This window comes from Eubalaena glacialis, chromosome 6 (assembly GCF_028564815.1).
Source record: "Eubalaena glacialis isolate mEubGla1 chromosome 6, mEubGla1.1.hap2.+ XY, whole genome shotgun sequence".
Classification (NCBI taxonomy): Eukaryota; Metazoa; Chordata; class Mammalia; order Artiodactyla; family Balaenidae; genus Eubalaena; species Eubalaena glacialis.
The window spans coordinates 11,852,170-11,996,348 of record NC_083721.1 but is presented as its reverse complement, the minus strand read 5'-3'; the positions used below and the strand labels follow the sequence as shown (position 1 = coordinate 11,996,348).

The following is a 144,179-nucleotide window of genomic DNA, read 5'->3' as shown; positions in this document are numbered from 1 at the left end:
AATGGGGCAAGCATGTCCCAAGTAGCAAATCAATGGTGACAAAATTATGCCGGAATTAGCACCAATCCATGAGCCAGGATCCAAAATAAACCACCTTTGTTCTATAGTGTTATGTTTTTTTTAAGTCCTTCACTTTTCTATGCGAATGTACTTATAGATAAAATAACCTAATGTCTGGATTTGCTTCAAAACCCCTCAGCAGATCGGGAATACAGATGAAACACGACTGGCCAAGCGTGGGTCATTGCTGAAGCTGGCTGATGGATACATGAGAATCGATAAAACCATTCTCTCTACTTTGGACACTAAATTTCACAAATAAGTTTGAATTTTTCCACTCTAAAATTTTTTTTTCATCCTTGTCCTAGGAAAAATTTAAGTGAAACAGAGTAGAAATTTTAGGAAAAATTAAGCTTATGGCTCACAAGGTCGGTATCACACCCTTTTACAGCAGGAATGCTCGCCCACATCTACCCTCCGTCCAGCTGAAGAAGCATAAAGCTCACAGCACGTGTGTTCCAGGATGCTCTTTGCTGCTAACTTGATGCTCTACAAACACAAATCCTAAGACACCAAAAATGGGTAATGATACATTCCATTACTACTTTGTGACTTCTTCAACGGCAACTGATTAAAAAGAAAAAAAAACTAGTAAACAATCCTAAAGACAATGTTTCGGTTTGTGGCTCCACACTGTGGGAAATCATTAAACCCTCCTGGAAAACCGTTTTCGGAAACAAGTCTAACAGGAGACATGAACCATCAATATCTAGCAAAGTTCCATTGCTTCCAGAAGTCTTGTCCATTTAGGTCACCACAGAGCATTGAGTAGAGTTCCCTGTGACCTAAATGGGAAGGAAATCCAAAAAAGAGGAGATATATGTGTACGTATAGCTAATTCACTTTGCTGTACAGTAGAAACTAACGCAACATTGTAAAGCAACTCTACTCCAATAAAAATTAAAAAATAAAAAAAGAAGTGTTGCACAAAATGTGAAGCAAGGACAGGGAACATGAATGCTCTTTCTTTTGATGGTGCTGTTTCAGTGTCAAGGAGCGTCCTCCACATCTGTGTTTATAGGATGCTTTCGGTTTTGACCATTTGGGAAGGTTTTTATTCTGTATCTTTTTTGCGCAATTTGGACATTCAGTTTTTGAAAACAATTTTAAAGTACCTGGAAGTTTAAACCTTGATCGTAATTTCAAAAGACAATTAAGTGTCTAAATATTGACTATCTAAATAATATTCAAATAAGTGCCATTCATCTGAACAGTAAAATAAGTCAGCGTGCCTGGACATTTTAATGGGCTCCCAAATGCTCTCTGAAAGATTCAAGCTGTCCTGTTGAAGAGATTACCATTAGATTTCCAAAAGGGAGCACACTGCAATGTCACAAAACCCTTGTTTAGCCTGGGATTTGAACAAGCAAAATCATTCCACAAATGCTGAGGCTGTATTTCCGAATGCATTCCAGAATGACCTTGGAAATTCAGTGCAATGAATATACTGTTTTTGGAGCTTGTGGGGTGGAATTAAGAGAAACACAGTTACCAGGGCCTGGAGGCAGAGGGGTGGGGGGAGACAGGAGAGATGTTTTTTAGGAATACAAACGGGCAACTAGTAGATAAATAAGTCCTGGAGATCTAATGCACAGTATAACAATTATAGACAACTATATTGCATTAGAAACATCAAACTTGCTCAGAGACTAGCTCTTGATTATTCCCACCACAAAAAAGAAATGATAATTATGTGATGCCATAGAAGTGTCAGCTAACACTACAGTGGCAATCATATTGCAATATATAAATGTATCAAATCAACATGTTGCACACCTGAAACTTACACAATGTTACCTGTCAAATATATTTCAATTAAAAAAAAGAAAAAAACGCACATTAATTTTTTTTATCACTGAGACAGAAGCAATGTGAAAAAGAGAGCTCAACTCCAAAGGATGGACCTAAAATTAAAAGTAATGGGTTGGCCAAAAAGTTCGTTTGGGTTTTTCCATAATATCTTATGATGAGGACCTACTGTATAGCACAGCGAACTCTGCTCAATGCTCTATAATGGCCTATATGTGAAGAGAATCTAAAAAAGAGTGGATATGGGGATATGTATAACCGATTCACTTTGCTGTACACCTGAAACTAACATAACATTGTAAATCAACTATACTCCAATAAAAAAAAATTTTTTTGACTAGTTTTCAGTTACCACCACATTAAATATATGCGTATATACACTTCCTAAACAAGCACTCAAAATGAATGACTCTGAAGGAGCTCTCTGTGGACAAACCATACACCAGTCTTATCAAAAGCAGCTGATTTGTCTGTAGGGTTAAAGCCAGAGCTCTCTGTGGAAAGTTGCACCAAAGTCTGGAACAAACCAGGCCATTTTGGTAGAAATAAAAAGTGATAAAGCCACCCGGGGACGACCAAGCAGGCCGTGACTTTGCAGGACTAGCAGATGGTCCCCAAAAGGTCACTACAACCTTTCCCATCTCAGTGAGTGGCAGCTGTGACTTAGACCAAAACCTGGGAGGCATCTTCCCCTCTCTCTCTAACCCCACATCCAATCTGTCGGCAAATCCTAAGCTTGAAAGTATATCCAGAATATGACCACTTCTCACACCTCCATCCAGGCCACCATCATACAGTGTCTGGATTCTTCCCGTAGCCTCACCTGGTCTCCCTGCTCCACACGGTCTGTTCTTAACACAGTAGCCAGAATGGTCCCTTAAAAACCTAAGGCAGAACAAGTCAGCATGCTTGACTTCAATCCCTCCAGGGACTCCTCTATTGCATTCAGAGTCAAAGCCAAGGTTTTTACAATGCCCTGATGCCCTCCAAGATCCGCCCCCGTCCTACCCCAGCCCCAGTTCCTCTTGAACCTCATCTGGGTTCTATGACTCCCCCTGGCTGACTCTGCTCCCTGACCACCAGCCCCCCATGTTCCTCAAACACGCCAAGCCTGTTTCTCTGCCTGGAACACGCATCCTGGGATATCCTCATGACTCCCACCCTCACCTCCCTCAAGTCTTTGCCCAGATATCACCTCCTCAATGAACCTATGTTAACCTCCCTATTTAAAATTATATGCAGCCACTGTGGAAAACAGTATGGAGGGTCCTCAGAAAACTAAAAATAGAATTACCTTATGATCCAGCAATCCCACTCCTGGGCATATATCTAGACAAAACTGTAATTAAAAAAGATACATGCACCTCTATGTTCATTGCAGCACTATTCACAATAGCCAAGACATGGAAGCAACCTAAATGTCCATCGACAGATGAATAAATAAAGATGTGGTACATATATACAATGGAATCGTACCCAGCCATAAAAAAGAATGAAATAATGCCATCTGCAGCAACATGGATGCAACTAGAGACTATCATACTAAGTTAAGTAAGTCAGAAAGAGAAAGACAGATACCATATGATATCACTTACATGTGGAATCTAAAATATGGCACAAATGAACCTATCTGCAAAACAGAAACAGACTCACAGACATAGAGATCATACTTGTGGTTGCCAAGGGGGCGGGGGGAAGGGAGAGTGATGGACTGGGAATTTGGGGTTGGTAGACCCAAACTATTACAGTTAGAATGGATAAACAACAATGTCCTACTGTATAGTACAGGGAACTATATCCAATCTCCTGGGATAAACCATAATGGCAAAGAATATTAAAAAAAGAATGTATATATGTGTAAAGCTGAGTCACTTTGCTGTACAGCAGAGACTGGCACAACATTGTAAATCAACTCTACTTCAATAACAAAATCTTTTTAATAAAATATGACACAAATGAACCTATCTATGAAACAGAAACAGAATTATGGACATAAAGAACAGACTGGTGGTTGCCAAGGGGGAGGGGTTTGGGGGAGGAATGGAGTGAGAGGTTGGGATTAGCAGATGCGAACTATTATATATAGAATGGATAAACAACAAGGTCTTACTGTATAACACAGAGAACTATATTCAGTATCCTATGCTAGGACTTCCCTGGTGGTGCAGTGGTTAAGAATCCTCCTGCCAATACAGGGAACATGGGTTCGAGCCCTGGTCCAGGAAGATCCCACATGCCACAGAGCAACTAAGCCCGTGCGCCACAACTACTGAGCCTGCGCTCTAGAGCCCGTGAGCCACAACTACTGAACCGACATGCCACAACTACTGAAGCCCACGTGCCTAGAGCCCATGCTCCACAACAAGAGAAGCCACCGCAATGAGAAGCCCGCACAGCGCAACAAAGAGTAGCCCCCGCTCGCCACAACTGGAGAAAGCCTGCGCGCAGCAACGAAGACCCAACACAGACCAAAATAAATAAATAAATAAATAAATAAATATTTTAAAAAATATATCCTATGCTAAACCATAACGAAAAAGAATATTTTAAAAAAGAATGTATATATATAACATCCATACGATGTTATGGAAAAACCGGAACAAACTTTTTGGCCAACCCAATGTATATTATATATTTTATACATATTATATATATTGTGTGTGTGTGTGTGTGTGTGTATATATATATATAGTATATAGTATATAGTCGGGGTCCCCACCCCACCCCTGACACACACACACAGCAACCAGGTAAGTGCCAGGACAGTAGCTTTGACATCCTGGGAGCTTAGGACAGTACCAGGCTCACAGCAGGGATAATTTGTGAAAAAATTAATAAGTGAATGAATGAATGATCGTGAAAGAAAAACAAGAGCTGAAGAGGAATCTTTCAAGAATCTTTCCTGTCTCCCTTCCCACCTCCTCCTCTCACTGTGACACAGAAGTTGATATGGAGAATGAAGGAAGCCTAATTTACCTGAGGAAAGAGTCATAGATCAGGACTTTTCCCCAAAACTAGCTTAATAGTAAAACAATAACAGTAGACATTGACCAACGATCTTCTCTGTCCCAAGCCGTGAGAACCGCTTTACCTGCCTCTGCTTCTTGAAACCCAACCCTATGAGGGATTTGTGTCCCCTTTGTGAGTGTGCGACTTTATTTTTTTGGTGACTCTTCTGACACCAGCTGCAATACCATTCCGGCACAACCACCCACAGTTACCTCGGGGCCCCCAAGTTAAAGGCCAGGTCCTCTACAGGATGGCCCTTACCTCAGACACCAGCCACACTTCAGGGGTTCCCAGGCAACCTGCACTTCTGACTGCCTGGCTACAAATTCAGAGCTTCCCATGACCCCTCGGGTTTGACAATTCCCTAGAATGACTCACAGAACCCAGGAAGGTGTTATACTTACAATCGTAGTTTTACTATAAAAGATCCAACCCAGGACCATCCAAATGAATGCTCACATAGGCTAAGGTCTGAGAGATCCCAAATGCAGAGCTTCTGTGCCCCTTCCCCACGGAATCAGGTATGTCACCCTCCTGGCACATTGACGAGTTCGCCAGCCAGCAAGTTCCATCCAACCTCAACGTCCAGAGTGTTTCATTGGAGTTTCATTATGTCAGCACAATTGATTGACTCATTGGCCATGTAGTTGAAATCAATCTCCCGCCTCCCTCCCTCCCCCCAGAGGTCAGGCTGGCCCAAACCCCAACCGTCTAATCACATGCTTGGTCTTTCTGGTGACCAGCCCCGATCCTGAGTCATCACAGCTCTCTGTATAAACTCAGGTGTGATCCAAGAGGCTCATGAGTAACAAAGACACTCCTGTTACTTGGAAAATTCCAGGGATTTAGAGGCTCCCTTTCATGAACCAGAAACAAAAGCCAGTCAAATGCTTTATTATACGACAGTGAGGTTACCTGAATTCTCTTTCAAGGTCCATTCATGTGGCAGACAGGCACCTCAGTCCATTTCTTGGATAACTTTTCTCCAGGAGTGATTCCTATTTGGGGGGTGGGGGCAGGGAGGGGGGTTCACAGGGCTCCAAGGTGACAGGGAAGGAGAGAGCTTGCATCTGGGCTTTTGTCACCTCTCCTCCAGCCACCACACCTGTAGCACTTGGCCTTCCAGGGGACTCTGCGAGGCTTCGAAGGCAGAGCCCACCTAGACCCCCGCTGACACCCACAGTCTCATTTCTCTCCCAAACCCCCTGTACTTGTCCATCCCACAGACCTTCTTCTTTACCCACATCTGGATTCAGCCAGTGGGGAAGAGGGGTGCAAAACTCTTTTTTCTCAGGGACCACAAATATTCATGCTCCTACTTCTGCCCCAATTATCCTCTCCCCGCAGCCTGGAGCATCCTTTTCTAATTCAGAAGCAAAGAGCCTTGTTCTTACATCATTATGCCTCTCCTATATCTGAGAACTATGGCTGCATCAGTTCCAGTCCTCGCCAAGGATTGGCTTTTGAAATCCAAAGGCCCGTTCTCAACCAGACATCACAATAGGAAGTTCCTGAAAGACTATTTGTACCATGAAATCTCCCCAGGAGGAGCAGAGCCTGCTTCCCATGTGGAGGGAGACCCAGAAGCCATTTTGGACTGTTCCACACTCTCTCCAGGTAAGTGTGATTCACCCCAGTTTCTCTGTGAACTTATCTTTACACCAACTGCTGCTAAAATGCACTTACTCCTCTGTAAAGACTAATATTTTTATATACTTTACATTTTCCAAAGTACTTTCTCACACATTATCTTACCTTATGGAGTAGCAACTACCAGGTCATCTCCACTTTATCAGTGAGACGATGTGCCCAAGGTCTTAAGCAGTACGTGGAAACCAGCTGAGGCACAAAAAGCAACCAGCCACATCATGCACTGGCTGAGTGATCAACTCACTCAAGTAATTTGCTGAATTTACAGATGATTTATGGAAGTCCTCATCTCCCTGTAGATTTACTACAGTTTCACTCCAGTCTTTTTACTGCAGTTAATTTGCTCTAAATTTGTTGGCCCAGCACAGCTGAATGCTGGCACTTCTGGTGCTTCACATTTCTAGGGTCAAGCACTTGCCCATCACGTTTTTATACATGAACGCATGAGCTGTGCCTTGTGTGAATTTCACTGTCCTCTCCTTGTGTGAATTTCACTGTCCTCTCTTTCTGCAGACATATGTCCTGCCTCTACTCTGTCTCTGCCTTTGATGGAGAAACCAAAATCTGCTCAGACCCAGACTGAAGAATCTCTCTCACAGTTTCAGCAAAGGGTCATTCTGTGAATTAATTTTCTGCAAACTGAACTTGAGCCTCAGTAACCGGCAGAACCAGGAGAACGTGAATGCAAAATGCCGTGCTCTGGTTCTCCAACACTGTCACCTCCGTTGAGCTTACGTGATGTGAGCCCTTTGCTCTGAGTCTGGGCACTCACTCATCCTTCCTGATCTGGGCCTGCACAGCTTCCGTGTGCGTTCAGGCACCTCCGATTGAGCCTCGGGCATCCACCCAGGCAGGCCTGCACTGAGCCTTCCTGTACTTGCTCTCCATCTCCCAGGATCATTCCACATGCAATTAGGTGCCTAATAAAGGCTCTGCCCTGCTGATGACAGTAATGCTGATTCGATGGCTATGATGATCACAACTGGGAGCGATTGAATGGAATCGTGCAGGCAGATGTTAAGCTAAACAGCAAAACCTCCTGATGCTGAAATTTACAGAACCGTTAACTCCTCCCAAGGGTGGGTTGGGAAAATCTCCTCTCTGGAGACAACCCATCTCTCCACGCCTGTATCAAGCCATTTTGGAAAGGGTTTCTAAAGATTGTGCTTCCAGTTGCAGGGCACATGAAAGGGATGGCTATGTGCCTTTTTTTTTTAATCTGCTTCTAATAGTGATTCATCAGAAATCTGTAGGAATGAGAGGGCTGTGTCTGCGGTGCATTTAAGATGGCCATCCATTCTTCTTGCTCCTCCATTGAGGGGTGGAGTCTATTTCAGCCCCTCCCCTAGACTCTGAGTTGGTCTTATGAGCTGCATTGACCAGTAACACAGGGCAGGAGTTACCTTGTGCCACTTCCTGGTCTGGACTGTAAAAGGTCTCGCACTTTCCACCTTTGTTCTCGTTGCTCAGCTGCCGTGCCATAATCCAGAGTCCTGGATGATGAGGCCGTGTAGAGAGAGGACCTGGGGGACGGGTGCCCATTTGGACATTTCAGCCCCAACTGTGCTCCCAACTGAATGTAGTCACATATATGATCCCAGCTGACATCGCTTGGAGCAAAACAGCCTGCTAAACCCTGTCTGACCACTTAATCCACAGAATCCTAAGAACTAATACATTATTATCATTTTAAGCCACTAAATTTTGGAGTGATATGTCACACAGAAATACATCACATGTTTTTGCTCTATCGGAGACAACAGGAAACTAAAAGAAACCATTGCAAACTCTGTGGAATCAATGCCTCTAGAGGAAGTCCATTAAAAAGCCCTTCCAGTCAGACCTGGTCCATCTTGGGGACAGATGTGGAGACGAGCAGTGTAGTCAAAGGAACCTTGATTCCAGTTGAACTAAATGGCCCCTGTAACTCCTACCCGGGCCCTCGCCTTCCCCAGGGGCATGCGCACAAATACTCACAGTGGCTCGCAAGTGATATGAATGAGTGGAGTGGTGGAGCGTTTGCAAATCAATCACACAGAAAGGAATGTTCTTCACTTCCAAAAGTATCAATGCTTTCTTCCACTTTTCTTGAAACAGACAGACTTCCCTGGTGTTCCCTTGTCACTTCTGCTAGAGACATAAGAAAAAGAGGAACGATCTCTACCATCAGACAAACAGCAGTGCAAGGGCAACTACAAATGACAAGTGACACTGGCTTCAGGCTCAGGGAGGTAGAGGGGGTCGTGGTGTAGTGGATGTTGTGGTGTGCTGCCCAGACCCCCGCAGGACGGACACACTGCTGGGAGTGTGGATGCTGGTGGCTCTTAGCAGGGTCACTCTTTGGGAATTGCCCTCAGCTGAAAACAGCCATCTTGCCCAAGGTCACGCCCCTTCCTGGGGACAGCCCACATCCAGGAATGGTCAAAGTGGGATATAAAGGTCTGGCTCCCTTCCCTTGAGATAGGACAACCCTGAAAGCCCATTCTACCTCCTCTGGGATGGGCTGAGCCCTTGGTTGTGACTGAGTCACCTCATTGTGATTCAGCTTTTCCATCCAATCCTTCCTCCTTCATCCCACTACCAGTAATGATCCTGAGACCACTCCCCAAAACACCTCTAACTATAAATCCCCATCTGAGTTGGCTTCCCAGGGAATCCCACTGAAGACAGCTGGGGACTAGGATGACCAGAGGTGGGCAACTGCTGCTCCAGCCATTGTTACATGTCATCACTGAGGCAGATCTTGCAATGTTTCAAGAGAAGTAATAAAAATCTAGGAGTTTATGTGAAATCTTGTGATTTTTAAATGTCAGCTTGCTTTTTCACTGTCCCATTTACAACCTCTGAATTCAACCCTCTACAACAAAGGATCATGAGACTTAATTATGAAATATATCCAGTCTCTTGAACTCAGTAAGAAAATCTACATACTCCTACATCTCACATTATCCCCTCAAATTCTCAGATGATTGATCAAGTATAAAGAGAGATAGTAACAGGGTTGATCTTTTTGTAGGTTAGCAATTTTATTGTATGTCCATTAATGTTATGGGCTGAATGTTTGTGTCGCTCCTGCCCCAGCAGAATTCATATGTTGTTGCCCTAACCCCCAATGTGATGGTATTTGGAGGTGGGACCTTTGGGAGGTGATTGGGGTTAGATGAGGTCATGAGGGTGAGGCCCCCATGATGGAATTAGTACCCTTGTAAGAAAAGGAAGAGGCACCAGAGAGTTTGTTCTCTCTCCCCGCTTGAGCGCACACACAAAGAAGAGGTCATGAGAGCACACAGCAAGATGGTTGCCTCCTATAAATCAAGAAAAGAGGCCTCACAATAAAACCTACCTTGTCAGCACCTTGATCTTGGGCTTCCCAGCCTCTAGAAATATGAGAAATAAATTCCTATTGTTTAAGCCACTCGTCTATGGTATTTTGTTACAGCAGCCCAAGCTAACCAAGAATGGCCCGTCATTATTCTAAATCATGACACTGTATCATTCAACTCATGGGTCAGTTACCCACTTTGCACACACTGGAAATTACCACATCAGAATCTCAGGTGGGTCACTGGGCAAAACACCAGAACATCAGCTCCTAAGTGGTGAAGACACCCCAGCTTCTCAGCCTCACCATCCCACCCACTTGCCTTGTCCGTGGTTGTTTGAACAGAAAGTCATGTTGATCTTGATCAATGAAACTCTAGAGCTTTAGCTTTAAATTTTATTTTATTTCTGAAACTGTCGGTCTGGGATCCATGCACACATCTTTGCAAATCAGAATGCAATTGTCCTCCCCTCCAGTTGCCTGCCTGCAGTAACTTACGGATGCTCCCAATAGCTGAGTAAACTAGAATCGGGAAGACCACAATGAGGGGGGTCTGGCTAAAGGTCTATAGCCATGATTAAGCCTTCTTCATTGCTCAGGTACCTTCAGTAAAGGAGAGATTTCATCTGTATTTCCTTCTTTCAAGCCATCAATCCAAAGGGCAACAGGAAGTTTGTGTTGTTCTCTTTCAGTGTGAAGAAATTCTGTTGGTTTTGTGCTTTCACAACAGGAAGGCAGCCAGCTGGGTTTGCCCATTTACAGTCAAGGTTGTAATGCTTGGACAGCTGGATGGCACCACATCTGTGACTCTGGCCAGTTAGCGTTTGTCACCACGCCGCTGGCATTAATTTGACACCTCGTCCTGACCACAGGGTGACTGGTGTATCCATTGAAAAGAAAGCTACATTCCCCTTAGAGGTCACGGAAAAGCAAACACTGGCATGCTAGCTATCCTTTTCATCAAACTGTGCTAGGATTGGCCTGGAGTATAGGAGGCTCTCAAATAAATATTTGCGGAATGAATGAGTGAGCAGCAATTCAGGAAGTTTCTGAATGATATCCTGATAAAATTATTTGAATACCCAGAATTTAAATGTGGGCCCTTGACTTTATACAAATAATCCTACTTTTTCCCCCAAGTACTTCTGATGTCCAACACTGTGGTTGTCCTTAAATTAAGTGACCAGGTTACTGAAGGCCCTACATGACCAGCCTCCAACTCACCTCTTCAGCTTCACGTCTCTGTTTCCTCCCACTCCACTCATGGTGCTCCAGCCACATATGACTCCCTTACTCCTGTGAAGGGGCAGGCCCCTGCCTGCCCCTGGGCCTTTGCACACCCTGTTCTCTTTGCTGGAGGATTCTTTCACCACCATCACCACCACCACAGCTAGCCTAATTCATTCATACTCACTCTTCACGTCTCAGATTTGATATCATTTCCCTAGAACACCTTCCTCAACCCCCTCATTCCTCTGGGTTAGGCACATCTCCTGTGTTCCTGAAGTTTCCCTATTTTAGCCCTCATCGTGCTGCCCTGTAGCAGCCTCACTGTGTGTTGTACCTCTCCTCAGGCTGTACACGTGATGTGGGGAAATGTGTTTACAGTTGAAACTTCAGGACCTAACAAATGGGAGGTACTTGTTAAATGTGTGAGTTTTGGTTGGTTGGTTGAATGAATGCGTTAATTGGCCACAAGAGCTCTGTTCTTGTGCCCTCCATGAGGGAGAGGATATGGGATTTGGAGAACAGACTTTGGAATCAGACAGACTTGGGTGTGCAGCCTGACTCCACCCATACCAGCTCTATGAAGAAGATAATAGAAACAACTACAGATAGCTTAAACCTAGGAATTTATTTTAAATTCAGAAGCTCATAGGAGCTCCAAGAAAGGTAGGGAACCAGACAAGTCAGCTGTGCTCGTTTTAAAACCTGTCTGAAAATTCTTGGACACTTGTCCCATCAAAGGTGGAGTCTAATTCCCCTCCTTGAATGTGGGCCGGCCTCAGTGGCTGCATGACTTCAAAAGTCATGCCTCGCACCTCGCATGACTCAGTGACACAGCTTCTGCTGACTGTCTCTCTCTGTCTCTGTCTCTGTCTCTCTCTGTGTTCACCCTTGGAACCTACCTCCATGTTGTGAGGAAGCCAAGCAGCCACATAGAGAGACCGCATGTAGGTGTTCTGGCCACCACCTAAGCTAAGGCCCCAGGCAAGAGCCTGCATCCACCGCCAGCCATGCAGGTGAGCAAGCCTGAGACAGTCCAGCCTGCTCCCCCCCATCCCCCTAGGTCTTCAGTTCACTCTAACCAACGCTGAGTGGAACAGAAATTATTGTCTCCGCGAGCCCTGCCCAAATTGCAGATTCACACGCAAAATAAATATTGCCGTTGTTTTAGGCCTCTAAGTTCTGGAGTGGTACCTTACCCAGTAACAGACAACCAGAACAACAGCTCCAAGGCCAAGAGCATTGCCCACAGTGCACCGCAGGGGTGCCACAGTGAAGGCCTGTGCCACTCCTGCTGGGCAGAGACCCCCAAAGATCATACCAGGGACAGTGGACACTGCATTTGGTGCTAGAACTTCTGCCATGGCTGCCCCCAAGAGCAGGATGCCACCACCCCAACCAGAAGGGTCCATGCAGATCCCGCTTCTTGGTATCTGTCAGTCCTGACCCAAACTCCAAGCTGGGGCATTTGACTGGCGGGGCCAGGTCCCGCATGGCAAGGGAGGCTGGGGAAGCGAACGCCTGGGAGCTTCCTGAAGGAGGAGCAGACTCAAAGGATGGAGACTTCCCCAGACAAGGGGAGGGTGCTCAAAGGAGCCCGAGGGCCAGAGCACGCTGGTGGACACCTCACTGCGCGGCTCCAGCCAGGGACTTAACCTGCCTGTAATCTGGCGCTGCAGATCAGAGGACCACCACCTCGCGGGACTCTCACTCGGGGTGCGATGACACATGTCAGGATCCGAGCACAAGCTTGGCACCAAGTGAATGCGCGACGTGTGACGCTCTCAGAGAACTGGCATTGTTAGCAGACCCAGGAGTCCGGAGCTGCCCGACCTCTGTGATTCTCAGACCACCTGTATCCGAACATCGGTAGGGCTTGTAACAAAGCAGATTCTCCAGCCCCACCTGGAATCTGTAATACTAAATCAGGGTGAGGCCAGAGAATCAGCTTTTTAACCCCTTCTCCAGAGAATTCCCTGCTGTAGTGTTAGGGTTTCTCTCCCCAGCATTTGTTCATCCACCCATCCATTCATTCAACAACCAACTTCCAACTGTGCGCTTCAGGCTGTGCTAATAGAAGGCCTAGCAGAATCTCCAGGGAGCGGGGATTCAGACATGCAGCATGGACGGTAAGGGCGCTGGAGAGAACGGGCGCTGTGGGACGAGCAGATGCCGGTGTGGGTGTGCCTCCCTCTCTGGGCTTGCTTTACGCACTTCCCGTGGCCCACAGCAGCCATGGCCAGGTTCAGATCAAGCCATCCTGAGGGCCTGACTCAGTGCCAAATTCCTGGGAGACATATCTGCCTGGCCCAGCTGGCTGAGGTGTCCTCTGAGGCTGCAGAGAAGTCCACCCCTCTGACCCAGCGCCCAGGGCTGAGCTGTGGCCAGGAAAGGTGGGTTGCCGGAAGCGAGGCAGAGCCCTCAGGTATGTCTACTAATGAGGGATGAGATCCCTTTAGGAGGAAACGGGAAGGGGCCGTTACAGGGGGAGCAACAAAAAGGGACCAAAGTGCAAACCATCTGTGGGGAGAGGGAGCAAGAAGACCAGTGTGATGGAAGAGGGTTGAGGCTGCAGAATCAAAACCACAATCATGCTGGAGGCAGATCATGGGAAACCTCAGAGGCATCTTTGGATTTTATCTTCTGCAGGTGCTCAGGGGCCAGAAAAGGGTTTGGAGCCTGGGGGGCTGTGATGGGAGCATATGTCAGGAGGACTGGTCTAGAAGCCTGTGAAGATGCCAATCAGGCCAGCAACCAGCCTGGAGGACTCCTGGAGCGAATGGAATTAGCATTTACCGAGCACCTACTGGGGAGCAGGCACTCAGCTAGGTACTTACACATAATGTCGTTCGGTTGAATCCTTACAGCAACTCTATCACTAGCCCATTTCACAGATAAGGAAACTGAGACTTGGACTGGGAATCACTGGCCCAAAAGGACCGCAACCTTTGTCTGTTCCTCAGGTTTATCCATCTGCGTTACAATGTGGCAGAAACAAGTAGGGCTGGAGGCAACCAGGTGAGTTGGGGCAGGATGAAAATGAGTGGTAGGACGAGGTGGGGTCAGATGGCGCCTGGGTCCAAGGTGGCGGTCAGGAGTCCCAGGGACACAGCAGGACCTGATTCAGTCCAGCTGGGTGGCCAGCTTCTTAGGAGCCCATGAGCCTCCCAGGCAGGGACCAGCCCTCCAGCCTCTTGCCTGCACCTGAGCTGTGGCTGGACCTTCCTGCGCTGCCCCCAGGCTGATCTAAACACCCTGCTCACCTCTGACCAGGTCTCCCACTGCTGGGGTTCCCTGGAGTCGGCAGGGGAGGGGGCAGCGCATCCCAGGAGTTTTCATCTCATCATCAGAGCCAAATCCCTCCAGGGCCTCCGCAGCTGAGCAGCTGCAGGAAACCAGGAAGACCGGAGCTGAGAAAGGCAGAAGCCGGGTGTCCTGACCCAAGATCATGTGGGCTTGATCTAAAGTGGGGAGCATGGGAGCAAAAAAAAGGGACAGATTCATGAGTCATTCTGGGGAGAGAAAACCATAGGTGTGTGACCACGTTGTTCATCAGGGGCCTCACTCCAAGGTCTGCTCCAGGCCCTGTTGTGGCTGGACAAAAAGGAAGGGAAGGTGACCAGGTACTGACCGTGTGACTATTGACTAGCTGCGTGGCCTCAAGCAAGCTTCCTAACCACTTGGTCTCAATTTCTCTTCTCTAGAGTGAGATGACTAGCGGTACCTAGTTCATAGCGGTGTTGTGAGGATTAGACAGATTAATAGATACAACTGACAACACGCATGCTCATTGAGTGTCATCGTCATTTTCTAAATTGCCCTTCCATCACTCTGTCTAGTGATATTCTTTCCTTCAGAGCTGTTATCACTATATGACCTTATTATATCTGTCTGTGTGTTCGCTTGTTTGCTATCTGCCCTCCTTCCTCCTTGGACTGTAAGTTCAATGCGAGCAGGGAATTTGTTCTGTCGTCACTGAATCTTCAGCACCTAAAAGAGCACCTAGTATGTGTCAAGCTCTTGGTAATTGCTGAGTAAATTGATGAAGAGGCTGATAATATCATTGCTAAGATAGAGCCTCAAATAACAATAATACAAAACAGAATACAGTGAGGCTTGGAGGAGAGCTACACAAGCTACAGGGCTTCCAAGGAAAGCGAAATAAATCAACTGAGAGTTCTAGGAAAGGCTTTGGAGAAGGGGCACTGTGGCGGATGGACCCCAAAGGGGGAAGAGGGTCCCAAGGGATGAAGATGTGATACGAGTTATGGCTGGAAGGGGAATTAGTAAGAGCAAAAGCCAAGGGGAGGAAAGCCAGAGAATGCTTAGAAAGTAGCCAGTGTGTCCTTCAGCTGGTCCTTAGGGGTTGGTTGGGCTGAGATTACAGAGGCCAGTTGCCACCGTGCATGGAGATTTGTTACAAGCTTCCAGTGTGTGTGCCTCGAGGGGTAGAATGTTCTCTGGGTCCCAATGCAGGCACCTCCTTCTCAGCTGCATCTGGGCCTGACTCTTCCCGTGAGCAGGTGCAAGTTGGGGATGATCCATGGAGCCACTCCCATGGTTGAAAGGATCCCAGTAGCTTTCAGTCTTTTCCATTTTTAAGAACGTAAAGGGTGCAGACACTGGGTTTTCAATGTTGAATTCTAAACCAGAGAATACATCCCATGTTTAGAGCAATGAGGCTCCCCCCAAATTATTCAGCACTGGGACCAAAAAGCATGCTTCCAAAAATTCCCAAGAGCATTGTGCACCCAAAGAGAGCATGCAAGTTCTACTTGGCCCATGAAAGGAAACTGCCTTCTCAAAGGAACACGTAGGGGACGGAGTGAGAGCAACTAGCATGTGAGTTTTCTCCTGTGTCTGGGGGAGGAAGAAAACCTAATCTGTCACTTCTGCACATATTCACCAAAAAAGGGCTCAACATTGTCTATTTAGAAGGCAGTACCAGTACCAGCTTCCTTGCCAATGAACTGATACTTTGAGGTTAGTAGGGTAGAAAGGATGCCCTTTTCATCAGTGTGTTTAATACCAAACAAGCAGTGAAAGTTAAAATAATTACCTGTGAACAACTGTGTATGTTTCTGTCATCTAATTAGGTAATCTGCCCAGGTGTTTAGCACCAAAGCCTCTATGCTTTAATTAGAAAAAGTCAAGGACAGCAACTAATTAGCAGCATTAATCCAAACCAGAAGTCTAATGATATTAACCACAAATCACCATTGCAATCAGGAGCCTTTATTCTAAAACATTTTCAAAGTTGGGGAGGAGGGAAAGAAAACAATGTATTTTTGAACTTTAGAATATTGACTTCTAACCACCAATTCCTAGCGACTTTGACCCACTCACTCAAAGAAACTGAAAGAATCGTAATTACGGAAAAGGCAGTACAGAGTAAGTGAATGAATACCTCCTCTGTACCTTTTTTTTTTTCAGGCAAGAAAGAATTAAATACCATCTTAAACTCAGTAGCACCCCATTCTGTTTATTTATTCATCCTTACCTCCTTCCTGGAGTCCCCTCCAAATAATAAATGATAATCCACCTGCACCTGGAACCTTCAAAGGGCACATGGAATTTTATGATCCTAAAACTCTTCTAGAATTTCCCTTTCATTCATTCTAGTTTCTATTTCAAATCGAGAGGAAAATAACCAGATTCCGCCAGAATAATCCCTAATTCCAAGGTGGCTAATGGGCTATTGGGTTTATAGAAAGAACCACCAGGTTGTTATTATTATGGCCCTTTTCCATTTGCATCTTTGGCTGTTTTCCAGAATGTTCCATTTCTTGTAACATTTATTTAAGAGAACGGGTAGTTTGAATACACAGGTAGGAACAGAGCACTCAGTTTTGATTTGTTTGGGGTTTTGTTTGTTTTATCAGCTTATGTAAGATGACACTAGAATAATTTTAGATTCCTAGCACTCTATCTTAAGTGATTAATTAGATAAAAAGCAAAATGGGATGAAAAAGCCCAATTTGAGACCAGGCTGAAGATAAAAGAAGCCCTACTCCAAGGATTAGGAAATTCAAACACAACCCTAATTTGTCATAAGGCGTGGATTTTCCTGTCCCTGCTTTGCCCGCCTATGACCTGGGTTTTGTGAGTCTTGCCAGCCAAATCCCTCCCAGTGAGTGCTGACTAACTCAAACTTGGGCCCCGCCAAGAAAAGGAACTTGAACTGTCATTCTGAGGTCCACTTCTCCTCCGCTTTTCTGTTCCCCATTCCCACCATCACTACCCCCACTGCTCCTCCCCAAACTCCCCCTAAAAAGACCAAAAGTTAAAGAAGAAAAAAAAAAAACTAACTTTTCAAAGAATAAAATCTAGGGATGTGCATAATTCAGTATCTGCCTTTTGGAAAAAAAGTTTTTAAGGTTTTCACTGCTTTCCCTCTAGAATGTAAATTGACTCTGCTTTGTGAAAACATCCCTGTGTCCCAAGCACTGGCCCTCTAGAGGTTGTGGCTTAGAAACCAGGGTATAAATAAAACCTGTGTATAAGGTAATGCTGCCAGCAGCTGCTTTGGGAAGTGCTCCTGGGTTTGGGGTTTTTGTTGTTGTTGTTTTGTTTTCATTCTCTCTTTGTTTGACACATGCCAGGTTTTTCCAGGCTAGCTATCAAACACAGCTTACGTTGAAGGGTTAAAATAATGGGGTCATTATTGGACTATTCCCAAGGAACAGGCCAAAGAGACCCACAGCCGACTTGCTGCAGCTGTTAGGCGGCCCAATTGCCATCCACAAGGGAATTTGTTTATTTCTATATCACCATCTCCCACCTTGATAAAAAAGAAAAAAACACACCCATTTCATTTGGACTGTGTACTGAGAATAATTGCCACCAATATTGATTGGCCCTTGGAGACCCAGCTGAATTTAAAAATTGCAGACTGTGAAATCCCAGCTGATGTAGCCTCGCGGAGATTGCTGCTTATTTGTGACATGTTCCTATGTTTAAACTTATCTACGAAAACTGTGAAATTAATATCCTCACGTTGAATACAATATGGTGACACACCCGGCTGACACACACAGCTATTCTTGTTCTTATTATTTTCATGCTGGCTTCTGTCTGTGCACCATTGCAGATCTTTCTGATGATGAAGCCTAAGTACATTTGTTTCCTGGAGTCGTCATTTTCTGACTATTATTTTCAGGGATTGGGCGAATGGGTGAAGTTTTTCACTTTCTTTGGCTGTCCGTTTCGCTGTAGCGGGTCTTGAACCCAGCAGGCGCTCGCGATGGCCTCTGGCTTGGGGGTAAATTGATTGTGCTGGTCTTCTCAGTTTCTCCTTGGTCATGCCTGCCTCTAACACAGGCGGCTTGAAGTTAGACATTTCTGTTACAAGCAGAGAGGAAAATGTGCTAGTCTTGACTGCTAAATCCACATAATTAAGTTGCAAGGTTCAAATATGTCAAGGATGGACATTTCAAATGTTTCTGAAATGAATCACAACTAAACCAGAAAAGTTAATCCTACTTATCCTTCGTTCTTACATCATGAAGATGTATGCTTTTAACCCATGCAAAAAATATGAATGACTCTGATGATGAAAATTTCAGGCTGCCATGGACCCGTTACTTTGACGTAAATAAAAGCAGCAGAGAACTACGGCACTCTGCTTTCTATCTGTCTAGCAGTTCTTTGTTTCATATGTTATTATCAGAGTCACTGCAAAATCTCATTTTCCTTCCTCTCCCTTCCAGTCTCCTCCTTTCCTCATATGACATACAGATTAAATGAGAGTTTGAAAAGAACTTAGGCAATACCATTAAAAAAATAAATACAGATAGAAAAAAGAACTGGAAAGATGTACACTAAAATTCACAAAGGTCCTCTCTGCCTGGTACGATACCTGTGATTATTGTTTTCTTCTTTTTGCTTATCTCTATGTCCTAAATTCCCCAAAATGTATATGTATCTATATTTTAATAAGCAAAGAATCATATTTTAAAATATATAACTGCTACAAGTAGCATGACTTCTACTAGTTCATGTGCAAATTATACACAATTTCACTTCTAAGTTACTTAATGTGAAAACTATATTCATAAACCAAAAAATCAATACTGCTATCAATCTCCCTACTTAAATATTATGTTTAAAAAATTCACTTGTACGTTAAATTTTTTCAAATTCCTTCGGCTATATCCTGGTGAGTAATTAAAATGTAAGCGCTCTTTCCTCTTATTGTTTACTTATTGTTTGGTTGGTTGATTGCTTTTGTTTGACCTTTGGTGGTAGTTTTCCTGTTTTCCACTTTTATGGAGCATTTTATTGTACTTTATTGTCATCCTGAAGTTTCTATCAAAGTGTCCCAGTTTTACAAATCCAAGTCATAACTAATGAGTAGGAAAGCCTGTAGAATGTGAAAAATACAGATGCAGCACACACACACACACACACACACACACACTCCAATCTAATTCACAATCCCAAATTTTGAAACTAGTGTTTAGAATTGCAAACCAGCTGATTCAACAGAAATACTCTGGAGCACCAGAGAACAGCAGAAAGCAGGTCTAAGTTCGTTTGCATCTCCAATAAAGCCACAAATTAATTTAAACAGCAACTTAATTTCTTTTCAGATAAGTCTTCTCACTTTTTACTGAAAACAGAACATAAGAAACAAAGATAAAGTATTAATGCACTCCTAATTATATGGAAAAAACTGTCACCTCCAGAGGTACTTTAGAATCGATGTCTTTGAAACTATTTTGAAGCTGAATTCACAGTGTTGGTGTTACTTGTAAAAAACATTTCGGCAAAAGTTATGCTATTGTCTGGCCCACTCCAGTCCCACCCCAGGACCTGTCACATGTGCAGATCAGGATCTAGAAATTTATTGCAACAGGCCATTGAGTCCCTGCTGCCACCCGCCGCCCCAAGTCAGGAGGCAAAGAAGAAATTCTATTTCTACCGTCAGCTGTGACCTCTCATCAGAAGGGCTTGTTATTATGAAATGCAACTGAATTTTGTTTTGTTGGGTGTTATTAATGGTTTTAACTTGTGATGGCAGGTGTTCAGAAGCACAAGAGAGAAGACAGCAAAGTGGCCCCTCAGGTTATCTTGGCTAAGTCAGGTAGGCTGTTTATAGTCATCCTTCCCCTCATGAGAAAACACAAAAGCTTCCAGTTCTAGAACCTTCTCTCTTCAAGCTTGGGCTCTGTAAGGGGTAATTACTGAAAAGTGACATAGCGCTGTTGTCATTTCAGCAGCCACGTCCTTGCCAGTTGGTATGGTTAAAAATAAATAAGTAAAGGAAGGGAGGAGGATTTCCCCTTGCTTAAATGTGGAAGGGTTATGGCTTGACTCTGAGCTTGGCAGACAGATGTTATGCCCTAGACTCTTCTGGGAAGAGGCGGGAGGGGCCACACTTCCCGCATCGAAAACAGCACTTGGAAAACTGCACTTGACATGTTGTATGGAGGTTGCCTGCAAAATAACTCATGAGTTTCTCCCATACATACTAGATGGACAAAGGAATGGTTAGTGGTTTTTTTCCAACAGGTGATGGCTGATACAGTCACAAGGCAATGTATAACTAGAGGTATTCTAAAATATGGGTCTTTTTTTACTAGAAAAGACTTTTTAGGAATATTTAGTTTAGGAAATTCTTATCTGACTGCAGAAAACAGGTCCAGGGGAACCACCTTCAGGCATCATCCATGGGGATAACACAACAAGGTCACGGACAGCCACTGCCTTCCGGGTGCCAGGGCCCAGGAAGGAAGATGCAGATTGATGGAGAAAGGAAATGGTGATTCTACGGAGAAAGCCACCTCCTTCAGCCATGGACTGATCCAGGGCCATTGGTCACAGACGAGTCGCCAGGTAAAATACAGGACCCCCAGTCCTGAAATCTGAATTTCAGGTAAACGATGAAAATTTTTTAATATATATACTGTAACTTAGTACCAGGCTTATGTGCTAGCACGTGTATTAAATTATTGATATATATACATATATTATAACACTACAAGTTAGTATATTATACCAAAAACTTATTGTAGGTCTGAAACTCAACCTCAAATCCAAATTCAAAAATGCAGGGCATCCTGTACTTTTATTTGCTAAATCTGGCAAACCTGACACACAGGGACCCACGTAGCAACTTCAAAGGAGGGTGGCAGAGGGTTGCCCCAGGCCCCCTCCCCTACATGTTCCCGCCTTCACTGCCTTCCCGTCTCCACTCAGAGGCCCCACTCGCTGGAGAGGCCTGCCCTGACCATCCCATACACCACTGTACCCTTTCCCACACTCCCGTCCCCCTTAGCCTGCCTTATTTTCTTCCATAGCTTATCACTCTACAACATGCTGTACATTATATAATTATACATATAAGTAAAGTTTAGGCCTTCCCTGGTGGCGCAGCGGTTAAGAATCCGCCTGCCAATGCAGGGAACACGGGTTCGAGTCCTGGTCCGGGAAGATCCCACATGCCGCAGAGCAACTAAGCCCATGCGCCACAAATGCTGAGCCCACGCACCGCAACTACTGAAGCCCGCGGTCCTGGAGCCCGTGCTCTGCAACAAGGGAAGCCACCGCAATGAGAAGCCCACGCACTGCAACAAAGGGTAGCCCCCGCTCGACGCAACTAGAGAAAACCCGCGGGCAGCAATGAAGGCCCAACACAACCAAAAAGAAAGAAATTTTTAAAAATATAAGTAAAGTTTATTTTCTGTCTCCCCCCATCAGCTCCAGGAGGCCAAGGATTTTCATCTTTATTCTCAGCGCTTCAGCCACGTCACGGACCTCAATAAATCCCTATGGAATTGCACGAACGAGAGAGGCTAAGTGGAGAAGGATAAAACACTGATATGAAAACAGAGACTGAACTAAGGTAAATGTTTACTGGCATTTCAGCTCCCACCTGATAGATTTGTGTGTTCTAGTCTGTGCTCCTCTAACATTCATGGGCGCACGACTCACCTGGGGAACACTGACACACCAGGGGCTGATTCCATAGGTCCGAAGTGGGCCGAGCTTCTGCCTTCCTAACCGGCTCCCGGTTGATGCTGATGTAACAAAGGAAGTCTTTTAAGGGAGTGTGGATAGAGGTAAAAATAAAGAGCAGAGCACAACCTGAAGATGCTGCAATTCTGCTATATCATAGGAAGCTGCGATGGAAAAAAAATCTGTTACTTGATAAAGAATATTTTTCAGGAAAATAGAAATCCAGCCTTCCTGAATCCAGTAGGCCCGAATTTCAGAAAACATCTTTTTGTACGTCTCCCTTAGCTCTGAAGGAAAAAAACAAATATAAGAATTATAAGCTCCCAGGTGAATGGGGGAAACGATGCTGCTATCACTGGAATGATGTCTTCTGTTTCATCTGCATCTCAAGAAAAGTTTTAACTGGTGCCAAGAGCAGAGGTACAGGCCCCGTCTTTTTAGCAACCTTGAATTCTGTAAGACAGGCTCCGAGCACCTGGAGGACCTCACTGATGATGCTGTGACAAGTCCCACCATGAAGATGTAGGACTCACTTCTCTCAATTTCCTCAGTTCTTACTCTCCCCGGAAAGTAAGCAAAAGATTACTTTAAAAAAAATTTTTTTTATTTCCACAGTAGAAACCTTCTAAAAGACTGAATTTAGATTCTGTGCATGCCTGTGGGGATGTACCTACTATATCCATTCCCTGATGTGCTCCACTTTCTATGAATTAGGAAAGGGGCTAAAAATAGCTACCTTGGAATTATTTTCATTATCAAGCTTCTATCCACGAGCATCTTTTAAAAACCCACATCTCAATTGTGATCATTTAAACAGAAATCATGCTTACGTTTCAAAAAAAAAATCAGTATAGAATAAAATTCCACCCACACCAATTATTTTCCTTCTTTCATTTGTATAGAAAAGAAAACTAAATCATCCGTGAAAACATAGATACATAAAAATGCCTTTTATAATAAAAACCAAAACAGACAGATTGAACCTGGCCTGTGATTAGGAATAATAGACATTTGAAATTCAATGACAGTGTAGCTCTTTGGAAACATCACCAGTTTAGGTATCAGTGATTCACTCCATTTTGTTGTAAGCATTATTAATTGCTTAATACCATTAGGACCAGGAAACAGTGTAGTGAAACCTGCAAGTGTATAATCTGGGAGACTTGTATCCAGCCTTGCCTCTGTGGTTTGGCTTCAGACAAGAGTTTTCTATCTCTGGATCTCAATTTCCTTGCTTGGAAAAGGAGGGAATTGAACCCAGTTACCTTGCAGATTCTCTCCAACTCTGATAGTCCAACATTTCACACAGCCTGTAAAAGCCCCATACCATTCTTCCTTGAGAAACAGCGCCACCTTCAGGTCACAATAACCATAACAGAGCTGTTGCGGAGTTGCTTCGCCAGCAGACAGGAGTTATTTGCCATATCCACAGAAACCCATCCCCCTGGTGTCCTTGGGGACATGGTCACACGTGTGAGTCTGCCAGCTGGGTTAAGATCAATGTGTACGGACATGGAGCCAAGCTGAGTTAACTGGCCCACAGGGGACAGATGCATGGCCTTGGTCTAATGATCACAGCCCCAGCTCACGGAGTTCACCCACAGAACAATTCCTGGGAAGGAAAGCAAGCAAGGAACACACTGGATTAACTGAAGCCTATAAAACAATGATAACGGACACACCTCTTCTATAGGCAATTCCACTTAAGACAGTTTCCACCTGTTTTTATTTTAGCAAGATATCACTGGCAGATGGCTCTTGTGTACTTTTATCAAGAAAGATTGCATAGCAGGCTTTTAAGTAAATACCTTTTTTTTTTCCACCCGGCAAATAATTATTGAGCAAGCACTTAATGCCAGCCCAGTGCTAAGGGCTCTCACAAAATTATTGAATTTCCACCGCAGCCCTTGAGAGGTAGGAAGTAAGGTCCCCATGTTTCAACACAAGGAAATGAAGACTCAGAGAGGCTGAGAAATGACAGTTCTGGCCTCCAAGCTTGAGTGTGCAGACACTCATGTTCACATAGTCCTCCTGAGTAAGGAGGGACCACAGTCGACCAAGAACTTGACAGCAACTGCCGCTTTCAAGGCTTATTTGCCAGCACGGTGTGGCCCTGCCGGTCGCAGTCAGCAGTTTGGAAGCAAAGGCAGTTCAAGAACTCGGTTTATTTCCTTGAAGTGCGATCTGTTCTCAGAAAACAGCCCTATCTCGGCCAGCCAACCTCAGCTGCAGCTGCCTAAGCTGCATGGGTGGGACTCACTGTAAGGTGTGATATGCTGATTTATTACTAAGTATCACCGTTTCTAAAGATGACTCTTCTGAGAAATAGAGAATGCTTAAGATTGTCGCTTTGAACCCTCCTACACTGTTGGTGGGAATGTAAATTGGTGCAGCCACTATGGAGAACAGCATGGAGGTTCCTTTAAAAACTAAAAATAGAATTACCATATGACCCAGCAATCCCACTCCCGGGCATATATCTGGACAAAACTATAATTCAAAAAGATACATGCACTCCAATGTTCATTGCAGCACTATTTACAATAGCCAAGACATGGAAACAACCTAAATGTCCATCGACAGAGGAATGGATAAAGAAGATGTGGTACATATATATACAATGGAATATCACTCGGCCATTAAAAAGGATGAAATAATGCCATTTGCAGGAACATGGATGGACCTGGAGATTATCATACTAAGTGAAGTAAGTCAGACAGAGAAAGACAAATATCACATAATATTGCTTATATGTGGAATCTAAAAAAAAATGATACAAATGAATTTATTTACAAAATAGAAACAGACTCACAGACTTAGAGAAGGAACTTGTGGTTCCCGGGGGGAAGAGTGGAGGGAGAGGGATAAACTGGGAGTTTGGGATTGACATGTACACACTGCTATATTTAAAATAGATAACCAGGGACTTCCCTGGTGGCGCAGTGGTTGAGAATCCGCCTGCCAATGCAGGGGACACGGGTTCGATTTCTGGTCCGGGAAGATCCCACATGCCGTGGAGCAACTAAGCCCGTGCGCCACAACTACTGAAGCCTGCAAGCCTAGGGCCCGTGCTCTGCAGCAAGAGAAACCACTGCAATGAAAAGCCCGTGCACTGCAATGAAGAGTAGCCCCCGCTTGCCGCAACTAGAGAAAGCCCACACGCAGCAACCAAGACTCAATGCAACCAAACATAAAAAAATAAATAAATAAAATAGATAACCAACAAAGACCTACTGTATAGCACAGGAAGCTCTGCTCAGTACTCTGTAATAACCTAAATGGGAAAAGAATTTGAAAAAGAATAGATACATGTATACGTATAACTGAATCACTTTTCTGTACACCTGAAACTAACACAACATTGTTAATCAACTGTACTCCAATATAAAATAAAGATTAAAAAGAAAAAAGACTGTCCCTTTGATAATATCCCATCATTCCCTAGATTTTCTTGGTTGGGAAAGGGGTGGAGCAACCCCAAGCCGATGGGGATGCATGGTAGCTGGAAATATCATGTTCCCCTGCATCGCTGAGGAGATAAGTGGGGAGCCATTGCCCAGTGCCAGGTGCTCCAGGCTGCATATCTCACGCTTTCCTGTATTCTCACCCGCTGAGATGACTCTAGTTGGCAGGATCGGGTTTTCCAGTCTATCTCCTCAACTACACTTTACAGAATACTGGGCACATAAATACCAAGTCACTAAATATTTGTTGATGTATTAGAAAAAAAGTATGATCTGCGTGCAGAAAACCGAAATTATACAAGTTGGGGTGATTAGGCATATTTGAGATGGTAGTGAAGTTATTTTTAGGACAGAGCCCAAGGAAAAAGCCCAGCTGAGAGGGGGATCGGAGAAGTGCCTGTGAACTTTGGATTGTGGGTAGAAGTAGGAACAGACCCAGATGGAACAAGACAGCAGAGTTGGGTTGACCCTTTGAGGAAGGAGAAGTTAAAATATGGCATCTAAACCACAGGCAGATGCCAGAAAAAGAAAAAATGAAAAATTGTGTAAGCAAGGAATTTCTCAATTTTAAGCACCTTCTTATACTCAGAGGAAATTATGTTACTCAAGTCTAAGTGATCACCAATTTGCAACTAATTGGAAATTGAGAATCAAATGCTTGATGGTTGGGATACGGTTTTTGCATGTAATCAGAATTGGCAGCGTCAGTTCCGTGGTGTCTCAGAGGCTAAGCCTGAGAAAGAGGAAATAGAAGGAAGCCAGCATGTCTGGGGGCTGATGGTCACACCACAGAGGCAACCTCCAAGGATGAACTGGAGCAGAAAAGCAGAACTGTCTACAGGGCATGTGTCCCTGCAAGAGTATTGGGAAGAGGGCCCCAAAAGCAGCAGCCGTGGCTGAACTAATCCTGCTAGCCTCCTCTTTTCCTTCTTTCCACCCCCCAACCCAATGACCCATGCTTTCTTTCTACCATTTCTATTCTGCAGGAGGCTAGGACAACAGAGAATCAACACTAGTTATCATTGTGTATAAAATAAGGGTTAGTAAGCTAGGACAGAGAGTACTGACAGTTGCTTTTGCAGCACCCAGAGCGTGGTCCTCAGTGCACTGTTTTCTGACACTGCTTTATTTTGTTCTTGGTGGCCTCTGGAAGTCTGATGTAGCTCCAGAGAGGTGAGATGTTAGAGATTAAGAGTATGTATCACCTTTGATGGTTGCAGGCGTTATGCACAGAAGTGAGCGCTAAATGTGTGTTACAATGAAACCTGCATTCAGGCAGAGTAAGAGCTGTTCCCAAAGAGGGGTCCCCATGTTTTTGAAAACAGATTCATTCATTCAACTACACATTTAGTTGAACACCTACTCTGTGCTATGCACTGGGCATAGAGTGACGACAGCAACAAACCAAGGTCTTGGGTGATTCTGGTGGGATGTAAGCACATGAAGCATTTGGTTGGCTCCAGAGGAGGCGAGAGCTTATGCAGGGGGATAAGAGATATCTCTCTAAGGGGCAAGGTCAGTGGATGGAGAGGGACTTTACCTGAACAGAGAGTCCAGGACAGGTAGGTCAACAGGTAAAGATGAGGACAGTTATCTATGAGGAGCAGCTGGTAACTGGCCAAGAGGTTTTAGCTCCTCGTGATCTGTCATACTTTCAGTTTTCTGAATGAGCCAGGTTTCAGGACCCGCCAGCCCAAAGGCCCCTTTGTGCAAGTTTGGAAAAAGCATATCCTCTGGACCAGTGCAGCCCAGGTGTGGGCATCTTCTTGGGAACTGGGTAAATCCACTGCCCCACAGCTGGACTTGAGCCCCCCATGCCACGCCCCAGTCTGCTCTGATGGTGCCACTGCCTTAGACATTTACTCAGGTTGTTCTGTCTACCTGAAAGGCTTCCCCACGTCACCACCTCCTCTGCCTCCCCTCCCAAGCCTCGTCTTAGAGATGACTGTCTTGGGTAAACCTTCCCAGCCGCTCACAGCTGGAAGTTGCTCCTTTTCCTGTTCTCATGTTGCCCTGTCACCCTGTACTTCTCCCTAATTAGCTTCATCACAATTACAACATTTGTGTAACTGTCCTCCTCGTGAGTGTAAGCTCCCAGAAATGAGGGTCTGTGTCACTTGTGCTCACTGCCATAACCCCTGCACGTGCCAGGCACATGGGAGGCACTCAGTAAACACTTCCGGAATCCATGAGTCATGGAATGAATGAGAGGCTCAAGTTAGGACTCATTGGAAGCTTCCTTATCCTTCTAAGGAGTATGGTTTGACCACACACCCCACTCCACGCAGCCTGGACGTGCCAGGCAGTCCGTATTTCAAATGCTGTTTCCTCTTATTGGACTGGGTCATGGAGGCTGAGGCTGGACGGGCTCTGTGCTTTCACCCTCGGTTTTCTCATTTGCATCTAGAAAAGGTGCTATCTGGACAACAGAAGAAAATCCTCACTTCATAGAAGCAATCTAGAACAGCCTAGTGACGACCCAAGTTTGGAACACGGGCTGCCGGGTGTTTTCATTTCATGGTGTCCGATTGCCATTCACTTACTTAAAAATTATTTATTGGGCGCTTACTGTGTGCACCAATCTAGGGGCTGATTTTTCCATTCTCATGATAGCTTTTTGGAGCACAAATTGCTTGGGTTGCCCTCTGTTTCATAGCGATGGAAGTGACGGAAAGTTTAACCCTCTAACTGCGATGCACCAGACTTGGTCTCAAGACTTGCTGTCTCGTTCGTAGCATTAGCGATGCATTTTGTCCACCAGGAGGAGAGTGAGGTCAATAGCATGAATCTGACTTACAAGAGATGTGTGTTGAACAACCACAAATGACAGAAGGACAGTGATTTCCTGCTTAGAAAACAGTACTTGCCTGAGGACTATTTCTAGGAGCACTAGACTACGTTAAAGATTTGCAGTTTTAGAAAGGAAGTATTAGAAAACAATTTTATATGATTACAAACCGATCTTCAGTGGGACACCCCACACCGCTGCATCTTCCATAAGGGTTGGTGCATAGTTGCTCCCCCCACCTTGGTCCTCCCCATGCTGCCCTGGCCACCCAGCCCCTCCCCCAGGACCCTCCCCACCCCCTCCTCACAGTCCGGCCTCCACACCAGGCACAGTAGCAACCCCGCACCCCAGCTGCTGAATATTTTTAATATCAACCCTGCTTACAGGTGAAGGATTCTGTAAAGCATTCAGTGAAGATTCTACATTCTTAATTCTATCGAGGATTCTATAAAGAAGTATCTGAGTACTTTGTTCGTAATTTTATGGCGTCCGAACATGCAATGCATTGTTTTCAGGGCATTTGGCGTTTAACATAAAGACCCAGCAGAGGGAGCCATTCCCTAGCATAAAAGATGCTACAGACACTAACACGATGGCTACCGTGTTAGCCAGCCAGGCTGCCGGAACAACGTACCACAGCCTGGGAGGCTCAAACAATAGAAATGTATTTTCTCAGTTCTGAAGCCCAGAAGTCTGAAATCAAGGGGTTGGCAGGGTTGATTCCTTCTGAGGCCTCTCTCCTTGGCTTGTAGATGACTGTCTTCTCCCTGGGTCCTCACATGGTCTTCCCTGTGTGTCCCAATTCCCTCCTATAAGGACACCGGTCATATGAGATTAGGGCCCAGCCTAATGACTTCATTTTATCTTAATTGCCCCTTTAGAGGCCCTACTTCTAAATACAGTCACATTCTGAGGTACTGGGGATTAGGACTTCAACATATGAATTTTGGGGCGACACAATGCAGCCCATAATAGCCACGCTGTTTGCAGTTTTGTTTAACCCAAAAAACATTTTTTATTATTTTAATATATATTTTTCAAAATATATCTTTTAAAATATTACATATTATACATATTATATATTCCATATTATACATATAGTATATATTACATATTATATGTTAAAAATAAACATATATATATTTAAATGTGTTTCCATTGTTTTCTAAAAATTAAATCACCTATATTGTTTTTACTCCCGTGATGATGAACCAGTGGTGCAAAGGTCTTTGCCCCACCGCCATATTAGCAGACATCAGTGGTGTGCTCAGATTGAAAGAAAGCCCAGACCCAGGCACCTCTTGGCAAAGTCACGCAAGTTCCCATATCTAACGATACAGAAGAAAGTCTGGGAGTTCAGGACACAAGCAGGGCAGCTGGCAGCCATCTGCAGAGGCCCAGTCAAGTTCCTGACTCACCAAATGGGGAGTGGCAGATGATAAGTCCCTGTCTCAGAGACTCCCCTCCCTCCTAATTCCCGCTCCCGCACCCCTGCTCATGTACCCAAGGCTGGGGCACTTCTGCTGATTGGCTCCCCTGCGGTGGCACAGGAAACCTCACTGGGCCTGGGAGGCCTCACCAATCCTGCAGTTAGACAATAGCAACCTGGCTACAATGGAGCACATTTCTCCCCAGGCAAACAGAGCCCTGTCCAATACACCCTTAACTTAGAGCCTTGGAGCAGGAACAAAGGCATTTACAGGTGTCCTGAGGGGTCAGGGGAACTGGCCCCTAGACATACCACAGATCCCACCCTGCAGTCTTAAAATGTGGCCTACCCTGTCTAAAGAGTTGTCTTAAGGATGAACAAATGCCTCCAAATAGTAACCAGTCATCTTACTCAACAATCAGTTCATTGCAAATAAACATCCTTAGAAAGGTTTTGTATATAGAGCTTTATGCCTCCATGTATCAAAGATTTTATGCAAAATACCCCATTACCACTACTAGTATAGTAGATGTGACCAGGAAAGAACAATTCTCTGCTGAAAGTAGGATTCTTTGCTAAAAGTGCACTTGCTTTACCATAAGGTTACTTGTACCTACTGGGCACGTCAGGACATTTGAGGTAGAGTTTAATTTTTATAAAAAATGAAAAGCTAGAGTCTGGGGCTGTGAGACCAGGGGCAGTTCCAGTGAAATGAGAGGGTAGTTTTGCATCAACGATGATTCACTCAGCCATTCATTCTAGATCCCAGAAGTCTGCTAGGACCCCTGTCGCTTTGAAGATCCAAGTATGATGGGTTCAGGCCAGTCCCTGTCACAACGCATGAGGTCAGCTCACTGGGCCTGCATCCTTAGACTTCTTTGAGCTCTGTCAAAGGACTCTGCTCACACAAAAAAAGCCCTGTGAGCACTCCAGAAAGCATCATGGCGGGGTGTGGAGTGCTCGATGGTTGCATCACAAAATCCACAGCAAACAACCTTACAATATGTGCTTTGAGATTTTGGTTCTCCCTGTGCCCTGCAGAAGGTTGGGGGGTTCCTCTCTGATGCCTGAGCACGCTCTCTCTCCCCACTTCTCCCATATCATGCTCACCTCGCTGGAGCCCCCATCTTCAATCCTGGAGCTCCTCCACCTCCAGGGCTACCTCTAAGCGCACACAGCTCCACGGTGGCATTTGCAGTGAAATCCAGCTCTCCCCAGCCCCTGTGCCACCTGTCATTTCCAACCCCATCTGGGGGCTCACCTGAGCTTTCTTTTTAAAGATCAGCTTAGGTTACATACGAGTTTTACATTTTCTGTTCTCTTAACAATCCATTTAACCAACTCTCATCGAGTACCTTCTACTACGTGCTCACAAAGGGGGCTCTGGAGCCAGACCCTAAGGTTAGAATCCTGGCTTGACCACTTACTGTGTGACTTTGAGCCAGTTACTTAACCTCTCTGGGCCTGTGTTTTCTCATCTGTAAAATGGGGAAGGTGATAACAGCTCCTGACTGTTTTTTTTTTTTTAGATTACATTTTTAATTTAATTTTTAAAATTTTTTGTACAATTTTTGAAGATTACTTTCCATTTACAGTTATTACAAAGTATTGGCTATGTTTCCCATGTTGTATAATACATCCTTGAACCCATCTTACACCCCCTCCCCAGCAGCTCCTGACTCTTAGGGTTGGTGTGAGGGGAGGACTTAGCACCTGGCAAGTACGTGCAGCAGGGCCCAGCTGGAGTAACAGCTCAGCGGGAGCTGCTATGGGGCAGGCACACAGCGTAGGGTCAGGTCAAGCCTCAACGTGGTGTCAGCGTGCTCTGATGGTAGAAGCACGGGATGCCCTGGGCTTTACAGGAGGATCACGTCGACTGAAAAAAAATGCACAACCCAAGAGTTGAGAATTATGTTTTATTTGGAGGACTTTCTGAGGACTTCAAGCTGGGGAGAGAGCCTCTCAGAAGAACTCTGAGGGACAGCTCCGAAGAGGTAAGGGAGGATCCAGGATGTATAGAGGCTTTTGCAACAAAGACCAGGTGGTCGGAACAGCAAAAGATTACTGCTAGTTAAAGAAAAGCATTACTTTGTAATATATGGATTTATACGTCTTCCAGTTTCATGGAAAATGGAAGTTGCAATGTTTTGTTTGGTTCTATTTTATTTGTGATCTTATTGCTTTCACAACATTTTCAGAAGAGAGGGAAAGATGCTACTTCTCAATTGTGGTAGGCTTCTCAGATAGTACCCACTGATCCCTGCCTCCTCATATTCATGCTCTTGTGGAATGCCCTCCTCTTGAGCACGGGCTAGACTTTACTGACTTGCTTCTAATAAAAGAACACTGCAAAAAAAAAAAAAAAAAAAAAAGAACAGAAAAGCAGACATCTCAAGTTAAAGCACTGAGCACTTTTCTTTGTACTGGAAGGTGCAAGAGTCTGGACTCGCTGAAATCGTTCCTTGGATATGCACCTTAGCTATCTAGGGCCAGTATCCTGTGCTTTCCCACCCTGAGTCCCCTCAGGGTGCACCACGGGGAGGGGGGTCAACAGTGGCTGAGGACTTGGCGGTGGGCAGTTTATCTCCATCCTGAGTTCCCTCAGGGCTCGCCGTAGGGGTGGCCGTAGTGGCTTGATGGCTGCAGCATCCTTTGTTTACTGAGATGATAGGCCACACTTTTCATTCACAGTCAGTTCCCCTCACACTTGGAGAAGGAGGGCTTCCTGGAGGGAGGGACGACAGCTCAGCAGAGACCAGGAAAGATAGGAGCAGCCAGAAAAGAGGAGGTCAAAGGTCTTCCAGGGTCAGGGAACAGCATTTGCACGCAAACTCCCTGAGGGGGGAGGGCGAACAAAGGGTTGGAGGACAGGACACTACTGTAGACTATAGCAGGGGCAGAGAATGGGGTGAGGAGGGGTCCAGATAAGACAGGAGCAGGAAGCAGGAACAAGAACAGGAGGCCTTGGGCCCGGTTGAGGCGTCTGCATTTTATTCCGAGGAGGCTCACGTGAGGGGGTGAATTTGCACTTATCAAGGTGGCGCTGGCTACTAGGTGGAAAGTGAGACCGTGAGGTTTTGTGTTTTTCCTGTTTGACTGTGACTCACAGGAAGTAAAGTGCGCTGCAGCACAACGAGAAACAGGCCCAGGGTTTGAGGGGAATACAGGAAGTCCCCTACATACAAAAAAGTTCCATTCCGAGAGCGCGTTCGTAAGTCCAACAAAGTTAGCCTAGGTACCCAACTAACACAATCGGCTCTATAGTACTGTAGTGTAATAGGTTTATAATACTTTTCACACAAATAATACATAAAAAACAATAGAAAAAAAATAAAGAAAACATTTTTAATCTTACAGTACAGTACCTTGAAAAGTACAGTAGTGCAGTACAACGGCTGGCATCCAGGGGCTGGCATCGAGTGAACAGGCAAGAAGAGTTACTGACTGGAGGAGGGAGAGGAGGTGGGAGATGGTAGAGCAGGAGGATCCTCAGCAATAGGAGACGGAGGGCAAGCTGCAATTTCACTCACGCCTGACCCTGATGGCACAGGTTCGGTTCCTTGCTGGATTCAATTCTATCTACCCTCTTGAAAAAATGATCCAATGATGTCTGGGTAGTAGCTCTTTTTTTCTCATCATAGATGACACGGTAGCACTGGATTGCATTCTGAACGGCTGCTGCAACCTTCGTGTACCATTCTACATTTGGGTCCTGTGCCTCAAAGTAAAGAAAATCCCCTTGCCATTTCCTGCATAGTGAATCTCTTCTGTCCTTCAGTTACTTCTTCTTCCTCTTGTCTCTCTTCGTCCTTTCTCTGGGCCTCCAGTTCCATCAGGTCTTCATCAGTAAGCTACACAAAGTAAGTACACAAAAGCACAACCACTTGTAGAGAATGCACGCAGGTGACAATGTACATCAGACACATGAGCTAACTTACGTGATTGGACATGTGAACACACATTCGCCTATTTGAAAGTTCACAGCTTGAAGGTTCGTATGTATGTAGGGGACTTACTGTAAAGCTTTTCCCTCTTTAAGGAAAATAATACAGTACAGCATTCCAAATACCAAAATCGGGACAGGGCTTTGCAAAGTGCTAGGGTCCCTGAAGTTCAAGTTCATTAGCCTTGTCGAAGCAAATAATCAATAATCAATATATAATAAGGAAGAGAAGAAAGTTTTATTTGAGCCAAACTGAGGACTATAGCCTGGGAGGCAGCCTCTCAGTAGCTCTGAGAAACTGCTGCATAAAAGCATGGTTGTCATACATTATCAGAACAAAGAACATACATTTAACATGACAGGGAACATTCCTTCGGGGTTTCAAAAGAGACAGCTTTTTACTGAATTGTGTAAATCTGGGCAGATATTTAATTTCTGTGACTAATCAGTGAACTAGAATGAATGTTAAATTTTTTATGTCTGAAGCTCGAGTCTCTTTTGGATCAGTAAATACTCATTACCAGTATAACTTTTGTTCAACAAGAGGATTGTACTGTATGAAGGACTGATGAAAAAAATCCCTCTGTAACATTCTTTTAAGAAAACTTTGTTTATTTAAAGAAAAAGCCTGTATAAATTATAAATTTTTATTTATATTTTAAAAAAGAGACAGCTTAGTACATATACAGCGAGACAGCTGGACCCTGGTGTCTGGGAAGGGAACCTTATCTTCAAGGGAGGGTTAACATGGACACAGAAAGGGAGTCATTTGTCCTCACCTTCGAAGTGGATATTCTTGACCTTAATGGTTAAAGATGTGCTATGGAGGAGGGAGGGGCAAGATGGCGGAAGAGTAAGACGCGGAGATCACCTTCCTCCCCACAGATACATGAGAAATACATCTACACGTGGAACTGCTCCTACAGAACACCCACTGAACGCTGGCAGAAGACGTCAGACCTCCCAAAAGGCAAGAAAATCCCCACGTACTTGGGTAGGGCAAAAGAAAAAAGAAATAACAGAGACAAAAGAATAGGGACGGGACCTGCACCAGTGGGAGGGAGCTGTGAAGGAGGAAAGGTTTCCACACACTAGGAAGCCCCTTCGTGGGCAGAGACTGCGGGTAGCAGAGGGGGGAAGCTTCGGAGCCACGGAGGAGAGCGCAGCCACATTGGTGCGGAGGGCAAAGCGGAGATTCCCGCACAGAGGCTCGGCGCCGAGCAGCACTCACCAGCCCGAGAGGCTTGTCTGCTCACCCGCCGGGGCGGGCGGGGGCTGGGAGCTGAGGCGCGGGCTTCGGTCGGATCCCAGGGAGAGGACTGGGGTTGGCTGCGTGAACACAGCCTGAAGGGTCTGGCGCACCACAGCTGGCCGGGAGGGTGCACGAGAGGGGGTCTGCAGCTGCCGAAGAGGCAGGAGACTTTTTCTTGCCTCTTTGTTTCGCGGCGTGCAAGGGGAGGGGATTCAGAGCGCCACTTGGACGAACTCCAGAGACGGGCGCGAGCCGCGGCTATCGGCGCGGACCCCAGAGACGGGCATGAGACGCTGGGGCTGCTGCTGCCGCCACCAAACAGCCTGTGGGCGAGCACAGGTCATTCTCCACACCGCCCATCCCGGGAGCCTGTGCAGCCCGGCACGGCCAGGCTCCCGTAATCCGGGGACAACTTCCCCGGGAGAGCGCACGGCGTGCCTCAGGCTGCTGCAACGTCACGCCGGCTTCTGCCGCCGCAGGCTCGCCCCGCCTCCTCCGTACCGCTCCCTCCCCCCGGCCTGACTGAGCCAGAGCCCCCGAATCAGCTGCTCCTTTAACCCCGTTCTGTCTGGGCGGGGAACAGATGCCCTCAGGGGACCTACATGCAGAGGCGGGTCCAAATCCAAAGCTGAACCCCAGGGAGCTGTAGGAACAAAGAAGAGAAAGGGAAATCTCTCCCAGCAGCCTCAGAAGCAGCGGATTAAAGCTCCACAAACAACTTGATGTGCCTGCATCTGTTGAATACCTGAATAGACAACGAATCATCCCAAATTTAGGAGATGGACTTTGGGAGCAGGATATATTAACTTTTCCCCTTTTCCTTTTTTTGTGAGTGTAGATGTGTATGCTTCTGGGTGAGATTTTGTCTGTATAGCTTTGCTCTCACCGTTAGTCCTAGGGTTAGGTCTGTCCGTTTTTTTTTTTTTTTTTTTTTTTTGGCTTAAAAAAATTTTTTTTTCCCTAATAAATGTTTTCTTAATAATTTTTTCCTTATTTTCTATTTTTAAAAAAATTTTTAATAAGTTTTTTCATATTTTTTATTTTAAAAAATTAAAAAATTTTTTTCTTAATAAATTTTTTCTAAATAATTTTTTTCTTATTTTTAGTATAAAAAATTAATAAATCTATTTTTAAAAATTAAAAAAAAATTTTTTTTTCTTAATAAATTTACTCTTAATAATTTTTTTTCTTATTTTTTATTATAATTGCTTTATTTTATTTTATTTTATCCTCTTTTTTTCTTTCTTTCCATTTTTTCTCCCTTTTATTCTGAGCCGTGTGGATGAAAGGCTCTTGGTGCTCCAGTCAGGCATCAGGGCTGTGCCTCTGAGGTGGGAGAGCCAACTTCAGGACACTGGTCCACAAGAGACCTCCCAGCTCCACGTAATACCAAACGGCGAAAATCTCTCACAGATCTCCATCTCAACATCAAGACCCAGCTTCACTCAACGACCAGCAAGCTACAGTGCTGGACACCCTATGCCAAACAACTAGCAAGAGAGGAACACAGCCCCATCCATTAACAGAGAGGCTGCCCAAAATCATAATAAGGCCACAGACACCCCAAAACACACCACCAGACGTGGACGAACCCACCAGAAAGACAACATCCAGCCTCATCCACCAGAACACAGGCACTAGTTCCCTCCACCAGGAAACCTACACAACCCACTGAACCAACCTTAGCCACTGGGGACAGATACCAAAAACAACGGGAACTACGAACCTGCAGCCTGTGAAAAGGAGACCCCAAACACAGTAAGATAAGCAAAATGAGAAGACAGAAAAACACACAGCAGATGAAGGAGCAGGGTCAAAACACACCAGACCTAACAAATGAAGAGGAAATAGGTAGTCTACCTGAAAAAGAATTCAGAATAATGATAGTAAGGATGATCCAAAGTCTTGGAAATAGAATAGACAAAATGCAAGAAACATTTAACAAGGACGTAGAAGAACTAAAGAGGAACCAAGAAACGATGACAAGCACAATAAATGAAATTAAAAATACTCTAGATGGGATCAATAGCAGAATAACTGAGGCAGAAGAACGGATAAGTGACCTGGAAGATAAAATGGTGGAAATAACTACTGCAGACCAGAATAAAGAAAAAAGAATGAAAAGAACTGAGGACAGTCTCAGAGACCTCTGGGACAACATTAAACGCACCAACATTCGAATTATAGGGGTCCCAGAAGAAGAAGAGAAAAAGAAAGGGACTGAGAAAATATTTGAAGAGATTATAGTTGAAAACTTCCCTAATATGGGAAAGGAAATAGTTAATCAAGTCCTGAAAGCACAGAGAGTCCCATACAGGATAAATCCAAGGAGAAACACACCAAGACACATATTAATCAAACTATCAAAAATTAAATATAAAGAAAACATATTAAAAGCAGCAAGGGAAAAACAACAGATAACACACAAGGGCATCCCCATAAGGTTAACAGCTGATCTTTCAGCAGAAACGCTGCAAGCCAGAAGGGAGTGGCAGGATATACTTAAAGTGATGAAGGAGAAAAACCTACAACCAAGATTACTCTACCCAGCAAGGATCTCATTCAGATTTGATGGAGAAATTAAAACCTTTACAGACAAGCAAAAGCTGAGAGAGTTCAGCACCACCAAACCAGCTTTACAACAAATGCTAAAGGAACTTCTCTAGGCAAGAAACACAAGAGAAGGAAAACACCTACAATAACAAACCCAAAACATTTACGAAAATGGGAATAGGAACATACATATCGATAATTACCTTAAATGTAAATGGATTAAATGCTCCCACCAAAAGACACAGACTGGCTGAATGGATACAAAAACAAGACCCATATATATGCTGTCTACAAGAGACCCACTTCAGACCTAGAGACACATACAGACTGAAAGTGAGGGGATGGAAAAAGATATTCCATGCAAATGGAAATCAAAAGAAAGCTGGAGTAGCAATTCTCATATCAGACAAAATAGACTTTAAAATAAAGACAATTACAAGAGACAAAGATGGACACTATATAATGATCAAGGGATCGATCCAAGAGGAAGGTATAACAATTGTAAATATTTATGCACCCAACATAGGAGCACCTCAATACATAAGGCAAATACTAACAGCCATAAAAGGGGAAATCGACAGTAACACAATCATAGTAGGGGACTTTAACACCCCACTTTCACCAATGGACAGATCATCCAAAATGAAAATAAATAAGGAAACACAAGCTTTAAATGATACATTAAACAAGATGGACTTAATTGATATTTATAGGACATTCCACCCAAAAACAACAGAATACACATTTTTCTCAAGTGCTCATGGAACATTATCCAGGATAGATCATATCTTGGGTCACAAATCAAGCCTTGGTAAATTTTAAAAAATTGAAATCGTATCAAGTATCTTTTCCGACCACAACGCTATGAGACTAGATATCAATTACAGGAAAAGATCTGTAAAAAATACAAACACATGGAGGCTACACAATACACTACTTAATAACGAAGTGATCACTGAAGAAATCAAAGGGGAAATCAAAAAATACCTAGAAACAAATGACAATGGAGACACGACGATCCAAAACCTATGGGATGCAGCAAAAGCAGTTCTAAGAGGGAAGTTTATAGCAATACAAGCCTACATCAAGAAACAGGAAACATCTCGAATAAACAACCTAACCTTGCACCTAAAGCAATTAGAGAAAGAAGAACAAAAAAACCCCAAAGCTAGCAGAAGGAAAGAAATCATAAAGATCAGATCAGAAATAAATGAAAAAGAAATGAAGGAAACAATAGCAAAAATCAATGAAACTAAAAGCTGGTTCTTTGAGAAGATAAACAAAATTGATAAACCATTAGCCAGACTCATCAAGAGAAAAAAGGAGAAGACTCAAATTAATAGAATTAGAAATGAAAAAGGAGAAGTAACCACTGACACTGCAGAAATACAAACGATCATAAGAGATTACTACAAGCAACTCTATGCTAATAAAATGGACAACCTGGAAGAAATGGACAGATTCTTAGAAATGCACAACCTGCCGAGACTGAACCAGGAAGAAATAGAAAATATGAACAGACCAATCACAAGCACTGAAATTGAAACTGTGATTAAAAATCTTCCAACACACAAAAGCGCAGGACCAGATGGCTTCACAGGCGAATTCTATCAAACATTTAGAGAAGAGCTAACACCTATCCTTCTCAAACTCTTCCAAAATATTGCAGAGGGAGGAACACTCCCCAACTCATTCTACGAGGCCACCATCACCCTGATACCAAAACCAGGCAAAGATGTCACAAAGAAAGAAAACTACAGGCCAATATCACTGATGAACATAGATGCAAAAATCCTCAACAAAATACTAGCAAACAGAATCCAACAGCACATTAAAAGGATCATACACCATGATCAAGTGGGGTTTATTCCAGGAATGCAAGGATCCTTCAATATACGCAAATCAATCAACGTGATACATCATATTAACAAATTGAAGGAGAAAAACCATATGATCATCTCAATAGATGCAGAGAAAGCTTTCGACAAAATTCAACACCCATTTATGATAAAAGTCCTGCAGAAAGTAGGCATAGAGGGAACTTTCCTCAACATAATAAAGGCCGTATATGACAAACCCACAGCCAACATTGTCCTCAATGGTGAAAAACTGAAACCATTTCCACTAAGATCAGGAACAAGACAAGGTTGCCCACTCTCACCACTATTATTCAACATAGTTTTGGAAGTGTTAGCCACAGCAATCAGAGACGAAAAAAAAATAAAAGGAATCCAAATCGGAAAAGAAGAAGTAAAGCTGTCACTGTTTGCAGATGACATGATACTATACATAGAGAATCCAAAAGATGCTACCAGAAAACTACTAGAGCTAATCAATGAATTTGGTAAAGTAGCAGGATACAAAATTAATGCACAGAAATCTCTTGCATTCCTGTATACTAATGATGAAAAATCTGAAAGTGAAATTAAGAAAACACTCCCGTTTACCATTGCAACAAAAAGAATAAAATACCTAGGAATAAACCTACCTAAGGAGACAAAAGACCTGTATGCAGAAAATTATAGGACACTGATGAAAGAAATTAAAGATGATACAAATAGATGGAGAGATATACCATGTTCTTGGATTGGAAGAATCAACATTGTGAAAATGACTCTGCTACCCAAAGCAATCTACAGATTCAATGCAATCCCTATCAAACTACCACTGGCATTTTTCACAGAACTAGAACAAAAAATTTCACAATTTGTATGGAAACACAAAAGACCCCGAATAGCCAAAGCAATCTTGAGAACGAAAAATGGAGCTGGAGGAATCAGGCTCCCTGACTTCAGACTATATTACAAAGCTACAGTAATCAAGACAGTTTGGTACTGGCACAAAAACAGAAATATAGATCAATGGAACAGGATAGAAAGCCCAGAGATAAGCCCACGCACATATGGTCACCTTATCTTTGATAAAGGAGGCAAGCATATACAGTGGAGAAAAGACAGCCTCTTCAATAAGTGGTGCTGGGAAAATTGGACAGGTACATGTAAAAGTATGAAATTAGAACACTCCCTAACACCATACACAAAAATAAACTCAAAATGGATTAAAGACCTAAGTGTAAGGCCAGACACTATCAAACTCTTAGAGGAAAACATAGGCAGAACACTGTATGACATAAGTCACAGCAAGATCCTTTTTGACCCAGGTCCTAGAGAAATGGAAATAAAAACACAAATAAACAAATGGGACCTAATGAAACTTAAAAGCTTTTGCACAGCAAAGGAAACCATAAACAAGACCAAAAGACAACCCTCAGAATGGGAGAAAATATTTGCAAATGAAGCAACGGACAAAGGATTAATCTCCAAGATTTACAAGCAGCTCATGCAGCTCAATAACAAAAAAACAAACAACCCAATCCAAAAATGGGCAGAAGACCTAAATAGACATTTCTCCAAAGAAGAGATACAGATTGCCAACAGACACATGAAAGAATGCTCAACATCATTAATCATTAGAGAAATGCAAATCAAAACTACAATGAGGTATCATCTCACACCGGTCAGAATGGCCATCATCAAAAAATCTAGAAACAATAAATGCTGGAGAGGGTGTGGAGAAAAGGGAACACTCTTGCACTGTTGGTGGGAATGTAAATTGATACAGCCACTATGGAGAACAGTATGGAGGTTCCTTAAAAAACTAAAAATAGAACTACCATACGACCCAGCAATCCCACTACTGGGCATATACCCTGAGAAAACCATAATTCAGAAAGAGTCATGTACCAAAATATTCATTGCAGCTCTGTTTACAATAGCCAGGACATGGAAGCAACCTAGGTGTCCATCATCGGATGAATGGATAAAGAAGATGTGGCACATATATACAATGGAATATTACTCAGCCATAAAAAGAAATGAAATGGAGGTGTTTGTAATGAGGTGGATGGAGTTAGAGTCTGTCATACAGAGTGAAGTAAGTCAGAAAGAGAAAAACAAATACAGTATGCTAACACATATATATGGAATCTAAGGGAAAAAAAAAAAAAAAAAAGAGGTCATGAAGAACCTAGTGGCAAGATGGGAATAAAGACACAGACCTACTAGAGAATGGACTTGAGGATATGGGGAGGGGGAGGGGTAAGATGTGACAGGGTGAGAGAGTGTCATGGACATATATACACTACCAAATGTAAAATAGATAACTAGTGGGAAGCAGCCGCATAGCACAGGGAGATCAGCTCGGTGCTTTGTGACCACCTAGAGGGGTGGGATAGGGAGGGTGGGAGGGAGGGAGACGCAAGAGGGAAGAGATATGGGAACATATGTATATGTATAACTGATTCACTTTGTTATAAAGCAGAAACTAACACACCATTGTAAAGCAATTATACTCCAATAAAGATGTTTAAAAAAAAAAAAAAAAACTGCTCATGAGCTAAAAGAGCAAAAAAAAAAAAAAAAAAAAAAAGATGTGCTATGTATGTTTGACAGGGCATGAGTCAGGCCATTCTAGTTCACACGAAGTTCAGACCAAACCACGTATAAGCCAGAATGACTTCCCCATAACTCAATACTTGAACATTGTCTCCATCAGCCTCAAGGTAAAGCCACTTCTGATTACATCCCAGTACATCCACATCGCATACACCCCTCCCCAGCCCTCCCTGCATACACCACATGCCATACCACACAGAAAACGCACACACCACACGCACCATTCACCACACGGACACCACATGCGGCACACTTGAAACAGGCCGGTACTTATCCTTACCATGTACAATGTGCTCTGCTATTTTCTATTCCATTCCATTCCATTTCTTTTCTTTTTTCTGATGCTGTCTTAGACTCACTAAATTGATTATTTCATGACCCACGAATAGGTCCTGAACTAGACTTTGAAAAAACTAACTTGGAGGGAAGCAGAGGGAACCCACAGGTCGCTGTGAGACGAGTGTTGAGCTGCTGTCTGGCAGAGCTCCCAGCACAGCCTGGGACGCAGCTGTGACACAGCCACCTCCCCATTGTGGCTGTCCCAGCCACCAACGGGCAGGGGCAGAGCCTCCCAGCCTGCCAGGACGGCTGGTGGGGGAGCCCCTGTCCCTGCGTTTGCCTGGCTAATTTGAACCTAAGAAGTAACCTCCCCTGTTTTTGTGTTTAATCACCTCCTCACATACAGCAGCCTGTGGGCTTCCTTTGCCTTCCTCCAAATCAATGTTTTCCAGACCGCATCCTGGGACCTATTAGTGGGTCATGAAATCACTTTAGTGAGTCTCAGGCAGAAGGAGCAAAAAAGAAGGAAAGGAAAGGAAAGGAAAGGAAAGGAGAGGGAAGGAAAAGAAAGGAATGGAAAGGAAAGGAAAGGAATGGAAAGGAAAGGAAAGAATGGAAAGGAAAGGAAAGGAATGGAAAGGAAAGGAATGGAGAGGGAAGGCAAGGAAAGGAATGGAAAGGAAAGGAAAGAATGGAAAGGAAAGGAAAGGAAAGAATGGAAAGGAAAGGAAAGGAAAGGAATGGAAAGGAAAGGAATGGAGAGGGAAGGGAAGGAAAGGAATGGAAAGGAAAGGAAAGGAAAAGAATGGAAAGGAAAGGAATGGAGAGGGAAGGAAAGGAAAGGAAAGGAATGGAAAGGAAAGGAAAGGAAAGGAAAGGAAAGGAATGGAATAGCTCATATGCCATGTAGTAAGGATAAGGACTGACTGGCTTGAGGTGTGTGTATTATATTATAACTTTTCTTCAAACCAGCTATTAAGTAAGTGAAACGATAAATACAGGGCAGAGAGAATCAATCATGTCCAATGACTCAGACAAAGAAGCACAGGATGGAGCAACTCAAGAAACTACCACATGAAAAGTAAAGAGACTATCCAGCAGCCACAGCCCGTAACTGAATCTGCCAGATGATGACTTAGCGAGAACACATGAGTTTGTTCTCTCGATCATCTTTTTTCCTAGTAAATATTCAGTCAGACTGATGATTCTTCTTGTTTCCAACAGGCCTAAGTAGAACTGGGCTTACAGTGATGGGATGACTTGCTCTCCTCTGAGACATCTCAAAAGCCTGCAGGCCAGGATCATTCTTTGCTCTTCCTCTTAGATGTCTGTGCTGGCAACCGGCCACTGCGCACATGGCTCACAGGGAATTCCACAGCCACGTGTGGGAATTCCACTTCTGGAATTTTCCTCAGCGCTGCCTTTCCCAGAAAACTCCTGATACTCTAAGGACTGAGTTGAAGCTTTGACGGTGGTGTCTGGCACTTATCTGTCCCCACCCATCACCCTCGGGGGAAGTGTGGACTAGAGTCCAGCTTTCTTCCATAGATAAAGCCTAACAGAGACATCAATCCCCACCCCCCAAGCCTCACCATGGAAAAATGAGCTCACAGGTCAAAGTAGCAAAAGACATTTGATAAGAATAACCATTTCCGAAACAAACAAAAACAAATACTGGATTACAGATTCCATCAGAAACAGAATGTTGTTAAAGTCCAAGAAGTTAAAATGAGTCTAATAAACTATCAAGAAATAAGGGGGTAAGGGGTAGTTAAAGATGGAGGTATAAAAAGATAAAAAAGATACTGAACTTACCATGTCCCATAGACACAACAAATTTACAGATAAATATGATTCAATTCCCTCTGATAAAGGTCTGAAAACTGGCTGAACAGCTCCTACACAACAAAGGGGAAAAGAGTCATCATCAGGACAGGTAGGAGAGGCAGAGATGCAGTCTCACCAAAAACCCCACCCCTGGCACAGACACCCACCATCAGGAGGGATCTCACAAATACAGAGCTTCTCCCTGAAGAGGGAAGGGTCTGTACCCACATGAGGCACCCCAATCCCTGGGACCTGAACCGAAGCCCCCAGAATGCCTTGTTTTGAAAACCAATGGAGCTTATGTCCAGGAAAACCACAGTGAGACAGGAAGGGGGCAGGGCACAACCTTCAAAAGAATGATAGCCATTGAACACATGACATAAACTGGTTAGAACCAACCAGGTCCAAGATGGTGGATGAGTCGACTTCCACTAGACTTTAAGCCTCATTATACACTCATTGTAATAAATCGGCAAGCTAAATGACACACCCACAGGTGCCAAAGCTGACCATAAAAGGTCAAAAAGTGGGCCGTGGCCCAATTTCTGGAAATCCCCATGTCTTCCCCAAAATAGCTGGAATACTCCTCCCTTTCATTAGCGTATGAAATTACCCACCCCTATAAAAACTGACAAGCCCATACCCTGGGGCCTCTCGCCTTCTGAGATGGCTCACACTCTGTCTGTGGAGTGTGTATCTCCCTGAATATACCTTCTTTCTCTTTATTATGGCTTGCGCTTGAATTCTTTCCTGCGCGAAGCCAAGAACCCACACTTGGCGGCTGTCCCAGGGACTCACCTGAGACCTGGGACATGACCATTCTCTCCAGCCCCATTTTCTTTCCTGCAACAATAGGGCTGTAGGGAAAGGAGATTCCACTCTTTTTTTTTTTTTTTAAACATCTTTATTGGAGTATAACTGCTTTACAATGTTGTGTTAGTTTCTGCTGTATAACAAAGTGAATCAGCTATATGCATACATATATCCCCATATCCCCTCCCTCTTGTGTCTCCCTCCCACCCTCCTTATCCCACCCCCTAGGTGGTTGTAAAGCACCGAGCTGACAGAGATTCCACTCTTAAAGGGCTCACAGGAATACTCACTTGTTCTGGGACCTTGAACAAAAGCCGCAGTTTGAACCACACCAAGACCATATGGGAAGGAAACTCATTTGCTAATCCTAAGGCATCTGCTGGAGGGGCAGAACCCTGTCCAGACTCTCTCTAGGGACAGAGGTGCTCCCATGGCCCCACCAAAGCCAGGAAGTCACTCACAGCTTACATAGGGGATGCCCCTTGATGGGCCAGGGGAGATTGCATTTCTGGGACCTACTGGTCTGAAACAATCAGAGGGACAGTTCTTGGCAGGCTACCATCCTCAGGGCAATGCACAGACAGCAGACTGAAACACACAACCCCAGTATCCTTGTGAAAAAAGGCCTAAATACTTGTCCTGGAGTTTCAGCCTAAGAAGTAGGCTTCAGATTTACCACACATCTACAGGCTACAGAAGTGCTCTCAGGGAACATAGGCCAGGAGACACCATCTCTGTGCTCTCCCTTGGCCTCACTACAGCTCACCAGTACCTTCCAGAAAGGAGCTCACACACTCAACTGGAGCCACAATTTTTGCAACTTTTGCCAAGGAAGCACCTCCAGATCATCTGGTCTGGGGGTCAGTAGCCTTTACAATTGCAGTCTCACAGGATGGTATATATTTGCATACTTTAAAAGCTGCTGCCTGAGGGTCTAGCTTCTAATCAGCCTAATACTAGGTGTGGACAGAGATCCCTCCCTCTGGAATACTCAAAGGTCTTGGCACACCCTCAATGACTGGACCTATCAAGAATAAATCAGGCTGCCTAGACAATCACAAAGGTTCAAGTGACAGCCAAATCTAGGGCAAGTTTAAATAATAATATTCTTCTCCTACACAGGCCACTCCTTCAAGACTGGGAGAGATAGCTGTTTCCCTAATACATTGAAATAAACAGAGAGAGTCAAGCAAAATGAGGAGACAGAGGAATATGTTCCCAATGAAAGAGTAACATAAAACCCCAGAAAAAAACCTTAACGAAATGGAGATAAGTAATTTACCTAATAAAAAGTTCAAAGTAATGGTCATAAGGATGTTCATCAAACCCAGGAGAAAAATAAACACAGTGAGAACTTCAACAAAGAGAGCGAAAATATAAGAAAATAATGAACAGAAGTCACAGTGATGAAGAATACAATAACTGAGCTGAAAAATACAAAAGAAGTGTTGAACAGCAGACTAGATGAAGTAAAGAAAGAATCAGTGAGCCGGAAGACAGGACAGAGGAACTCACCCAAAGAGAGAAGCAAAAAGAAAAAAGAATTTTAAAAAGTGAAGATAGCTTAAGAAACATATGGGACCGAACAACACTTGCATTATAGGGGTCCAGAAGCAGGACAGAAAGAAAAGGGGGGCAGAGAACTTATTTGAAAAAATAATGACTGAAAAAATTCCCCAACCTGGGGAATAAAACAGACATCCAGATCCAGGAAACCCAGAGAGTTCCAAAAAATATATAAATCTAAAGAGACTCACACCAAAACACATTATAATTAAAATGTCAAAAGGTAAAGGTCAGACCTACTAGAGAATGGACTGGAGGATACTGGGAGGGGGAAGGGTAAGCTGGGACAAAGTGAGAGAGTGGCATGGACATATATACACTACCAAACATAAAATAGATAGCTAGTGGGAAGCAGCCGCATAGCACAGGTAGATCAGCTCGGTGCTTTGTGACCACCTAGAGGGGTGGGATAGGGAAGGTGGGAGGGAGGGTGACACAAGAGGGAAGAAATATGGGGATATATGTATATGTATAACTGATTCACTTTGTTATAAAGCAGAAACTAACACACCATTGTAAAGTAATTATACTCCAATAAAGATGTTAAAAAAAAAATGGTAAGGGTTAAAGAGAATCTTAAAAGCAGCAAGATAAAAACAACTTGTTACATACAAGGGAACCCCTCTAAGACTATCAGCAGATTTCTCAGCAAAAACTTTGCAGGCCAGGAGGAAGCAGCATGATATTTTCAAAGTAATAAAAGGAAAACAACTCTCAACCAAGAATACTCTACCCAGCAAGGCTATCATTCAAAATTGAAAGAGAGACAAAGAGTTTTCCAGACAAACAAAAGCTAAAGGAGTTCATCCCACTAAACCAGCAATTGAAAAAAAAAGGCACTAATTAGTAACAAGAAAACATGAAATTAAAACTCACACTGGGGCTTCCCTGGTGGCGCAGTGGTTGAGAATCTGCCTGCCAATGCAGGGGACATGGGTTCGAGCCCTGGTCTGGGAAGATCCCACATGCCGTGGAGCAACTGGGCCCGTGAGCCACAACTACTGAGCCTGCGCGTCTGGAGCCTGTGCTCCGCTACAAGAGAGGCTGCGATAGTGAGAGGCCCGCACACCGCGATGAAGAGTGGCCCCCGCTCGCCGCAGCTAGAGAAAGCCCTCACACAGAAACGAAGACCCAACACAGCCAAAAATAAAAATTAATTAATTAATTAAAAAAAAAAAAAAAACTCACACTGGTAAAAGTAAATATATAGTAAATATAATGGATTAATCACTTATAAAACTAGTGTGAAGGTTAAAAGTCAAAAGTAGTAAAAATAACTATAACTACAATAACTAGTTAAGGGATACACAAAATAAAAGGATGTACAATGTGACATCAAAAACATAAAAGTTGGGATGGGAGGAGTAAAAATGTAGAGTTTTGTAATTCATTCAAACTTAACTTGCTATCAACTTAAAATAGACTCTTGTATATATAGGCTGCTATATGTGAGACTCATGGTAACCCCAAAGCAAAAACCTATAGTAGGCACACAAAAGATAATGGGAAAGGAATCTAAGCATAACACCGTAGAAAGTCATCAAACCACAAGGGAAGAAGCAAGAGAAAAAGAAAAACAAAAATGAACTACCAAAACAGCCAGAAAACAAGTTAAACAATGGCAATAACTACATACCTATCAACAATTACTTTAAATATAAATGGACTATATTCTCCGATCAAAAGACATAGAGTGGCTAAGTGGATAAAAAAACAAGACCATCTATATTCTGCCTACAAGAAACTCACTTTAGATGTAAGTACCCAAACAGATTGAAAGTGAAGGGACAGAAAGTGAAGGGAAGATGTGTTTCATGCAAATGGTTACCAAAAGAAAACTGGGATAGCTATCCTTATATCAGAAAAATAGACTTTAAAGAAAAGAATATAGTAAAAGACAAAGATGGGCATTACATAACAATAAAGGGGCCAATTCAACAAGAAGATATAACATTTGTAAATATCTATGCACACAACATAGGATCACCTAAATATATATGGACAATATTAACAGTCCTAAAGGGAGAAATTGACAATACAATAATAGTAACAGACTTTAATACTCTACTTACATCAATGGATAGATCATCCAGACAGAAAATCAATAAGAAAACATTGGCCTTAAATGATACTTTAGACCAGATGGAGATATATATATAGATATAGATATAGATACAGATATAGAGCATTCCATCCAAAAGCAGCAGAATACACATTATTCTCAAATGCACATGGAACATTCTCCAGGATAGATCATATGCTAGTCCACAAAACAAGTCTCAATAAATTTAAGAAGATTGAAATCATAAGAAGCATTTTTTCCAATGACAATGGTATGAAATGAGAAATCAATTATAAGAAAAAAACTGGAAAAATCACAAATATGTGGAGATTAAACAACATGCTCCTGAACAAGTGGGTCAATGGAGAAATTGAAGGAAAAATCCAAAAATACCTTGAGACAAATAAAAATGGAAACACAACATACCAAAATCTATGGGATGCAGCAAAACAGTTCTAAAAGGGAAGTTTATAACAATACAGGCCTACTTCAAGAAACAAGAAAAATCTCAAATAAACAATCTAACTTTATACCTAAAGGAACTAGAAAAAGAAGAACAAATAAAGCCCAAAGTTAGTAGAAGGAAGGAAAAAATAAAGATCAGTGCAGAAATAACTGAAATAGAGATTAATAGATATACATACAACATAAGAGCACACAAAGGTTGAAAGCAAAAGCATGGAAAAAGACATATCAGGCAAATACTAGCCAAAAGATAGCTCTTGTAGCAATATTAATATCATCTAAAATTAGGGTAACTATATATAATTTATTGTATAAACCAGCATACCTTTGAGAATAAAAGGTATTATTAAGAATTACAACAGGAAAAGAGAAATAAACCAAGACTTCTTAGGCAAATCAGGATTTATGGTCAGTCATACAATACAAAATAAATCAAAAAGTATTATTAAGGATGAGGAAGGTCTCTAAAAATGATAATTCCCCAAGAATATGTGAAGCAAAAAGTGATAGAAATATAGGGAGAAACAGATGATATCCACCTTCACAGTGAAAGATTTCAGTATAACATTCTCAATCAATGATAGGTCAAGTAAACAAACAACAACAAAAAAAATCTGCAAGAATGTAAAAGATTTAATCATCTAAAAAAAAAATAGAGAGAGCTATGCACCCAAAACTTAAAGAAAACATTTTGTTAAGCACACATGAAACATTTACAAAAACTGAACATATACTAGGTCACAGAGAAACCCTAAACAAATTTCAAAGAATAGATATCACCCAAACCAGATCTTCTAACCACATGCAACTGAGATAGAAGCTAATATAAACAAAAATACTTGCATATTTGCTGGTGGGAATATAAACTGATGTAAGAGCATTGGTGGAAAGTTTGGCATGTCCTCCTAAAGTTAGAAATTCACATCAACTGTTTCACTTTTAGAAACATACTTGAAACTCTTGCACCTGTAAAACCAGCAAAAATATACAAGAATGTTTAGAGCAGGACTGCTCTCAATAATAAAAACCTGGAAACAACACGAACACTCAAGGAAAAATGGGAAAATAGATTATGGTTGGGTTCATTTTCTCCTGCTGCATAACAAATTACCACAAACTTAGTGGCTTAAAACAATACCCATTTACTGTCTCAAAGTTCTGTAGGTCAGTAGTCAGGACATACCGTGGCTGGGTTCTCTGCTCAGGGTCTCACCAGGCTGGATCAAGGTGTTGGACAGGGCAGCCATCCCATCCAAGGCTGGCGTTCACTTCCAAGCTCACTGGTTGTTGGCAAAATTCAGGTCCTAGTGGTTGTAGGGCAGAGGCCCCACTTTCTTGCTGGCTGTCAGCAGGCGCTGTTCTCAGCCTCTAGAAGCCACCTGTCACAGGGCCCTCTCTACAACATGACAGTCTTCTGCAAATTCCACTGCAGCTTTCCATCTCTGACTCCAGACCCAGATTTAAAGGGCTCATGTGATTGGTCCAGTGCCCTTTCTTAAGATCTGATTTGGGACCCCAATTATATCTGTAAAATCCCATCACAGCAGCACCTAGTGTTTGATTAAATAATGTGTATGCACACCAGGGCCTAGGAAGCTTCATGGCCCTTTTAGAATTCTGCCTTCCACAATGCTCGATTCATGTGATGAACATTATATAGCTTCAAATGGAATGAACGCAGTCACCTGCAACAATGTGCATGAGCCTTAGAAATTTAACATCATATGAAAAAAATATAGTCCCAAAAGACTCTAAATTAAAAACAACTAAAATTTTAAAAGTGCTTTTAAAGGATTACATAGAGATGCAACAGAGTGATATAAAAAAAAGAAAATAACGAGATGGTGGACTGGATTCTGGATGCCCCAGCTGGGGGGAGGCAGAGGGCCAGGTAGCTGAAGAGTTAGATGTAGGTTATTGTTAGGGGGTCTAGATTGGGGAGGGAAGAGGGTAAGTGGGTTCATAGATGTTATTATATTATTTTAAATAACTAACTAATACTGTGCTGTATGTCAATTAGAACTTAATAAAACTGGATAAATAAATAAATACTAAAAATAAAATAAAATAACTAATCTGAAGCAGGACAAATATGGACCAGTGATGAGAGAACGTCATGTACTGAGGATTATGATTAATAATTTCTATTCTGTGTACCTGAGGTCTAATTAAAGATGAAGAAGAAAAAATACTTCTTAAATGAAAGAACATATTATGGAATTGAAAAGTATATTCTCTCTAGGGCAGGCAAAGCCCTTGGGTTCCAGATAGCACCAAAGAGGCAGTGACTGATTTCTTCAGGACAAACTCGTCACCCCGGAAACCTTCCAAAATGTAAGTAGAAATTACCATTTGTTCTCAGAAACGCCTCATCTGAACATATCTGGGGAGATCGCCTGTCACTTCCACCACTCAAACCTCAGGCTTCCTGGTTTTCTGTTGCCTGCACCTCCCAAGTGCTGCTAGGTCCTTTGCACCAGCCTTTAAACACACTCAGGGCTCTCCCACTTGCGGGAGAAAAAGGGTAAGAATGAAGCAGGACCTCTCTCCTCCCTACACCCCACACGTGCAACACCAGCTCCCTCCCACGCTTTCCCAGCAAAACTTCCTGCAGACAAGTCCCCTACATTCTCGGTCTCAGTCCTCAGCCCATGCTTTCGCCCTCCCAACTGGACAACATGTGTGCTCCACCAGGTCACAGGCAACTGCTCAGCCCTTAACTCTCCTGACATTTTGGTGCCCTTTGACTCTGGACCACTTCCTCCGTGCATCCTTTTCCCTTGGCAGCTATCACAGCTCCCTGCTTTTTCTGTCATCTCCCTGACCCTCCTCTCCTGTCTCATCCACAGGCTCATCTTCCTCTGCTGTTCTGTACTTGTTGACGTTGCTTGTGGCTCTGTCCTCACACCCCTGGGCCCTGCTCCCTAATCTCTCTGGAGTAGCTCATCTGCTCTCACAGCATCAGTTGCCATTTGCACACTGCTGGTCTCCAAATCCTTCCTTGCAGCCGAAATCTTCCTCACTCTGGGTGCGTAGAACCAATTCCCTCCTGGAAACTTCTTCAATGACCCCCATACTTCCAATTCTCTCTGCCCCAAACTGTCATCTCTCCCTCTTCTTAAGAGGGCACTAATGCCATCAAGAGGGTTCATAGCATTTGTCTTGGAGTTTCTTACAGCTTTCCCTCTGTGGACACGGACTGAATTCTCCCTGGGTCGTTGCTTCCCAGGGATGCACGGGGACCTAGGTTTGAGTCCAAGGACCTTGATCTGCCCTTGCCAGCCTCATATGAGCTACCTGCCTTTTGGGGTTACTCCCGTAGAAAAGCGGGGTCTCCTGGGAATCCATCAGCTTTCTATGCCCAGAGTTCTCCCAACAGATGGTCATGGGCCATTGGGAGACTTGGGGTACCAGAGAAAACAATGAGGTTTAGGATTTTTTTTAAATCAATCTACATTTATGTAGTCACTCACTAGATGATATTTATTAATGTATATGCAAAATTAATTCATTGCCACAATGCAAAGTCTCAAGAGACTTCAGGAATCACATGGTCTAACAGGCATGTTCTAGATGAGAAAGTTGTCTCAAATCCCCTCATTTCTTTTTTTCTTTCCTTTCAAGCCCTGGTGGCACCCATTTCTCAAGCAAGCTTGGGGGATGATCTCGACTGCATTCAACTGCAGTGGCCACAAGGCCCTGGTACATTCCCCACAAGGTGAGGGTATGGGTAGAGCCAAGGTAAAGGGCAATGCTGGCTTAAAAAGCGGGGGAAAGAAGAAGGAAATGAGTCATTCTGAGAATCAGAAGTGGGGAAAGAGAGTCATGTGCCTGTGGCTTAGTCCCTTAGTTGAGGTTGGGGTGATGGGGGCAGCCACTCTTCATCGCTCACACAGGGGCACGACGTGTCAAGGCTGCAATGCCCTGAACTGCTATTAGTAGAGAGAGCTTGCAGCCGAGTTGAAAGAAGCAGCCCCTCGCTGCTCCTTTACTCCACGTGCCTGGGCTAAGGAGGGCAGCTGCACAAAGAGAGGCTAAATGTGATCAAACTACAGTTTGGGGTTTCTCGGTCAGAGACTCAGGGGAAGAGCTGACTCCACCATTGTCACACGTGCAAGTTCGAGGGAGAACTCAGAGCTTATCATGGGCACAGCATCTAGAATCCTAGCCTGGAGCCACCAAGTGCAAGTTAGAGCTAAGCCTCTGACCTCAGAAGTAAACTTGACCAATGAGCTGCTCACGCCAGAGTTGAGAACAGAGGCAGTTCTTGGACTCCTAATTTGGCGTTCTTTCCACTGAACTCCCCCCACCCCCAGGAGAGTAGAGAGGTGTAGGGGTGTGGATTTTATGAAGGGAAGGGTCAAACCCCTATCAGTACTCTCTTCAGTCCGGAGGAATTCCTTCACAAGTCCCCTCCCATTATGAAGTCTTTGATATACGAGAGTATTGTCCACGCACTCATTTTCAGCAGATGACTTTGCCACATACTTCCTGCAAAAAGCAAAAGTTGTCAGACACTCTCTTATCTTTTGCCTCCAAATCTACCCTCTCTCTGCCTTCCTTTCTCCTGTTACAAAAGGCAAAACGTCCCCTCTACCTAAGACCAGCCCCTCCAGTGTTCCTGGATTCCCCACTCCTATCTCAACAATTTCACTCTTGCCTTTATCTCCTCTCTTCCCCATTATCAATTTACCACTCTCTATAGGACCATTCTCAATAGACTGTGAACATGCATAGTAATCTCCCATCTTAAAAATACCCATCCCTTAAAACAACGCGATACCACTACACACCTATTAGAATGGCTAAAATGCAAAACACTGACAGCACCAGATGCTGGTGAGGATGTGAAGAAGTGAGAACTCTCATTCCTTGCTGATGGAAATGCAAAATGGTGTGGCCACTTTGGAAGACCATTTGGTAGTTTCTTACAAAACTAAATATAACTCTTAAAATATAATCCAGCAATTGCACTCTTTGACATTTACCCATGAGTTGAAAACGTTCACACAAAAACCTGCACATGGATTTTTTTTTTAATTAATTAATTTATTTATGTTTGGCTGTGTTGGGTCTTCGTGGCTGTGCACAGTGTTTCTCTAGTTGCGGCGAGTAGGGGCTACTCTTCGTTGCGGTGCGCGGGCTTTTCATTGCAGTGGCTTCTCTTGTTGCGGAGCATGGGCTCTAGGCGCGAGGGCTTCAGTAGTTGTGGCACGTGGGCTCAGTAGTTGTGGCTCACAGGCTCTAGAGTGCAGGTTCAGTAGTTGTGGTGCACGAGCTTAGTTGCTCCGTGGCATGTGGGATCTTCCCAGACCAGTGATCGAAGCTGTGTCCCCTGCATTGGCAGGCGGATTCTTAACCACTGCACCACCAGGGAAGTCCAGCATGGATGTTTATAGCAGCTTTATTCATAATGGCCAAAACTTGGAAGCAACCAAGATGTCTTTCAATAGATGAATGGATAAACAAATTGTCTTACATCCATACAATGGAATATTACTCAGCACTAAAAAGAAAGGTACTATCAGGTCACAAAAAGACATGGAGAAACCTTAAATGAATATTGCTAAGTGAAAGAAGCCAGTCTGAAATGTCTATGTACTGTATGATTCCAACTGTATGTCATGCTAGAAAAAGCAAAAGTATGGAGATAGTAAAAAGATCAGTGTTTGCCAGGGGCTAAGGAGGAAAAAATGAGGAACAAATAGATGCAGCACAGGGCATTTTTAGAAACTAACTCTGTGTGATACTGTAATGGTGAGTACATGACATTATACATTTGTTAAAACTCATAGAATGTACAGCATGAAGAGTGAACCCTAATGTAAACTAGGCACTTTAGTTAATAACAATGTATCCACATTGGCTCAGCAATTGTAACAAATGTACCACACTATTACAAGATATTAATAGAGGAAACTGGAGGGAGGGGTAAGATGGGAACTCTCTGTACTTTCCACGCAATTTTTCTATAAATCTAAAACTGCCTTTAAAAATTAAGTCTATTAATTAAAAATTAAAAATATTCAATGGCCCATGAATATCCATGGCCCACCCTGGCTCCCACCCCTTTCCTCTGCTCACTGTCACAACAAAACTTCTTCAAAGTTGTTTCCTCTCCTTTCTCACCTCCCATTTTTGTTTCTAACCCTCTCTCCCTGTGTCAGTTTCCTACTGCTGCTATAAGAAATTAGTACAATCTCAGCCGCTTAAAACAAATTTATTATCTTGCAGTTTTGGAGGTCAGCCCTAAAATCAAGATGACAGCAGGGCTGTGTCTTCTGGAGACTGTAGGGGAAGGTCCATGTCCTTGCCTTTTCTAGCTTCTGAAGGCCACCTGCATCCACTGGCTCACGGCGCCTATCCTCCATCTTCAAGGACAGCATCTTCCAATGTCTGGCCTCTCCTTCTGTCCTCACATCTTCTTTCTCTGACTCTGATCCTCCTGTCTCCCTTTTATATAGGCCTCGTTATTACCCTGAGCCCACCCAAATAATCCAAGATAATCTGTCCTTCTCAAGATCTTTAATCACATCTGCAAAGTCCCTTTTACCACATAAGTTAACATAGTCACAGATTCTGGGGATCAGGATGTAGACATCTTTGGGAGCCATTATTCAGCCTCTTCTCTAACTTGGCTCCACTGAGACAGCTCTTATCAAGAGATTACCGGCAGCCTCTGAGTGGCAAAGCCCTGGTCACTAGTTAGTCTTACTTAACCCCTCAACACATTCGACAGAAGTGATCAAGAAATTCTCTTCTCTCAGCTTCCATGACATCCAGCCTCTCGGTTTCCTCCCAACCACACTGACCATGTATGACTTTTTTTTGGTTGTTTTTTTTGCCTTGCTTCCCTCCTGGCCATCTAAACATTGGTGAAACCCAGGGGCCCGGTCCTCATCTGTCTTCTCCATGTGTTCTTTAGGTGACCCCACACAACTGATTATTTAACATTTCAGCTCTATGCTGATGATGTGCAAATTTATAATTCCGGCTCATACCTTTCCACAAAGACCCAAAATTGTATTACCTCACTGCTTCCTTCTTGGTACATCTTCAATAAAATTTTACTCTTAAACAATCACAAACTTACAGAAAAGTTGAACTACAGTACAGAGACCTTTATTTCTGAACCATTTTCTGGTGCCCCCATCACCCCTAAATACTTTTGTGTTTATTTCCTGCAAACAAGAACACACTTCTATATAAACTACAATACAGCCTCACAATCAGGAACTCAACTTTGATACATGAATGCCATCTAATCCTCTGACCCTCTTCAGGTGTCACTGGTCATGCCCTCTCCGGTTAAAAGGATCCGTCTCAAAGTCACAGATTGCATTTAGTTGTCATGTCTCTTTAGTTTCCTTTAGTCTTGAATGGTTCCTCAGACTTTGACCGTCACAACTTAACCTCCGTGACTTTAGGAGACTAGCGGCCAGAGATTTTGGAGAATGTCCCTCTCTCTGGTTACGCACATTTGACAGAAGTGTCACAGATGTAATATTGCTCCCTGTTGAGTGGTGTGGAATTTTACTTTGTTCCATCGTTGATGGTGTTCGATTGCATTGTTTGGTTAAGACGACCTCTGCCAGTATTTGCCACTGTAAAGCTACTCTGGTCCCCTTCGTAATTAGTAACTATTTTTGCAGCCCCACCCTCTAGGAACTCTTGGCTGCAGACTTCTCATAGCTCAGATCTCAGCCCAGATGTCCTCAGCTGAGAAAGGCCCTCCCAGACCAGCCAGGCACCCTCCAGCTCACCACCTGTTGTTTTGTCTTCATGTCACTCTGCAGTTATATTGTTTATTAATAGTTTGTACCACTATCACCCCCACCTCCCCACCCACTGGAACATAAGCTCCAGAGGACAGCAGGAACTTGGCCTGTGTCATATACTCTACTGACTCCAAAACCTACAAGAGTGCTTGGCATGGGCGGGTACTCAATGAATATTTCTGAATGAATGAACAAATGTGTATTTTTAAAAATATAGTAGACTTTATTTATGGGACAATAGAGCATATAGTACAGAGATTTCCCACAGGCCTCTTCTCCTCCACACAGTTTCCCCTATCTTTAACATCTTGGGCTAGTGTGGTACCTTTGTAACAATTGATGAGCCAATATTGATACATTAATATTAACCAAATGCTGTAATAGTTTGTAGAATAGAATTCACTGTTTGTGTTATACAGTTCTATGGGTTTTGATGAATGCATGATGTCATGTATCCACCTAGTCTGATAATTCCAGATTCTCTGTCACATCTTAGTCTTGTTCTCAGGCTTACTCTGTCTCTTCAGATTGTGTTTTTCCTGCTTTTTTTTTTCCTTATACTTTTTGTAGAAAGTTGGACATGATGTATCAGATAACAGGAGCTGAGATAAATAATCCTTTACTGTGAAGTGTCATGTTTATCTGGTTAAGAGTTAGTCTGTGTTTAATGCTTGCTGCCCCTGTAGGTGTCAGAGGCTTTGATTTCTTCCAGTATCTTCATTTTTTGTCTTCCCTGTTGTCTCTGGGTTTCCCTAGAAACTCTCTCTTAAATAGAGTTGTAATCCACTGGAGTCTTATGGGTGTGGTGGAAGGTTTTGTGGAGGGGAAACATTCAATAATCTTAAAATTAAGTTTCAGGGTTTGTTTTTTCTTTTTAATGAGCCTGAACCTCTGGACTGAGACCCTCAGAGGAGTTTCTTAGCCTCTGTCCCTCTGTTTTTCCTCCCCTTATGACAAGAAGGTTTGAGGGGGCTGCGCTGTCTAATTGCCTTTGAGCTGGGTCACAGTAGACTTGGCTAAAATAATTCCCCTTGAAAGCAGGCTTTTTTTTTTTTTTTAAACAGAACACTCTCAGTGTATTTCAGATGGTTACTTTTCACCTCCCTCTGGCTAAACAGGAAGGAAGCTTTCTCTTCCTTCTGGTGGGGCACCTGTGAAAAAAGCTCAAGAAAGTAGGAGGACCCCACTAAGACCAGGTCCCCAGGAGTTTTGGGGTTTTTTTTGTTTTGTTTTTTTGAAATTTAGAGAAAAAATGTATTGAAGATCTGAAAAACTATTTCTAAAAAGATTGACTTTTCCAGAAAATGGTAGCTACACAATGCATTGCATCTATCATGTTAAAGTGCGCATTAGACACGAATACAAAAACCATGAAACAAGCCACCATTCTCTGACAATCTGAGCAAAGATAAAATGCCTAAGGAACAACATGGATGACTTGCAAAGGATGGGGTCTTTACTGTAAGCACCATAAAAAAAAGGGGGGGCACAACTGGACGAGTGTCTTCAGTTATACACACTGAACTGAGCTTTAGGCACTAGGAATCAGAGCATTTTGTCATATAGTATTAACACATATTCTAAAAGTGCGTAGTGTCAAAGGAATAAAACCACTAGCATTCAAAAGCAGCTTTGTCAACTAAGCAATAAAACACTCTACAGTATGTCTCTCTGTTGTCCATCATTGAATACACTGGTAGCAACTTTGAAATGAAAAAAAAAAAAGAAAGAAAAGAAAAAAGGAGCTGTAACCCCTTTTATTTGCTGTTTAAAATCAAACAGAAAAAAAAATCACTTCTGTCATACACTAATATTTCCAAAGTACATTATTTGTACAAGAGAAGCACTAAGAAACAAATATGTGTTTACAGAGATCCAAACATGAGTGAGTATAAGCACCTCACACAGCTTTCCGATGGTACTCAGGAGAAGCCACTTCATAATCGCTGGCGCTAAACAAAGTTGCAGAGTTCTTTGCCAGGTATTTTAGGAAATCATGAAGACAATTCAGTAATAAAGCAAGGCTCTTCTCATCCAGAGGTGTATAGGCCAGCATTGCTCCAATACGTACAAATAATCTCAGTAGATGTGGCACTCCGTACACCGGGGACATAGGCGTATCAGGGTGATCTGCGAGGATTTCAGCATACTGTGGTCTCTCAAATTTGTAGAGTAGCTGGGTGCCCAATTGCATTGAAGTATTCCTTTAGCCCTGCCACAATTTCATTAACAGCATACTCCTTATTATCTGTGTTTCCTCGAGATTTCTCGTAATTTGCAAAATCCTCTAGAACAGAATCCACATTCTTCTTGGCAGGAAGATAAAAGAGCTGTTTTTGCCGGGTAATTAAGTCCCAGTCATCAACAAGCCATGGTTTTAGTTCTTCAGGAATCTTTAACTTCAACTCTGTTCACGAATGTTTCCTCATTTTCAACAGTCGGATCTACTCGGGCCCTTTTCTTGTGAGGCGGCTGAGGTGTCTCACTGGTGCCACCACCATCTCCATTTCCAGGTGTTTTCTGTTTGTTCTTTTTTTGTTTTCACTTCAACATTTTTCTGTTGCAGACCAGAAGTCTTCTTTCCAGGGGCAGCCCCTCTCATCTTCCCCTCTGCATACTGCTCCTGACTGGCTTTTTGAAATTCTTGTTGTTTCTGCAAATTGGCGTCCGCGTATTTGAGTACTCTGCTTTCTGGAACCCATTCATCCCAATTTTTATTCCAACCACTGTAATGTATAAAGTATTTCACCTGTTTATCCTTTACGGCCACCTTTACACACTTTGCTCCATAAAGAAGAGGTCCATGGAAGCACAGCACTCTCTCACCCTCCTGGAATTTAGGTTTCCGGTCCTGCTTGGGCACCAATTTTAAGTGATTGGCCGCCCCCTCCTCCTTCTCCCACCACCCCGACTACTGCCCCCTACTCTCTACCCCGCCCAGCTCCGCGTCAGACACACCTTCAGGCACCGCCAGCTCCACATCCGGGGCCGATCTTTCCCCAGGATTTTTTAACTCTCAAGCTAGTCCACGCTCAGCCTCCAGCAGGAAGTCAAGCACGGTTTGTTTCCCTGTTTTCTGAGGCTTCTGCTCCTTGTCCACTGATTCTCTGCATTTGCCCGTCTCTCCAGTTTTGGGGGCTGCAGTTTGCCCTGTGACCTCAATTCACTAATGCATCTAAGAAGAGTTGATTTTTCTAGTGGTTCAGCTTTTCTCTTGTGAAGAGTGGAGTGACAAAATTCTAAACTCTTTACATCTTGGGGTGGACAGCATTTGTTTTTTGTTTTGTTTTGTTTTTTTAATTTTTGGCTGCATTGGGTCTTCGTTGCTGCACGTGGGCTTTCTCTAGTTGCAGAGAGCGGGGGCTACTCTTGGTTGAGGTACGCAGGCTTCTCATTGCGGTGGCTTCTCTTGCTGCGGAGCATGGGCTCTAGGCGCGCGGGCTTCAGTAGTTGTGGCACGCGGGCTCAGTAGTTGTGGCGCACAGGCTCAGTAGTTGTGGCGCATGGGCTTAGTTGCTCCACGGCATGTGGGATCTTCCCGGACCAGGGCTCGAACCCGTGTCCCCTGCATTGGCAGGTGGATTCTTAACCTCTGCGCCACCAGGGAAGTCCAGCATTTGTTTTTAAACAAATCTTTTCCCTGATTGTATAAGTAAAAATTTTTACCTAGAAAATTTAGAAAGTAAAAAGAAAAAAAAAATCATATATAATCACCCAATCTTCAATTAGTCATAGTTAACATTTTGATATATTTTTAGTTGTAATATATGCATATGTCTTTATAAAAAGGTACATGCAATTTTGTATTGGCTTTCCTCCACTTTCAGAGACTATTTCTGCATCTTCTCTTAAACTGCTGCTGAAAACATCTTCAATGTTGAATGTCTTTTGTGAGGACCAAGGCCCCATGATGAGTTCCCTTCAGGTTTTATGGGGCTGGTGGGAATTCTGCTCCTCTTGAAGACTAAGGATAACATGTGAAGCAGTCTGACATCCTCTTACGATCATCTCTGTGCCTTTTGTACAAAGGGGCAACAGCAAATGTTAGTTAATTTGATGAATGAAAATGTTCTTTTTTAACATCTACAAAAAGTGTGAAACATCCTACTCCTCCCTTGTCACAAAACTGAAAGTGAAACTGAATTCTCAATTAGAATTATCTAGATGGTTAGTTTTTTTTTTTCTTCTCCTCCTTCAAAAGGATTTTAACATGTACATTTCAGTAGCTTTAATGTTTAAAATATACATACATTTGGGACTTCCCTGGCGGTCCAGTGGTTAAGAATCTGCCCTTCCATTTCTGGGGGCACGGTTCCAACCATGGTTGGGGAACTAGCATCCTGCATCTGGCATGCCCCTGGGCATGGCCAAAAAATAAATAGAAATTAAAAAAAAATTATTTTAAGTAATTTATTTATTTATTTATGGTTGTGTTGGGTCTTCGTTTCTGTGCGAGGGCTTTCTCTAGTTGTGGCAAGCGGGGGCCAGTCTTCATCGCGGTGCGCCGGCCTCTCACTATCGCGGCCTCTCTTGTTGCGGAGCACAGGCTCCAGACGCGCAGGCTCAGTAATTGTGGCTCACGGGCCCAGTTGCTCCGCGGCATGTGGGATCTTCCCAGACCAGGGCTCGCACCCATGTACCCTGCATTGGCAGGCAGATTCTCAACCACTGCGCCACCAGGGAAGCCCATAAATTTTTTTAAATTTACATACATTTTACTGAAAGCTACCTCATGTTCTGTTTTGGAAATTGATGGGATATAAATGATAGGTAAACAAAATAATGAGGGACTGTCTTTCCTCTCTACCTACCCCCAAAGACGTTAATCAGTGGAGGACTGGGCAACCAGGAGCACAGAGGAAAGAGCCACAGAGAAGGGGGAGGGAGCCAATATTTACCATAATTACGAAGTTCTGCTTGAGCCTGGAACGATACCAAGCCTTTACAACTCAATGATAGTTATTTTTATCCCTGTTTTATGGATTGGAGAATTATGATCTGAGCAGTTTGTGGAACTAGTAAAGGCGGGGGGTGCAGGAGAGAGCCCGTTCGGTCTTTCGTTCATTCAATCATTCAACACATTTTTATTGAGTGGATTAAATGTGCTAGGCATTGTTCTAAGTGACAGGCACTGTTCCAGCCCCTGAGGATACTGCTGTAAACACAACAGCCAAAATCCTTTCTCTCTTCCCCAGTGGAGCTTACATGGAGGAGGGGTGGCGGCGGAAGGCGCTGTTTCAATAAATCTGGGTAAATTACAAGACCTGGTGTCCCCGCCCCGCCCGGGCCCGAGCTCTCCGCTGGGGGCCGGCGCTCGGCGCGCGCACCCGCACTAAAGACTTGCTCCACCTCTCGGGGAGGAGACCCCGAGGACCGATCCGGGGCACCCTCGAAGCGGATGGTGAGGGCCACCACCTCGCCACTCTTCTCGCCTTTGCCCCACGACGGTCGTCACTGCCGAAGGGGCCGCCAGCCGCGCGCATCCTGGTCGCGAGCGCCGACCAGGGGTGCGGAGGGGTGGCGGCGGAGCCTGGCTGCGGCGGGTGCGCCCGAGGCTGGCACCCCGAGGACAACGGCGAGGCCAAACGGCGAGGCCAAACGGCCGAGGTAACGCGGGACTACTGGGGTGGCGGGGACAGGGGGCGGGGACCGGGCGAACGCCGCCTCCCCGCAGCCGCTTCCCGGAATCGCTCTCCAGGTTCCTGTCTCTCCCCGCCCCGCACCGGACTCCACGCGCTCCCGCCGGCGCTCCGGGCCGGGGGTGGGGGTGGGGCGGGGGTTTGCCACCGCCCTTCTCCCGGGGGCCGCCCCCCGCCCACGCCCCCCGCGGCCCGGCGGGTCGCTGGAGTGCGTCCACTGACTGTCCCCCGCGGCCGCGCTGCCCTCGGCCCTGGCCGGCCGTCCCGCGCTCATCGCCCCTCCTGGGAGCCGTCTTCACGCGCCCAGCCCTGCGGCTCCACCACCTGCCACACCGAGGGCGCGGGCCGCTGCGAGATGAGAGCCACTGTCAAGTTCAAAAGTCAAACTCTTCACGATCCACAACGCCTTGCAAAACTGGGTTAGCGGCTCGGGTCTCCGGTCCGGGGTTTTCCGCCCGCCCTCCAAGAGAGCAAACTGAGTTTAGCCATCCTTTGTTCCCGGGCGGGAGAGGGTCACGGAAGGGCAACCGGAGCTGGAGTGTCCTATGTCCTTTCAGACCCATCGCTTGGAAGCTGGAGGGAGGACGGGGCGATGGGACAGCGTCGCGGGGACAGGAGTGGGTCCCCCTCCAGGGTCGGGAAGGAATGAGGAACGGGGTGCGAGTCGACGCTCGCGTTTCAACCCTGACCAAAGAAACCAGTTAAACCCAGTTAATTGGATCCATCAACCCACTTGTGTGGCTAGCGATGGCTTTGAGAAACTCTAGATGTCCCGTCTGTCTGTCTGTCCGTCTCTCTCTCTCTTTTAATGTTTGTTTGATCTCCTTGCTTTTATTTGGCAAAAAGTCTTAGAAACTGAGCGGAACGAGATGGGCGGTGCAGAGGCAGGCGCAGCGAGCGAGAGGCCTGGAGTCCCCCCTCCCCCAGGTGTCACACTAACTGACCCCGGCGGCTGAGACCAACAGGCCGTCCGTCACTTGTCCCGCATCTTGAACAGGTTTCAAAGTATCCTTCCCCCTACGGTTCTGGCTTGGAGACAAAAGGGGTGGAAGCGAGGCCATAGCAAAATGTGCTCTAAAGAAAACATTTCCTAGTAATGTGCGCATCAGTGATAAGGTTTGACCCGTTTGTCGCAGGAAATGGCTTGATTCCCAACCACTGCACCACCAGGGAAGTCCTAGTTCCCATCTTTGAAAGCATGGATCAGTAAACAGGGTCGAACAGTTAGAATGCTGTGAACAGATCATATTCCAACTTCCTAATGTCTTTTGTAATTTTTTTTAACTTTAGAGGGATATTTTAGGGAGCTATTCTTTCTTACGGAAATAATTTGTGTCAACAATTTCTTCAGCCTTTGCTTCAGTTTTTTTCCAAGTAAAATAAATTTAGACAGAAGCATCTGTGTGAGTGTGTTTGTGTGTGTGTTGTGTGTGTCTATGCATAGAAAGATCTCTGGGATTCTGTCCACCTAATGTTAATGATGGAAATATCAGGATGCTGGGATTTTACTTTTATACATTATTTTTAATTTTTTTAATGAGTGCGTAGAAGTATTTTTACCAAAACAAGACATAAACTAGAAACAAATATGCCAAGATATAAACAATGGTTGGTGCTTGGTGGTAAAAATAAAGATGATTGGTACTTTCTTCTTTGTGCTTTTTTTTTGTATTTTTTTTTTTTAATTTCCAGGAGAAAAAGTATGTAGTTTTATTTGTAGAGTCTTTCTGAATCCATTCATTCATTGATTAGCAAAGATGCGCCAGGTGTCAGGCTGTGCTGGGTAGGAGAAAAGACAGCATTCTGCTCTCTACCAGGAGAATAGGGGGCAGCAAGTTCCGTGAGGGTTGTCTGTCTGTCTGTCTGTCTGTTTAGGAGGAGTTGAAATTCAGAGAAGAATCACTTTGCCCAGGTTGCATCTCCTTGAGCTGGGCCTTAAAAATGGGTAGTTTTTTGTTTGGGTATCAATGGCAAGGATTGCTGGGTGGGGAGTCGGGGAGGGGGCAGGGTGGGTGGTGATGGGAGTGTCAGAGCAGGATGTGATGTGTGGGACAGTAGTGGGAACACTGGAAAGGCTGGTGGCAGCCTTGAATTCAACCTAAGGCTTTGGTTTCTTGTCAGGCAGCAGTGAACTACAGGCTGGGCTGGTGGCAGAATTTGCAAGGCCCAGAGCAAAATTAAAATGCAGGGCCCCATTGGATTAAAAAGTAGGAAAAAGTACCACCAAAGGTACTAAAATATAAAGCTTTTTCTTTTCTCCCATGGTGTCTCTCAACTTGCCCTTTTTTTTTTTTTTTCCTATTGAAGGTCATTCTAAGTAAAAAAATATAAATTTAATTACTAGCATGAATTTTACCATTCTCCTTTACATTGTGCAAAAGCCAGATCTAAATGCAAATGTAAGAGCATTTAATCCAAATGAAGAATCACTGAATTACAATTGGCATTTCATAGCACACAAAATAGCAGACTTGAATTCAAGCTAAAAACACATTAAAAAGTCCTCTTGACTATCACGCTATCAGGTCTCACCCAGGGTTTTCTAGAGAAATCCAAAAGATTCCAAGTCAAAATTGCCATCTACCACCCATGAGCTATCCAGGCACCTCAACTTATCCCATAATATTGTATCCATTCAGAACATCTACAGAGATATCTTTGTGAGATGTGATGTCATCTCCCATCGTTACTCCTCAGCAGAGGGCCTGCATGATTGTGGACGTTCCCTAGGTGCTGGGCGCACCAAGGTTGTAGAATGCCACTTTGGGTGTGACTCCCTTGTTACCTGGTCATCTGTCCTGTGGCCTCTGGTCCCTCTGTTTTGTTCTGATGGTAGCACATCTTTGCCTTTGTTCTGCATCTGCAAAACCTTCCCTCTGTTCAGCAGCTGAGAAGTACACACACACAACTACACAATGAGAAGCCCCGCTCTCCTGCTCTGGGCCAGGGGACGCCTCCTCCCTCTCTTTGTTCCTGGTGACTCATACTCCACTTCCAGTTAGGTTTCTGGTACTAGATTCTTGCTTGCTTGGAAAATCTAATTTCCCATCTTGGCATCCTGCCTGGATTTGTTCATGAAGCTCCTTAAGACTCTCCCCGACTCCAAACAGATCAGGCTTCCTGAAGCTCTCGTTACTCTCATCTCTGTAGCCAGGGCCGGCTTCAGTCCCCAGGGACCCTGCATGTAGAAGAGTCCCACACTTGGTTTATTGCTCTCCTGTGGTTGTCTTGAAATTCTTAATCATTTTGTCTTTGAACTTGTGTTTTGTTAGTGAAATCTGGTGGGACAATGGAACACACAGCAGGCTTGGAGTCTCAGTTCACACTTGGGTCTTACTCGCCCCTTCTCTGCAGGATGGGGACCCTGCCTGGCCTCTCTCTCTACACCCCTTGACTGTTGACACTCTTTTCATGGGGGCAGCAGCTGGGTTGCATCGTGGGAGACTCCCGTGTTGCACTGATGCCCATCTGGCGTGCGTACAGGGAGGGTAGGCCGGGCAGACTGGAAGCTGTCCCCGGCCCGCCTCACCCAGGGAGTGGCTAGCTGGTCCATCGCAGGTTAAGTTTCTAGGTCAGCCTTGATTCAGGTACATAGCGTGGCCAGGAGCAGAGGTTTAAAGACACTTCAGCGTCACCAGCATGCTGTGGATTGGGATAGCAGATCCTTGGAAAGGGGAGACTCAGGGTTTGATTTTCCCAGAGCCCATCCCAGGCTGGTGTGTTGGGTGGCTAGCAGGAGAGGGTTCCCAGCGTCCTTCAGGTGCAAGTGCATGTGTGCACCTGTGGGGAGTGGCACTGGCCCTGAGTATCCCTGTGCATGAGAGAGTGCTCCTTGGGCTGGCTGTGTGCCTGGGGGACCCTCTCTTCCTCCTTGCTACCTTCCTGAGTCTGGTTTGCTTCTTGAGTTTGCTACTTCAAGGCATGCTCGCATTTTCATTTTGACTCGGGGCTTGATGCTGCCTCAGTGTTTTGGGGGACAGAAGAATACCCAGTTGCTTGGATGGAGGGAGACAAAAGCTCCGAGGGAGAGAAGGAATGAGACCGATTGGGGGTTCCTTAAAATGTTTGAAGAATTCCTTTCTCACCTTGGAGGGAGGAAGACTTTGTAACTCAAAATGCAAGTGCTAAGAAAGAAAATACCTTTAAATCTGAAAGCATAGAACCCAGAAGTTTCTGCATGGTTTAAAAAACACAAATAGCACTGGCAAATCAAAGGACAGGTGACAACGGCAGAGAAAAATTTAAAAAGACGTGATTCATATCACAAAGGGCCAGTTTCCCTCATACTTAAAAAGCTCCTTCAAACCAATAAGAAAAAAAAGCAACAACTCAATAGAAAAATGGACAAAGATACAGACAGTTAACAAGAAAAGAAATAGCTCTTCCGTATATGAAAACATGCTCAATCTTACCCAGAATAAGAGAAATACAAAATGAATATTAGTCCGAAGACAACTTTGCATTTATGAATTTGATTTTTAGAAATCCAAGAGCTTGATGGTTATCATGATCATAATTATTATCCATCCCCACAAGCTCTTCCTTTGTGGGGAAGCAGAAATTCTCACACGTCGCAGGCAGTTGTGTACATTGGTACAGCCACAAGCAGCGAGAGTGTGACTGTTTCTATCAAAATTACAAATGCAGGGACTTCCCCGGTGGTCCAGTGGTTAGGACTCTGTGCTTTCATTGCAGAGGGCACAGGTTCAATTCCTGGTCGGGGAACTAAGATCCCACAAGCCACACGCCGTGCGGCCAAAAAAAAACCAAGAAAAATTACAAATGGCCCCTTTGTGCCAGGTCTCTTCTGTCTGCCCCTGCAAACCCAGCCTCCACCTTCCCCACCCTTTACTGTGCCCTGGGATCCTGTCTTGTATGGGTACAGCTGCCCGCAGCCTTGTCCTGTGACTTCTGATTGGGTTCAGCCAATGGGGAGCCCCAAGTAAGAGAAGACAGTGAGGAATGTTTATCCCTCAGCCCCCTCGCTGCACAGTCACTTAGGGTCAGCCTACATCCTAGCTCCTTACACAGGATTCTCTCCTTCCAAATTCCAGTGTTGATATCTTCCTTCTGCACCTCAAGCCCAGGAATGATAAGAACCCCTGCTGTTGTTAGTTTCAGATACTACACTCTTCCTTATGGTTGGCCTGCATCTGGCTCACACATTTGTAAATAGTCCCTTGATTAAAATCTTCCTCAAATTATCCTAACTTGAATGTGCTATTTCCTGCTGGGACCCTGACTGATACACACTTTGGCCTAGCAGTCCTACTTCTGGGAAGCTTTCTCACACTTAGACGTGACATGTGCAGAATAAGGCATTTCCAAGATTATCCATTGCAGAAACAGTTGGGAGCCACTCAGATGTTCGTCGTGGGGACTGATTATATAAATCATGGTATGTCCATAGAGTAGACTGTGCAACTACTTAAAAAAACAAGGAAATTCTCTTTGGTGCTGATGTAGAAAGATCTCCCAAATATATTTTTAAGTAGAAAAAGCAGGAATTGGACAGGGAATGTATATGCTGTCTCTGTGTAAAACAAAGGGGTTGGGGGGATAAGAGTACATATTTGTTTTTGCTTATGCATGAAGATATTCTGAAGGACTCACCAAAAAAACAAATAAAAATCGTTTTCTGAAGGAAGCAAGACTTTTCACTATTTACTTTTTTGTATGTTGAAAAGTTTGGAACCAAATGACTGCGTTATCTGTTCAAAAGTTGAATTTAAAGTTTCTCCCTGCCTAGGTAGGGAATTGGTCCCAGAAGCTGAGGTAAAGCTGCTCGTGTAAATGGGGTAAATGGTCCAGCTCCCAGAAGGGCAGAGGAAACCTGGAATCAGGAATTTCCTGCTGATCTTTCATTGTCTTGTCTTTGCCCGTTATCTTTGCAGTTTAATTAGACACTTCAGAATTTTGATCACCTAATATTGATTGCTTTTCAGATGTGAAAGTAAAGAAAGGACATATAAAATAACAAAGATGCTTTTGAGCCAGAATGTCTCAGCGGTTGGACCACTTAATTTGTATCCCATGGGTAAGTGTTACTTTTCTCATAGTAACACTTTTCTCAGGGTCCTTTTTCTCATAGTAACACTTTTCTCAGGGTCCTTTGCCAGGGACCCTGTTAGGGAGTACCCAATTGATTTCCCTGCCTTGAGGATCCAGTATCAGCTGCCCAATGTCAAGAGCCAATTGGAACGTAGATAGGAAACAAACATTAATGGTTTGATTCACAATGGGTTTCTGCCCTACTGTTGTCTTAGGAAAACAAACAAATAATAATTGACTTAAGGCTCAATAATGAATGGGGTTAGCCTCACTGTAATTTGAAGAGTAGTTTCCCTTAATACCCTCATTCTAATCCAGGGTGCAGTTTATCACTCTACTCCTACATTTGGAAAGAGGCCAGATGCCTTATCTCCCTCCTCATCACAAAACCAAACAGTCATCCCTGAACTTTGGTTTCCACACTTCATTTATTATTGATTTCTTTTTCCATAGTCCTATTCATTTGTGCCTTTTCTTTACCATTCTTTTGATTCTATTTCAGTATCACTGTGTCATCTGTTCCATAGTTTATCAGTAAGGTATCCATGAGTGGGACACTTCTCCCCCGACAAGTGCCATGCATTGGAGAGTATATGACAGCCTTGGTCCCCCACCTACTAAAAATGCCCCTAACTCGCCACCCGACTCGCCAAGTCGTGGTGACATCCAGGAAACAAATGAGAATCCCCACTTCCCATCACCAAGACCTTTCTTCTTCCACCAACCCTGGTAAATATCTTTACTTTGGAAGTTTTTAAATTAGCAACATGCTTATTCATATTCTGAGAATTGTTCCAAACAGATGACTGCTTCTCAGGACAGTCCCTCAACCAGCCAACCCTCATGACTAGTATCAGCTCCCAAACATCTTATTTTGGATCCAGTCAGGACAAAACATCCTTAGACAAGGCGCTGCTGATACCAAAGTCAGCTCTCTAAGAACCATTTACTTGAGCTTTTTTCTTTAGCGTAAGAAAAGTCTCAATCCAATATAAATACATCTGTGAAGAAGAATCCCAGACTCAGAGCAGCAATCGTAAATTGAACCTGGTGAAAGTGTTGTTGCTTGTCTAACATGTTTTTCTTCTTCCCAGTGCACATCAGCCTCATGTTTGGTATTTCGTATGTTTTGCCTGGTAAGAGATTTTTGTTGGCTTGACAAAATTTTTTGTAAGGGTCAGAGTGTTGGAGTGACCATTTAGAAGTCAAAAGTGTGGGAAATTTGATTTCTGATCCCAGATCTGTTGCCATTTTGTTTGAATCTTTTTCCTCAAATACTTTCCCTGTTAAAGGAGAATTTAGCCAATACCGGTTTTCACATTTGTCTCATAAAACTATTATAAGAAATTAACACTAGAGTTAATCTTTAAACCCCTTAAAAGAATATTCACCTCTTAATATTCTCACTAGTAGAAGAATGAGGAGACACAGACTGTGCCAAACAAAAAATCATCCAGAAATAATTTCCCATTAATTTGCATTCTTCCACCTGTTACCTGGTACCTGGTACCAGATAAAGGAAAACACATTTTTTAAACTAAATTTCTTACTTACATATAAACCTGTCCACAAAACATCACTATGCATTACATATGTATCCAGCCTTGTGATGAGCACTGGGGGAATGAAGATTCGGCAACCAAAAAGCAAAGGCCCAGGTCCTAACCATAGGAAACTTAGATGCTTTTTGAAACTAACCATATAAGGCAGGGTTTGACAAATGTAGCTGTGAAGTCTCCTTTGCTGCTGCCACTTCCCAGCTACCTAACATTACATAACTCAACTTCTCAATTTCACAGTCTGTAAAATGGGTTTGTTAATAGCACCTATCAATACTTCAGCATAGGCTTGGGGATGAAATGGAAGATTCAGTCTGGACACACATTCTCCCTCTCCTCTCTGTGATAGGGAATAAGCACAGTGGGGAATTCAGAGGAGGGAAAGCTTGCCGTGGGCCAAGCTACTTAGGGGGACTGGAGGAGGGGTTGAGGGTTGACTTGAGAGGATGGGTGGCCCAGGATGACATAGATTGTTTTGATCCAAACAGCCGCTGAGAGTCGGTGATAATTGGGTGAGCCCAAATTCTGTTTACACAGTGCTGAGTTCCTGTTTCCTAAGCCTTGCCCACCCTGCCAATGTGTTACTCGTCTATTAATTGTGTTAGCTCATTTCTCGTGTCCAGCAAAACCAGTTCCTTCTGTGTTTCCAAGATCCCAGGGCTCTTGGGAGGGCTTCTCTGCTAGAAGTGTCGGGCTCCAGATCCCAAGGGACAGTTTGAACAGTGGCCAAGATACAACGCTGGGCTCCAGATTTCAATCTTTCTTTCTTTTTTTTTCCTCTTGTTCCCTTTAGATTTTTCAGATGAATCTTGCACTTTAAAGATGACATTACGAAATTTGCAGTCAATCTTATCATGGGAATTTAAAAACCATTCAATTGTACCAACTCACTATACATTATGGTACACCATCATGAGGTTGGTTTGACATTTCATTTTTCTCTTGCTAAATATATTATCTTTCTGTAATGTGGGGAGTGGGGAAGAGGTGATCTTACTTGTGATAGAGCTTTTCTCTCTCTCCCCCTCTCTCGCCCCTTCTCAATTTCGGTTTTTTAATCAGAGCTTTAAAAGTCTAAAGACAAAAGACCCATCCATTTTTAATTACACTGAATACTGTAATAACCCAAAGTTATTTTTGACAAAGCTTGCATTTAGAACCAAAGCTAATTTCTACATGTCAAAGCCTCAGAAGCAAAATAATTATTGTGTCTGTTTTTCACAATTATTTCTCTAATTCAGTAAGTCTGGGTGTTGAAAAGTGCTGCATTTTCTGAGGACAGAAGTCCAAAGATCTGGTGACCATATTGATGGGTTGTGTTTACTTTCCTTTACTCAGGGAGACATGTGGCACATCAGAAAGCTGCCTGGCCCAGACTAAGACAGGCCCAGGTCCAAAGTCTGGCTTGGTCACTAACCAACGCAGAGTGCAGCCTCTCTGTGCTAATCTTCCTACTTAGGGGTTGCTGAGGGACTCGTGACCTAATGGACGGAGCCCTCTTTGGCTCTCTTCTTCCCACGTCTAACAATCACCCTCCTAAGCCATTACTTTGATCCAGTAGCCCTTCGGGGTGTCCTTTTGTTGGCTGTTTATTTGGCTTATAGCTCTTGCTGCTGCTGACTGACCCACTGGAGGGCCTCTTGTGGGTTTCTCTTTGGTACCTGCTAAAGTCGTTAAGTTTCTCCCTGCGTTAGGCAGTCACATGTATCACCCACCTACCTTTTTGAAGCTTAAGAGAGCAGATGTCTGCGTTGTCCCCATATAGCACAGGCTGACTTAGGACTGGACCATGTGGTCCTCAGCCAGAGAGAGAGGGGGTCTCAGCAAGGCGCATTCATGATTGTCCTGTAGGGGCAGGGAGATCTGGGGCCTCTGCCATGAACGCCCAACATTTGCTCATTCATTCATACAGCAAATATTTACTGAGCACCTACTACATGCCAGGGGTCAAACCATGAACCCAAATCCCTGCTCTCTTGGAGCAGACATTCTGAAAGTAGGCAGAGATATCAGTAAACAAAGATATAATGGGGCAGGCAGTGGCAAATGGTATGAAGAAAAATAGAGACAGGAAAGAGGGATCAAGAGAGAGGGGTGGGGGGACACGGGGTAAGGTGTTCCATTTGAAATAAGGTGGTGAGGGCAGATGACAACACAGGGACATTTGAGCAGAGCTAGACAGGAATGTGGAAGTGGGGCTTGCAGTTAATGGATTCTCGTCACATAAATGCTAAAGTTTTCTTTTACCATTTCTTTGCCTTTCAAAGTAAACAAGAAGATATGAAGATCGTTGGGGACTGTACAAATATCACAAGATCATTCTGTGACCTAACAGATGTGTGGGTAAACATGACAGAGATGTACATCCCCAAAGTGGTTGGATTCAGAGGGAACGCAGCTCTGGTCAGTTGTATGGGCTCTTTCTTCCTGGCAATGGACAGTGAGTCGATCTTGTTTATTATCTTCATCATCATCATCTTCAAGATCATCGTTATGTGCTTTGCCATGAAGTAGGAAGTTCTACCAAGGTGTTTTAGACGCAGGGCTAAGGTTCACCTCCTGGCCCTGCTACTTCCAACTCCGTAACCGTGGAGTGGTGACTTTTCTTCTCTGAGCCTCCATTTTCTTCTCCCAAAAGTGGAATGCTAACCTGTCCTTTGCATCCATGCCTGTACAAGGCAGGCATTCAGGCAGTAGTAGCTGCTGTTTTTCTTTTGAATTTATTTTTTATTGAAGTATAGTTGATTTACAGTGTTGCGTTCGTTTCTGGTGTATAGAAGCTGCTACTTTTTGCTTTGTTTCACAACCCAACAGGAAGTGGGGAACGGAGTTCAGATGGCCTGTAAGAGCTGTCACAACTCCTTGGGCCAATGTTTTCCTTAATACTTCAGCCCCTGCCCCAGATCAGAGCCCAGTAGCTCTTGCACATGTGAACGCCCAGGTATGTGCACACGCGGGGCCCAGACTCAGAGAAGACTGGATCCCAAGAGCGGGTCTGCCCTCTCTTTCTTTCCCTACAACTGGAATCAGCTCCCTTTGGCACTTGTGTTAACAGCTACAGAGCAGCTGGCAGTGGCTCTCAGCCAGACTCCATCACTTCTTCAGTGTCCTGATCTGCAGCCTGTTTCCAAGAGAAAGATTCGGCTTCAGGGCCGTGTTAAAGGCTGTGTAGGTGTATACTCGCACGTATGTGCTTAGCAAAGCACGTATTCAGATGACAGCTGAATCCTGCTGTGTAGCAAACTTAGATGCTGATGAGCTTCTCTGGAATTGTGGAATTGCCTGTTTGTGTTTGTGTCCACAGAGAAAAGAAATAACCCAAATTATAGAACATGTTACTCAGACCATTAAAGAATGTATATTAAAATAGTAATGAGATATCATTTTTCAAGACTCAAAATGGTAAATATTAAAAACATGTAAATACCCAGATTTAGAGGAAATGCAGGGAGCATGCTTTGACACAGCCTTTCTGAAGGTATTTGGCAGTATGTATTGAAAAGTTTAACATGTGCCTGCTCTAATCCAGAATTCCTCTAATAATTTGTCCTAAAGAAATGATTACAGCCAAATGCAAAGATTGAGCTCTAAGAATACTCATTGATATATAGATTCTATTCAGAAAACTTAGAGCCAATCTAAATGTTCAAAAGAGTGAATCAGTTAAATCATGGGACAGCCGCTTAGTGGAATAGAATTAGCTGTGAAAATTTATGATGAAGAATCAGGGTCAGCGACTTTCTGTAAAGGGCCAGAGAAGAAACACTTTGGACTTTGTGGGCCATGTATGGTCTCTGTCACAGATCCTTCATTTGTTCACAACTCTTTCAAAAATAACAACCATTCCAAACTTGCAGGCTGTGCAAAATCTAACCCACGGGCCATAGTTTGCCAGCTCATGATGTAGATAAACATGCATTAATATGTTTATGAAATAAATTAAGTGAAAACATATACCATGCAAAACAGTGTAAGAATGACTTAATTTTAGTTTAGATGTGTGTGTGTGTATGTGTGTGTGTACACTAGTTCAGTTTTTATATGTGTAGATATATTTACACACGTACAGCATGGACAAAAGAGGATTAACCACATTCAGGGACAATCCTATCTGTATTTTCTGATATTTCTGCAATGTTTATGTATTATTATTATTATTATTATATGAGAAGAAGTCATTTTCACTCTTGTGTTTAGAATACAACCTGAAAATTGGGGAAATACTGACTTTCATCCCAAAATCTGTCTTCCATTTCTTGTGGTAATAGTAAACAAATCACTTCACTTTTATTGTTCTCAGTTTTTCACCAATAAAAAAAATATATAACCCACACCTCAACGAGGGCCACGGGGAATTAAAAGACAGTTGTAAAGAGGTATGGTTGTATCATGACAATGGTATCATTACGGTTATGCTATTTATTGACTGACCTTGGGGTTTGTTTTGTTTTCTAAGCACTGCCTTTGGACCCACCAGAGTTTGAGATTATTGGTTTTACAGACCACATCGGTGTGAATGTGAAATTTCAGTCTGTCGCTCCCAAGATACTAAATGAGGAAGAATTACAGTTTTACTTAGCATTAATTGAAGAACAATCAGGGGGGATCGTTAAGAAGGTAAGTGGTCAAAACAGTCCTGAGTTGGCAATGAATACATTGCCAAAAATCTGTAATGATTTGAACAATTAAAACTGAAGGGTCTAGGCTTCAGTGTGGTCTGACTGCAGGAAAGAGGTCTCCGTAGTTTCTGGATAAAGGGAAGTAGAGAGATGCTGTGGTAGCTGGAGGGAAAAGTGAGGTCGAGGGAGGGACTTTTTATTTTTTTATTTTTTATTTTTTTTTTAAACATCTTTATTGGAGTATAATTGCTTTACAATGGTGTGTTAGTTTCTGCTTTATAACAAAGTGAATCAGTTATACATATACATATGTTCCCATATCTCTTCCCTCTTGCGTCTCCCTCCCTCCCACCCTCCCTATCCCACCCCTCTAGGTGGTCACAAAGCACCGAGCTGATCTCCCTGTGCTATGCGGCTGCTTCCTACTAGCTATCCATTTTACATTTGGTAGTGTATATATGTCCATGCCACTCTCTCACCCTGTCACATCTTACCCCTCCCCCTCCGCATATCCTCAAGTCCATTCTCTAGTAGGTCTGTGTCTTTATTCCCGTCTTGCCACTAGGTTCTTCATGACCTTTTTTTTTTTTTTTTTTCCTTAGATTCCATATATATGTGTTAGCATACTGTATTTGTTTTTCTCTTTCTGACTTACTTCACTCTGTATGACAGACTCTAACTCCATCCACCTCACTACAAATACCTCCATTTCATTTCTTTTTATGGCTGAGTAATATTCCATTGTATATATGTGCCACATCTTCTTTATCCATTCATCTGATGATGGACACTTAGGTTGCTTCCATGTCCTGGCTATTGTAAATAGAGCTGCAGTGAACATTTTGGTACATGACTCTTACGGTTTTCTCAGGGTGTATGCCCAGTAGTGGGATTGCTGGGTCGTATGGTAGTTCTATTTTTAGTTTTTTAAGGAACCTCCATACTGTTCTCCATAGTGGCTGTATCAATTTACATTCCCACCAACAGTGCAAGAGTGTTCCCTTTTCTCCACACCCTCTCCAGCATTTATTGTTTCTAGATTTTTTGATGATGGCCATTCTGACCGGTGTGAGATGATACCTCATTGTGGTTTTGATTTGCATTTCTCTAATGATTAATGATGTTGAGCATTCTTTCATGTGTCTGTTGGCAATCTGTATATCTTCTTTGGAGAAATGTCTATTTAGGTCTTCTGCCCATTTTTGGATTGGGTTGTTTGTTTTTTTGTTATTGAGCTGCATGAGCTGCTTGTAAATCTTGGAGATTAATCCTTTGTCAGTTGCTTCATTTGCAAATATTTTCTCCCATTCTGAGGGTTGTCTTTTCGTCTTGTTTATGGTTTCCTTTGCTGTGCAAAAGCTTTTAAGTTTCATTAGGTCCCATTTGTTTATTTTGGTTTTTATTTCCATTTCTCTAGGAGCTGGGTCAAAGGTATGAAATTAGAACACTCCCTGACACCATACACAAAAATAAACTCAAAATGGATTAAAGACCTAAGTGTAAGGCCAGACACTATCAAACTCTTAGAGGAAAACATAGGCAGAACACTCTATGACATAAATCACAGCAAGATCCTTTTTGACCCGCCTCCTAGAGAAATGGGACTTTTTAAGATGGAAGAAATGACAGCATGTTCGTGTGCAGAAGGAATGTTCCGGGGGGTGCAGGGCGGGGAGCAATGTCTGGGGGAGGAGATGAGAGTGGACGGAATCTCATGAGCACGAGACGGGGTTGGCCTTGGCTCGGAGCAGGGACTACGCATCTGAGTCACAGTGGGAGGGAGCTTCCGGTGAAACAGGCAGCAAGCATTGCCGACTTAAGATCACACGATGACCACAATGACTATGCCAGGTATGCAACCCAGATGTTCTGACTCTCCACTGTCGGTTTGCAGTTTCCCTTCGAGGACAGCCCTCTCACCATGACACTTCCTCTGGTTTCTGGCCCTTTTCTTCCTCATTGCTTGTTTTCCAGGCATGAACTTTTAGTTTGCTACGGGGGCGGGGTGTTAAAAAATAATTCCTCCTCCTTTCAAATATAAACTTGCAGAAAAATATTATTATAGAAGGCTGTATTTGAGCTGGTGGAAATCCTCATTTATGAAACTACTGGTAAGGATGTACTTTGAAAACTATAAAACATTATACAAAAGTTATTCTTCAGGAAAGAACCTTCAGATCATCTCTTTAATTCCAAAATGGAACAGATGTAGCTGGGGAAGAAGAGGCAAAGTGTTTTTAGGGAGAAGACAGGGAAACTAGACATCAGCCTCAGTTCTGCCACAGATAAGGTGTGTGGCCTTGAGGAGGTTACTTAACCACTCTGCGCTGCAGTTTCCCCACCTGGAGAATGGGAATAATGCCTGCTTTGCAGACTCTTTTGGTAATCAAATGAGTTAATATGTATAAAAGCAGTTTCTGAAGTATAGACACATATCATTAATGAAATAGGATAATCTTATTTTCTTATTTTTGCAAGATTATCTTACTGCAAACATGACATCATGGAGACCTTTATTCCTCGTTGGGACTCTTTCCTCCTCATTTGTAAAAGGAAGTTGCTAGACTAGATTTCATGGTTTAAAAATGTATGTGTGCATGTGTATGTGCGTGTGCATGTATGTGTGTGTATACACGTACATGTAGTTTTGTGATAAATTGCTTGCCCCAAGTAACTTATAAAATACTTTTTCTTGCCAAGCTTGTGATATTTCTATCCCTGTTTAAGATTTGAAGACAAATCTCCAAAGACTCTCTTAAGGCTTGCCTCTAAATGAAATTCTCACTTAAAGTCTTACTGATTTTTTTGTTTATTTTTACAGCATAAACCCGAAATAAATGGAAACATCACTGAAAATTTCAGTTATGTCATCGACAAGTTAATTCCAAAAACAAACTACTGTGTATCTGTTTATTTTGAGCCTAAAGATCTGAGAAAAATGAATAGATCTCCCTTAAAATGTACCCTCTTTCAACCTGGATGGGAATCAGGTATGACAGTTTTTGAAAATTCATGTTTTGCTTTTACTCTGAGGGAAAACCTGTTTCAAGAGAAGAATCTGAAAGTTGTGGAGCACTAAAGGCATTTCTTCCAACACAGGCACATCCCAGAGATGTTTTCTGTCAGTCAGTCTTTACCATGTGGTGGAGTCACTTTTATGTTGCCATACCATGGGGACAATCAGGTATCTTCCTTTTTAACATCAGAAAGCCTCCTGAAGTGAAATGCTTTTATTTCAGGGAGTCAGGATCAAGTTCAGTTCTGTGTGCCCTTAGCCCGGCCATCATTCAAGCCAAGTGCTGGAGGAGGCTGGGTTGCTGGAACAACTGCCTGCAGAGGTATCAAAGGGCAGAATGATGGATGTGGTACGGTTCATATATGTGGCCTGGCTCTCAGGAAGGTTGGCTGTAGCTCATAGATGGAAGAGAAACTTGCCAGTGTGGATGAGATAGTCACTGCTGAATGCTGAAAGCCCTTCTGTGGCCAAGGCATCAGAACAGTAAACAGCATGCTCCCCGAACCTTCCTTCGAATGGAGGAATTTGCAGGGAGAACAATCCATCAGCCTTAGGAACATCCACTGCTGATTATTTTCTCGGAAAGTCACTAGGTCTCCAACTGTTTTGCCAAAAGTGAAAATCTCCCCCGCAAAGAAGCCTTTCTGAATCTCCCAACCGCAGTGAGAGTTTCTTTAATGCTCTGATCTACCAGAGTAAAAATAAAATAAGATGAGATTTATAAGGAAGTGACTGTAAGTGCTATGGCTTATTTGTGTCTGAAGTGAGCATCACTAACCAGTGCCTGGCACATCAAGGTGCCTGGTGTTTGCTATAACTCCAGGCAGTGTGATTCTGTTCTCCAGTATTCCTCAGAATCAAATGTTCTTCATGCCTACAAAAATGTAAACCCCTAACAAATTAACATATCTGTGTTCTAACACCAATTCTCGACATCAACCAAGTGTCCAGAGGTTCGATTCATTTCTGATACTACAGGGAGTTAGCGCATGCCCCACAGGTTAAGGGGCTCAGTCCCACAAGACTGCCTTCACTACAGATGCCAGCAAGTCCTACAAGTCCTACAACTTGCCATACAAGTCCTAGGTCCCCAGGCTACCCACACTTCTGTCCAACCTGGCTACAAATTCAGAGGTTCCCAGATTTAATAATTCGCTAGAATGACTCATAGAACTCAGGAAAACACTATGCTTACTCTTACCATTTTATTATAGAAAATACAAATGAGCAGCCAGATGAAGAGGTACATAGTCTGGAAGGTTGCAAGTGCAGGAGCTTGTGTTCTTGCAGAGTCGGGATACACCACCCTCCCTATACTTTGATATGTTCACCAACCAGAATTTCCCCAAGCCTCACTGTCCAGAATTTTTATTGGGTTCATTATGTAGGCATGGTTAATTAAATCATCGGCCATTGGTGATTAACTCAATCTCCAGCCCCTCTCCCCTCCCTAGAGGTCAGGGGTGGGACCAGAACTTCCAGAAGTTCAGCTCATTAACATAAACTCAGATATAGTGCCCAAAAGGCACTCCTATCACTGAGGAAATTCCGAGGGTTTTTGAAATTCTGTGCCAAGAACCAGGGACAAAGGCCAGATATTATTATTATTATTATTATTATTACTATACCATGATCTTATAAACAAACAGAACTGTGAAACCAATTGAATGAAGAAATTATTTCTCCTCTGCTCAACAGAATACTTCTGTACTACAAATCTGTGGGGGGGGGGTTCCCACACCAAACACTTCTTCCACATCAGCTCATTGTCATACAATTTAACTCAATTCTAACACCGTCTGCTTGGAGAAAGCGTCAGATCCTACAAGTTAAGGGCTCAGTCCCACAAGACTGGCCCCCCCCCCCCGACTTAAACCCAGTCTCAGGTTCACGTTGTCACGTGAACTCTGACCAACGAGCTATAAATCGGAGATTCCCACAATCCTCTCCTTGGCTTTGATAATCTGCTAGAATGGCTCACAGAACTCAGGAAAACAGTTTACTTACTAGATTCCTGTTTATTATAAAAGGTTGCAACTCAGGAATAGCCAGAAGGAAGAGATGCATAGGGCAAGGTTTGGAAGTTCTCCAAACCCCATCATTTAGGGTTTTTAAGGAGGCTTATGTAGACATGACAGATTAAATCCTTGGCCATTGGCAATTACTTCAACCTCCCACTTCTCCCCTCCCCAGAGGTCAAGGGGTGGGGCTGAAAGTTCCAACTCTGTAAATCACAGGGTTGGTTCCCCTGGCAACCAGCACCCATCCTCTGGGGCTTTCCAAAAATCACCTCCTTAATGTAAACCAAGTGAGGTTGAGAGGGGCTTGTTATGAATAACAAAAAATGCTCCTTTCACTTTCTTTGCTCTAATCACTTAGGAAATTCTAAGGGTTTCAGAACTGATGACAAAGACCAAATATGTACTTCTTATTATAAATCACAATATCACAGCAATAAAAAAACTCAGTAATATGACATGACAGACAGTGGTTTGCTGAAACTCAGTCTGCACTTAGGTGAATCCAAGCCTGACTAAAGGCACTGCTTCTTTGGAAGTTGATATCCTTGTTCTGTGATGGTTCAGTGTCTCCCCTGACTTTTCTCTGTTTCACCCACTGAAAAAGAAATGGTCATGCAGCAGCATGCTGTCCCATCACTTCATGTTTCCTTGGTGTGAACACGTCATCTTGCATATTGTCAACCTCCATTATTTTTATCATTACATGAGCCAGTTAAAGTACAGGTATGACTCACTATCCAAATATGTCATGTCCCAATTCTTGTCTGAAACTTCAGGAACCAAGTAGGTTCATATAACGTGGCCCCTCTCACTATCCAAACTGGCCGTGTGAGCCACCCTCAACTAGCTAAACTCAGGGACCAGGTGGGGAATTCCTGAAGGATGACCTGGGACCAGAGTTAACTTACTGGGACTCAGTGGTGAACACTGGTATCTTAAGGCAGTATTGATATGGGGGAATTTAGTCCAGAGAGCTGGAGAAATGTCTCCCCTTTGTCAAACATTAAACTAATTGGTTGGCTTTTTTCAGTAAGGTCCTGAGGGAAAGCTGTGCTTATCCGTTTGACAAAAAAAAATTTTTTTTGGCCATGCCACATGCATGCACAGCTTGCGGGATCTCTGTTCCCCGACCAGAGATAGAACCTGTGCCCCCTGCAGTGGAAGCGCGGAGTTCCAACCACTGGACCACCAGGAGTTCCCCATTTGGCAAATATTTATCAGGGGTCTACTATGTGCCAGATTCTTTGCTAGATACTGGGGATACAGCAGTGAACAAAACAGATAAAAATTCCTGAGCTTATAGAGCTTATACTGGGAGACAGAGAAACAAGATTAAAAAATAAAATATATAGTGTGTTAAGTGATGGTAAGTACTATGGAGAAAAATTAAGCAGAAAGGGTGCAGGGAGGGGGGCAATTTCAGGTAGAGGGTGGTAGGTCTCTTTTAAATAGGGTGGTGTCTTGTTTACATTCCCTAGAAGCAGAGCCAAAACCAAAATTCTAGTTCAAGTGACTCACTGGGGCAGGAGGAGGGGTGGACACGTGGGTCAGAATTCTATGACATCATTGCTTCTCCAAAGAAATCACTTTGGTTCACAGAATCCTCTTCAGGAATGTAAGCTCTATATGTGTAAGAATTTTGTATTATAAAGGTGTGCCTTTATGGCTAGATCTGATTCTAGAACTGCCATTGATATGACATGCCTTCATTCATTCTTCTTTTTTTTTATTGGAATATAGTTGATTTACAATGTTGTGTTAGTTTCAGGTATACAGCAAGGTGAATCAGTTATACATATCCACATATCCACCCTGTTTTAGATTCTTTTCCAATATAGGTCATTACAGAGTATTGAGTAGAGTTCACTGTGCTATACAGTAGGTCCTCATTAGTTATCTATTTTATATACAGTAGTGTGTATATGTCAATCCCAATCTCCCAGTTTGTTCCCCCCCCTTTCCCTCCAGTCACCATGAGTTTCTTTCTTACATCTGTGACTCTGTTTCTGTTTTGTAAATAAGTTCATTTGTACCATTTTTTTAGATTCTACATATAAGCATATGGTATTTGTCTTTCTCTCCCTGACTTACTTCACTCAGTATGACAATCTCTGGATCCATCCATGTTGCTGCAAATGGCATTATTTTGTTCTTTTTTTTGGTTGAGTAATATCCCATTGTATATACGTACCACATCTTCTTTATCCATTCGTCTGTTGGTGGACATTTAGGTTGCTTCCATGTCCTGGCTATTGTAAATAGTGCTGCAATGGACATTGGGTGCATGTGTCTTTTCTAATCATGGTTTTCTCTGGATATGTGCCCAGGAGTGGGATTGCTGGATCATATGGTAACTCTGTTTTTAGTTTTGTAAGGAACCACCATAGTGTTCTCCATAATGGTCTTACCAATTTACATTCCCATCAACAGTAAATGAGGGTTCCCTTTTCTCCACACCCTCTCTAGCATGTATTCTTTGTAGATTTTTTGAAGATGACCCATTCATTCTTGATGGGAATGAAAGGGGTTTGTGAATCTTCTGCCATCTGAGGGAGCAGACCTTCACTGAGTTTCTTTCTGTTCATTCTTAAACCTTTTCAAAGACTTTAAAAATATATGAGCCATCTTTACTTTTTCCTCTCCTGTATTTGTTTTGCCTGAGGCTGTGGCTATAGGATTAATATTAATAAAAGTCTTTCTGGAAATTTAAGAGAGCCGTAGTTATGTAACTATTGATTTCTTCTCAGTCCAGTTGGACTTATGGAAGAAAGCTATTTTCATTCAGAAAATTGAAATTTTCCAAAAGTAATTTTGACAAGAAACTAAAGGAGAACTCATAACAGGACAAAGCAAGTTCTTGGCTCCTGGCGTGGCCAAAGTCCAGCTTCAGAGTGACGCAGTTGTTTTCTTCAGACAAACTCCCCTTTTCCACTCCTCCCTGCCTGCTGTCCATGCTAACTGTGCCTGTTGAGCATTGGAGACCTGACTAGTGTGACTCAGAAAGTTTTTTTTTTTTTTAATTTTGATAATTTACACTTGAATGGTCACATGTGGCTAGTGGCTACCATATTGGACAGTGCAGTTATAGAGCATAATTATCAACTGGAAGAAATTTTACTTTTAAAAACTGAATTTTTATCATTTTTTTAAAATGTATACTTGGATTACTTTCCATTCTTTGGTATTTAACAATAGTTTTTCCAACTTTTGCCCCCTTAATAAGCCCCTCCACCGCCAGATCAATGTGCATTTATTCCCAACCACAATTGTTCATTGGATTTATTTTGAAATAAAGCCATTTAATTTTTCATCAACAGAGTCATCAGAATCTGCCACAATAGGAGGAATAATTACTCTGTTTTTAATAGCTGCTGTCGTCATAAGCACTGTAATGATGCTGAAACGGATCGGTTACATATGCTTAAGAAATGATTTCCCCAAAGTTTTGGTACGTATTTTTTTTTAATTCCTGTCTTTACTTTTCATTTTAACTTAAGAATTTTTATTATACGCTTAAATATTTTCACAGAAGAAAACCCCATTGTCTCAAAACATCAAGGTGTTTTATCACTCTGGGTTCTTTTCCATCCCTATAAACCTCTATTTTGAATTTTCTGCTTTCTTTTTATACTTTGTCCACATACGATTTTCAATAATCACATAGTTTTCCATTGTTATTAATGTCTTCTTTTTCCCTTAATCATTTCTCAACTGTAGGGCATTTGGATTGATTTCTTTTCCTTTCATGTCTGTCTTTGGCCATTATGAATAATGCAATGAACATTTTTATACAGGTTGTCTTTTTAGTTTGGATTACTTCCATGGAATAGATACACAAAGTGAATTTATCTTATAAAAGTATAAAGAATTAATTTATAATGCTAGTGTCAACATAGAGATGGACACCTTTCTCCAAAGCTCTGCTGGCATTAATTAATCATTTTTTCTACTTTTGTTCATTTATCGTAGTATAACTGTCCCCCAGAGTTGCTGTTATTTGCGTTCATTGTTAGTGAAACCAGCCATTTTGTCTTCATATTTTCTCTCTGCTTCCTGAGGCATATTCTTCCTGCTCAGAGCCTTTAGCACTCAGCCAAGTCTGGGTATTGATCTTACATATTTCTAAAGCCTCCTCATGTGTTTTGACTCAAGCACTTTGCCCATCATTTTTCATTTTCCCTATCATGTCACTTTCCTTCTACATTAGAAAATAATCAGAAATATCTTATTTTTCTATGTTTGAACTCATTCACCTTCTTCTTCTTCTAATTTTTTTAACAGCCACAAATAAATATCCCTCCACAGGTGATAAAAGTGTAGTCTTTTTATTTTTTAATTCTTTTGTTTCTTTAAAATTTTTTTAATTGAAGTATAGTTTATTTACAATGTGTTAGTTTCAAGTGTACAGAAAGTGATTCAAGTGTACAGGAAGAATATATATATATATATTCTTTTTCAGATTCTTTTCCATTATAGGTTATTACAAGATATTGAATATAGTTCCCTGTGCTATACAGTAGGTCCTTGTTGTTTACCTACTTTATACATAGTAGTATGTTTATGTTAATCCCAAATTCCTAATTTATCTCTTCCCACCCCTGTCCCTTTTCCCTTTTGGTAAACATAAGTTTGTTTTCTATGTCTATGAATCTATTTCTGTTTTGTAAATAAGTTCATTTGTATCATTTGTTTTAGATTCCACAAGTAAGTGATAGCATATGATATCTGTCTTTCTCTCTGACTTTCTTCACTTAATATGATAAACTCTAGGTCCATTCAAGTTTTTGCAAATGGCATTATTTCATTCTTTGTTATGGATGATGTACTCTTCTTGTTCTTGTTCTTATTTGTTCAGGTTGGGTTGGGGGAGGGATTGTTTGGGGGGAGGGGTGCTTTTGGAGTTTTTAATTACCATTAGTGTTTGAACCTAGATGGCATTTGGTTGTAGCTTATGAGAAGTAAATTGCTCTGTGTTGGATTTCATCCACACTATGATCCCTGTATTGCAAGAATGGTTGGTTTTTATCTATCAGTGTAACTTTTATCTTTGTGTCTTTAACAATGTATATTTGAATCTTTTATGTTAGTGTTCAGTTGCAAGTTTATTCTCAGCCTTCACTCCAACTCTTCTGTTGGCCATGTACTGCTTTGGCCTTGAGGTCTTAGGTAAATCCCACTCCAATTCATATTTCTCATGCAGCCTTGAGATATAAAGGCCCCTAGCACCACACCCATCACCTCCTAGGTAATCTTCTGCCTGAATTACCTAAACTCATTACTAACCCTCCTCCCAGGTCTCCCTGGGGCTCTTCCCATCCTTAAAACGCACCCAAATTATATGCCAATTATATTTATACCTGTTATTGTGTTAACCCCAAGTAATGACAGGAGGTATTGTTATCTTGTGTCTGCCTGGTATTTCTCCATTAAAAATTGTTACTCTGTGTTTAAGTAAAAACTCTAGGAATAGTAAAACAGAACACCCTAGGTCTAGTATGTTTGTGTATGTATGTTTAATCAAGAACAGATATTAAAAATTTTAAACAATGTCTTTTCTCTCTCTCCCATCCCCCTCCCCTCCCCCTCCTTCTCCTCTTTTGCATTTAACAAATAGGTGGTGTGTATTTACTGTGTGTCCACATGTTGTAGGTGCTGGGGATCTAGATGTGAATAAAGCAAACAAAAAATGTGCTCATATGGAGCTTAAAGTCTGAAAAATGGGGGAAGAGACAATGATAATTTATAGATGATATGACTGGCTAAGTAAGAAATTCAGAATCTAGAGACGAATTATTAGGACTAATAAGTTTAGCAATGTGTTACACACAAAATAATCAATATAAAAATGCTTGCGTTTTTATACACTAGCAACCATCACTTAGAAAACAAATATATTTTTATATAAGTTGCTTTTCAACATCCAAGAAATTAAGTATACAAATCATAGCAAAAAGCTCTGAATTTTCACAAACTCAGTGTACCCACATAACTCACACCCAGATCAAGAAAGAAAACATGACCACCTCCCCAGAAGTCTCTCCTACCTATTAGTCACTGCCCATATCCAGGATAACCACTTTCCTGATTACTAACAGCATAGATTAGTTTTACCTGGTTTTGAACTTGGAATCATACAGTTAAATGGAATAATGTGATTTAAATGAAAACATACCGTTTTTATAATACCATTACAATGGTAATAAAAATATTTTAAAAACAAGGAAGATATCTAACAGAAGATGTCACAAGCCCATTGTGGAGAAAATTATCTAACCTTATTGAAAAGCATTAACAAAGATCTAGTCAAATGGAGATCCCAGAGACATACCCACGTATGTGGAAACATGACTAATGACAAGTAGGAACTGCAGTGGGGAAAGGATTGACAGGTCAATAAATGTTATCTATATGGGGGGAAATGAAATTGGATCCCTACCTCACACCATACACAAACATCAATTTCAGGCTTATTAAAGACTGTAATGTGAAAGGCAAAACTCTTAAAAGTTTTAGAAGGCAATAAAGGAGATTCTTACTTTGGGGCAAGGAAGATTCAGCAGAAACCATGAAGAAAGAAAAGTGATACATCTTCTTACATTAAAGTTGAGAACTTCTTTCCATCAAATGTTATCATAAAGAGAGTAAAATGTTAAACCAGAGACTGGGGGAAATTACATATAGCATAAATAATCAACAAATAATTGGCATCTAGATTATAGATTATATAAAGAGCCCCTATAAATCAATAAGAAAAATGATGAACAACCCAATGGAACAATTCATCCCAAGGCTAGGTCTGGATAGAGTCAGGGAAAAGTAGGCTTGTCAAATTGGGCAGCCTGAGCAAGAGAACAGAGAGGAGGAGGATGTCAATGATGATTCCAGGTCTGTGAAAGGAATCTCGTGACCACCCTCCTCAGCATGACCCCATTGTAGCCAGTCTCCTTAGCCCACCTCACCTTCTGTGTCCTGGAGGTGCTGGATCAGAGCAAGCTGCAGTCTCCCTGCTCTTCTCACCTCTGACCCTGTAGGGGTCACCTGCCTCTTTAAGGTTCTGCAGTCCAGAGGGCTTTGACCCCAGCGGAATCGGCTCCCTTGAATCTCTCCTTACTCACAGTTCCTTGACACCCTTAAGAATGTCAACAGTCCAGGGCTGAAATCTATCCAGACTAAATGGATAGATTCCCCTGACAAGCAAGAAGCAGCGAGGAAACAGCAGTAGGAAGGAGTGGGCCAGTCTCTGCTGCAGGCAGCCTCCTGGTTTGAAACCCAGCCTCCACCACTTAGTATTCCTGAAACTTGCGAAACTTGGGCAAGTTTCTTAGCCTCTCTGCCTCATTTTCTCACCTGTAAAGTGGGGATAAGAATAGTAAGCCTACTTCATAGAGCGGTTGTGAGGGTAAAATGAATTATAACATGTGTAGATGACTAAAAGCAGTGCCCTGCAAATAGTAAACACTATGTAACCATTAGCCATTATTGCTGTTGTTGTTGTCATCGTTCTCATTACCACCTTCCCCATCACTGTGTAGTTAACCTCATTAAGTTTTATTATGTCAAAAAGTAAAGAACAAACACTCAGAATTGATACCCTCTGTTGTTTTTTTTTTTAAAGAATTTTTATAAATTGTCAGTCTGTGTATTTCCTGAGCTGCCTCCGTTGGAAAAAGTGGCTACCGTGGAGGTCATTCACATCAACAGAAAGAAGAAAGTGTGGAATTATAATTATGATGATGAAAGTGACAGCGATAATGAAGCAGCCCCCCGAATAAGCACAGGTGGTTACACCACGCACGGACTAACGGGCAGGCTGTGTCCCGCCTCTGTGTCCTCGGCCACCTTGGAGGACTGCAGTGACTCGGCTACTGAGGAGTGTGACCTGCCCGAGCCCAAGGCTGATGCTGAGGCCCTGATGGCACCAGGGCCCAGCCCCTGGCAGTCGGAATGCACAAGTGGGGGCTACCAGGGGAGAGGGAAACTGCTGCAGGACCACTTTTCCGAGGAGGACAGCAGCTCCACGGAGGGGTCTGGGGACAGAATTGTCTTCAATGTGGATTTGAACTCTGTGTGCGTGAGGGTCCTTGAGGACAACGACGACTCAGAAGTCACTCCAGCGTTACCATCTCGTCCAGAAGAGACAGTCGTGCTAGAGGACCCCGACGAGACAGAATCGAACCTTCTGGTGGCCAGCGGAGAAGGGACACAGCTGCCCTTCCCCGGCCCCTCTGCGGAGTGCCCGTGGCCTGAAGATCCTCCTTCTGATAAAAGTGACACTTCCGAGTCGGATGTTGACATGGGGGATGGTTATGTAATGAGATGAATGAATCAAGAAATATTTAATTGGACGCCTGCTACCTCCGGTGCTGTCCCTCCCAGCACCCCCACTTGCTCCTTTGGGGTCTCCAAGTGTTCTCCGAGGGAAGGATTAGGAGACTGGTGACATCATCTGTGCAAATTCCCAGTCTGGGGGGAGGGGAGGTGGGAAACAGAGTATTCTGGTATCATTCAGTGCGTTGTTTACCTGTTCAAAGTGATTTGCTTTGAAGGGAAAAGGCCCTGTCCATTCCCTTTATTCTCATGGGTGTCTAATGTTTCTGTATCATGTTTCCCAGAGTAAAGAGCAGGGTTTATGGCAGGAGCAGTCAGCATTGTTTTCCACAGGCTCCAGGAAAGCAGCAGAAAAAGAGAAGGGAGGCTGGGCTGCGGGAGAGAAAGGGGCACACACCAGGAAACAGAAGCACACGCTTCGGGTTGGGTTAGAAGTAGGGAAGGTCCAGCCAAGTCTTGGGCACCTCCCAGATGATATTCTGTCGCCTACACTCTTGAAAATTCAACTCTCAGCCCCTTGCACAACCGTCCTCAATCTGAGTGAGGAAGACAGACACACCATAAATAACTCTAGTGCAGGGCGGGTGACTAATACAGAAACATTTGCATAAGGGAGAGGGATAGAATCTCTGTGTCATATTTTAAGATTTAATTTTGTACGATGGTTGGAGGTTGGTAAAAAAGAAAACACGCTTTTTAATATAAACTTGGGAATGTCTTCAGAGTTGTTTCTTATTAGACGGGATATATATGCAGCGGATGTGTGGTTCTGCTGGCATCTCTAGGTTGCACAAAACTCCCTCCAACTCTGTGCAGTGGCCTCTGGGGGCCAAAGGCACATTCTCCCTCCCTGCGTTCAAGTTCATGTGAGGTGTTCTAGCGACAGGCGTCAGGCAGTGTCTTATACCCCCTGGTACTTACCCTGCTCTGGGTTTTCCAACCTCCCCACTGCAAAGCTGAAAAAGAGGAAATTAGGCCTTTCTCAGCAGTGTTGTGAGAGAAACGATTATTGCCAAAGAAATGACTTGGCTTTGTGTTGTTGCTTATCCCTGGGGGGAGGGGGGAGTTACGGTAAAGAAGACCCTCTCAAACTGGATTTGCTAATGGAGTGTTTTAAAATCAGTTTATTTGCGGGGAATGGGCATTATAGAGGCCGTGCCTGTTCTCTGGAGAAAACTTGGGGAATACTGCATGGTGTAAACCACCACCATCCAGATATCACCTCTGGGTTGGCGTTGGAGTGTATGTATTTAACTTGCGGCTCCTTTCAAAGCATGCATTTAACGTAATGGGGACACGGCACGTACAGTTTTGCAACCTGTTTTACAGTCTGTTTTCCACTCACCCGGAGGAGGAAAGTGCCCTTCCACCTCTGCACCTGCCCCTGCCAATCCGGTGAGAGCGGCCTCTCGAGACTGGCGCGCGGGGGCGGGGTCCGAGGCGGGGGCGGGGCTTCGTGTCGCCCCGCCCCGCCGGTTCTCGGAAGCAGCCTCGGGGTGGGCGGGCCGGATCTCCCCTACGCCGGCGCGGAAGCGGGCGTAGGGGTGCGTACCCCGGCGCCCGGCGGCTGCTCGCGGTCCGCCGAGCGCCCTCCCGGGCTCCATGCGCGACCATGGCGCAGAGCCTCCGGAGCTGGCTGGGCGGCTGCCTCCTGGTGTCAGGTGAGGGGTCTGCGGGGAGGGGACGCCGGGCATTCTCCGGAGTGTCGGCTCAATCACTCGCCCAGCGCGCTTCCCAAGCCGGGCTGCCTGCGCGGGGACCCGGCCCCGCCGTGGCACTGCGTCCCGACCCGAGGTGCGCTCGGGAACCAGGAGGCCCGGCTACGACGTCGGGCAGTGATGGCCCCAAAGACGACCCCTGAGCGGACCCCAGAGGCGCACTCAAAGTGACTTAGTGCCTGGGCGGGCCGTCAGGGCCTCCCACTAAGTCCCCAGCACCCCAAGATCTGAATTCTGCCCCTCAACTCTGCAGCTCTATGGTTTCTGAGTTCTAAATCCAGTGAAACCCTTCCTGTCCTGCTCTAAATTGCCAGCCCAGGTGCAAACAGCACTATGGATCCCTCCTTCCTTTCTGATGAACTCATCCCTGGCCTTCCAGGGTACCTTGCTCTCCGGTTTCCCTCCTACCTACCAGCCTGTTTCTATTTGGGATCCTCCCCCTCTACCAGATCTCCATACAGCCAAGTTCATGCCCGAGCCCTCTTCTCTCCTTCCCCTACACTATCCCTTTTGGGGGGTATCAGCAGAACTCTAGCATTAAATACCGGGTATGGGCTCATGACTCTCAAATTTATATCTGTTGGCATTAGTTGGGTGATGGGCCGGTGGCGGTGTAATATACTCTTCTCTGTACTTTTGTGTATGTTTGGCATTTTCTATTAAAAAGTTTAACAACTATTTCTGTCTCTAGCCCAAATCTATATTCTGTGCCCCAGGCTCATTCATCCAGCTGTCTCTGATATTCCGACTTACTTATCCTTCAGCATCTCAAACCTAATGCAGATTCTAAACTGGGACTCTTGATTTCCCTGTCCCCAGCCCCAGTCAGGCCATCAGGTGCTTAAGCCAGGAATGGATATTAACATCTACTTCTTCACACCAAATGTATCAGGAAGCCTAGATTTTATACCTCTGGAAATATATCTAAAATCCATCTACCCACCCCTTCACACCTTTCTACCACCACCCAAATCCAGGTCACCCTCAGCCATCCCCACTTCACTCTTACTATCCTCCTCCCCTTAGCAATTTCTTCTCTTCAAATACAATCCAGACTCCTCAGCACAGCTAAAGCATGTCTCTCCTTCACCCACATGCCCATTTGACGACTTGGAGCCATAGGGAAGACCTGAGTATTGGATATGGTTATTTTCTTGGACAGCCTTTTAGAGGAAGAGAGTTGCCAACTTTTTCCCCTTTATTTTTACAGCACTAGGAATGGTGCCACCTCCTGAAAATGTCAGAATGAATTCAGTTAATTTCAAGAACATTCTACAGTGGGAGTCGCCTGCTTTTCCCAAGGGGAATCTGACTTTCACAGCTCAGTACCAAAGGTACGTCTGGGGTGCTCTTGGCAGAGGATGGTGCCTTTGGCTGGGCTGGTCACTGGGCCGGACCAAGGAGAGAGTCTGACTGCTCTCACCCCAGTGACCTTGACAGCCCAGGGGGAGCCTCTCTCCTGGCCTTCTTTCTGTCCCAGAAATTCTTGTGGAAGCTCTGTTCTCTGAAAACAGACAAGTAAAATCCTCTTTCCTTTTTCTTGTGATGGTTCATGGTGTGACAGACATTTTATCACGTAGATGGTGAGTGTCATTGGCCACCGTGGCAGCCTACTGCAATGCAAACATATCGGGCTTGTCACTATTAATGTTTTTTAAGAGACAAATGCCAGTGGTGACCATCTTCCAGTTATTAGAGTAGTATTGCTAGAAGTCAACAGTGGAAGCTATCCAAGAAAACTGAGGTATGCAAAGCAGGCAGGAAGCCCCTTGCTTGCTTACCACCGACCCCCTCCAGTAGGTTATAAACTGCACACCCCAGTGCTGGGGGGTGCAGATCATTTGCATAGTGGGCACTCAGTTACTCTGAAATTGAATGTAAGACAGCTGCTGGCTGTTGGCTGTGTCCTCTGAAGACAGCAGACGCTTATGAAGGAAGGGTATCACCAACCACGATTGCCTCAGTGGTGCTCTGACCTCCTAGGACCTGCCCGGCCTGTCGGTTTTTCCCTGTGCTAGCCCTCCCTTGGCAGCCTGCCACTGTACACCACAGGCTGAAGTGCAGATGATGCACCTTTGTGCCAGGTGCAGACAGCAACAGGAGGCCAAAGGCCAGTGAGCCGCACACCTACTTCCCGTGTGACTCAGAAACTTTGTCAAAGGCAGACAACTCCTTCAGTGAGGAGGGAGGAAATGGGGGTCTCAGATGCCATGGATCCCACACTCCTCCCACCTGGCCTTTATTTTACAAACATATCCAAGGCCTGCTAAGTCAGAGAAGAAGGCGAAAGATGAATAAGATAATCCTCGTTTACATTTTTTTAAAACTTTTTAGTTCGAAATAATTCCCAGGTAACAAAACATTTCAAAATTTCAAGTATAATACAAAGAACTTCCAAAGAGCCGATATTCACCAATTTTTAAGGTTCGCTGCATTTTCTTGCTTTTGCCCCTTAATATTTCATTGTGTACTTCATAAGAGCAAGGATAACCTTTTACATCGCTGTGGTACAGTTATCAAGATTTGGTAGCTTCACCAATAATACAATCCTTTAAGTCCATATTCCAGGTTTGTCAGTTTCCCCAAGGACTTAATAAGCATCATTCTGAGATTTATTTTTCTCCTGAGGTGTATTTTCTAGCACTGACTGGTTTTATAATTTCGTCTCTGTGTTTTCTCCACTCTGTCTTGATAGCTCTAGGGATTTCACTGTGGAAAATGAACTTCCCTCTCTGTCTGTCCCTCTCCCCTGTGGTTTATTTCTTGTTGTTCTGTTCTTTGCTTCTTTGCCATTGGAGTAGAGGTGTTTGGTTTTAGGTGTTTGTCTTTTAGATGAGAGCTCCCAGTAACCAAGAATGGATACCTGGGTTCCAGGTCTCCTCAGCATAGACGTGCAGACCAAGCATGGCCTGTGCTGGGGAAAACAAAACACGTGCTGGGTGTGGAAGAAATTTTATCCTGAAAAACCTGATTACCCTTCTGTGGCTCTGGAAAAGGTTTGATTAGAATTTAACCTGAGCAATTGCATAGCACAAACTCTTGTTGTATGTGTACATTGGGTAGGGGTGACCGGTGGTGGAGGGGACTTCAGAGGATGGCTTGGTGATTTTAATATGGAAACATCTAAAACAATTAGATGTAAATATGGGGAGTAGATCCTATTAGCTACTTGATGGGAAGAAAAATATATGTAGATGCAATAAAAATGACCTAATGAAAGGGAAGTTATTGCAGAACAACTCTTGAAATACTCTGTGTTCCACCCAATTCATGCATTAGTTTAAATGCATGGAAAGAAATGGCCACATGTGAGAAAACCCCCTTCATGAAATGACCCTTGGATTTCCCCAATGATGGGTTGTTAGGCAGCCACGAAGAGTTGATTGATTAGAGAAATGTTTGTGGTCTATTAAGTGAAAAAAGCAGACAGTAAAATAGCATAAGCCCAATTATCTCTGCCACCTAAGAGTGCAGTGGAGTGTGGGGTGGTGCCTGAGGCAATGGGCTGTGACTTCGAGCAGACCTGAGTCCCATGGGGGAGTTTCTTAGGCTCTCCACGCCTGTGCCTCATCTATAAAATAGGAGTGATGTCAGTTCCACCCTCCTGGGGTTGTGAAAATTCAGTGAGATAATACTGCGAAATCAGTGCCCTACCTGACACCTACGTGCTTGACAAGTGTTGGCTGTTATTATTTTTATCACCATCACCTTCATTGTTACCTCTTAGGGTAGCCAGATTGGTTTTGACACCAAGACAGGAAGGTGCCAGTCAGACAAAATTCTTACTTTTTGCAAGACCAGAGCCTGGATTTCCTTACGTCAGCTAATTATAGCTTCTTTGGCTGTTGTGAGGTTAAGTTACACGCACCTGGTAGGTATTCTCAAACATTCCTTTCCTTCCACTTCATGTTTCTGCCACCCTCCTTTCAGGGGTTGGTGCCAGGGCTGGAGATCTGAGGTCAACGAATTTTATAATTTTTCCAGCGTAACTGAACAATAGTCATTTACAAGACATTATTTGAAATCATTGTGATACACTTATTTTGGCTAATCTGTGAATGTCAACATTTCACAAACCATGCCCCACAAGTTTCAGAAATACATAGTCAAAGAAGGCAGCTTTCTTGGTCAAATATGTTGAATACTCAACCCCTTTTTGGAAAGACACGTTTTATTAGGATATGAAAGTCTCTGAGCAGTTCTGTTGTGAAGACAGACACCTGTTCATGTCTCACCCAGTTTTTGCCCCAAATTGTTTGACTGTGGGATGGATTATTTTTGAAATGTCTTATGATACCTCAAGGATCATTAAGGTTCCATGGAGCACAGTTTGGAAAATGCTCCTATGAATGATACATAGTATTCTTTGAAATTGACAATAAAGAATTTGCTTTATTCTTCTCTCATCATCCTCCATTATCCTTTGGTAGCAGAAGAATAAAGCACCAGTCAGCCTCAGAGCGACTGAGGTTAGAACTCTCATGATTTCTTCTGATTTTGTAGTTATAGGAAATTCCAAGATATATGCACTAGTACTGTCTTGACGGAATGTGATTTCTCAAGTCTTTCCAAGTATGGTGACCACACCTTGAGGGTCAGGGCTCAATTTGAAGACGAGCATTCAGACTGGATAAACATCACCTTCTGTCCTGTGGATGACAGTAAGCCATCTTGGTTTTTATTTTGTTGTTATGTCATCATCTTGCCTTGATTATTTCCCCCTTGGTTGGCCCGTCAGCAAGAATTCTTTGAGTGCTGCAAAGTGGATGGCCTTGCACAAGGAGCTTAGGGAATGTAATAAAGAGGGCTGTGGCCTTAAAGAAGTTTGTGGGAGAGATAGGACAGGATAGGCATAAAGCAATAAGATAATTAAATATAAATTTGATGACTTTAATGCCCCGAGGGTAAAAACGAGTTGGGGCCAGTGCTGTTAATGAGAAAAACTAGAAGGATTAGTGTGTTGAATTTTGGGGGAGGAAGTCAGTTTGGAATCATGACTTAAAGAAATGTGATACAATCAGCAGAAGAATAAAGACTGATTTTAGGCAGGTGTAGAGACAGAAAGACCAGCTGGCCCAGGATGAAGGACAGAGGGACGGATACAGCTGATGGCAGATGGGTTGGGTCAGGTCGGCATTGAGAAAAGTATTCCCAGGTTAGAGCTGGAAGGTCATGGGGACCCACCAGAGGTCATGAAATGAACATCATTAGAACATCAGGAATTGAAAACTAATTAAACCACCAGATAGCAATTGAGAGAATAAGGAGGATAAGAATCTCATGAACAAAACTCAAGTGCAGCCCTCCAAAGAGCAGATCGAGAGATGCATTAGAAGGATTGCCCAGGACTTCCCTGGTGGCACAGTGGTTAAGAATCCGCTTGCCAATGCAGGGGACATGGGTTCAAGCCCTGGTCTGGGAAGATCTAGTTTCAGACTTTGTTGGAAAATGTATTTGCTGGAAAGTGGTTTAATTATATAGGTTCAACACTAAAAATAGAAATACCATCTGTTGCTTCCAACCCAGCAATGGAAATAAAGAAAATTCAACCCAACAGAAAGAAAAAAAGAGGAGAGGAATAAGCCATTTTAAAAAAAAAAAAAAAAAAAAAGGGAGTCTTTACAGAAAACACAAAGTAATGTAGTTGGAATAATTCCAAATATATCAAATCACAGTAAACATAAGTGGACTAAACCTGATTAATAAAGGCAAAGATTAAAAGATTATTTTTTTTTTTTTAAGAAACAAAATCCAAGAATCCTCCTTAGCCACGTCTGTCAGCGTCACCTCAGCAGTGTATCACAGGGCAGAGTACTTCAGTAGCCCAGTTGGTCTGCCCAGTTACGAAAAATAAATGTTGATGTTTTTAACATGTGAATTTTGATTGTCATTTTGCTTTATTCTCATACTTAGCCATTATCGGACCTCCCAGAATCCAAGTAGAAGCACTTGCTAATTCTTTACATATGCGTTTCTTAGCCCCGAAAATTAAGAATGAACCTGAAACATGGACCATGAGGAATATTTATAACTCATGGACTTATCACGTGCAATATTGGAAAAATGGCTCTGACGAAAAGGTAAGCATGGCGAATCACATGCATTGCAGATGTAAGCTCCCTCTCCTTTTCTCAGTGTTGGTCGGAGGGAGGCTTTGCCAGGTGGCAGCACCTTATGGTCCAGAGCAGGGGTCCCCAACCCCCAGGATCTAATGCCTGATGATCTGAGGTGGAGCTGATGCAATAATAATAGAAATAAAGTGCACAATAAATGTAATGCGCTTGAATCATCCCGAAACCATCCCCCCCGCCCCTGGTCCTTGGAAAAATTGTCTTCCACAAAACTGGTCCCTGGTACCAAAAAGGTTGGGGACCACTGGTCCAGAGGATCTCAGGCCTGGTCCTTTGAGCTCCAGAAGCTTCCCATTGTAGGGGATGGCCGGTATGTCAGGTCGTGCTTCCCAGTCCACAAGGGCAATGCACAGAGCAGACTTCCTGGGTGCTGGTGCAGGAGCTCAGGCCTTTCTCTCCCCAAAGGGAAGTTGCCTGAGAAGGCAGAGCTGACTCAGCTGTTGGCTGGCGGAACTTGGAGTCAGCAGAGTCAGGTGATCAGTGAATGTCTACTGTTTCATGGCATGAGGCCCCAGTACACCACAGAATAGTCAAGTCCGTGGCCAGGGCAGCCCCAGCCCTGGATGAATGGTGGGTGTCACATTTTACTGGACTGACCCCACTTTTCCCCATTGCTTTCCTCCTCTTCCAGGGACAGTGCCTTTCACAACATGGGCTGGGAGTGGAAAGATCCTGTTGGAACGTTGCCCCTGCCATTGTGTGACTCTAGTCACATTCTTGACCTCAGCTTCTCAGGTCTGCAAAATGGGCATATAATCCACTTCATTAATAAAGTGAGGATAATAACCTACTTTATAGGATTGTTGAGGAATTTAATGACATAATGAAAAAAGTAAGCTTGTCCCATTAACCTGAACAATGGGTAAGGTCAATACGTGAGGTTCCCGTCCCCTTGTGTAGACCTGTTAAGGCTATTTTCATTCATCTTTGGTCAACTCTTACACTTAGTGCTTCTGAGTTGAATGCCATCTGTGGTCCTAAACTAACTTACGTATATTTTATGTAAGTTAAGTTATGCGTATGTTATCTCTTCTGCATTAAATGTTGATTTTATCACTGATTCTCAAGTGTTTGGGAAGAAGGGGTCACCCGTGTATATTGTCTGAGGAATGATGTAATTAAATTTATATCTACATACTATGTAGCCCCCCAAAAATCTCAAGTTAATTCCCCCCCCCCAAAAATTCTCTGTTGTGATCAATTTGTAACTATGTAAATGTCAGATCACTATGTTGCACACCTGAAACCAATAAGATATTGTATATCAACTATACTTCAGTTTTTAAAAATGCTTCGTTAACTGACGCAGGGTATCTGCCTTCTTCACAGAATAGATGATTTTGCTTATAGTCAAGAACCCAGGATTTGTGTACCTAGGAAGCAACACAGAAAGTTTTATGGTCACTTATCAAATGAAAGTGTCCCTGCTAAAGTCTGGGGTGCGAAGATAACTCCTGGAGCTAGCAGCCTACTGTGATTAAGGATCAGATTCCACAGTTACCAGGCCTGAGTGCCTCCTGCCCCAGGCATGAAATTCAAAACCCAGTTTATGTCTTTAGCTTCTTACCTAGAATATGCCCTCAGGACAGGCATATGGTTACACATTTGTGCCTTCACTCTGCCTGCAATGTGGAAGACTTTGGTGGGACACACAGAGTGTTGGAAAGGCTGCCTGCTCCCCAGTGCCTCCCTCACTGTGCCTGCAGTGTCACCTTTACCAGTTTATAGGTGCTATAGACTCAGCGTTTGTGTTCCCTTCCCCCTCTCCCCACCCCACCCACACTCCCCTGCAAATTCATACTTTGAAACCTAATCCCCGATGTGATGGTAGTAGGATGTGGAGCCTTTGGGAGGTGATTAGGTCATAAAGGTGGAGCCCTCATGAATGGGATTAGTGCCCTTATAAAGGAGGCCCCAGAGAGCTCCCTTGCCCCTTCCACCATGTGAGGACTCCTGAGAAGACCCAGCTATGGACCAGGAAGCAGGCCCTCCTTAGACACCAGATCTGCCAGTGCCTTGATCTTGGACTTCCCAGCCTCCAAAACTGTGGGAAATAAATGTTGATAAACCACCCAGCCATTGGTATTGTTACAGCAGCCTGAAAGAAATAAGATTAAATGGTTCCCTTCTAGAATGCACGTGTCTCTGAGAGAGTGCCATATTAGGTCACGAGCTAAGAGCATTAAAAGCGTTTAGAAATTCTTTCTTCCTGATGGGAGAAAGTGAGAAGGTAAAATCAGGAGTTGTCCAGAAGCAAAAAAAGGCTAGAAAAGCCCTCACATCCATGCCACGCTCTTCCATGTATGCTTCTGACGTGTCAGCCTCTGAGTTTAGCCTTGAAAAAAATGCATTGTAAGGTTTTAGAAGTATTGGGTTCCTGGAAATGAAAGCCAGGGGTTTTTTGTTTTTATTTCTGCTTTTAATGATTAGAAGTTATACTGTACTCTTCATGTTTTCAATTGGTAAAATCCAATTCTCACCTTCAGTGAACTTAGCTTCTTATACAGTAAAGGAATCAAGCTGTCAGCAGGCCCAGCCCCCAAAGAAAAGTAACCAATTACTAAAGTAAAAACAGAGTCTGTGCTCACTTTCTATTGCAGCTCCTATTCACGTAACAGATTTTTCATAAGGCCCTTCTATGAGGAAATTGTAACCATGCTGGAAATAACAGGCAGTATGTACTCTTTTAATTCCCTTTATTTTGCTGTAAACTATTTTGGTTTCTCAAATTCAGAAATACATCATCAATTATGATATATTTAAATTAAACTAAGATGAGTCTGGGATGCCCCCACCAGAGTTAGGCTGAGGGGTGTGCCCTCAAGGGGAGTTGAGCTGCTGGGGGCAGGCAGCTCAGGTTCGTGAATGGAGAAGTAATTCAGAGGAGACCCCCAGGCAGCCCTGTCAGGAACATGCTCTGGACTTAGAAAATCACACTGAGTCTTACTGTAGATGACTGGTATGTTCATTCACCAGGGCTGCTTTAACAAAGTACCGTAAACTGGGTGGATGAAACAACAGAAATGTATTGTATCAAGGTTCTAGAGGCTGGAAGTCCAAGATCAAAGTGTCAGCAGGATTGGTTCCTTCTAAGGACTACGAGGAAAGATCTGTTCCAGGCCTTTCGCCCAGCTTCTGGTGGGTGCTGGCAATCTTTGGGTCCTTAGTATATAGAGGCATCACCCCAATCCCTGCCTTCATCCTTGCGTGGCATTCTGTGTGCACGTCTGTGTCTAAATTTTCTCCTTGTAAGGACACCAGTCGTATGGGATTGGGGCCCACGCTAATGACCTCATTTACCTTGATTACATCTGTAAAGACTATCCAACCAAGTCACTTTCGAAGGTACTAGGGGTTAGGACTCCAACATCGAATTTGGGAGGGGCGAAATTCAACCCATACAACTGGTTTATTTTTTTTAAAAAAGGAAGTGGGATGGCTTGCGTGTCATTTAAACTGGAGAATTCAGGGCATGAGGTGGTTTGGCAGGACCGTGGTCAGTCCTTGCCCTGCCCACCCCGACCTTAGAATGGTCTCCGGGGCCCCTGAGACGACCAGGAGAAGCGCCTGCTTCCTTCATCCTCCTATTTTGAGCCTGAAGGAAAGATTATAACCAGTAAGTGGGGGGAGAAAATAAAAGATGACGTCCCTTCTCTGCTGAGGCATGTTCTTATTTTTGTCTCTGTTACTAGTTTCCAGCTACTGGTCAGTATGACTTCGAGGTCCTCCGAAATCTTGAGTCACACACAACTTACTGTGTTCAAGTTCGAGGGTTTCTTCCTGATCGGAACAAAACTGGGGAGTGGAGTGAGCCTGTCTGTGAGCAAACAACCGCTGCCGGTGAGTCTCGAGATGCACCGTCTGCAGTTCTGTCTCCTCTGAGCATCTTTTTTCTGAAGCGGGGGCACCATGCAGCTTGTGGGATCTTTGTTCCCCGACCAGGGATCGAACCCACGCCCCCTAAAGTGGAAGCACGGGGTCCTAACCCCTGGACCGCCAGGGAAGTCCCTCCTCTGAGCATCTTAAGTAGCTTTAGAGACTCCGCGAGAGTGTGAGGGCCGGAAGGCTCCTTAGAGATCATCATCCGTCTCAAACTCCAACCCAGTTCAGCCGTGACTGACCGCCTCATGCTGGGAAGGAGACCCCACCTTCTGAGGCAGCTCGTTCACTCCTAGACCAAAGGGATTGATGGGAGGTCCTTCCGTCCGGGGACTGAGGTCTCCCTCCACACGTCCGCCTCCAGTGTGCTCGTTCTGTCCTCTTGGGCTCCCTGAAGCAAGTCTCAGTCCTCCCAAGCCCACCCAGCCAAGGTCGAGCCCTGACACCCCCCGCCAGAAGTCTTTCCTTCCGAGGCTGCACATCTCCAGTTCCTTCAGGCGCATGGTGGGAAGAGTTTGGAAAACCCTTCCCTGTCCTCAGCAAGCTGGTTTTAGGGTTCCTCGTGAATTCAGGACCTCAACACAGCCCCCCACATACGATGTGTACCCCAGTGTCTAGCAGAGTGCCTCCATGCTTGGTGTTTCTTAAAAAAAAAACACAGGGAAGGAGGAAGGGAAGGAGGAAAAGAGGAAGGGGGAGGGTACCAGATGGCCTAGACACTGAGTAATTTTGTACGGATGCATTGCATTGGCGTACAGAATGATAAAAACTTGTGGCCTAGATGTCTGTGTACAAACGTCAGGCCTTTTGGGGCCTTTTTGTTACTTAAAGATGTCCAGAGGCTCCGCCAGCTCAGACCACAAAAGGATGCATACATGCAGGTCCGCTCCTGACCATTTTCATTTACGGAGGCCCTCCTGGAAGCAAGGTGCTGATCTGGGGGGCTACAGAAATACAAAGGAGAGTAATAAAGAATTCCCTCCAGAGAGAGAGCAAAACTTTTCATCTTCTGTGTCACTGCAGTTCTGAGGCAGTTGCAGTGCTGCCATCACGGTGATTCATCATTTCAGCTTATCAAGTTCTTCGTGAATGTTGGTTTTTGTCATTGAACGTATTTCTCTCACTGTTTTGCTTTGTCTCATCAACTGATTTGCTGGTAGGAGGTTCAGGATCCTTACCAGTTTGTTGTTTAAACTGTTGGTGTGTCTAGGATACACCTTCCTCTGGACCGGTTAACTAGTTGCTTACTGCTCACCAATCCACCTGAATATAGTGGACTATTATGTAAGCTATTTTGTTTTACTGTCCACAAAGTCACCATGAAAGACTTTGGCAAATATCAGCTGAAACTGACACCCAGTGCCAAGTGCAGCATTGTCACAACTGTGTCCCATGAGTGATTATGGGATATTTCTCAAAACAAGAGCCCGGTAGTCAGATGTGCTTGGAAATGATGGTACGCCGCATTTCCCTCTCAGAAAAGTCACCCTATATATTAGCATTTTTAGCATATTTGATCTTTCAACATTTTTTTTTTAATAAGTACATAGGCACAAGGTATTGTTTTAAATTTATTTATTTATTTATTTTTGACTGTGTTGGGTCTTCGTTTCTGTGCGAGGGCTTTCTCTAGTTGCGGCAAGCGGGGGCCCCTCTTCATCGCGGTGCGCGGGCCTCTCGCTGTCGTGGCCTCTCTTGTTGCGGAGCACAGGCTCCAGACGCGCAGGCTCAGTAGTTGTGGCTCACGGGCCTAGTTGCTCCGCGACATGTGGGATCTTCCCAGACCAGGGCTCGAACCCGTGTCCCCTGCATTAGCAGGCAGATTCTCAACCACTGCACCACCAGGGAAGCCCTCAACATCTTTTTTGAGGATGAGCATTCCAAGGAAAACAGCTTGGGAAAAACCAGCCCATAATGTGCCATAATTTACCAACAAGTAAAAGGAAAGGCAGCCACTTTGAGCTAATTTCTTCTCGGTGTCCTCAGGTTATTATTTTTTGTTATTGTCCGTATCTTTTTTAAGTATTTGAAATTAGCCAATTAACCATCCATTCTAGAATGTTTGTATTTTTTTCTGGATATCACATCAAGCTTTCCAGCCTGGAGTTTCCTGAATCTTGTTGTTGTTGGGTTTTTTTCCCTCGTTTTGTAAATGCACAAATTACTTGCCTGAATCTAGGAATCTTTCACCTCACCCAGGCACGTGATCTTTTCAGTGCCATCCAAAGCTGTTCTACAATCATATTAAGCAAATTTTCTCAGGAATGCAGAGCCATATAGAAGATGGAAAGTCTTGCTGTCTCTCTGGAGGGAATTCTCTGTCAGTCTCCTTTCTTTTTCTGTAGTTCCCTGTCCAGTGCCACACCTCTATCTGAGGCTGAGTCGGCCTGCCTGTGTTCCTCCTGCCATGGCTAAGCCTCTCAACAGCACCGTTAAATAACAAGAGCTTATCTTTTTATTCCTTTCATGAATCATTTGTGCTTGAATCAGAATTCTGTGCTTTGGGAATCCCCATCCAGCTTGAATGACTAGAATCCCTGACCTTGGAATCATCCCTCTTTCCTCTAAACACCTGCCAACTGCTTTCCCCAAGCCTGAGTACATGCCCGGTTGTCCTGTGTCCCATCCTTCCCTGCTGTGAACTCCAACATAACAAGTGGTGTGGGGCGCATCCTGAACTGCCTGGTGCCTTGGCCGCCTCGTCTGCAAAATGAGGGGAATCAAAGGGTGTCACCCAGGACAGCGCCAGGCACAGAGTGAGCCTGCAATATGGGTTAGATGTCATTACCGTTATTAATAAGGACATTATTAAAATCATACATTTAAATATTCCTTAAGGTTTATGTCATGAAACATGGCATGAGGCACACACTTTGACCGAAAAGAGAACTATTTCAAATATTTCGTGACTCTTAAGTGATCACCCATTAACTGACAAAATCCAAACATTTTTTAAAAGAAAAGGAAAAGTAGGGCTTCCCTGGTGGCTCAGTGGTTAAGAATCCGCCTGCCAATGCAGGGGACATGGGTTTGGTCCCTGGTCCGGGAAGATCCCACATGCCACGGAGCAACTAAGCCTGTGCGCCACAACTACTGAGCCTGCACTCTAGAGCCCGCGTGCCACAACTACTGAGCCCACATGCCGCAACTACTGAGCCCACGTGCCACAACTACTGAAGCCCGCGTGCCTAGAGCCCATGCCCGCAGCAAGAGAAGCCACCGCAATGAGAAGCCTGCGCACCACAAGGAAGAGTAGCCCCCGCTCGCCGCAACTAGAGAAAAGCCCGTGCGCAGCAATGAAGACCCAACACAGCCAAAACTAAATAAATAAATTAATTTTTTTAAAAAAGGAAAAGTATAACCCACTGAAAAATCTGCTTTTGTCAAACATCATTTTAGGTTTTTTTAAACATAGTTCTCTCATTTAAACCTCACAAGTTTTCAATGAGAGCATTGAAAGGCTCTTCTCCCCTTTCACAGACGGAAGATGAAGATCCAGAGAGGTGAAGTAACTTGCCCAAAGTTGCTCAGCTAGTAAATGACAGGAAGGAAGTAACATCTAAGCCCACTGCCTACAGATTAATCCCATAGGTAAGCGAAGGCACGATTTCCCTGTGGGTGAAACAGAAAGGGAGTCCACTTGACAGCATGATCAGACAGACTGAAACAAGTTAGAGAGCCTTACATAGAGGGTGTTGATCATTAGATTCTCCCACAATTCACAGCCTGCGTAAAACAGTGTCTGCTCTCCTTCCCCATTTCCCCCTCTTGGTGAGTCACAAAAGCATCCTTTGAATTTTGTCACCATCAACTAGGTGTGCCTGTGGAATGTCCTTGTCTAAGGTGCTAAAAGGTCTGGGTTGGAGACCCAGAGGTTCATCATAGTGTCACCAACCATGCCAGGGTAGGTCCCACTGGAACTCTTAGACGGGGGCTCGCTCCTTCCTGATGATGACATTTCAAAGAAATGGCTTTCAGGTCTTTGAGAAAGACACTCCTTGGTTGTAGGAGATACATATAGGTCCCAAAGGGACAGAGGAAAGATTTACAGTCCTGAGCTTTTTGTGAAAATGCACTGAGAAAGGAAGGTCAAGAGTTGGCAGAACAAAGGCGAATTCTTTTGGTAGCCTTGAGTTTTTCCAGAGAGGAGCTCAAGGCGGGTGCTGGGTGGTCCCAGAGCTCAGCCTTAGGCTGCTGGCGACCACAGTAGCTGTTGGGGAGGTCTCTGAGTGCAGGGGATCAGGTGGGGTCATCTGTGCAGTTCTCAGTTCAAAACGCTGTAGCGCGTGTGTTTCACTGGGGCTCTGGGGCCCAGGGAGTCCTGTTTTCTGCTTCAAGGCAGAAGAGGTTTATCCCCACCAGGGAGCTGATTGCTACCCTGTGAGTAGATAAGGTGGATCAGAGTTCTTGCGGCTGCTGCTTTTTGTGTGTATCAGCAATCCTGCCAGAAACCCAACTTGGAGGAAGACAGGAAAGGGTGAGACTTGGAAACCTCTGGATCCTCGAACAGCTGCTGGGTTTCCTCCTCACGCCTTCCGAGACAAACGTGTGGGTCCCCCCACCGGTAAGGGGTTACCATTGGATGTGATGGTGAAAATAGTGTTAAGGTCACTGTCACCCAATCTGTGCATGACAAGAACATGACCCAGCCCCTTGTCCCTGCAGAAACCACCCCCTCCTGGGTCGTGGCCGGTGTCCTGGGAGCCTCGGTGTGCGCCGCCCTCCTGCTGCTCATTGGCTGCTTCGTCTTGCTGCGGTGCGTTTACAGGAAGGCCAAGCATGCCATCCCCCCGAGGAATTCTCTTCCACAGCACCTGAAAGAGGTAGGTAGTAGGATGGAGCCGGATGTGGATTCGAAAATGCTGACCGGAAGTTGTCCTTCTAAGTCAGGGCCGCCTAACTCAGCACAGCGTGGCTTCCTGGAGAATGACACACACCTTGCACGCTGGTCCCATTCCTGGTGCCACTTCAGGGAAGTCTGAGCTCATGGGACAGCCCTACGGGAGGGGGTAAAGGTTTGTTTTCCGAATCCCGCCCTCCAACCTGGACCTTGTTCCTTCTCCGACCTTCCCTGCCCCGAGCCCCAAGTCATCAGGGAGCAAAGGTGATGGTCCTGGGACAGGAAGAGGTAAAGCAGAGCTCAGAGCAGAAAAGATGAGAGAGGGAAAACTGTAGGCTGAGTGCCAGCGAACAGCCGTGGGCAGAGGGTGGGGGGAGGGGCAAGAGCGGTCTCAGTTGTGGGATATCTGAGAGCGACTGAAATTATGGGATGTGTGTCCGAGACTTTAGGAAAGCAGTTTTTTTTTTTTCAAGAAAGCTACTTTCAAAAGGTTTGGGAAGAAGAAAGGATGTCCCTGGATAGAGACTGTAGGACGGAAGTGGCCTTAAGAAATGAAATCATGGTGGCTATACTCTCACACTTAGAAATGAAATCATCGTGGCTATACTCTCACACTTAGAAATGAAATCATCCTGGCTATACTCTCACACTTAGAAATGAAATCATCGTGGCTATACTCTCACACTTAGAAATGAAAATATGCCGGGCTCAGCCCCAAATGAACCTGTCTTTGGTCTCATTCCCCAGGAAACAGGCTCTAAAATGGAGATTTGCATTCAGAAGTCTTAGTGGAGGTAGCCTCGGGAGTAACACCTCTAAGGGAGAGAGGGCAGCAGGATGGGATGAGGGATATGATGCCAGTCCTGCAGGGGCTCTGGAGCTGGGGTGGCTCTTTAGAGACGTCCAGGGCTGAGGCTAGAGGGCCTGCGGGCCCACAGTACACTTGGGCTGGGTGTGGGCGCCCCCAGGAAGGAGGTGTAACTAGGTGTGGCAGCTCCTTCAGCCCCGGGAACCTTGGGGGAGACACTCAGCGGGGAGGCCGCCCCACTCCCAGCAGCCAGGGGAGCAAGTTCCTCCTTTCTGAAGGACCTCTGGGTGGCGCATTGCAGCGTCCACTCCAGCCCACCCCGTAAACCACCGGGACCCACGGGCGCAGCTTCTCGAGGAGCTAAGTCGATCTCTTCCCCCGGGGAAGGTTACAAGAGGAAGGTTAACGGAACAAGGTCCAGCCCCATCACTGCAGCTGGTCCCACGGGCACAAGTAACACCCGCTGCTCGGCTCTCTCTTCTAGAGGCTCCTCTCCCCTGACCAGCCGCTGCTGACATAGGCTACTGACCTGATGGGGTGACTCAGACCCTCCGCTCAGCGAGGACTGAGCCCCTGGTCACAGGACACCAGAGATCTGGGCGCTTGTGCTTATCCACTTGCCATCAGAATTGGGTAGGGGAAGTCCCAATACCATGAGATGCCCCATCACCCAGCTGGGTGCCCCCCATCATGTAGCAGCAGCCTTTTCTCCTCCTGATGACCCATGTGGTGACTCCTTTCCTTACTGGCTAGTTTCTTGGCACAAGGATCCTGGCATGACGAGGTGGCAGCTATAACTTAAAGTTCGATGGGATCCCTGCTGTGTCTCCTGGTGGAAACGTCCCCCTCTGGGATAGTAACTGTTTTAGGCTTTGAGACCAAGATTGAGATATTATGTAGATACTTACGTAGCCACTTAAATGGCATCACTTACAACTCTAAAACCATTCTTTACTCCTGAGCCATACAAAGAAACATGGATTCGGCCCGTGGGCCATAGCTTGCTGACCCCTGCTCTGAGCTCACAGAGCCTAAGATTGCATGGACACCAGTTCCCCAAGTGGGTCGGCAGGAGTGATGGCAGGCAGGGCCACTCCTGCTTCTACCCCTTGGTCCCTGAACCCCTGTACTCTACTTCTTGGGGACACACTATCACATACTGTCATCGATTCTCAGTGCATGCCTGGTGCTGGAGGACAATGCCCGGTCCTCACAGGGCACCGTCTCCAAGCTGGCGCCACTCCCCAGTCCCCCCTACCCCCGTACCTTCAGCGGGCCGGCCGTCGTCCTTCCAGGCTGGCAGACGCTGGGTCGGTGGCCCAGCATGCAGTACCATCAGGGCATTGCACTCCTGGCCTCCTCTGCTGTCATTGGGTCCCATGGCCTGACGTGATGTAACGTGAGGTCTGTGTCAGCCAGCACGGGCCACCGTAACAGAGTGCCACACGCTGGGTGGCTTAAACCACAGACACGTATTGTCTCAAGGTCCTGGAAGCTGGAAGTCCAAGATGCAGGTGTTGGCAGGGTCAGTTCCTTCCAAGGGCTGTGAGGGAGAAGCCGTTCCAGGTCATTCCCCAGGCTGCTGGTGGTTGCTGGCAACCTTTGGTTCCTTAGTTTGTAGAAGCATCCCCCCATCTCTGCCTTCATCTTCACATGGCGTTCTCCCATCTGTGTCCAAATCTCCTCTTCTTTAAATACACCAGTCAGGTCAGATCAGGGCCCACCCTAATGAGCTCCTTTAACTTGATTACCTCTGTAAGGACCTGTCTCCAAATAAAGTCACATTCTGAGGCATGGACTCTGGAAGGGGCACCAGTGCGCTCTGACTGGAGTTGACACCTGTCTCGGGAATGATTGGCTGTCCCTGTCCTGCGGGGCCCCGGCCGGCACCGCTGAGGCCTGACAGAGCGTCTGCTCCACTGGCAGAGGGCCCCGCTCTGGGCCTCGGAGTTCATGTGTGGTCCAGGGACCTCCCCACTTGGAGCTGCTCCCATAGTCCATCCACACGCCTCTTTCTGGACTCCCTTCCTCTGGCCCCTGAGCACCAGCCTCGCCATCGGCCCCTGCCTCGGATTCCATGAGTACCTGATCTTGGGCCGCTTTTCTTTCCACACAAAGGGGATGACCAGACGCACAGCCCAGAGCTCTGCCTGTTGGGAGCTTTCTCCCCACTGCCATTCAGGGCCCCCAGTTGGGGCTCCAGTGCAGCTGTGGGCCATTTTTGGTTTGTGCCCGTGTGCCACGCTGACCTCCCTGTGAGCCATGTTTGGCCTCTTCCTGCTTCTCCTGGTCATGAGGACCCGTCCCCCGGCGCGGTCATGGTGTGAGCAGAGACAGATGTGCTGGTGCAGGAGGGGTAGGTGCAGGGGAGGCCGGGCCGCCTGCACGTGTGCCCTCTGACCCCACCTCAGGACCTGGTGGGTCTGGCAGGCCTCGTGAGGGTCACTTCTAGGTGGCACGGTCACCTGGTGTCCTGTGGCCCAAGGGTCTGTCTCTCCCAAGTCCCCATGGCCAATACTCCCAGAGCTGTTTTCAAACAGGGTATAATTCTCTGCTGCAGGTGGCCAGCCTGGCCTCAGAACTGTAGTGATCACACAGTGATTCTCCTCTTGGGATTTGCCATAAACTCCACTCAGCCTCTTTTCCCACCACAGACCCTCCAAGGATCTGCCGGGTCTTACGGCCTCTTCATGTTCACTGGGTTCAGCTGAGATGTCACTGGGAGATGAGGCCGGGCCTTCGTACCCCGACATTAGCCGGCATGAGGTGTGGCTAGGACGGCTTGCTCCAAAGCCCGTACCCTCTCTGGGGCCCTTTCCTGCTCCAGGGCCCCCTCAGAGCCGGCGGCCTTCTGTATCACTCACACCAGGAGCCATATTCCTGGTGTGGAACGTGCCGCCCCCCAGAACCCAAAGAGGCCCACCTCGCATCGTGCTTCCCTGGTAGGGGTGGCAGGTAAGACACAATAACGGTCCCTTCCTTTGGAGAGGATGTCCTGGCATTCCCTATTCCATGGGATCCCTAAAACTGATGTGACAGGTCCCTGACTCTTCACAGGGTGAGTTCCCCACCCTCTGAAGTGCGTGTCTTAGGGAGGCCTTGCCGCTTCTTGCTTTCCTGGGCCTGTTAACGTGTTGTCGTGGTAGCTGACGTCGGGCCTTTGTTCCCACAGCGGCCGGTCCATTGTCCCGGCTGCCCCTGGGAAGGACTCGCACAAGGCGGCTCCCTTCTGGGGAGGGCAGTTCCTGGACGGGGACTTGGCGGGGAGCTGTTTCAGCTCCAGTGAACAAGTGTGGGCAGCACAGCTCCTGACATGGATAGAAAGTGGACCGCGTGACTGTAGGCAAGAGATTCAGAGCGGCCGGAACCTTCTCACGAGAGTGCCAGCGAGACTGCAGCACCAGGATGAGACGCGCACCTTCTAGAGGGGCACTTCTGAGAAGCCGTATTTGGGCAGGAAGAACAAAGAGGGGCGGGCCCTTTGCTCTGTGTAGGAGGTGTTCTGTAAATGGAGAGCCAAGAGGAAGCAAAACTATGCACCTGCTTTTTTGCTTCTGCCTTCACCATCAAAGGGACTCATCAGACAGGAAAGGACAGATGGGACAACAATGTGGTATCAGGCAAATCAAAGCCAGAGACGAGTTTAATTAAGGGGTCAGTTGACAGGAGCTCTGGCCTCCAAGGCTAGAAGACTTGGCAGGCTTGACTGTGGACCAGTGAGAAGTATGGGTGGGCGGGGGAGGCTGGAGAGGGGCCAGAGGAGTGAGGGCGAAGGAAGTGCCAGGAACCCATGAGCAGATCAGGGTCCTCAGATCATGAAATTCTCCAGTTTGACTCAAAATGCAGAGAATTCATTAACCATAATTTTGAGTTGAGGGAGATTTGCTGGGGATGGAGACTTTTAGTTGAAAAAGCCATAGGGAGGTTTACCCACCACGGATACACTGAGCCGGCCACCAGCCTGCTATTTGCTTTCTTGACATTTAGCACATCTTGCTTTGTTCTCTCCTCTCCTGTCTCCCAGGAGAGTCAAGGGTAGCTTCCAGTCTGTTCCCGTGGCTCCGCTGGATCAGAGCATTTGGGGAGGTCCCTCCTCCCCCCAGCTACCGCCTTTGCACAACAGATCTGGGCGAAATTCCTCTGACCCCTCCCTTTCCCTTCTGTCGGCTGATGGGGGTGGGGGAGGGTAGAATTTAGGTTAAGTCGTCTTAAAGGGCTGAGGTATGGAAATTACCTTCAGAAGGCTTAACTGATCCCTTAAAGGTGGAACCAACTGAGGGGGAGAAGTTAAAAATGCCACGCTTTAAGGAATGTTTCTGCACCTCATCCTGAAGATTAAGAGCCTTGGTGAACCTACAAGGATGAAAAGTGGAGAACGTGCACTCAGCAGATATTTCAGGAAACATACATGGGCATCTTCATGGTTGAAGTGTTGGAGTGACAAGGATGATTAGACTCTGGTTCCTGTCTGTAACTAGCCCGTCTGCTGGGAGGGACACACCCTGAGGCGTCATCGTTCATAAAATGGGCTAGATGGAAACAAAGCACATAGATTTTAAATTTGCTAGTAGCCGCAGTTATTTTTAAAGTAAAAAGGAACAGAGGAAATTAATAATACATTTTATACAACCCAATATATCCCAAATATCATTTCAACATGCAATCAATTATTTTTTTCAATTGTTGAAATATTTACATTCTCTTTTTCATACGAAGTCTTCAAAATCAGGTATGTGTTTTACACCTCCAGCACACGTAGATCCAGACCAGCCAGGTTTCAAGTGGCTGGTGGCTGCCACACTGGGTGCCACGGAGCTGAGGGCTGAAACAGAGGGACACACAGGCTGCTGGGGAGCACCAAAGAGGGCCCCCAACTCAGCCTGAGGATGCACGGGAGACTGACTGTTATTCCAAGACACATCTACCCCGTGCTCACAGCATCCCTGCTTCCTAGAGGCAAGGATGCCCAGGCTGTGTCAGCCCCAGAGCATTGGATCATCCTTAAAGTCTCCCTCTGGGTTTACAAGAGGAACTCTCAGAGGGGGACCTGTGATCACTTAGCAAATGAGATGCAGGTTTATTGTCGCATTTTTTAAATTGTGGTAAAATACACATAACATAAAATTTACCACCTTATCCACTTTTAAGCGTCCAGTTCAGTGGTATTAAGTACATTTACATTGTTGTACAACCTTCACCACCTTCCAGTCACAGGACTCCTTTCATCTTGCAAGACAGAAACTGTATCCGATAAACAAAGCTCCCCATCTCCCTTCTCCCCCCGGCCCCGGCCACCACCATCACTTTCTGTCTGTGAATTTGCCTAGTCTAGGTGCCTCGTATAAGTGGAATCATGCACTATTTGTCCTTTTCTGTCTGGCATATTTCACCTAGCGTAAGGTTCATCCACGTTGTAGCATGTATCAACTTCATTACATTTTGAGGCAGAAAATATTCCATTGTATGGCTAGACCTCATTCTGTTTATCCAGTCCTCCATGGATGGGCCCTTGGACCGCTTCCGTCTTTGTCAATTGTGAATAATGTTGCTCTGAAGACGGGTATATATATATATATCTCTGAGACCCTGCTTTCAGTTCTTATGGGTGTATACCCAGAAGTGGAATTGCTGGGTCATATGGTAATTCTATTTTTAATTTTTTGAGGAAGTGTCATACTGTTATTGTCACATTTTTTTAAAACAGCGTTTTCCAGCCAGGAGTTCTGTATAAAACTGTGAGCCCAGAAAAAGAAATGGGAAGCTTTGATAAGTAACTCTTTCTTTTCTCCGGCAGTTTCTGAACCACCCTCATCACAGCACACTTCTCTTATTCTCCTTCCCACTGCCTGTTGAGAATGAAGTCTTTGACACACTGAGCGTCATCACAGAAGTGTCTGAAAGCCACACGCCGAAGCTCGGGGCGGGCTGCAGCCTCAGCACCTTGTCTGGGCCGCGATCCCCTGAGCTGGTCTCCAAGGAGGAAACACACTCAGCCGGGCACAGTGACCCCCTCCTTCTCACGCCTGCCTCTGGGGGCGATCAGGGCAGCCGACAAGCAAGGGCTGAGACCAGCTGAGTAGCCCCCAAATTGAGAGCCTCGGACGCTGGGACAACGTCCACACCGCCAAGGAGCCGGATTTGAAAGGCTCACTGGGCACAAATACTCCATCTTGGGAACTAGCCACCTTATAAAGGCCTTAATGATTTGAAAAAACAGTTGGCCACTGAAGGTATGATCTTCAGCCTCATGTGCTCACTCATATAAAAAAGTTCCAGGGAATTCCCTGGCGGTCCAGTAGTTAGGATTCGGCGCTCTCACTGCTGGGGCCTGGGTTCAATCCCTGATCGGGGAACTAAGATCCCACAAGCCACACGACCCAACAAACAAAACGAAAAACAAGTTTTAAATGGTGAGAAACAAAAATATTTAAAATGCTGTAAAACATTTGCTGTGAAACCTGACCAGAGTAAAACCAAGATGCTGTAAAACCTGACCAGAGTGCCGACAGACTGATGTGAAAAATGGCCTCGACTCAGAAGTAACCGTCAGCAAACACTGTACATGTACAGAGCGCAGACTCCGTGGATTCTCAGGGACACTTTGACTGGATTTATTTTTCTGTGCGGACACATTTTATATATATAGCGCTGGTGCTCAATTAAAGTCTTATTCTCTGTTTAATCCGTGTGCGTTCGTTTAATGACACTACATCTGTGTGATTGTCAGATTCAACCAGGCTCTCGTGTGCCATCTTTAATGTTCATTAATTCAGCGGATGTTCCTCAGTCCCTGCCTGCTGTCAACCAGGGACTGTGCCGGGAGCAGGGGCCCGACAGCATCTGGGAAGCTTCAGAGAATAGAAGGCCCTGGGCTTTGAAGTCTACCTCGGACACTTACTAGCCTGTAACCTCTCAGTTTCCTCATCTGTACCTGGGGATGTAAGGATTAGTGACACTTGGTGAAAAATGCCCACCCCAGTGCCAGCACATAGTAGTCACTCAATAAACGGTAGCTGGCCTTACCAGCTACATAATCTCATGGGTATGACTGACTTCACAAACCTCGGTCAGCAGCAAATGTCCTATCAGACAAATAAAGCAGATCCATCAGAAGTCCCCAGAATAGAAAAACCACTATTTGAAATAATTTGACATTTTTTAAAAGAGACAACATGGGGGAAGAGATCAGAAGTTTGTTGACCCGTTCAGTATTTTTAAATTTCTTTCAATAATGTGAGGGAGAGATCACCATGTTTTGGGTTCTTAGTGCCCCTGATTCTAATCTGGGGCTAGTCTTACGACAAGGGAGAAATTAATTCTCTTCCCCAGTTCAGCTCTTCCTCCCTGAAGGAGGCGTGACAGGAGGGCTGTCAAGTTGTACACATGTAGATGCACCTGACTTGGGAGAGAAGGAAAGGAGATGCCCCATTATTCACCCAGTCCCTGCCTAAACCCCTCTTCATGTGTTTGAGGAATCTCCATCTTGGCAAGTGTGAAGGGGCTCAAAATGCCACCTGCTCATTTCCAGCCCCCTTGCTGCTGGACTATAGGCACATAACCGGGGCTCCAGCCCAGCTTTCAGTTGGAAGATGGGGAGGTGGGTGCAGGGCAGCAGTAGAGGCAGGGGTTCTGGTAGAAGCATCCAGTAGTCAGGGGGAATTAGCATCAGCAACAGACTAGGTCTGATTTGGACATTGTTCCTGCCTGCGTCCTCCCAAGGCTGTTCCTCCAACCCTTCCTGAGATTCTGTGAGCTCCCCAAGATCAGGTTGAGACACTCGTTTCCTGCTTCTATCAGCCAGAGTCAGTTTCCAGTGGTTGCAACTAAAACCCCGAGCAGGCCTCCAAAAGCAAAACAGAGTGGATGTGGATCTCCCAGTCCTAAAAGCCCACCCAGGCGGGCACAGGAGTAAGACAGGAGTGAGCCATCACATCTCTGCATGATTCCCCAGCAGAGGGATTTTCAGCAGCACCTGTCCTCCAGGGCTGGGAGATCCTGGAGGCCTTCAGGGGACCAGCTGAAGCCTGAGAGTGACTAGCTGGAGACTGCAGGTGTAACAACCTCCTACCAAGAATGGGAGACACAGTGCGGCTATGACGGGGGCAAAGAAAGGCACAGGCCCTCCAGGGCCGGGAGCTGACCCGAGTTGCTGCCCTGGCCCGCCCCATATTTTGTGTTGTGGGAGTGGAATCAGAGGCATCTCAGCCACCAGCGTCTCTAGCCACACTGAGAGATGCACTGTCCACTGTCTGAGTGCCTCCCCCCTCCCCCGGCATACATCCCCAACTCCCACCACTGATGGATGTTTGCTGAGGTCTCCCTCGTATTCCATCCTCCTCATGACTCCGTGTGTCTCTTGATCGCCTCTTTAATGATGAAATCTGCTCATGTCTCTGCACGATGAATAAGAAGGGGACTTGTCTACCATTTGGCCCCCAAGATGTCAGCAATCTTAGGGAACTACATCTAGACTTCCCTGTCCCGCAGGATGGCAATTTCCCTGACCCTCAGATGAAGTCAACTAAAATGCCGGATGTTATGTTTAAAAAACAACACTTCAAATGTTTCCTAGCAAGGAAGGAAGGAATATTCAGAGGCCGAAACCTAGAGAAGTTTGTCAAGTACCACCTTTCACCTTGAGGGCATTAGACAAATCCTGTAGATTTCAGCCCCTCACAAGGACTCAGGGGACAGAAGACAAAGCTCTGGGCTCACTCAAGGTGGGGCGTAAAGGAGGCCTCCCCATAAATCTGAAATCCCAAAGAGCGTCCGCTACCCAGTAAAAGGTGAACCGGGAATAAGTGAATCCCATCCCACCCTTATATCAGTTTCCTGTGGCTGCCATAATAACGTGTCACAAAATTTGTGACTTAAAGCAACAGAAACTTATTCTCTCACAGTTCTGGACTTCAGAAGTCCAAAATCAGTATCACTAGGCTGAATTTAATGTGTCGAAAAAGTCTTCAGAGTTTCTAGGGGACAACCTGTTCCTGCCTCTTCCAAATGCCGGTGTTCCCTGGCTTGCGGCAGCATCACTCCAATCTCTGCCCCATAATCATATCACCTGCCCTTCCTCTGTATGTGTGTCTACCTCTGCCTCTCTCTGATAGAGACACTTGTGGTTGCATTTAAGGCCCCCCCAGATAATTATCCGGGATCACTTACCCAACTCAAGATCCTTAATTTAATCACATCTGCAAAGACCCTTTTCCCAAATAAGGTCACATTCACAGATGCCAGAGACTAGGACCTGGTACCTTTGAGGGTCATTATTCAGCCTACTACACACCCTCCCCAGGGACTACAAGCGAACCTTTTTGGTTTTGGTTTTATTTCTGAGTGGAGAGGCAAGATAGTATCTTTCCTGAGAAGTTACAATCTCAAAACTGTAGGTTCGAAGCCCCAAATCACACTTTCTGGGTGGTCAAATAAAACTTCAGGGTTAACTGTTAGAAATCACAAAACCCAAAAAGAAAGCATCCCAAGCAAGAGCCAGCAGAAACAACAGGCAGCTGAGCCAGATCCACCAACACTTCAGATACTGACGTAAACACTCCGAGAATAGACAGTGTGCGGGGCGCAGTCAAAGAAATGTAAGACGACATTGATAACATCAGGACAGCACAAGAGGCTGAATGATTCATAGGAACGCAAATCTCAGTGGCTTTGAGAACAAAGACTTCTTTCTCACTGATTTTGTTTATGGCTCTCCGTCAACTGAGGGTCTGTTCTTATCTCAGTGACATCTTTATTCTAGGATCTAGGCTGAAGGACCTGCCAAATGGGGAGAGAACTGCCAGCCCCACAATAGTCCTTAGAGCTTCTGCTGGACATGGAGCATGTCACTGCTTTGCACTTCCTTTGGCCAAAGGTATGGCCAGGTGAGACGTCAGTGGAGTGGGGAAGTGTACGACTCCCCAGGGAGGAACTGCAAGTCACACAGGAGCCGTCGGGACTGTATGATTCCCTCACAAGGAAGAGAGAGAGTAACTGGGAGCAATAATTACAATCCACTGCAGACTAAGAAACGATTAAACAGATTTGGTGGGGGGGGAGGGGGGGTTGGGGGGGAAAGGGGGGTTGGGGGGGAAGAAGTAGAGGACGTGGTAAACAGACCTCTGGAAATGAAAAATATAATACAGTTGACCCTTGAACAACGCACGTTTGAACTGTGCGGATCCACTTATACGCAGATTTTTCCAATAAATACATACCACAGTGCTACACAATCTGTGGATGTGGAACCACGGCTACGAGGGCCGACTGTAAAGTTATATACGTGAATTTTTGACAGTGCAGGGTTTCGGTATCCCTAACCCTCACATTGTTCAAGGGTCAACTGGAACTGACATATAAAAGTCAGAGGATGGGCTTAATAGCAGGTTAGGAAATACTGAAGTGAAAATAAGTAAATTGGACAGAAAGGGGAGCACATTAGTCAGGATTCAGAGAAACAGAGCCAATGGGATGTGTGTGTGTGTGTGTGCACGCATATATATATATAGAGAGAGAGAGAGAGAGAGAGGAGAGAGGAGAGGAGAGAGAAAGACATTTATATTAGGGAACTGGCTCATGCAACTGTGGAGGCTGGCAAGTCTAAAATATATAGGGCAGCCAGAGACCCAGGGAAGGGTTGACGTTTCAGCTGAGTCCAACGGGCAATCTGGAGGCAGAATTACTCCTTCCCCTGGGGACCTCAGTATTTTTCCTCTCAAGGCCTTCAGCAGATTGGATGAGACCCACTGACATTACAGAGGGTAATCTGCTTTACTCAAAGTCTACTGATTGAAATGTTAATCTCATGTAAAAAAAAATATCTTCAGAGCAACATTCAGACTGGTATTTGATCAAATATCTGAGTACTATGGCCTCACCAAGTTGACAAATAAAATTAACCATCACCAGGAGGGTAGATCTGAAGTGATTATCAAGGATGCATTACAGAGAAGCACAAGGATGGAAAATATGAGAGGTTAAAATATAATATATATGAGAATAGAGTGAGATGATCTATTACATCTCTAATCACAGTCTCAGGAGGAGAGGTGAGAAAGGATGAGGCAAAAGCAATATTTGAAAAGATAATGACTGATGAAAGACACCAGTCTACAAGCTCAGGAATTCCAATAAATCTCGAGCTGGACAAAGAAGAAGAAACCACATCAGGGTGAAACTACAGGGCATCAAAAACAGAGAAGGCACATTACCTTCAAAGAAAGAACAATTAAATTATGGATGATTTCTTGATACAAATGAACTTATTTACAAAACAGAAACAGACTCACAGACTTAGAGAACGAACTTATGGTTACCAGTGGGGAAGGGTGGGGAGAAGGGATAGTTAGGGAGTTTGGGATTGACATGTACACACTGCTGTATTTAAAATTGGTAACCAACAAGGACCTACTATGTAGCACGGGGAGCTCTGCTCAATATTGTGTAACAACCTAAATGGGAAAAGAATTTGAAAAAGAATAGATACATGTATATGTATAACTGAATCACTTTGCTGTACACCTGAAACTAACACAACGTTGTTAATCAACTATACTCCAATATAAAATAAACAGCTTAAATAATAAATGATGATTTCTCAGCAGTAATAAAAGCCAAAAAGTGATAGACTACCTTCCAAGTGCACCAAAATTTTTGTCAACTTTGAACTGTATATCCTGCAAAAAATATCTTTCAGGAAAAGGGATAAAATAAAGACTCAGACAAACAAAAGTTGATGACGTTTGACATAAAAAGACCTTTTTGGATAAAGATCTAAGGGATATATTTCAGGCAGAAGGAAACTATTCCCAGATGGAAGTTATGTAAGAAGAAATACAGGAAAGAAACTGGTAAATATATGAGTAAATCTAAACAACTATTTTCTGTATAAAACAATAATAATATATACTGGGTTTAAAAAACAACTTAAACACAGGGAGGAGAACGATTGAAGAGGAAACGTTCTAAGGTCCTGTTGTGTTTCAGAGGAGAATAAGATGAATCTGAGCCATGGATAAGTTAAGTATTAAAATTTCTAGAGTCACCTCATTACTAGAGAAGTGGTTCTTAATTGAGGAGGGGCAGTTTTGTCTCCCACAGGACATTTGACAATGTCTGGAAACACTTTTGATTGTCCCAACTGACATCAAGTGAGTAGAAGCCAGGCTTTGTGATAAATACTTTACATGTATTATCTTACTTATTCTTTGTGGCTGAACCTTCCACAGGACCCTCTGAAGCCATGTAACGAAAGCCCAAGGCAGGCCGTGGGAGCTGCACTAAGAGTTCATCCCAGATGTGTGACGAGGGCCATGGCCTGGGCCTTGCTGGTGCTCAGTGTGGATTCTGTGGCCTTGCCAAGTCTCTAGAGCCTGGCTATCTTGAGGAGGATGTGGGCAACTGGCTGCTGAGGCTACAAACTGCAGCTAGGAAGTGAAGAAGGAGGGGAGAATCTCACCAGTGAGAAAATGTCCGAGAACTCTGAGACCGGAAAGGGATTCAGCAGGTCGTCTTGTGGGCCACCATGAAGACATTGTAGCAGAAACATATGTCCTGTTTGCTTGAAAGGCCCCCTGAGGGAAGCCAGCATGAGCCAACTTCCTGTCACTCCCAACCCTCCCCTTGCTGTTTTCTTCTGGAAGCCCAGCCTTGTGAGAGAGGAGCTCACTGCACTTCCTCACGGGCACTTCCTACCCTGCCCTCTGACCCCAGATCAGCCTCCAGGTCACCCTGTTCCTCCTCACCACTGTGGTTCTCAGCCACAGCTGCCAATGCAGCCACCTGGTGAGCTTTAGAAGTGTCAATGCCAGGTCTCACCCTGACCAAACAATTCCAGCTCTCTGGGGTGGGATTCAGGCATCCTAGGTTTCAAATCTCTCCCAGGTTATTCCAGGGAGTTTGCAACCAAGGTGCAGATTGCTGCTCTGTCAAAGCAGGTGTGAGAGGTTGTAAGTACTTGTTACCCTACACTCCCATCTGTCTTCCTGTTCTCTAGCCTTCAAAGGCATCACTCTTGCTTTTAATACCCAGCTAAAGGGTCCACCATCACTCTCCACTTTTACGTGACGGTCAGAAGTTATTTGGGGTTGTGAACATCTCTGGGAAATATTTTCATGGCAGAAAACTTTCCCTCCCAGCACTGCTCCAGGCTTCTGAGCTGCTCACCACTGGCCATCTGGGAAGTAATTCTCCCCGCGGCTACCCCTTTCTCTGTGCTAGCACCTGACACAGTACCTAGTACTAAGAAGTGTCTGCTGAAATAATGGATAATAAAAAATGGTAAACTGAAGCCTTCTTGAATACCTGGTAACTACACTGAAGATCAAACAGAGACTCATTAACACACGCAGATGAAATAGAACTAATTCTGTTTAAGTAAGTTAACAGAACACAAAACATATGCAAGAGAAAAATAAAATCAGTGAAAATATTCCAGATAAAAGAAAAAGGTTATATTCTACACGGTTGTCCTGACTACTTTTAAATTGAGTTGAAGTTGTTTGTCACCTTCAACTGTATATCAGAGGTCACTCAGAATTTTACAGCATCTCAGTTCTATTCCCCATTTTTAATATTTTTACTTCTTGTTGCCAAAACTGCAGCCCTTATTTTAGTTAGTGGCAGAAAAGTGGGTTAGAAATCATACCATCAGTAGCAAACTTTGTTTTAATGTTAAAAGTCATCTTTGGGGCTTCCCTGGTGGCGCAGCGGTTGAGAATCTGCCTGCTAATGCAGGGGGCACGGGTTCGAGCCCTGGTCTGGGAAGATCCCACATGCCGCGGAGCAACTAGGCCCGTGAGCCACAATTACTGAGCCTGCGCGTCTGGAGCCTGTGCTCCGCAACGAGAGAGGCCACGATAGTGAGAGGCCCGCGCACCGCGATGAAGCGTGGCCCCCGCTTGCCGCAACTGGAGAAAGCCCTCGCACAGAAACGAAGACCCAACATAGCAATCAATCAATCAATAAATCTTTAAAAAATAAAAAAACAACATGGGCTTCTCCAGCTCTGGAGGAGGATTCAACTTAAAAAAAAAAGGATCATCTTTGAGCACAAGGACCAACGGTGGAGTATTTTCACCAAATGAGCTTTTAAAATTTAGCTCTTTGAAAGAAAGAAATGGAGAACCGTAATAAGGATGGACCAAATACTGTGGAAGAAAGTTAAGGTTTTTTTAAAAGAAACTTAAGTTTTTTTTGTTTGTTTTTTGTTTTCTGTTTTTAATTTTTATTTATTTATTTTTGTCTGTGTTGGGTCTTCGTTTCTGTGCGAGGGCTTTCTCCAGTTGCGGCAAGCGGGGGCCACTCTTCATCGCGGTGCGCGGGCCTCTCACTATCGCGGCCTCTCTCGTTGCGGAGCACAGGCTCCAGACGCGCAGGCTCAGTAATTGTGGCTCACGGGCCCAGCCGCTCCGCGGCATGTGGGATCTTCCGGGACCAGGGCTCGAACCCGTGTCCCCTGCATTGGCAGGCGGATTCTTAACCACTGCGCCACCAGGGAAGCCCGAAACTTAAGTTTTTTAAAAGTCCTGTTTCAAAGGACAGAGAAGGTAGCAAAGTAAGAAGACGCTGAGCTCACCTCTTCCCATGGGCACACCCAAATTACAACTATTTACAGAGCAACTATCGATGAGAACAACCTGAAGACCAGCAGAAAAGATTTTCCACAGCTAAAGATATAAAGATAGAACCACAATGAGACAGGTAGGAGGGGTAGAGACATTATATAGTGAAGACCCATACCCCACTATAGGCAATCCACAAATAGGAGGATAACAATTGTAGAGATTCTACCCAAGCAGGGAGGGGTCCGAGCTCCACATTGGGCTCCCTAGGCTGGGGGGTCCTGCACTGGAAAGATGAGCCCCCAGAATGTGTGGTTTTGAAGGCCAGCGGGGCTTGCATACAGGAGAGGCAGAGGGCCGTCAAAAACAGAGACTCTCTTCCTAAAGGGTGTGTGCAAGTTCTCACACTCTCCAAGACCCAGCACAGAGGCAGTAATTTGAAAGGAACCTGGGTCATACCCACTTGCTGATCTTGGAGAGCCTCCCAGAGAGTCAGGAGGACACTGGGATTCTCCATGGGGACATAAACATTTGTGGCAGCCATTTTTGGAATGGACACGGGTACTGGCAAGCACCATTTTAGGGTCCTCCCTCTAGCCTATTAGTGTTGGGGGCTTACCCACCCACCAGCTGGTTGGCACCAGTCCCACAGCCACCCAGGCCAAGCAGCCAGTCACACCCACTTGTAGGCCAGCCCTGCCCTGCAGCCAGCTGCCCTAGAGCCTGGCCCCACCTACCAGGGGGCCCAGGACCAAGTCTCACCCACCAGCGGGCCAGCACCAGTCCTGGAACACCCCGGGATCCACAGCCAGCTGCCTCAGGACTCAGCTTCACCCACCAGCACACCAGCACCAGCCCCAGGACCCACAGCCAGCCACTCCAGAACCCAGCTCCTCCCACCAGTGGGCTGGCAGCCACTGCATGAGGCAGGGCCTGGCAGCCCCAACTACCAGCACACCCCCAGTAGTCAGCCCTGCCACAACAGAAGAACCCATGCAGCCCACATGGAGGACACCCCTAGAGCAATAGCTCTCATAACCAGAGGGGAGTGTGCTGCTGGGCCCCATAGGACATCTCCTATATAAGGCCACTTCTCCAAGATCAGGAAACATAACCAAGCTACCTAACACATACAAATAAACAAAGAATTAGGCAAAACAAGGCAATGGAGGAATATGTTCCAAATGTAGGAACAAGATAAAAACCTAGAAGAAGAAATGCAAATCAAAACTACAATGAGGTATCACCTCACACCGGTCAGAATGGTCATCATCAAAAAATCTACAAACAATAAATGCTGGAGAGGATGTGGAGAAAAGGGAACCCTCCTGTACTATTGGTGGGAATGTAAATTGATACAGCCACTATGGAGAACAGTATGGAGGTTCCTTAAGAAACTAAAAATAGAACTACCATACGACCCAGCAATCCCACTCCTGGACATTACCCTGAGAAAACCATAATTCAAAAAGATACATGCACCCAATGTTCATTGCAGCACTATTTACAATAGCCAGGACATGGAAGCAACTTAAATGTCCATCAACAAAGGAATGGATAAAGAAGATGTGGTACATATATACAATGGAATATTACTCAACCATAAAAAGGAATGAAATTGTGCCATTTGCAGAGACATGGATGGACCTAGAGACTGTCATACAGAGTGAAGTAAGTCAGAAAGAGAAAAACAAATATCATATATTAACGCATGTATGTGGAATCTAGAAAAATGGTATAGATGAACTTATTTGCAAAGCAGAAACAGAGACACAGACATAGAGAACAAATGTATGGATACCAAGCGGGGGAAAGGGGGGAAGGAGGGGGTGGGGTGGATTGGGAGAGTGGGATTAACATATATACACTACTATGTATAAAATAGATAACTAATGAGAACCAACTGTATAGCACAGGGAACTCTACTCGGTGCTCTGTGGTGACCTAAATGGGAAGGAAATCCAAAAAAGAGGGGATATATGTATATGTATAGCTGACTCACTTTGCTATACAGCAGAAACTAACACAACATTGTAAAGCAACTATACTCCAATAAAAAAATAATTAAAAATTTAAAAATTAAAAATTAAATTTAAAAATAAAAATAAATAAAATATTTTAAAATTAAAAAAAAAACCTAGAAGAATAAATAAGCAAAGTGGAAATAAGCAATCCCAATAAATATTTCAAGGTAATGATCATAAAGATGACCAACAAACTCTGGGGGGCTTCCCTGGTGGTCCAGTGGTTAAAACTCTGCATTCCCAGTGCAGGGGGCCCGGGTTCAATCCCTGGTTGGGGAACTAGATCCTGCATGCCGCAACTAAGAGTCTGCATGCCACAACTAAAAGATCCCACATGCTGCAACTAAAGATCCCCCGTTTAGCAACAAAGATCCCACATGCTGTAACTAAGACCTGGCACAGCCAAATAAAGAAAGAAAGAAATATTAAAAAAAAAAAAAAAACTCTGGAGAAGAATGAGTGAACACAGTGAGAATTTTAATAAAGAGTTAGAAAATATAAAGAAGAACCAAACAGAGCTAAGGAACACAGTAACTGAAATAAAAAATACACTAGAAGAAATCAACAGTAGATTAGATGATACAGAGGAATGGATCAGCAAACTGGAAGTAAGAGCAGTGGGAATAACCCAAGCTGAACAGAAAAAAAAAGGAGAAAAAGAATTTTTTAATTAGGATAGTTTAAGAGACCTCTGGGACAACATCAAGCATATTAACATTCACATATTAAGGGTCCCAGAAGGAAAAGATAGGAGAAAGGGGCAGAGAACTTATTTGAAGAAATAGTAGCTGAAAAATTCCCTAACCTGGGAAAGGAAACAGACATCCAGGTCTAAGGAGCATACAGAGTCCCAACCAAGATGAACTCAAAGAGGTCCACACCAAGACACACCATAAGTAAAATGGCAAAATAAAGAGAGAATCTTAAAAGCAGCAGGGGAAAAGCAACTAGTTACATATAAAGCAACTCTGATAAGGCTATCAGCTGACTTTCAGCAGAAACTTTGCCAGCCAGAAGGAAGTAGCATGATATATTTAAAGTGATGAAAGGAAAAAACCTACAGCCAAGAATACTGTACTTGGCAAGGATATTATTCAGATTTGAAGGAAAGATAAAGAGTTTTATAGACAAGTAAAACTAAAAGAGTTCAACAGCACTAAACTGGCTTTATAAGAAATGTTAAAGGGACTTCTCTAAGCAGAAAAGAAAAGGCCACAGCTAGAAATATAAAAATTATAAAAAGAAAAATCTCATTGGTAAAGGCAAATATACAGTAAAGGTAGTAGATCAACCACTTATAAAGCTAGTAGGAGGTTAAAAGAAAAAAAGTATTAAAACCATCTATATCCACAATAAATAGTTAAGGGATACACAAAACAAAAAGATGCAATTTGAGGTCAAATATTTTAAACGGGGGAGGGGGGAGTGAAAATGCAGGGTTTGGCGTGTATTCTAATTTAATAGAGCATCAAATTAAAATAATTTTATATATATGCTTATGGTAACCACAAACCAAAAATCTTTAATAGATACCCACAGAAAAAAAGAGAATGAAATCCAAACACAACACTAAAGATAGTCATCAAATCACAAGGGAAGAGAGCAAAAGAAGAAAGGAACAAAAAAGAACTACAAAAACAACCATAAAACAATTAACGAAATGGCACTAAGTACATAGCTATCAATAATCACTTAAAATGTAAATGGACTTACTGCTCCAATCAAAAGACATAGAGTGGCTGAACAGATACAAAAATAAGATCCATCTATACGCTGCCTGCAAGAAACTCACTTCAGATCTAAAGACACACATAGACTGAAAGTGAGGGATGAAAAAAGGTATTCCATGCAAATGGAAATGGAAAGAAAGCCAGGGTAGCAATACTCATGTCAGGAAAAACGGACTTTAAAATAAAGACTGTAACAAGAGATAAGGACATTACATAATGATCAAGGGCTCAATCCAACAAGAAGATATAACAACTGTAAATATATATGCACCCAACATAGGAGCACCTAATTACATAAAGCAAATATTAAAAGACATAAAGGGAGAAACTGATGGTAACACAATAATAGTAGGGGACTTCAATACCACATTTACATCAATGGACAGATCATTCGGGCAGAAAATCACTATGTAAACACTGGCCTTAAATGGCACATTAAACCAAATGAGCTTAATATATAGAACATTCCATCCAAAAGCAGAATACACATTCTCTTCAAGTGCACCTGAAACATTCTCCAGAATAGATCATGTGCTAGGCCACAAAACAAGTCTCAGTAAATTTAAGAAGACTGAAATCATATCAAGAATCTTTTCTGACCACAGTTCTATGAGACTAGAAATCAACTACAAGGAAAAAAAATGCAAAAACCACAAGCACATGGAGGCTAAATAATATGCTATTAAACAACCAATGGGTCACTGAAAAAATCAAAGAGGAAATCAAAAATACCTGCAGACAAATGAAAATGGAGATACAATGATCCAAAATCTATGGAACACTGCAAAAGCCATTCTAAGAGGGAAGTTTATAGTGCTAAAGCCTACCTCAAGAAACAAGAAAAATCTCAAATAAACAACCTAAACTTACACCTAAAGGGACTAGAAAAAGAACAAACAAAACCCCAAAGTTAGTAGGAGGAAAGAAATCATAAAGATCATAGCAGAAATAAATTAAAGAGAGGCTTAAAAAAATAGAAAAGATCAATGAAACTAAGAGCTGGTTATTTGAGAAAATAAACAAAATTCATAAACCATTAGTCAGACTCATCAAGAAAAAAAGAGAGGGCACAAAACAATAAACTCAGAAATGAAGTTACAACAAACACCACAGAAATAGAAAGCATCATAAGAGATTACTACAATTTTACACCAATAAAATGGACAACCTAGAAAGAATACATAAATTCCTAGAAATGTATAGTCTCCCAAAACTGAATCAGGAAGAAATAGAAAATATGAACAGACTGATTACCAGTAATGAAACTGAGTCACTAATCAATAAACTCCCAACAAACAAAAGTCCAAGACCAGGTGGCTTCACAGGTGAATTCTATCAAACATTTAAAGAAGAGTTGATGCCTATCCTTCTCAAACCATTCCATAAAATTGAAGAGGAAGGAATGCTTCCAAACTCATTCTCCAAAGCCAGAATCACCCTGATACTAAAACCAGACAAAGACACCACATGCAAAAAAAATTGCAGGCCAATATCCCTGATGAACATAGATGCAAAAATCCTCAAAGAATATTAGCAAACTGAATTCAACAATACATTAAAAGGATCACACACCATGATCAAGTGGGATTTATGCCAGGGATGCAGGGATGGTTCAATATCTGCAAATCAATCTATATGATACACTACATTAACAAATTGAAGAATAATAATCATATGATCATTTCAATAGCTGCACAAAAAGCTTTGGCAAAATTCAACATCCATTCATGATAAAAATTGTCAGCATAGTGGATATAGAGGGGATATACCTCAACATAATAAAGGTCATATATGATAAGCCCACAGTTAACATCATACTTAATGGTGAAAAGCTGAAAGCGTTTCCTCTAAGATCAGGAATAAGACAAGGATGCCTACTCTCACCACTTTTATTCAATATATTATTGGAAGTCCTAACCACAGCAATCAGACAGGAAAAAAATAAAAGGAATCCAATTGGAGAGGAAGTAGTGAAACTGTGACTGTGACTGCAGACGACATGACACCATACGTAGAAAATCCTCAAGTTGCCGCCAAAGAACTACTAGAGCTTATCGATGAATTCAGTACAGTACGAGGATGCAAAATTAATACACAAAAATCTGTTGCATTTCTATACACTAACAACAAACTTTCAGAAAGAGAAATTAAGAAAACAAACCCATTTACAATCACAGCAAAAAGAATAAAATACCTAGGAATAAATTGAACTAAGGAGGTAAAAGACCTATACTCAAAAAACTATGAGACAGTGATGAATGAAATTGATGACAACACAAACAGATGGAGAGGTATACCATGTTTATGGATTGGAAGAATCAGTATTGTTAAAATGACCATACTACCCAAGGCAATCTATAGATTCAATGCAATCCCCATCAAAATACCAATGGCATTTTTCACAGAAGTAGAACAAACAATTCTAAAGTTTGTATGAAAATACAAAAAACCCTGATTAGCCAAAACAATTTTGAGAAAGAAGAACAAAGCTGGAGATATCATGCTCCCTGATTTCAAAAGGCACTACAGTCATCAAAACAGTATGGTTAAAAAAAACAAAACCAAAAAAACCAGTATGGTACTGGCACAAAAACAGACACATAGATCAATAGAACAGAATAGAGAGCCCAGAAATGAACCCACACTTACATGGGCGATTAACCTATGACAAAGGAGGCAAGAATATACAATGGGGAAAAGACACCCTCTTCAATGAATTGTGTTGGGAAAATTGAACAGCTACATGCAAAAGAATCAAACTAGACTACTTTCTCACACCATGCACCAAAAAAATTCAAAATGGATTAAAGACTTAAATGCAAGGCCTGAAACCATAAAACTCCTAGAAGAAAACATAGGCAGAATGTCCTTTGACATCAGTCTTAGCAATATTTTTTGGATCTGTCTCCACAGGCAAGGGAAACAAAAGCAAAAATAAACAACTGGGACAACTTCAAACTAAAAAGCATTTTCACAGTGAAGGAAACTATCACCAAAACAAAAAGGTAGCCTACTGAATGGAAGAAGTTATTTACAAATGTTATATCTGATAAGGAGTTAATATCCAAAATATACAAATAATTCATACAATGCAACATCAAAAACAAACAAACAAATAACCCAATTAAAAAATAAGCAGAGGACCTGAATAGACATTTTTCCAAAGAAGACATACAGATGGCCAATAGACACATGAAAAGATACTCAACATCACTAATCAGCAGGGAAGTGCAAATCAAAACCGTGAGATATCACCTCACACCTGTCAGAATGACTATTATCAAAAAGACAAGAAAAAACACTGTTGATTAGGATGTGGAGAGAAGGGAACCTTCATGCACTGTTGGTGAGAATGTAAATTGGTACAGACACTATGGAAAACAGCATGGAGTTTCTTCAAAAAATTAAAAATAGATCTACCATACAATACAGGAATTCCACTTCTGGATATTTTTCCAAAGAAAACAAAAACACTAATTTGAAAAGATATATGCACCCCTATGTTCATCACAGCATTATTTACAATAGCCAAGATATGGAAAAAACCTAAGGGTCCATTGATAGATGAATGGATAAAGATGATGTGGCATATATACAATGGAATATTACTCATCCATACAAGGAATTAAATCTTATCATTTTTGACAACATGGATGGAACTAGAGGGTATTATGTTAAGTGAAATGAGTCAGACAAAGAAAGACCAATACCATATGATTTCACTTAGATGTGGAATCTAAAAAACAAATGAACAAACATTACAAAACAGGAACAGACTCATAAATACAGAGAACAAACAGGTGGTTGCCAGAGGGGAGGAGCCATGGGGATGAATAAAATAGGTAGGGGAGATTGAGAGGTACCAACTTCCAGTTACAAAATACATGAGTCTTGGGGATGAAATGCATAGCATGGGAAGTATAGTCAGTAATATTATAGTAACTTTACATGGTCATGGTAACTAGCTCCATCATGGTGATCACTTTGTAATCTATATTTGTAGAGAAATAGAGAATCACTATGTTGTACACCTGGAACTAACATAGCATTGTAGGTCAATTATACTTCAATTTTTAAAAATTTTTTCCCTTTCTTTTTCTAGCCTTCCAGAGATTCTATGTAGAACTCATGGCTAGAAAATATGGTCTTAAAGAATGACAACAGATTGCATTTGCCAAATAAAACAAGAGAACGACACACAGATGGTTTCTATTTTAAACCAGAGGAAGGTTTTGTGGCTGATCACAATGCTGGGGGACTCCAGGAAGCTGCACAGAGAAGCGACGCTAGTGGTATTGGTGCAAAGAACACAGGAAGTTCCCAGCCAACCCCTAAATCACATTAGTGGCCCCACTCAGTCTTGCCCTAGCATCCTGTGTGTACTGCAACTTCAGCATTTAGCAAAAAATAAATAACAGCTTTACTGAGATATAATTCAGATACCATACAATTCACCCATCTAAAGTGTAGGGTCTGAAATTTTTTAGTATATTCACAAGGTTGTACGGCCATTATCCCTATCAATGCAGAACATTTTTATCACCCCCCAAAGAGGCCTCCTATCCGTTAGCAATCACTCCCCATTCCTCGCATCACCTCCCAGCCCTAGGCAACCACTAATCTACTTTCTGTGACAATGGATTTGCCTATTCTGGACAATTCATGTAAGTGGAATGATATTGTATGTGGCCCTTTGTGACTGGCTTCTTTCACTTAGCATGCTTTCAAGGTTCATCCATGCTGTAGCATGTAGCGATACTTCATTTCTTCTTATTGCTGTGTACTATTCCATTGTATGGATTCACCACTTTTTGTTTATCCATTCATCAGCTGATGGACAGCTGGGTTGTTTCCACTTTTTGACTAGTATGAATAATACTGCTATGAACATTTGTGTAGAGCAGGTTTTTGTGTAGACATGTGTTTTCAGTTCCCTTGAGTGTATAACCAGGATTGGAATTGCTAGGTCGTTGGACAATTTTATGTTTAGCTCTTTGATGAACTGCCAGACTGTTTTCCCAAGCAGTTTAGCACCTTTTAACATTGTCTTCTCACAGCGTTGGTTTCACACTGTTATTTATTAAAGTCATGGGACCATATCCTCGTCTTCCCCAGCACTTAGAACAACAAAGGGGCTACTAGATGTTGCCGAGACTTCTGCCGATTTAAAGTTCTCTATTCTTCAGGGCCCATCGGTCCACTAATGACCTTTACACTCACGGTGAGACAGAGAAATATTTCTTGGTAAAGTTTTACGTGCTTTTATTCCCCCTCCCCAAGCTAACTCGGCGTTACCTCTTCCTTAATTAGTCTCTTTCCTCTTATAATTTCTGCTGCCAGCCCTTGGCTGGTCCAGAGCTGTCAGGATTTCTTTTCATGGGCTCCATGTCTTCATCTGCCTCATTCGTACTCAGTGGGAAAAGTGATGGGGTGAGAGGAGTGTAGGCAAGAGGGTCTGTGTCCAGGCTGGGTTAGGGAATTAAGGGAGGGGGAAGGCAGGAGGGAACGCCCAAGAATTGAATCCAGTGGATTCGAGAGATATACACTATTGATTCTCCTTGAAAAGGACAGAGAATAAACATTCAGAGAGAGGAGTGCCTAGATAGCTGGCTCTATGTATCAGTATTGGATAAATTTCATTATTACTTTTTCAACGAAATATCTCCAACCCCCCAAAATCTCCCTCAACTCAAATTATCCTCTGGGCCATGGTTAATGGATTCTCTACATTATGAGTCAAACTGGAGAATTTCATGATCTGAGGACCCTGATCTGCTCATGGGCTCCTGGCACTTCCTTCGCCCTCATTCCACTGGCCCCTCTCCAGCCTCCCCCACCCATATTTCTCACTGGTCCACAGTGAAGTCTGCCAAGTCTTCAAGCCTTGGAGGCCAGAGCTCCTTCCAAAGCGCCCTTAACTATGCTCATCTCTGGCTTTGATTTACCCAGCAGCACGTTGTCACCCCATCTGTGCTTTCCTGTCTGAGTCGCTTTGATGGTGAAGCCAGAAGCAAAAATAGCAGGTAAATCGTTTTGCTTCCTCTTGGTTCTGCATTTACATAACCCCTTCTACCCAAAGCAGAGGGCCTGCCCCACTTTGTTCTTCCTGCTGCAAATGTGGCTTCTCAGAAGCGCACCTCTAGAAGATGCTTGGTTCCTTCTGGTGCTGTAGTCTCGCTGGCACTCTCGTTAGCAGGGTCTAGTCACTAACACTTGCCTGGAGCTGTGTGCCCACCTCGAACCTTTAGAATGGATCCTCTTTGAGTCTGAGCTCAAAAAACATTAATGGGTGAACATTATTTAGTTATACTCCTCTTCACTTTCGTGTATTGCCTCTTCCTCTACTGGGCCTTGGTGACAGCCTTAATTTGTTCTAAAACATTTGGAAATGACCTTCTTACAGTCTACGATTTCAGCATCTCTCAGCTTTTCCATGACTGGGCCGTCATCTCCACTTTGTCCACGTGGGCATCATTCAATCATTCAATCATGGAATATTCAGGCAGCAGGACGGGATAGGGTAAGAATGGGATAGACTGAAAAATAGCCCCCTAAAAACATATCCAGGTCCTTACCCCTGGAACCTGTGAATGTGACTTTATTTGGAAAAAGGATCTTTGCAGATGGGATTAAGGTCAAGGTCTTGAGATAAAGACATTATCTTGGATTATCTGGGTGGGCCTTAAATGCCCCTACAAGTGTCCTTATATGAGAGGTGGGGGGGGGGATATTCCGTGGATAGGAGAGGAAGAGGTGATGTGAACACAGAGGCAGAGATCAGAGTGACATGGCCACAAGTCAAGAAATGTCTGGAACCATCAGAGCTGGAAAGAACAGATTCTCTTTTAGAGCCTCTGGAAGAGCTCAGCCTTACCAACACCTGGATTTCAGGCTTCTGGTCTCCAGAACTGTGGGAGACTGATTTCTGTTGTTTTAAACCACTCAGCTTATGGTAATTTGTCAAGGCAGCCACAGGAAACTAACAGAGTAGTGAATGGCTCCATTGTTTTAACCTGACCAGTTACAACCTCTTTTTTGTTTTGTTTTGTTTTTTTGTTTGTTTTTTGTTTTTTTTAACATCTTTATTGGAGTATAATTGCTCTACAATGGTGTGTTAGTTTCTGCTTTATAACAAAGTGAATCAGTTATACTTGTACATATAACCCCATATCTCTTCCCTCTTGCATCTGCCTCCCTCCCACCCTCCCTATCCCACCCCTCTGGTGGTCACAGAGCACCGAGCTGATCTCCCTGTGCTATGCAGCTGTTTCCCACTAGCTATCTATTTTACATTTGGTAGTGTATATATGTCCTTACCACTCTCTCACTTTGTCCCAGCTTACCCTTCCCCCTCCCCGTGTCCTCAAGTCCATTCTTTAGTAAGTCTGCGTCTTTAATCAAGACAGTATGGTACTGGCACAAAAACAGAAATATAGATCAATGGAACAGGATAGAAAGCCCAGAGATAAACCCACACACATATGGTCACCTTATCCTTGATAAAGGAGGCAAGAATATACGATGGAGAAAAGACAGCCTCTTCAATAAGTGGTGCTGGGAAAATTGGACAGCTACATGTAAAAGAATGAAATTAGAACACTCCCTAACACCGTACACAAAAATAAACTCAAAATGGACTAAAGACCTAAATGTAAGGCCAGACACTATAAAACTCTTAGAGGAAAACATAGGCAGAACACTCTATGACATAAATCACAGCAAGATCCTTTTTGACCCAGCTCCTAGAGAAATGGAAATAAAAACAAAAATAAACAAATGGGACCCAATAAAACTTAAAAGCTTTTGCACAGCAAAGGAAACCATAAACAAGACGAAAAGACAACCCTCAGAATGGGAGAAAATATTTGCAAATGAAGCAACTGACAAAGGATTAATCTCCAAAATTTACAAGCAGCTCATGCAGCTCAATATCAAAAAACAAACAGCCCAGTCCAATAATGGGCAGAAGACCTAAATAGACATTTCTCCAAAGAAGATATACAGATTGCCAACAAACACGTGAAAGAATGCTCAACATCATTAACCATTAGAGAAATGCAAATCAAAACTATTAGATATCTCACACCGGTCAGAATGGCCATCATCAAAAAATGTACAAACAGTAAATGCTGGAGAGGGTGTGGAGAAAAGGGAACCCTCTTGCACTGTTGGTGGGAATGTAAATTGATACAGTCACTATGAAGGACAGTATGGAGGTTCCTTAAAAACCTAAAAATAGAACTACCATACGACCCAGCAATCCCACTACTGGGCATATACCCTGAGAAAACCATAATTCAAAAAAAGTCATGTACCAAAATGTTCATTGCAGCTCTATTTACAATAGCCAGGACATGGAAGCAACCTAAGTGTCCATCGACAGATGAATGGTTAAAGAAGATGTGGCACATATATACAATGGAATATTACTCAGCCATAAAAAGAAGGGAATAAAGACGCAGACTTATAACCTCTTTTTAATGTTTAAAATGGGGAGGAGGGCAAGCTGATTGTATGGGAACCTGATACCACCCTCTCCTCAGCAAGGTACTAACCTGAGGACTGACTGCCTGCTGTCTCGTATCCTGAACTCTAGTTCAGACAACGCTCAAGCCAATCCACTCCCTGGGGGGAAAAAGATGGAAAAAAAAAAAGTCTGTTTCATGCAACAAAGACTCAATGTGATTTTTCTCCCTGAGTCAAGATCACGTTCTGTCTCCTGGCTACCTCCCCACTTGTGTCTGGGCCAAGAAGACATCAAACACGGCCTTAGTTTCCATGCCCATCAGAACTCTTCATTCAACAGCCACTAACATACAGGCTGGCACTTTATGAGCTGGATTATTGCCCTGGGTTTGTGACTAAAAATATGCCCAGAAGGTTAAAACTATGGGGATAAAGTCTCTGAGCAGGAGAAATCTGGGCAAGGACAGACTTTAGATTGGATTGAACAGTTCTACAAAAAACAGGAAACCCAAGGCAGCTGAGACTTCCTTTCCTTTGAGGGTGACACTGTGCACTTGCCCCGATGGAGCAGGAAGGAGTAACAGCCAATCCTGTGTGCAGGCCCTGTTCTAAGCCCTTCTGCATTTTTATTTAATCCCCACAACAGCCCTATGAAGCAGATACTATTATTTGCCTCATTTTTCAAATGTTGAAACCAAAACACAGAGAGGTTAAGTAACTTACCTGAGATCACACAGGGAAGAAGTGACAGAGCAGGGATTTGAAGCTCGGTGGTCTGGCTCCAGAGTCTGTGGTCTTACTCACCTATGCCAGGCAGACTCGGAGATGGTCACCCCTGATCCCCATCTCTTGGTAGTCACACCTTTGAGTAATCCCCTCCTCTTGAGTATGGATGGTACCTATGAGTTAATAGAATGCGGCAAAGGGGACAGGATGCTGCTTCTGTATTTAGGTTACAGGTGATTGTGGTTCCCATCTTCCTGGCAGACTCTCTGTAGTGCCTTCTCAGCTTGCACCCTTTGAGAAGAGGGTGCACGTGGGGGAAGAGCCCACGTGGGGGCTTCCCTAGTGATCCAGTGGTAAAGAATCCACCTTCCAATGCAGGGGACAAGGGTTCGATCCCTGGTCAGGGAACTAAGATCCCACATGCCGTGGGGCAACTAAGCCCGCCCGCCACAACTACTGAGCTCGCGTGCCTCAATGAGAGAGCCCACGTGCCGCAAACTACAGAGCCCACGTACTCTGAAACCCGCAGGCCACAACTAGAGAGAAGCCCGCGCACCACAACAAAAGCCCGCATGCCTCAACAAAGATCCCGCGTGCCCCAACTAAGACCCAACGCAGCCAAATAAATTAAAATAAATAAATAAAATAAATATTAAAAAAAAAAAAAGAAAAGCCCACATGACAAGGACCTGAGGCGGCCTCCAGTCACTAGCCAGCAAGGACTTGAGATCCTCAGTCTAACGGAGGTAGGAGGTAGATGGGCCCCTGGGCTGGACAGCTGGTGTTTGTCAAACGGAGTAAAATTGAAGCTTTGTTTTCCCTAGACACTCCAAGGACAAAGTTAGTGGCAAAAGCTGAGCTCTGCTGAAGTAAAGAGATAAGGTGACCACTACTGAGGTCAAGGAAAACTTCCCTGGCTGCACATGCTCAGGAAGGATCCTTGGGGGTCAAAAAGGGAGGGGTGCCACCCCATAATAGATGATGTCAAGCCTCCCACAGGCCCCCACGCTGGAATCCATCTTGGCGGAAAGTTGCAGAGGCAGATGGGGGAGGACACTAGGACAGGTCAGCTGTGGGAAAAGAAACAAGATAATTGGCCAAAGGTAAACAAAGACCCGGAAGAACCGCCCTATATAAATGATTTAACCGCCTCTTTACTGCACCCCTCATTCGGGATGCCCACACCCTTTCTCTCCATGTGTGTATTTCTGCCTTGCTTCTGACTTAAATATGTAAACTGTTTCTCTGTGTGCTCTCCCATATGTTGTGCTGTGTCTCTAATAATAAACTGTTTACCTGTTTTTACAGTTTTTACCTCCTTGAAACATTCTTGCTTTCAAACAGGGGCAAGAGCCAGGGCCACTTTGCTTCTAGCCTCTAGCCCCTGGTGGTCTAGCGGCTAAGATTCCTACTTTTTCATCCAAGCTACCCAGCTTCAATTCCTAGACGGGGAACTAAGATCTCTCTTCAGGACCGCTCACTGCTCTCTCTCCAAGATCGTAACAGCCCTAAAGAAACTAAATTCTGCCAACAACCCTGTGAACTTAAAAGTGGATTCTTCCCTTACAACACAGGGAATACAGCCAATATTTTATAACAACTATAAGTGGAGTCTAACCTGTAAAAATTGTGAATCATGATAGTGTACACCTGAAACTTATATAATATTGTACATCAACTATACTTCAATAAAAAAATAAAGAAAAAGTGGATTCTTCTCCAGTGGACCCTCATCCTGGCTGACACCTTGAGAGACCCTAAACAGAGGAGCCAGCCAAGCTCTGCCTGGATTCCTGACCCATAGAAACTGAGATAATAATGTTGTTTTAAGCTGTTACGTTTGGGGTTATTTGTTATGCAGCCATAGATAACTGATACAGCCCCCTGGGGTTGAGTCCTACCTTAGCCAGCCACAAGCCCACTGACCATGCACCATCCTGGGCCTCAAGTTCCTCATCTTCTCAGTGAGAGATGGGTTCATTTCATTCATTCACTCAACAGATATTTACTGAGCAACTATCTGGTGCAGAACCAGATGCAGTTCTAGGTGCTGGAGATACAACAGAGAAGGAAACAGAGTCCCCTCCTTCTTGGGGCTTATATTTTAGTGAAGGGAGATAGGTGTGATAGTTAATTTTATGTGTCACCTGAGCCACAGGGTGCCCAGATATTTGGCTAAACATTGTTCTGAGTGTGTCTGTGAGGATTCTGGATGAGATTAACACTTGATTAGGTAGACTGAGTAAAGCAGGTCGCCTTCCCCAATGTGGAAGGGCCTCAGCTAATCCACTGGCGGCCTGAATGGAACAAAAGAGAGAATTTATTCTCTTTGCCTGGCCGCTTTCAAGCTGGGTCATTGGTCTTTCCTCCTGCGCCTGGGCTGGAACGTATATCATCAGCTCTCCTGATTCTCGGGCCTTCAGGCTTGTATTGGAATTACACCGTGAGTTCTCCTGGGTCTCCAGCCTACAGACAGCAGATCATGGGACTTCTCAGCCTCCATAGTTGCATGAGACAATTCCTATAATAAATTTCTTTATGTATACATACATATATACACATGTATACAAATATACACACATACATATGTGTGTGTGTGTGTGTGTGTGTGTGTGTGTATTATATCCTATCGGTTCTGTTTCTCTAGAGAAATACAGTAGACAATGACAGACATGTAAATGAGTCATATGGCAGGTTGCTATGGGGAAAAATAAAGCCAAGGATTGTGGACAAGGAAAGCTGGGAGGCAGGAGGGAGATCACACATGGCCTCAGTAAAGATGAGACCTTTGAGGAAGACACCTGAAGGAGGTGAGGGAGAAAGAGCTGCAGCTGTTTGGGGAAGAGCATTCCCAATAGAGGGAACAGCAAGTGCAAAGGAGCATGCTTTGCACGAGCAAGGATGGGCAAGGGGGCCAGTGTGGCTACAATGGAGGGACCCGGGGCGGGGGGTGGGGCGAGAGGAGACACAGAAAGTCCTCCAGGTACCACAGCCAACAGGTAATGGACTGAGACCCGGGAGGTCTCAGTCCAGAACCTGAGGTCTTAATCAACACCCTTCCCTGCTTCTCCTCCTGAGGATGCCCTTTTGCAATGCCTTGCAGATAAGAGGTAGGCAACGATTATATTGCAGGAGTGGGAGGGAGATTCCAGTCTTTTTCTCTACACATATACACAGAAACTCTCTTCTCTTCCCTCCATTTAAGCCTCTATTAACTGACTTGCTCCAGCCCACTATACAACTTACTTCCGATGTCTGCTGGGAAGCTCAGAGCCAGTAGAGGACTTTCCATTTTCTTCCTCGCTGTGTGTTAAACAAGAGTCAGTTGCTATAGTGCCAAGTTGCCTCTCATGTATCTTGATGTTTTTGCTCCATTTGAAAGAAACAAACCTGGAAATCAAAAGTGATTTCTAGGATGGTGTGGTTTGTGCAAGAGTGACAATGTGAAACTCCACTCAGCAATTCCATGCTCGACAGAAAGGCCTCAGCCCCTCATCATGAAACCCAGCCAATTGGACATATTTATTTATCTCCATTCTTCCCCTAGGAGGGCAAGCAGACCTCATCTCAAATCCTAGCTGCGTCATTTTCCAACCAACCACCTTGAGGATGTAAGGTGTCAAGAGTCTGCTTCCAAGTACAGAAAACCTCAACCCAAGTCACATTAACAGAATACAATAGCAGAAACCCACATGTACAATAGCGGAAGAAGAGAAAAAAGAGACAAGAGATGTTGACAGATATTTGGAATCTGGAAAGTCAGTAAAGGAACAGCACTTAGCAGAGTAGAGAGACCTGAAAATTAAGTATCTAAGGAAAGGGCTGCCCATGAGAAGCCAGCCGGTTAAGAACGAGGAGCCCCCAGAAAGTTTCCAGAAAAAGAAGTGCCACGCACCCCAGAGACAGGACCACAGGACCAAGTTGGAAATGGGGGAGCTGGTCATGTGTAGGGCAGTTTTTAGTCCCTCCAGGTCCCCTCCCAGCTTGCACATAGTCAGCCACCCTTCTTCAAATCCCCCTGGTTTATTCTCTTCAAAAAATTGAGAAGTTGGGGAAGTTAGGAGCCCTGATGCTCAGGGCTAGTGGGGGTGAGGCACTGTATTTAGGGGACTGAGCTTAAATCTACAACCAAGGAGACTCCAGCCCTCTTCCCCAGGTCCTCTTCCAGGGTGGTGGCCAGGCAGACATAAACCATCTCTGCCCTCCCCCAGGCAGGAGACCTCTTCTCTTAGGAAATTGGCCATACCCTGAGAAAAAGCCTGTCGATACCAGAAGCTGGGGGTTCCCCTCCAGCCCTGCTGCCCTTCCATCAGCAAGCCGCAACTGTGTACACAGAGAGTCCACGCATCACTCAATACCTGCCTTAAAAGCGGGCAGACAGCGAGGACACCAGACATAGGAGGAAAGACATACCAAAACTGAGGGCACAAAAGAAGTCAGAGGAGGGACTTCCCTGGTGGCACAGTGGTTAAGAATCTGCCTGCCAGTGCAGAGGACACAGGTTCGAGCCCTGGTCCAGGAGGATCCCACACGCCACAGAGCAATTAAGCCCATGTACCAAAACGACTGAGCCTGTGCTCTAGAGCCTGCGAGCCACAACTACTGAGCCCCTGTGCCACAACTACTGAAGCCCGTGCGCCTAGAGCCCGTGCTCCGCAACAAGAGAAACCACCACAGTGAGAAGTCCACGCACCGCAACGAAGAGTAACCCCTGCTCCCCACAACTAGAGAAAGCCCACACGCAGCAACGAAGACCCAACACAGTCAAAAATAAATAAATAAAAAATTTTTTTAAAGTCAGAGGAAATGAAAAACATGCACAAAGCCAAAAATTGTGTTTTTTTAAAACCCTATAATTAATACTCTCAGAGAGATTTGAGAAGAAATTGCATCTGTAAAACCGCAAAAAAAAAGTGCAGTAAAAAGAACAGAGACTGAGAAAGCTCTTAGATTGAACAATATTTTAGATGAAATAAAATCAAACACATTAATATTTCTGAAATAGAAGTTATGAGTCATCATCCTGAAAGAAAAATTAAAACTATAAATGGATTCACATCAGTTTTGGTCACATTTTACAGCAAATAAGGGCAGGTAGGGCATGCCACCGAAAAGTGACAAAAAAAAAAAGCACGTTTGGCTTTTGGAGATTTTTGGTTTTGTTGTTGTTGTTTTATTATCTCTTTTTAAAAATTTTTTATTGAAATCTAATTGATTTGCAATGTTGTGTTAGTTCCAGGTGTACAGCAAAGTGATTCAGTTTTATATATATATATATATATTCTTTTTTAGATTCTTTTCCATTATAAGATATCGAGTATAGTTCCCTGTGCTATACAGTAGGTCCTTGGTTATTTATTTTCTATACATTAGGGTGTATATTTTAATCCCAAACTCCTAATTTATCCCCCCCACCTTTCCCCTTTGGTAACCATAAGTTTGTTTTCTATGTCTGTGAGTTATTTCTGTTTTGTGAATAAGTTCATTTGTATCATTTTTTTAGATGTCATATGTAAGTGATATCATATGGTATTTGTCTTTCTCTGTCAGAGCTTTTTGGATTTGGAGGATCACACGTAAGTGCTGTGGACAAGTATTATTGCAGAGTTTTTGTAACAACCGTGTCAAGGTCATGACATTACAGTCACAGCTCTGATGGTCTTGGCTCATCATAGACTTTCTGAGGCACAAAATTGCTGTGCTTGTGATTTCAGTTAAGGTTCCAGTTAATTCTCCACACTTCTCAGGGCACCACAGAGACGCGCTTACCTGCTTTTCCCGCTGGGAAGGTGGTGCTTCAGTGATCAGAGAAACTCACATTAGTTGCTCTTGGTAGAGACCCAGCGAAAAAGTCCTCATTTGGACTCCATAATTGTGAATGAGTTGGCCAGGTATTTGGGGGGAAAAAAAACTACTATTGCTTTTATTCTTTTTTCCTGGAATTATTAGATTATGGTGATGGAAGGAGACGTCTCTGAAAAGAGAATCTGCAACACTTGAAAAATACTGGAGGGCTTCCCTGGTGGCGCAGTGGTTGAGAATCTGCCTGCCAATGCAGGGGACACGGGTTCGAGCCCTGGTCTGGGAAGATCCCACATGCCGCGGAGCAACTAGGCCCGTGAGCCACAACTACTGAGCCTGCGCGTCTGGAGCCTGTGCCCCGCAACAAGAGAGGCTGCGACAGTGAAAAGCGCGCGCACCGCGATGAAGAGTGGCCCCCGCTTGCCACAACTAGAGAAAGCCCTCGCATAGAAACGAAGACCCAACACAGCCAAAAAAATTAAATAAATAAATAAATAAATAAGTCAGGAGCTCTTAAAAAAAAAAAAATACTGGAGTAGCAATTAAAAGAATGTATTTGAAGAATTACTATGGAACGAAGCTTTAAATACATACAATGAAGATGAAATTTCCACTGAATAAGTGCTGCTATAAATACCTACTTCAAATTCATTAACTGATACCTTAATATCGAACTTCAAGATAAACTTAAGTTCACAGCATAATTTTACACAAAGTAGAGCTATTGAGGCACTGCCAGCAGGACTGTTTATTACATTATTTGTACTCCAAACACATCCCAAAATGAGTTAAAATTTCTCAAGAAAGGTCAAGGGATATATCAAGTACTTCCCATGTAAGAAATAACAAGTTTGGATTTTTTTCCAAGCTAGAAAAAATATAATTTTTTTTCTCAATAAGCAAATAATGGGACATAATTCAAAATCTGTATCTGATATTCCTAGATGATTCCATATTTAGTAATATCAGCAATATGCACCACACACACACACATACACATACAACAGAGAATTTTTAGAAATCACAAAACATCTCTTTTACTGATCATCTAAATTTAATTTAGACATTTTGAGGTCGAGGCTTTTTTGCAAAGTACCCTTATAAATCGAATTAAGGTTTTTCACAGCTTTTTGTATATTTGTTTCTCTTTTTTTTCTAATTTTTTTATGGTTTTTTTCTTCCAGTTTTGTTGAGATTATAAACAACATACAGCACTAAGGTTCAGGTGTACAGCATATTTGACTTACATCATGAAATGATGATTTGACTTACATCATGAAATGATCACAATAAGTTTAGTGCACATCCATCATCTAAATACAAAGTAAAAGAAATAGAAAATATATATATTTTTTCCTTGTGATGAGAATTCTTAAGATGTACTCTCTTAACTGTCATATATTGCATACGACAGTATTGTAAAATTCATCATGTTGTACATTACATCCCTAGGACTTATTTCTCTTATAACTGGAAGTTTGTACCTTTACTCCTGCATCCAATTCCCCCTCCCCCATCACAGCTGTTTTCCCCCTGCAGCACTTCCCTTGGCTCAGTGTATATTATGTATCACTGTGCAGAGAGGTGCTTTTGAACCTGGGTGCCCCCTCTCCCTCAGCCTCTGCTCCCTGGCCCAGGCCCTCATGAAATCCGCTCTTCTTGGGCTGAAATACAGAGACCAAAACAAACCAACAACTAAAGACAAAGTAACAGCACAACAGCAAGTCCACTACAAGGAGGGGAGAGGGGGAAGGCAGGGTGGAGGAACGGGGAAGGGAAAGAAAGGGAAGGAGGTGAATGGAGAAAGAGCAATTTTGTTTGATCCATTGGTTTTTCCAGGTTGAAATTTCCAAAACTGTGGGGATTAAAATGGGGGAAACGTCATTAAAAAACAATGAACAGCCGTAAGATCCAGCAATCCCACTCCTTGGTATTTACCCAAAGGAGTTGAAAACTTATGTCGACACAAAACCCTGCACGCCTATGTTTATAGCAGCTTTAGGCATAATTGCCCAAACTTAGAAGCAACCAAGACTTCCTTCAGTAGGTGAATTGGATAAACAAGCAAATCCAGACAATGCAATATTATTCAGCGCTAAAGAAATGAGCTATCAAGCCATGGAAAGACATGGAGGAAACTTAAACACATATTACTTAGTGAAAGAAGCCAATCTGAAAGGCTACATACCACATGATTCCAACTGTGTGACATTCTGAAAAAAACAAAACTACGGAGACAGTAAATGGATCAGTGGTTGCCCTGGTGGGGGAGGGGAGGGGGAGGGAAAGAGGAACAGGCAGAGCACAGATGATTTTTAGGGCAGTGAAACTATTCTGTCTGATACCATAATGGTGGATACATATCACTATACATTTGTCAAAACCCGTAAATATACACCAAGAGTGAACTCTAATGTAAACTATGAACTTTGGGTGATTAGGATGTGTCAGCGTAGGCTTATCAGTTGTAACAAACGGACCCCTCTGTGTGGGATGTCGGGGGGGAGAGGCTGTGCATGTGTGGGGACCGAGGGTACATGGGAACTTTGTACTTTCCAGTTTTGCTGTGAACCTAAAACTGCTCTAAAAAATAAAGTTCATTAATTTTTTAAAAAATCAATGAACATCGGGAAATAAGTTTAAGGGGAAAAGGTAAATGCAGAATGACCTTATTGAATCATCTCATATTCTCGCCACTAGTGTAGGGTTTAATCAGAGCTCTAATTATCAGTGCAATTGGTGCGCAAGGACCAGCTTGCTCGTCCTTGTATTTCTCCCACCCTCTAAAGGCTCTCAATAAATGTTTGCTTTCTCCCATTTAACTGAGGAAGTTGAAGCTTTGAGGGATGCTTTTGAGTCAAAAAGCCAATACGTGCTACTTTTCACCAGTCACTGGACTATCATTTAGACTTGGAATAAAGGTGTGTTACCTGCAGATGAGTTTACAAACTGCCAAGGGGCTGGAGGGAGGCTGGCATGAGCCAAGGATGGGTTAATGCATGCTGGCATTACCCAAGGACAGGTAGATAACATGACATTTCCTAGAGCCAGAACACCCATCCTTTGTAAGACTCTGCTGTTACCAGAGAACCCTGGTGAATGCAGCAGTAGTCAGAAGCCAGCTTACTTTGCATTTTAGGAAGTCAAGACTTAGCAGTCAAGAGGAGAAATTACTCTTAAGAAGGAGACAACCATTTCCTATGCGTGACTATCCCCAGGCCCCTGTGGAAGTGCAAATTACTAACACAGAGAAATCAAAAGCACCAGCACAATAACTGAACATGCACTGTGAAAATTCTCTGCCACCTGCAGTGCCTTCAAGTGCCTATTGTAAGCTGTCCTGGGAGGGAGATCTGCCTGGCCAGGAGTGTTGCTGGCTGCTTTGTACACATCCTAGGGTACTCGTTGAGTAGACCTTGGTTTTTCTGGAAAACTAGAAGGCAGACCTCTGACCTCTAACCAGGGTATCCTTATAACTGATCTCAGTGGTATTTCTCTTTCAAAAAACATAAATTGTGGCAAATGAGTGATGTTCTCCATAGTACTAAACTTCAGCTGTCACTGATTGTGTCTACATGTACAGGATAAAATATTTATGTCCACTAGCAGCTCTGTGATAAATTGTCTAAGAGCCACAGCAAGAAACAGGAAAAGCTCATCATAAGAATTTCCCAGACAGGTGCTTCCCTAGTGGTCCAGCGGTTAAGACTCCGTGCTCCCAATGCAAGGGTGCCGGGTTCGATCCCTGGTCAGGGAACTAGATCCCGCGTGCCGCAACTAAGACCAGGCGCAGGCAAATAAATAAATAAATAAATATTTTTAAAAAATAAAGAATTTCCCAGACAGAAAGGAAAAGGCCAGCAGGGAGGCTCCCCGTAGGCTGTCATAGTCACTCAATGACAGCAGTCAGACTCTCTCCTGTGGCTCAGCCCAATGACCAGCCCAGGGCCACCATCCTCTGATGCCTTCCTGCCAAGAGCACCCCAGACCCACGTTTGGTACTGAGCCTTAAAAACCAGATTTCCTTTGGGAAAAGCAGGTGACTCCCACAGTAGAATATTCTCGAAATTAACTGAATTCGTTCTGACATCAGGAAGAGGTGACCCCACACACCACACTCAGGTCTCTTCCATGACTCCACATCCTTAAAAAGGACGAGGGTGCAGCAGAGAGCAGCAGGGCTGAGGTTGGAGAGGAAACCCAACCAGGATGGGAAGCAGGATGGAGAGGGAACCCAGGGAAGAAGCCTGTGCCCAGCATGGAGGAGCTTGGGTTCTCCCTGAGTCATCGTAGGTCCACATCCTGCAGCCGGTGGAGGGGCTGTGGGAGGAGCCAAGATTGGAATGAGAAAGGCAGCAGGAGGTCCTCACTGTAGCCAGGCTGGAGATACTGATGGCTTTTGGTGGAGGTGAGGCCAAGAAGGCAGTGGAGGGATATGAGGAGGTAGAAACAGCAGACTGAAAGGGAGAAATCTAGGCTACAGCCCAGGCTTCTGGCTTTAAACAGCTGGAAAGAAGGGGGTGCCATTTTCCGAAATGGAAAAGGCTATTGGGGGAAGGAACAGCTACAGGGTGAGCTGAGAAACCAAGACATCCATTCCGGCCACTCTGAGTGTGAGATGCCTGTGAGATTACCAAGTCGAGATGACAAGTCAGTAGCCGGGTGTATTAGCTAGAAGCTCAGAAACAGTTCTGGGCTAAAGACATAAGCATCGGCATCGAGGACGTAGTGTTTTTAAACTGCTGAGACTGTATGAGATAAGTTGGAGAGAAGAATCAGAAGAACGGAATGCCCAGGAGAAGAAAGGGGAGCTTCATGAAAAGGCCTGAGGAGAAATGGCCAGATGGGTGAGAGAAATAAAACAAGAGTGTGGTGTCCTGGGAACCGAGGAAAAAGGATTTTTCTTGAAGAAGGAAGTGGTCAACTGTGCTGAAGCTGATAAATTAGGTAAGATAAGAACAGGAGATGTAATAGATGTACTGGCCCAGAGGTCATGGGCGACTGTAGTGGACTTTGTGGGGTGCCGCCCAGATCCTCCTTCAGGACAGAGGAGCTGAAGGAATGGCTTTGTGCAAGCTCCCACCTCCCCCAGGTGCAGCCCACGTCCAAAGCCTACAAGTGTTGTTCCCAAGACCATTCCCAAATACATTTCCCACTTGGACATCTTCTGTTCAGAGTCTGTTTCCAGGGAACCCAGCCTAAGACAGAGACCTTAGCAAGACCCATCTCGGTGGAGTGATGAGGATAAAATCTAGGTTTCAGGGAGCTGAGGAGTGAAGGGGAGAGTGTGGGGAAGTGGAGACCACAGGCATAGGTACCTCCTTTCATAAGTATGACTTTAGGGCTCAGAGAAATGTGTCAGTACCTGGAGGAGGGTCAGAAAGTCAAGGGTAAGGTATGTTGGGTGAGTGATATTACACCATGATTGGAGACCGTTGGGTGGCCTCAGTAGACAGGATACCAAGGAGTCCAGCTCCTGCCCCAAAACCCGATGTGTGATTTTCAGGCCTGACTGTAGGTAATTACAAGGCTTTACCTGGCAGGTCCCAGGGGAA

The 144,179-nt window shown here is 44.1% G+C and overlaps 2 protein-coding genes and 1 pseudogene across 5 annotated transcripts; 2 read left to right on the top strand and 1 right to left on the bottom strand.

The window, feature by feature from the left end:
* Window positions 1-58,609: 58,609 nt before the first annotated feature.
* LOC133093149 (mortality factor 4-like protein 1) lies at window positions 58,610-59,453 on the bottom strand (annotated as a pseudogene).
* A 2,573-nt stretch (window positions 59,454-62,026) lies between these two features.
* IFNAR2 (interferon alpha and beta receptor subunit 2) lies at window positions 62,027-88,648 on the top strand. 2 transcript variants are annotated; one of them, XM_061193986.1, is made up of 9 exons: window positions 62,027-62,316; window positions 68,294-68,385; window positions 69,494-69,535; window positions 70,752-70,875; window positions 72,226-72,398; window positions 74,415-74,575; window positions 77,399-77,567; window positions 82,932-83,062; window positions 87,230-88,648. In XM_061193986.1, exons 1-9 carry the CDS (start codon window positions 62,108-62,110, stop codon window positions 87,932-87,934), a joined length of 1,806 nt encoding a protein of 601 aa, XP_061049969.1. In that variant the 5' UTR covers window positions 62,027-62,107; the 3' UTR covers window positions 87,935-88,648. The 2 variants fall into 2 exon arrangements, with proteins under 2 accessions (XP_061049969.1, XP_061049970.1); XM_061193987.1 differs by lacking the exons at window positions 82,932-83,062; window positions 87,230-88,648 and adding an exon at window positions 77,817-78,290.
* Window positions 88,649-89,436: 788 nt separating this feature from the next.
* IL10RB (interleukin 10 receptor subunit beta) lies at window positions 89,437-111,990 on the top strand. Of its 3 annotated transcripts, none has more exons than XM_061193988.1 (7): window positions 89,441-89,603; window positions 90,871-90,994; window positions 94,164-94,321; window positions 95,574-95,740; window positions 99,484-99,631; window positions 104,336-104,493; window positions 111,113-111,990. In XM_061193988.1, the coding sequence occupies exons 1-7, from the start codon at window positions 89,555-89,557 to the stop codon at window positions 111,392-111,394; spliced, it is 1,086 nt and encodes a 361-aa protein (XP_061049971.1). In that variant the 5' UTR covers window positions 89,441-89,554; the 3' UTR covers window positions 111,395-111,990. The 3 variants fall into 3 exon arrangements, with proteins under 3 accessions (XP_061049974.1, XP_061049971.1, XP_061049973.1); XM_061193990.1 differs by having other exon boundaries at window positions 89,443-89,603; window positions 95,640-95,740; XM_061193991.1 differs by lacking the exons at window positions 104,336-104,493; window positions 111,113-111,990 and adding an exon at window positions 103,151-103,249 and having other exon boundaries at window positions 89,437-89,603.
* The last annotated feature ends 32,189 nt before the right edge of the window (window positions 111,991-144,179 follow it).

What these genes read in the sequence shown, in the direction of transcription:
- IFNAR2 (XM_061193986.1), top strand. Translation starts at nt 62,108, where the DNA reads ATGGTGAGGGCCACCACCTCGCCACTCTTCTCGCCTTTGCCCCACGAC. An exon ending in TATTTCGTATGTTTTGCCTG is followed by an intron (nt 69,536 to 70,751) that starts GTAAGAGATTTT and finishes TGTTCCCTTTAG; the next exon opens with ATTTTTCAGATGAATCTTGC. An exon ending in CAGGGGGGATCGTTAAGAAG is followed by an intron (nt 74,576 to 77,398) that starts GTAAGTGGTCAA and finishes TTATTTTTACAG; the next exon opens with CATAAACCCGAAATAAATGG.
- IL10RB (XM_061193988.1), top strand. Translation starts at nt 89,555, where the DNA reads ATGGCGCAGAGCCTCCGGAGCTGGCTGGGCGGCTGCCTCCTGGTGTCA. An exon ending in CTTCTGTCCTGTGGATGACA is followed by an intron (nt 94,322 to 95,573) that starts GTAAGCCATCTT and finishes TCTCATACTTAG; the next exon opens with CCATTATCGGACCTCCCAGA. An exon ending in TGAGCAAACAACCGCTGCCG is followed by an intron (nt 99,632 to 104,335) that starts GTGAGTCTCGAG and finishes TTGTCCCTGCAG; the next exon opens with AAACCACCCCCTCCTGGGTC.